Below are 140,815 nucleotides of genomic sequence, written 5' to 3'. Positions count from 1 at the left end.
GCTCCCGTGGTATTCTTAAAGTTTATGTGAATTCTGCAGCAGAACCGTATTTATTCCCTTTCCGTAAAAACCAAGACTACTTTGCTTCCGAATGTCAGCATGTCGACCAAGCATAAGGCCAAAGGCATGACTTTGAGAAAACCCGGCCTACAAGACCCGCTCTCATCACCGCCCTCTCCTGAGTCTGAGGGCCCGGGGACGCACACTTTACCCAGGGGCGTGGCTTGGCCTGGCGGCGCTGAAATGAACATTCTCTAGGCCATGAAACTACTACGCTTTGAGATAGTTGAAATGAAAACACAGATGGTTGCTACGATTGAGGCCCGAATACAGGAGGTTTCTGATACTTTAAAAGCAGATTTAACCATCCTGCGGAACGAGACTGTGCCAGAAATCACATCACTCAAAACAAAAACTGTGTCACACACTACAATGATTGCAGCACTGGAGACCTCCGCTACTAATGTCTCCGATTTAACTACATCCCTGGAGGCTGAAGTTAAACGCCTAGCTGCGGATTTGAAAAAGGTGAAGGAGAGCTGCGTGAGTTTAGAGGGGTTCTCTCGCCGCAATAATCTGAGACTTGTATCGGTCCCAGAGTCCGGGGAAATGCATCGCGCCACGGATTTAGTTTCAGGGCTGCTGAAGGATGTTCTTGCCTTAGATGAAAAGCCCCTGATTGATCGAGCCCACCGGTCGCTGCGAGAGGCCCGTGACATAATTCTTCGAGTGCACTTTTTTCATGAGAAGATGGAGATCCTCCGACGAGCCCGCAATACCACTCTGAGCTTTCAAGGACAGAGCTTTTCCATCTACCAGGACTACTCCCCCACTGTTTCCAGGCAGCGCGCAGCTTTCGGACAGGCCAAATGAGTACTTCGGGACCATCCAAGTGTGAAGTATGGACTGCGATTCCCGGCCCGTTTATGGATATCTCATGAGGGTAAAGACTACACATTTGAATCTCCGGATGAGGCTATGGCTCACATTCAACGTCACATCAAGAAGTCTTGAATATGCTCACAGTTCAGCAACTGTTGCTTGCGAACTGTGTTTAGTAAGTAACCCACTTGTGGTACAATTATGTTTAGATATAACAGGTATAGTTGGTGAAACTATTCATGCTTATTTGATGTGATCTAATGTTTTGATCATCTAGTGTGCGTGCCTTATCTCGCTCACCTATTTAGTTTGTTTACACATTGTCTCAGTGACTCAAAATATTTTTGGTTATTTGTTTACTGCATCCGTTTGCATTGACCCAGTAAACAGTAAATGTCTCCCGAGGCTACACGTTTTTTGGGGCCTCACTTTAATTTTAAAAGTTTTGAGCGTCATTTATGCCCAGCAAACGTTCAACGTTGCGCACACTTAGTTTTTTGGTATTGGTTGTAAGCTGTCTCAGCTTCAACTAGACTACTATTATAATTACTATTCTTTTTGATTGTCTTACTACGATTTCCTTACTTCAAATTAGATTTTTGGCTGAGAGCCTTTATACATTTTATTTATTTTCTCTCTCAATGCCTGTTATGAGACTGGGAATACAATTATATACATCTACAAGTGGTGCTTTTGTCATTCCGTTTGCACAAGGGATTCGCCTTTTTTTTATTTGAAAAAATACATACAAATCTTTCTTTTTGCTGCTTGATCCACTAACAAAACACGACTTTAAAGAGCGGAACTGTGGGTTTAGGTTTCAGACCGCACTCTCACAGACATACTGTGCGAAGAGAACATGTTCTATTTAGGCTTGTACCTCGTTTGGGGAGGTATTGTCTGGGATGGGGGGAGGGGGTGGGGGGGCAGGTTGAATTGTTCAGTTCTAATGTTGTCATTCTGTCTTTTTAGTTTTTTTTCCTGTACTATTTCCAAACATTTACCACCGCACATTATTACTCTGAGACAAGTTATTCTGGGGGTTTTGGGCGCTCATTGCTTTTCCATTCTATGCTCTAATGACAGGGTTGAATAACGGGAATGCCCAGAGGGGCCGAAATAATACGATCAAGTACATTTCTTGGAATACCAAAGGGGTTAACAACCCGGTGAAGCGTAAGAGGGTGTTGACACACTTAAAGGGTTTGAATGCAAATATTGCATTTCTACAAGAGACTCACTTGAGGACTGGTGAGCATTTTAGGATGCGTAAGGACTGGGTTGGTCAAGTGTTCCACTCAAACTTACATAGTAAATCAAGAGGTGCTGCTATTTTGGTTGATAAAGCTACTCCCTTTGTAGCTTCTGAGGTTATTGCTGATCCTAAGGGACGATACGTCATAGTATCCGGTGAACTGTTTTCTACCCCTCTTGTTTTGGCTAGTGTTTATGCTCCCAATTGGGATGACACAAGTTTAATTTCTTCCTTTCTGTCTACTATTCCCAATTTAGATTCTCATTTGTTGATTTTAGGGGGGGATTTCAACTGTAAAATGTCCCCAGTTCTTGACAAGTCCTCACAAACAAATACAGGCCCATCTAATTGTGCCCTACTTATTCAATCCTTTCTTCAGAAATATGCTATGTTTGAGGCCTGGCGTTTCCTACATCCTACAGATAGACAGTATTCCTTTTATTCTCATGTTCATCAAACATACTCCCGGATTGATTACTTCTTTTTGGACAAAAAACTTCTGCCTAACCTTCGGCAGTGTACTTACGAGAGTATTGTTATCTCTGACCATTCACCATTAGTGCTTGAACTCGAATTTCCCCAGCGACCTCCTATGTGTTATCAATGGCGTCTCAACCCCATTTTACACTCAGATAAGGAGTTTGTAAATTTCATTTCTTCTGAAATCACCTTATTCCTAGAAACTAATTCAACACCAGGTATGTCCTGCTCTACCATATGGGAGTCTCTCAAAGCATACCTACGTGACCAAATTATTTCTTATACAGCCAACCAAAACAGAGTTCGCTCCCAGCGACTTCGGGACCTGAGCGAGTCCATAGCCACATTGGATGAGAAGTATGCTACGGATCCTTCCTCTGATCTGCATAAAGAGCGCCAACTACTCCAATCTGAATTTGATGAGCTTTCTACCAGGCAAGCTGAACAGTTACTCTTGCGAGCTCGATACAAAGTCTATGAACAAGGCGACAAGGCCAGTAAACTCCTTGCGCATCAGATCCGTAAATCTGAGGCCTCACGTTTAATCCCACAAATAAGGACCCCGTCTGGTGCCACCACAGTTATACATAAAGAGATCAATGATCAATTTAAACAATTTTACTCTGCGCTATACACCTCTGAATCCCCTCAAGACCCCTTGCTGATTGACTCCTTCTTTAATGGCTTGAATATGCCTTCAATTGATACAGACTCCCATGACTGTCTAGAAGAAGAATTTACGCTTGAGGAGTTTGCAAACGCAGTGTCCGCAATGAAAAGTGGTAAATCACCGGGTCCGGACGGTTTTCCAACCGAATTTTACAGGACGTTTTCTGGTCTGCTTTGCCCATTCTTGTCTCGACTATTTGCAGAGTGCCTCAATACTTCAAAGCTACCGCCTAGTCTTTATCAGGCTTCAATTTCATTACTACTAAAGAAAAACAAAGACCCCCTGGAATGTGGATCCTATCGCCCAATCTCGCTTTTAAACTGTGATTACAAAATCCTAGCTAAGCTTTTAGCCATCCGTATGGAAGGCTTGCTGCACCAAGTAATACACTCTGACCAGACTGGCTTTGTGAGAAATAGGCATTTATTTTTCAATATTAGGCGCCTTATGAATATACTGTACTCCCCAGCGTCGGAGGACCCGGAGGTGGTGGTCTCACTTGATGCCGAAAAAGCGTTTGACCGTGTTGAGTGGGATTACCTAACAGCTGCCCTTCATAGATTTGGCTTTGGCCCCAAATTCATTGCGTGGATAAAGATTCTTTATTTTTCCCCCATGGCTTCGGTACGGACTAATAACTTGTCCTCTGACTATTTTCCCTTGCACCACGGATCCAGACAGGGTTGCCCACTCTCCCCCTTGTTGTTTGCTTTGGCAATCGAGCCTCTCGCCATTGCACTACGCTCTAATGATGCCATTCAAGGCATAATCAGGGCGGGCTGGGAGCAGAAAGTCTCGCTATATGCTGACGACCTCCTTTTGTTTATCTCCAACCCTGATACCTCATTGCCACGTGCCCTATCTGTTCTTAAAAAGTTTGGATCAATCTCAGGGTACAAGCTGAATCTAGGCAAGAGTGAGCTTTTTCCGGTAAACAAGGCTGCTTTAACGTGCTCTTTTACAAATTCTCAGTTTAGGATTGTCCAGGATCAATTCACTTACTTGGGAGTAAGAGTGACAAGGAAATATTCAAATTTGTTTCAGGAAAACTTTGTTGCTCTAGCAGACAGATTGAAACAATCTTTTACTTTTTGGAATTCGCTACCCCTTTCTCTTATCGGAAGGATTAATGTCATTAAAAAGGAATGGGTTGCCCAAATTTTTATATTTATTTCAATGTTTACCCATTTTTATTCCAAAATCTTTTTTTATTTCACTGGATCAAACATTCATGCATTTTATTTGCGATGGCAATGTACCACGGATTGGTAGAAAACATTTACAGAAGCCTAGGTCATTGGGGTTTTAGCTCTACCAAATTTTCAGACATACTACTGGGCTGCAAATTTCAGAGCCGTTCTGTACTGGCTGCAGAGTGATCCTACTGGTCCTAGACAACTATGGGTACAGATGGAGTCTGAATCGTGTAAACCCGCAGCACTTTCCTCTGTGCTGTGCTCGTCTCTCCCAGTGTCCCTAGGCAAAAGGTGTGTCAACCCAATTGTAAAGCAGTCTCTTAAAATTTGGAATCAGTTCCGTTTAGCCTTTAGCCTCTGAGGCTTTTCTCTATCAGGCCCAATCAATCAGAACATTTTATTTCCTCCATCTTTGAATGATGGGGCTTTTGGCATTTGGCACTCACTAGGCCTCTCCTCGCTAGCCCAATTATTCTTTGATGATACATTTGCCACTTTTTCGCAGCTGCAGGAAAAGTTCAATCTCCCCCAATCCCACTTTTTCCGCTATCTCCAGACTAGAAACTTTGTCAGGGCTAACACACCTGGATTTCCCAATAGGCCTGCAAATACAGCTATAGAGAGCATCTTGGAGCTGAACAAGCTTCCTAGGGGCGCAATTTCAGATGTATATGCAATCATTCATGACTTACAGAACCCTTCTTTGGTGCCTTTAAAGACTCGATGGGAAAAGGATTTGGGGGGGGAACTTGGGGAAGACGCCTGGGAATCTGTGCTGCACAGGGTGCACTCGTCCTCTTTTAGCACTAGACACAGCCTCATTCAATTCAAGGTGGTTCACCGTATCCACTGGTCGGGGGCCAAACTTGGAAGAATATTCTCTGATTTTGATCCTACCTGTGTCAGATGTAAAGTGGAACCAGCCACACTGTTGCATATGTTTTGGGGCTGTCATAAACTGTCAGGTTTCTGGGAATTAATATTTAAATGTTTCTCTGATATATATGACACTGTTATAGATCCGTCTCCCCTTACAGCCCTTTTTGGAGTACTGCCCATGGGTACCCCCCTATCAAGAATCCAGTTGGACACTGTTGCTTATACAACTCTTTTAGCTAGACGGCTAATACTACAGAACTGGAAGATGGCAGCTCCCCCATCTTATAAATATTGGGTGAGGATGTGCTGTGCTCTCTGAAACTAGAAAAAATTCAATTCAAATTCACGTGGGAACGAACCCCAAACTGTTTTATGAGGCTTGGGCTCCATTCCGGTCTTACTTTAAACAGTCCATCCTCTGATGGCATTCCAATTAATACTAAAATAAGTCTGTGACTTATTAAGGGTTGGAGGAACTTCTCTCTGTGTTTTTGCTGGGGGGGGCATTAAGGTCCATGTGCTTATTGATTGTGATCCGCAGATGCCTTGTTCATCTTGCCCAGGCAGAGACTGAAGTGTGAGCTTGTTTTCCCCAGTTATTTTTACATTTTGTTCACGCCCACATGAATAATCATTTTATTTTTTTATTTTAAAGCATTGTAAACTTTTTTTCTGTCCAGTGGATGGTCGGTCTGTGGCCATGACTCTCTGTGAGTGGTTGCATTTCTCCACCCTTATCCCTTGACTGTTTACAGGAACAATGGTGAGGTGTTTGCTCTGTCCCTGTACTATAGATTACCCTTTAACCTCTGTAGCCTTTAACTTGTCTAAAGTATGGTATCTTTAAAGCTATTTTTTTATTTGTATTTTTATTTGTATTTTTTTCTAGTTGAGTATATTATTTATATTGCTTTGTCTTGTCTGTGTGTGTGTGTGTAAAACTTAATAAACAGAGTTCAAAAAAAAAAATCTAGTGTCATCCCAGTTAGGGGCGTAAACATTCGCAAGTACTACAGGGGTTTGCTGTATAACATCCTCCAGGATCTGAAATGATCTGTGAGGGTGAAAACTGTACTCGTTTGTGAATCACTATTGCTGTTCCCATGGCTTTGCCATTAAAATTAGAATGAAAAACCTGTCCAACCCATGCTTTTCGCATTCTAGTATGGTCGTTAACACGTAGGTGCATTTCTTGAAACAATACGATATCAGTATTCAGCCTCTTCAGATGTGAAAATACTCAGGAGCGCTTAATTTGCGCACAACCGCCAATGTTCCATGTCACCAGTCTGACTAGAAAAAAAAGTACCATTCTGACTTGTTGTTTTTTACTAGGTGTAAAAGTCAGGAATTGCGAAAAACTGAGTTTAAATGTATTTGGCTAAGGTGTACAGTTGAAGTCGGAAGTTTACATACACCTTAGCCAAATACATTTTAACTCAGTTTTTCACAATTCCTGACATTTAAACCTAGTAAAAAGTCCCTGTCTTAAATCAGTTTCGATCACCACTTTATTTTAAGAATGTAAAATGTCAGAATAATAGTAGAGAGAGTGATTTATTTCAGCTTTTATTGATTTCATCACATTCCTAGTGGGTCAGAAGCCTACATACACTCAATTAGTATTTGGTAGCATTGGTTTTACATTGTTTAACTTTTGGGTCAATCGTTTCGGGTAGCCTTCCACAAGCTTCCGACGATAAGTTGGGTGAATTTTGGCCCATTCCTCCTGACAGAGCTGGTGTAACTGAGTCAGGTTTGTAGGCCTCCTTGCTCACACACACTTTTTAGTTCTGCCCACAGATTATCTATAGGATTGGGGCGAGGGCTTTGTGATGGCCACTCCAATACCTTGATTTTGTAGTCCTTAAGGCATTTTACCACAACTTTGGAAGTATACTTGGGGTCATTGTCCATTTGGAAGACCCATTTGCGACCAAGCTTTAACTTCCTGACTGATGTCTTGAGATGTTGCTTCAATATATCCACATCATTTTGCTTCTTTGTGATGCCATCTATTTTGTGAAGTGCACCAGTCCCTCCTACAGCAAAGCACACCCACAACATGATGCTGCCACCACCGTGCTTCAAGGTTGGGATGGTGTTCTTCGGCTTGCAAGCCTCCCCCTTTTTCCTTCAAACGTAACAATGGTCATTATGGCCAAGCAGTTCTATTTTTGTTTCATCAGACCAGAGGACATTTCTCCAAAAAGTATGATCTTTGTCCCCATGTGCAATTTCAAACCGTAGTCTGGCTTTTTATGAGCGTTTTGGAGCAGGGGCTTCTTCCTTGCTGAGCGGCCTTTCAGGTTATGTCGACATAGGACTCGTTTTACTGTGGATATAGATACTTTTGAACCAGTTTCCTCCAGCATCTTCACAAGGTCCTTTGCTGTTGTTCTGTGATTGATTTGCACTTTTCGCAAACAAAGTACGTTCATCTCTAGGAGACAGAATGCGTCTCCTTCCTGAGCGGTTTGACGGCTGCGTGGTCCCATGGTGTTTATACTTGCATACTATTGTACAGATGAACGTGGTACCTTCAGGCGTTTGGAAATTGCTCCCAAGTATGAACCAGACTTGTGGAGGTCTACAATTATTTTTCTGAGGTCTTGGCTGATTTCTTTTGATTTCCCCATGATGTCAAGCAAAGAGGCACTGAGTTTGAAGGTAGGCCTTGAAATACATCCACAGGTACAACCCAATTGACTCAAATGATGTAAATTAGCCTTTCAGAAGCTTCTAAAGCCATGACTTCATTTTATGGAATTTTCCAAGCTGTTTAAAGACACAGTCAACTCCGTGTATGTAAACTTCTGACCCACTGGAATTGTGATACAGTGAATTACAAATTAAACTATTTGTCTGTAAAAAGTTGTTGGGAAAATGACTTGTGTCATGCACAAAGTAGATGTCCTAACCAACTTCTCAGAACTATAGTTTGTTAACAAGAAATTTGTGGAGTGGCTGAAAAACAAGTTTTAATGACTTCAACCTAAGTGTATGTAAACTTCCGTATTCAACTGTATGTGCTGCTTCAAACATACCTACTGTAGCCAGCAAGCTTTAGCATAGGATTGTTTCACGTGAAATGGATCAATAGATGGCCATAGTGTCCACACGGTCACTAGAACTCATGTTTCTCACATAATACAAGCAGGTGAGAAATCATCCCAATTCAGGCATTCAATGTATGTGCTGTCGGTAGAAGGACTCAGCTTCTTCAGGATTTAAAAAAAAATGGACCTCCCTGTTAAAGGTGACACGGAGTCGTGCCCAAAGCGGATTCCCTTCTTCTATAGAGTGGACTTGATGTCGTTAAATGCGGCCCGTTTCTTTGCCAGGCTAGAACTGAAATCCTTGTAGAACTTGATCTCGTGGCCTTGGAAAGTTATGTCGCCATGTTCCCTTGCCCACCGAAGGACGAGCTCCTATTCTTTGTATCGATGGAACCACATTATGATGGGACGCAGTCGGCCGCCTGGGTAAGGTTTCGGTGCAAGGCTGCGCTCTATCAAGTTCAGGGAGATTGGGAAAAGCCTCATCGCCCAAAACTTCCTTGGACAGCTCTGCCATGAACTGGGTTGGATATCCTGTCACAGAATCCTCTGGCAGTCGAATCACGCGGATATTCTGGTGTTTTGAACGTAAAATCAAATCTTCCACTTGTAGCTCCAGAGACTTGTTGGCGGTGGCCACATCATCAAGCCTGTTTTCCAGCGTAGTGAGTTGGTTGTTGTGGCTGGAGAGCCAGGCCTCAACTTCGGCCAGTGTGGTAGTGTGAGATGCTACAGAACCCGGATGCTTTCCATGGTTGCCTGAATTGGAGCCAGTGCAGCCGCTAGTGAGTTATTCAGCAATTCGGTGAGTTTCTTGCAGTAAAATTATACACAAAATGTAGACAACATTTTGACTAGGGAACAGCAGTGGAGAAAGAGACTGATTTTTTTCTTTCAGTGTCTTGACAGAATGAAAATGCTTTTTTGATACCATTTGTACAGGTGTTTATCAACCACATAAAAGATTCATCCAAGCCAAACTAAAATCAGAAACATGTTGGGCCATTTTCACAGCTTGCGCATGTATCTAATTATAGACAAACTGACTAACAAATAGCCTTCGGCCAGTGTGCAAAAAAATTGTTGCGCCATCTTTGACTATAATGCATGGTCTATGTTTGCGGGTTAGGCTCGGGTGCGGGATTCAGATTTTCACTTTATCACATATAGTCGGGCAGCTGCAAATGGGTTATTTAAGCAATAAGGCCCGAGGAGGTGTGGTATATGGCCAATATACCACAGCTAAGAGCTGTTCTTATGTATGACTCAACACGGAGTGCCTGGATACAGCCCTTAGCCGTGCTATATTGGCCATATACAACAAACTCCTGTGGTGCCTTATTGCTATTATAAACTGGTTACCTGCTTCATTAGAAGAGTAAAAATACATGTTTTGTCATATCCGTGGTATACGTCTGATATGGCACGACTTTGGGTGCAGGTGAATAAATAACTGATCCGCACATCACTAGACCAGAGGGTTTTGTAGAACAATACAGTGAGTCATATTGCATCCCAAATGGCACCCTATTTTCTACATAGTGCACTACTTTTGACCGGAATCCCCTGGTTGTGTCCTGTATAGGAAAAAGGGTGCCATTTGGGATGCTGACACGCTGTAGTGTGGGCTTGCCAGACAGCTCTGTAGCCTCACAGTGGGAGAGACGTTGTTGTTCAGTGTGTGTGTATGTGTGTGTCTTTTATGGGATTAAGGAAACCATGCCAAGCTGCTGAGCAGTTGTCTCAACGCCTGTCTCTCCTATTGTCTCTGTTAATACACAGACCACACCAGACATGCACCCATACATACATGCACCCACCCACACACACACACACACACACACACACACACACACACACACACACACAGTGCAGGGAGCAGTCAGGCCGGAATATCTGCACCACAGGAGAGGACAGCTGCTCATCCTACTGTACATGTTGGTGCCAATAGAACTTCCTGTTTCACTGTGACACCATATAGTCCATGTGTACCACAGATCCACTGTATATGATAACTGTCCACATCCACGAGGTGTTGTTCCACTTCCATTGTTGTTGTGGTGTTACACTAGAGTATGTCAGTGTCAAGACAAAACAACACAGCAGAATGATGTATAATCGTCAGCCATTTCCATCCCCTTGCCCACAGCCATGCATCCTATAGGGTGCCATTTGGGACACAGCCATAGGCTTGTGTCAATAAGCTGATGTGATTAATCAATAGTGAGGTTATCTTGATCAGGTTAAAAGCCCTGTGTCCTACAGGCCTGCAGTAATTGAATTGCTCAATGAAGCCCTGAACTGAACTCTGCCATCGATTCTGTCTAATCAGCTCTCTGTATAATGAGACTATCACTCTGCTGCACCTGAGACCAATGCAGCTCTCTCTCCTCCTTACTCCTTTCTCCTCCTCTCTCCTCCACTCCCCTCTTTTCTCCTCCTCTTCCCAGAGCACCGGTCTCCCACAGCAGGCGTAGGCATAATAATCCGTCTGACATGCACAGACACAGACATATCTGCACACACACACCTACTGTATTTAACCCCCTAATACCAGGCTTTAAGTACAGCCTTGTGGCCCACAGTAAACCAGACAGCCAGTGACCTTGACCTAGCAGTCGTCTTCCAACAACCCAAAGACAGACATGTAGACAGATAGGTGGAGAGACAGAATTACCTAAAGTACTCACTGTGACAACAGTAGACTGAACAACTAATTTGGTTGAAATCATCAGATTAAAACATTTATAAAAATAATTATTGAACTTTTCAGCAAATAAGAGCTGTAAAATTAGCCAAATATAATAACTCATCATGGTTACTTACCCATCCCAATCTCCTCCGTCAGTGTGCAGTGTGTTTGAGGAGGACAGTGGGCAGTGAATGTCCTGTCCTGTTGGTACGACTGCAGTGTGAAATCTGTATGAAACGCTGTCACTGTCCTGTCAGCTGGTGACAAAAGCGACCATCCCCCTTCAATCAGACACACGTATAAGCACATGCACGTGCACGCGCGCATGCACACACACACACATATACACATACACACCAGCTTAAAGGGAGGACGGGGACAGGGGTTGAGGAAGCTCCAGTGGTGAGCTAATTACATCACATTAACTATTCCAACTGCAGCACAGTCCAAATGCGGTTCTTCCAACTGATTTAAAATATACAGAAGAATCTGGAAAGAGAGTGATAGAGACGGAGAGGGGGAAGAGGGAAGGAAATGAAAAGAGGGGTCCGAAGACAGAAAGAACTGAATGACTGACAGCTTCATCTCATTTACATGCACTTACAGGGGCCCCTAGCCCTCCGCTCCCTCACTCCAGCCCTACTCTCCATCCCTCCAGCCCTCCTCTCCCTCCCTCCAGCTCTCCTCTACCCCCCTCCAGCCCTCCGCTCCCTCACTCCAGCCCTACTCTCCCTACTCTTCCTCCAGCCCTCCTCTCCCTCCCTGCAGCCCTCCTCTCCCTCCCTCCAGCCCTCCTCTCCCTCCCTGCAGCCCTCCTCTCCCTCCCTCCAGCCCTCCTCTCCCTCCCTCCAGCCCTCCTCTCTCCCTCCCTCCAGCCCTACTCTCCCTCCCTCCAGCCCTACTCTCCCTCCCTCCAGCCCTCATTTCCCTCCCTCCAGCTCTCCTCTCCCTCACTCCAGCCCTACTCTCCCTCCAGCCCTCCTCTCCCTCCCTCCAGCTCTCCTCTCCCTCTCTCCAGCTCTCCTCTCCCTCTATCCAGTCTGTCTCTCCCTCCATCCAGCCCTCCTCTCCCTCCAGCTCTTCTCTCCTTCCCTGCAGCTCTCCTCTCCCTCTCTCCAGTTCTCCCCCTCCAGCCCTCCTGTCCCTCCCTCCAGCTCTCCTCTCCCTCTCTCCCTCCCTCTCTCTCTCCCTCCATCCACTCCCTTCCTCAAGCCCTCCACTCACTCAACTCTTCCTCTCCCTCCCTCATCTCCTCCCCTCCCTCCCTCCTCTCCCTCCCTCCAGCCCTCCTCTCCCTCCCTCCAGCCCTCCTCTCCCTCCCTCCAGCCCTACTCTCCCTCCCTCCAGCCCTACTCTCCCTCCCTCCAGCCCTCCTTTCCCTCCCTCCAGCTCTCCTCTCCCTCACTCCAGCCCTACTCTCCCTCCAGCCCTCCTCTCCCTCCCTCCAGCTCTCCTCTCCCGCTCTCCAGCTCTCCTCTCCCTCTATCCAGTCTGCCTCTCCCTCCATCCAGCCCTCCTCTCCCTCCAGCTCTTCTCTCCTTCCCTGCAGCTCTCCTCTCCCTCTCTCCAGTTCTCCCCCTCCAGCCCTCCTGTCCCTCCCTCCAGCTCTCCTCTCCCTCTCTCCCTCCCTCTCTCTCTCCCTCCATCCACTCCCTTCCTCAAGCCCTCCACTCCCTCAACTCTTCCTCTCCCTCCCTCATCTCCTCCCCTCCCTCCCTCTCTACCTCCCTCCTGCCCTCCACTCATCCTCCCATCGTTCTCATCGTTCACTCCTAGGCCGTTATTGACAATAAGAATTTGTTCTTAACTCAAATCAAATCAAATTTATTTATATAGCCCTTCGTACATCAGCTGATATCTCAAAGTGCTGTACAGAAACCCAGCCTAAAACCCCAAACAGCAAGCAATGCAGGTGTAGAAGCACGGTGGCTAGGAAAAACTCACTAGAAAGGCCAAAACCTAGGAAGAAACCTATGTGGGGTGGCCAGTCCTCTTCTGGCTGTGCCGGGTGGAGATTATAACAGAACATGGCCAAGATGTTCAAATGTTCATAAATGACCAGCATGGTCAAATAATAATAATCACAGGCAGAACAGTTGAAACTGGAGCAGCAACACGGCCAGGTGGACTGGGGACAGCAAGGAGTCATCATGACAGGTAGTCCTGAGGCATGGTCCTAGGGCTCAGGTCCTCCGAGAGAGAGAAAGAAAGAGAGAAAGAAAGAGAGAATTAGAGAAAGCATACTTAAATTCACACAGGACACCGGATAGGACAGGAGAAGTACTCCAGATATAACAAACTGACCCTAGCCCCCCGACACATAAACTACTGCAGCTTAAATACTGGAGGCTGAGACATGAGGGGTCAGGAGACACTGTGGCCCCATCCGAGGACACCCCCGGACATGGCCAATCAGGAAGGATATAACCCCACCCACTTTGCCAAAGCACAGCCCCCACACCACTAGAGGGATACCTTCAACCACCAACTTACCATCCTGAGACAAGGCCGAGTATAGCCCACAAAGATCTCCGCCACGGCACAACCCAAGGGGGGGCGCCAACCCAGACAGTAAGATCACATCAGTGACTCAACCCACTCAAGTGACGCACCCCTCCTAGGAACGGTATGAAAGAGCCCTAGTAAGCCAGTGACTCAGCCCCTGTAATAGGGTTAGAGGCAGAGAATCCCAGTGGAAAGAGGGGAACCGGCCAGGCAGAGACAGCAAGGGCGGTTCGTTGCTCCAGAGCCTTTCCATTCACCTTCACACTCCTGGGCCAGACTACACTCAATCATATGACCCACTGAAGAGATGAGTCTTCAGTAAAGACTTAAAGGTTGAGACCGAGTTTGCGTCTCTCACATGGGTAGGCAGACCATTCCATAAAAATGGAGCTCTATAGGAGAAAGCCCTGCCTCCAGCTGTTTGCTTAGAAATTCTAGGGACAATTAGGAAGCCTGCGTCTTGTAACCGTAGCGTACGTGTAGGTATGTACGGCAGGACCAAATCAGAGATATAGGTAGGAGCAAGCCCATGTAATGCTTTGTAGGTAAGCAGTCAAACCTTGAAATCAGCCCTTGCCTTGACAGGAAGCCAATGTGAATGAAAAGTGGTAAATCACCGGGTCCGGACGGTTTTCCAACCGAATTTTACAGGACGTTTTCTGGTCTGCTTTGCCCATTCTTGTCTCGACTATTTGCAGAGTGCCTCAATACTTCAAAGCTACCGCCTAGTCTTTATCAGGCTTCAATTTCATTACTACTAAAGAAAAACAAAGACCCCCTGGAATGTGGATCCTATCGCCCAATCTCGCTTTTAAACTGTGATTACAAAATCCTAGCTAAGCTTTTAGCCATCCGTATGGAAGGCTTGCTGCACCAAGTAATACACTCTGACCAGACTGGCTTTGTGAGAAATAGGCATTTATTTTTCAATATTAGGCGCCTTATGAATATACTGTACTCCCCAGCGTCGGAGGACCCGGAGGTGGTGGTCTCACTTGATGCCGAAAAAGCGTTTGACCGTGTTGAGTGGGATTACCTAACAGCTGCCCTTCATAGATTTGGCTTTGGCCCCAAATTCATTGCGTGGATAAAGATTCTTTATTTTTCCCCCATGGCTTCGGTACGGACTAATAACTTGTCCTCTGACTATTTTCCCTTGCACCACGGATCCAGACAGGGTTGCCCACTCTCCCCCTTGTTGTTTGCTTTGGCAATCGAGCCTCTCGCCATTGCACTACGCTCTAATGATGCCATTCAAGGCATAATCAGGGCGGGCTGGGAGCAGAAAGTCTCGCTATATGCTGACGACCTCCTTTTGTTTATCTCCAACCCTGATACCTCATTGCCACGTGCCCTATCTGTTCTTAAAAAGTTTGGATCAATCTCAGGGTACAAGCTGAATCTAGGCAAGAGTGAGCTTTTTCCGGTAAACAAGGCTGCTTTAACGTGCTCTTTTACAAATTCTCAGTTTAGGATTGTCCAGGATCAATTCACTTACTTGGGAGTAAGAGTGACAAGGAAATATTCAAATTTGTTTCAGGAAAACTTTGTTGCTCTAGCAGACAGATTGAAACAATCTTTTACTTTTGGAATTCGCTACCCCTTTCTCTTATCGGAAGGATTAATGTCATTAAAAAGGAATGGGTTGCCCAAATTTTTATATTTATTTCAATGTTTACCCATTTTTATTCCAAAATCTTTTTTTATTTCACTGGATCAAACATTCATGCATTTTATTTGCGATGGCAATGTACCACGGATTGGTAGAAAACATTTACAGAAGCCTAGGTCATTGGGGTTTTAGCTCTACCAAATTTTCAGACATACTACTGGGCTGCAAATTTCAGAGCCGTTCTGTACTGGCTGCAGAGTGATCCTACTGGTCCTAGACAACTATGGGTACAGATGGAGTCTGAATCGTGTAAACCCGCAGCACTTTCCTCTGTGCTGTGCTCGTCTCTCCCAGTGTCCCTAGGCAAAAGGTGTGTCAACCCAATTGTAAAGCAGTCTCTTAAAATTTGGAATCAGTTCCGTTTAGCCTTTAGCCTCTGAGGCTTTTCTCTATCAGGCCCAATCAATCAGAACATTTTATTTCCTCCATCTTTGAATGATGGGGCTTTTGGCATTTGGCACTCACTAGGCCTCTCCCTCGCTAGCCCAATTATTCTTTGATGATACATTTGCCACTTTTTCGCAGCTGCAGGAAAAGTTCAATCTCCCCCAATCCCACTTTTTCCGCTATCTCCAGACTAGAAACTTTGTCAGGGCTAACACACCTGGATTTCCCAATAGGCCTGCAAATACAGCTATAGAGAGCATCTTGGAGCTGAACAAGCTTCCTAGGGGCGCAATTTCAGATGTATATGCAATCATTCATGACTTACAGAACCCTTCTTTGGTGCCTTTAAAGACTCGATGGGAAAAGGATTTGGGGGGGGAACTTGGGGAAGATGCCTGGGAATCTGTGCTGCACAGGGTGCACTCGTCCTCTTTTAGCACTAGACACAGCCTCATTCAATTCAAGGTGGTTCACCGTATCCACTGGTCGGGGGCCAAACTTGGAAGAATATTCTCTGATTTTGATCCTACCTGTGTCAGATGTAAAGTGGAACCAGCCACACTGTTGCATATGTTTTGGGGCTGTCATAAACTGTCAGGTTTCTGGGAATTAATATTTAAATGTTTCTCTGATATATATGACACTGTTATAGATCCGTCTCCCCTTACAGCCCTTTTTGGAGTACTGCCCATGGGTACCCCCCTATCAAGAATCCAGTTGGACACTGTTGCTTATACAACTCTTTTAGCTAGACGGCTAATACTACAGAACTGGAAGATGGCAGCTCCCCCATCTTATAAATATTGGGTGAGGGATGTGCTGTGCTCTCTGAAACTAGAAAAAATTCAATTCAAATTCACGTGGGAACGAACCCCAAACTGTTTTATGAGGCTTGGGCTCCATTCCGGTCTTACTTTAAACAGTCCATCCTCTGATGGCATTCCAATTAATACTAAAATAAGTCTGTGACTTATTAAGGGTTGGAGGAACTTCTCTCTGTGTTTTTGCTGGGGGGGGCATTAAGGTCCATGTGCTTATTGATTGTGATCCGCAGATGCCTTGTTCATCTTGCCCAGGCAGAGACTGAAGTGTGAGCTTGTTTTCCCCAGTTATTTTTACATTTTGTTCACGCCCACATGAATAATCATTTTATTTTTTTATTTTAAAGCATTGTAAACTTTTTTTCTGTCCAGTGGATGGTCGGTCTGTGGCCATGACTCTCTGTGAGTGGTTGCATTTCTCCACCCTTATCCCTTGACTGTTTACAGGAACAATGGTGAGGTGTTTGCTCTGTCCCTGTACTATAGATTACCCTTTAACCTCTGTAGCCTTTAACTTGTCTAAAGTATGGTATCTTTAAAGCTATTTTTTATTTGTATTTTTATTTGTATTTTTTCTAGTTGAGTATATTATTTATATTGCTTTGTCTTGTCTGTGTGTGTGTGTGTAAAACTTAATAAACAGAGTTCAAAAAAAAAAATCTAGTGTCATCCCAGTTAGGGCGTAAACATTCGCAAGTACTACAGGGTTTGCTGTATAACATCCTCCAGGATCTGAAATGATCTGTGAGGGTGAAAACTGTACTCGTTTGTGAATCACTATTGCTGTTCCCATGGCTTTGCCATTAAAATTAGAATGAAAAACCTGTCCAACCCATGCTTTTCGCATTCTAGTATGGTCGTTAACACGTAGGTGCATTTCTTGAAACAATACGATATCAGTATTCAGCCTCTTCAGATGTGAAAATACTCAGGAGCGCTTAATTTGCGCACAACCGCCAATGTTCCATGTCACCAGTCTGACTAGAAAAAAAAGTACCATTCTGACTTGTTGTTTTTTACTAGGTGTAAAAGTCAGGAATTGCGAAAAACTGAGTTTAAATGTATTTGGCTAAGGTGTACAGTTGAAGTCGGAAGTTTACATACACCTTAGCCAAATACATTTTAACTCAGTTTTTCACAATTCCTGACATTTAAACCTAGTAAAAAGTCCCTGTCTTAAATCAGTTTCGATCACCACTTTATTTTAAGAATGTAAAATGTCAGAATAATAGTAGAGAGAGTGATTTATTTCAGCTTTTATTGATTTCATCACATTCCTAGTGGGTCAGAAGCCTACATACACTCAATTAGTATTTGGTAGCATTGGTTTTACATTGTTTAACTTTTGGGTCAATCGTTTCGGGTAGCCTTCCACAAGCTTCCGACGATAAGTTGGGTGAATTTTGGCCCATTCCTCCTGACAGAGCTGGTGTAACTGAGTCAGGTTTGTAGGCCTCCTTGCTCACACACACTTTTTTAGTTCTGCCCACAGATTATCTATAGGATTGGGGCGAGGGCTTTGTGATGGCCACTCCAATACCTTGATTTTGTAGTCCTTAAGGCATTTTACCACAACTTTGGAAGTATACTTGGGGTCATTGTCCATTTGGAAGACCCATTTGCGACCAAGCTTTAACTTCCTGACTGATGTCTTGAGATGTTGCTTCAATATATCCACATCATTTTGCTTCTTTGTGATGCCATCTATTTTGTGAAGTGCACCAGTCCCTCCTACAGCAAAGCACACCCACAACATGATGCTGCCACCACCGTGCTTCAAGGTTGGGATGGTGTTCTTCGGCTTGCAAGCCTCCCCCTTTTTCCTTCAAACGTAACAATGGTCATTATGGCCAAGCAGTTCTATTTTTGTTTCATCAGACCAGAGGACATTTCTCCAAAAAAGTATGATCTTTGTCCCCATGTGCAATTTCAAACCGTAGTCTGGCTTTTTTATGAGCGTTTTGGAGCAGGGGCTTCTTCCTTGCTGAGCGGCCTTTCAGGTTATGTCGACATAGGACTCGTTTTACTGTGGATATAGATACTTTTGAACCAGTTTCCTCCAGCATCTTCACAAGGTCCTTTGCTGTTGTTCTGTGATTGATTTGCACTTTTCGCAAACAAAGTACGTTCATCTCTAGGAGACAGAATGCGTCTCCTTCCTGAGCGGTTTGACGGCTGCGTGGTCCCATGGTGTTTATACTTGCATACTATTGTACAGATGAACGTGGTACCTTCAGGCGTTTGGAAATTGCTCCCAAGTATGAACCAGACTTGTGGAGGTCTACAATTATTTTTCTGAGGTCTTGGCTGATTTCTTTTGATTTCCCCATGATGTCAAGCAAAGAGGCACTGAGTTTGAAGGTAGGCCTTGAAATACATCCACAGGTACAACCCAATTGACTCAAATGATGTAAATTAGCCTTTCAGAAGCTTCTAAAGCCATGACTTCATTTTATGGAATTTTCCAAGCTGTTTAAAGACACAGTCAACTCCGTGTATGTAAACTTCTGACCCACTGGAATTGTGATACAGTGAATTACAAATTAAACTATTTGTCTGTAAAAAGTTGTTGGGAAAATGACTTGTGTCATGCACAAAGTAGATGTCCTAACCAACTTCTCAGAACTATAGTTTGTTAACAAGAAATTTGTGGAGTGGCTGAAAAACAAGTTTTAATGACTTCAACCTAAGTGTATGTAAACTTCCGTATTCAACTGTATGTGCTGCTTCAAACATACCTACTGTAGCCAGCAAGCTTTAGCATAGGATTGTTTCACGTGAAATGGATCAATAGATGGCCATAGTGTCCACACGGTCACTAGAACTCATGTTTCTCACATAATACAAGCAGGTGAGAAATCATCCCAATTCAGGCATTCAATGTATGTGCTGTCGGTAGAAGGACTCAGCTTCTTCAGGATTTAAAAAAATGGACCTCCCTGTTAAAGGTGACACGGAGTCGTGCCCAAAGCGGATTCCCTTCTTCTATAGAGTGGACTTGATGTCGTTAAATGCGGCCCGTTTCTTTGCCAGGCTAGAACTGAAATCCTTGTAGAACTTGATCTCGTGGCCTTGGAAAGTTATGTCGCCATGTTCCCTTGCCCACCGAAGGACGAGCTCCTATTCTTTGTATCGATGGAACCACATTATGATGGGACGCAGTCGGCCGCCTGGGTAAGGTTTCGGTGCAAGGCTGCGCTCTATCAAGTTCAGGGAGATTGGGAAAAGCCTCATCGCCCAAAACTTCCTTGGACAGCTCTGCCATGAACTGGGTTGGATATCCTGTCACAGAATCCTCTGGCAGTCGAATCACGCGGATATTCTGGTGTTTTGAACGTAAAATCAAATCTTCCACTTGTAGCTCCAGAGACTCCAAGCCTGTTTTCCAGCGTAGTGAGTTGGTTGTTGTGGCTGGAGAGCCAGGCCTCAACTTCGGCCAGTGTGGTAGTGTGAGATGCTACAGAACCCGGATGCTTTCCATGGTTGCCTGAATTGGAGCCAGTGCAGCCGCTAGTGAGTTATTCAGCAATTCGGTGAGTTTCTTGCAGTAAAATTATACACAAAATGTAGACAACATTTTGACTAGGGAACAGCAGTGGAGAAAGAGACTGATTTTTTTCTTTCAGTGTCTTGACAGAATGAAAATGCTTTTTTGATACCATTTGTACAGGTGTTTATCAACCACATAAAAGATTCATCCAAGCCAAACTAAAATCAGAAACATGTTGGGCCATTTTCACAGCTTGCGCATATATCTAATTATAGACAAACTGACTAACAAATAGCCTTCGGCCAGTGTGCAAAAAAATTGTTGCGCCATCTTTGACTATAATGCATGGTCTATGTTTGCGGGTTAGGCTCGGGTGCGGGATTCAGATTTTCACTTTATCACATATAGTCGGGCAGCTGCAAATGGGTTATTTAAGCAATAAGGCCCGAGGAGGTGTGGTATATGGCCAATATACCACAGCTAAGAGCTGTTCTTATGTATGACTCAACACGGAGTGCCTGGATACAGCCCTTAGCCGTGCTATATTGGCCATATACAACAAACTCCTGTGGTGCCTTATTGCTATTATAAACTGGTTACCTACTTCATTAGAAGAGTAAAAATACATGTTTTGTCATATCCGTGGTATACGTCTGATATGGCACGACTTTGGGTGCAGGTGAATAAATAACTGATCCGCACATCACTAGACCAGAGGGTTTTGTAGAACAATACAGTGAGTCATATTGCATCCCAAATGGCACCCTATTTTCTACATAGTGCACTACTTTTGACCGGAATCCCCTGGTTGTGTCCTGTATAGGAAAAAGGGTGCCATTTGGGATGCTGACACGCTGTAGTGTGGGCTTGCCAGACAGCTCTGTAGCCTCACAGTGGGAGAGACGTTGTTGTTCAGTGTGTGTGTATGTGTGTGTCTTTTATGGGATTAAGGAAACCATGCCAAGCTGCTGAGCAGTTGTCTCAACGCCTGTCTCTCCTATTGTCTCTGTTAATACACAGACCACACCAGACATGCACCCATACATACATGCACCCACACACACACACACACACACACACACACACACACACACACACACACACACACACACACACACACACACACACACACACACACACACACACACACACAGTGCAGGGAGCAGTCAGGCCGGAATATCTGCACCACAGGAGAGGACAGCTGCTCATCCTACTGTACATGTTGGTGCCAATAGAACTTCCTGTTTCACTGTGACACCATATAGTCCATGTGTACCACAGATCCACTGTATATGATAACTGTCCACATCCACGAGGTGTTGTTCCACTTCCATTGTTGTTGTGGTGTTACACTAGAGTATGTCAGTGTCAAGACAAAACAACACAGCAGAATGATGTATAATCGTCAGCCATTTCCATCCCCTTGCCCACAGCCATGCATCCTATAGGGTGCCATTTGGGACACAGCCATAGGCTTGTGTCAATAAGCTGATGTGATTAATCAATAGTGAGGTTATCTTGATCAGGTTAAAAGCCCTGTGTCCTACAGGCCTGCAGTAATTGAATTGCTCAATGAAGCCCTGAACTGAACTCTGCCATCGATTCTGTCTAATCAGCTCTCTGTATAATGAGACTATCACTCTGCTGCACCTGAGACCAATGCAGCTCTCTCTCCTCCTTACTCCTTTCTCCTCCTCTCTCCTCCACTCCCCTCTTTTCTCCTCCTCTTCCCAGAGCACCGGTCTCCCACAGCAGGCGTAGGCATAATAATCCGTCTGACATGCACAGACACAGACATATCTGCACACACACACCTACTGTATTTAACCCCTAATACCAGGCTTTAAGTACAGCCTTGTGGCCCACAGTAAACCAGACAGCCAGTGACCTTGACCTAGCAGTCGTCTTCCAACAACCCAAAGACAGACATGTAGACAGATAGGTGGAGAGACAGAATTACCTAAAGTACTCACTGTGACAACAGTAGACTGAACAACTAATTTGGTTGAAATCATCAGATTAAAACATTTATAAAAATAATTATTGAACTTTTCAGCAAATAAGAGCTGTAAAATTAGCCAAATATAATAACTCATCATGGTTACTTACCCATCCCAATCTCCTCCGTCAGTGTGCAGTGTGTTTGAGGAGGACAGTGGGCAGTGAATGTCCTGTCCTGTTGGTACGACTGCAGTGTGAAATCTGTATGAAACGCTGTCACTGTCCTGTCAGCTGGTGACAAAAGCGACCATCCCCCTTCAATCAGACACACGTATAAGCACATGCACGTGCACGCGCGCATGCACACACACACACATATACACATACACACCAGCTTAAAGGGAGGACGGGGACAGGGGGTTGAGGAAGCTCCAGTGGTGAGCTAATTACATCACATTAACTATTCCAACTGCAGCACAGTCCAAATGCGGTTCTTCCAACTGATTTAAAATATACAGAAGAATCTGGAAAGAGAGTGATAGAGACGGAGAGGGGGGAGAGGGAAGGAAATGAAAAGAGGGGTCGAAGACAGAAAGAACTGAATGACTGACAGCTTCATCTCATTTACATGCACTTACAGGGGCCCCTAGCCCTCCGCTCCCTCACTCCAGCCCTACTCTCCATCCCTCCAGCCCTCCTCTCCCTCCCTCCAGCTCTCCTCTACCCCCCTCCAGCCCTCCGCTCCCTCACTCCAGCCCTACTCTCCCTACTCTTCCTCCAGCCCTCCTCTCCCTCCCTGCAGCCCTCCTCTCCCTCCCTCCAGCCCTCCTCTCCCTCCCTGCAGCCCTCCTCTCCCTCCCTCCAGCCCTCCCTCTCCCTCCCTCCAGCCCTCCTCTCCCTCCCTCCAGCCCTACTCACCCTCCCTCCAGCCCTACTCTCCCTCCCTCCAGCCCTCATTTCCCTCCCTCCAGCTCTCCTCTCCCTCACTCCAGCCCTACTCTCCCTCCAGCCCTCCTCTCCCTCCCTCCAGCTCTCCTCTCCCTCTCTCCAGCTCTCCTCTCCCTCTATCCAGTCTGCCTCTCCCTCCATCCAGCCCTCCTCTCCCTCCAGCTCTTCTCTCCTTCCCTGCAGCTCTCCTCTCCCTCTCTCCAGTTCTCCCCCTCCAGCCCTCCTGTCCCTCCCTCCAGCTCTCCTCTCCCTCTCTCCCTCCCTCTCTCTCTCCCTCCATCCACTCCCTTCCTCAAGCCCTCCACTCACTCAACTCTTCCTCTCCCTCCCTCATCTCCTCCCCTCCCTCCCTCCTCTCCCTCCCTCCCTCCTCTCCCTCCCTCCAGCCCTCCTCTCCCTCCCTCCAGCCCTACTCTCCCTCCCTCCAGCCCTACTCTCCCTCCCTCCAGCCCTCCTTTCCCTCCCTCCAGCTCTCCTCTCCCTCACTCCAGCCCTACTCTCCCTCCAGCCCTCCTCTCCCTCCCTCCAGCTCTCCTCTCCCGCTCTCCAGCTCTCCTCTCCCTCTATCCAGTCTGCCTCTCCCTCCATCCAGCCCTCCTCTCCCTCCAGCTCTTCTCTCCTTCCCTGCAGCTCTCCTCTCCCTCTCTCCAGTTCTCCCCCTCCAGCCCTCCTGTCCCTCCCTCCAGCTCTCCTCTCCCTCTCTCCCTCCCTCTCTCTCTCCCTCCATCCACTCCCTTCCTCAAGCCCTCCACTCCCTCAACTCTTCCTCTCCCTCCCTCATCTCCTCCCCTCCCTCCCTCTCTACCTCCCTCCTGCCCTCCACTCATCCTCCCATCGTTCTCATCGTTCACTCCTAGGCCGTTATTGACAATAAGAATTTGTTCTTAACTCAAATCAAATCAAATTTATTTATATAGCCCTTCGTACATCAGCTGATATCTCAAAGTGCTGTACAGAAACCCAGCCTAAAACCCCAAACAGCAAGCAATGCAGGTGTAGAAGCACGGTGGCTAGGAAAAACTCACTAGAAAGGCCAAAACCTAGGAAGAAACCTATGTGGGGTGGCCAGTCCTCTTCTGGCTGTGCCGGGTGGAGATTATAACAGAACATGGCCAAGATGTTCAAATGTTCATAAATGACCAGCATGGTCAAATAATAATAATCACAGGCAGAACAGTTGAAACTGGAGCAGCAACACGGCCAGGTGGACTGGGGACAGCAAGGAGTCATCATGACAGGTAGTCCTGAGGCATGGTCCTAGGGCTCAGGTCCTCCGAGAGAGAGAAAGAAAGAGAGAAAGAAAGAGAGAATTAGAGAAAGCATACTTAAATTCACACAGGACACCGGATAGGACAGGAGAAGTACTCCAGATATAACAAACTGACCCTAGCCCCCGACACATAAACTACTGCAGCTTAAATACTGGAGGCTGAGACATGAGGGGTCAGGAGACACTGTGGCCCCATCCGAGGACACCCCGGACATGGCCAATCAGGAAGGATATAACCCCACCCACTTTGCCAAAGCACAGCCCCCACACCACTAGAGGGATACCTTCAACCACCAACTTACCATCCTGAGACAAGGCCGAGTATAGCCCACAAAGATCTCCGCCACGGCACAACCCAAGGGGGCGCCAACCCAGACAGTAAGATCACATCAGTGACTCAACCCACTCAAGTGACGCACCCCTCCTAGGAACGGTATGAAAGAGCCCTAGTAAGCCAGTGACTCAGCCCCTGTAATAGGGTTAGAGGCAGAGAATCCCAGTGGAAAGAGGGGAACCGGCCAGGCAGAGACAGCAAGGGCGGTTCGTTGCTCCAGAGCCTTTCCATTCACCTTCACACTCCTGGGCCAGACTACACTCAATCATATGACCCACTGAAGAGATGAGTCTTCAGTAAAGACTTAAAGGTTGAGACCGAGTTTGCGTCTCTCACATGGGTAGGCAGACCATTCCATAAAAATGGAGCTCTATAGGAGAAAGCCCTGCCTCCAGCTGTTTGCTTAGAAATTCTAGGGACAATTAGGAAGCCTGCGTCTTGTAACCGTAGCGTACGTGTAGGTATGTACGGCAGGACCAAATCAGAGATATAGGTAGGAGCAAGCCCATGTAATGCTTTGTAGGTAAGCAGTCAAACCTTGAAATCAGCCCTTGCCTTGACAGGAAGCCAGTGTAGGGAGGCTAGCACTGGAGTAATATGATCAAATTCTTTGGTTCTAGTCAGGATTCTAGCAGCCGTATTTAGCACTAACTGAAGTTTATTTAGTGCGTTATCCGGGTAGCCGGAGAGTAGAGCATTGCAGTAGTCTAACCTAGAAGTGACAAAAGCATGGATTAATTTTTCTGCTTTTTTTGGGGACAGAAAGTTTCTGATCTTTGCAATGTTACGTAGATGGAAAAAAGCTGTCCTTGAAACAGTCTTGATGTGTTCGTCAAAAGAGAGATCAGGGTCCAGAGTAACGCCGAGGTCCTTCACAGTTTTATTTGAGACGACTGTACAACCATTAAGATTAATTGTCAGATTCAACAGAAGATCTCTTTGTTTCTTGGGACCTAGAACAAGCATCTCTGTTTTGTCCGAGTTTAAAAGTAGAACGTTTGCAGCCATCCACTTCCTTATGTCTGAAACACATGCTTCTAGCGAGGGCAATTTTGGGGCTTCACCATGTTTCATTGAAATGTACAGCTGTGTGTCATCCGCATAGCAGTGAAAGTTAACATTATGTTTTCGAATGACATCCCCAAGAGGTAAAATATATAGTGAAAACAATAGTGGTCCTAAAACGGACCTTGAGGAACACCGAAATTTACAGTTGATTTGTCAGAGGACAAACCATTCACAGAGACAAACTGATATCTTTCTGACAGATAAGATCTAAACCAGGCCAGAACTTGTCCGTGTAGACCAATTTGGGTTTCCAATCTCTCCAAAAGAATGTGGTGATCGATGGTATCAAAAGCAGCACTAAGGTCTAGGAGCACTTACTTAACTGACTTGCCTAGTGAAATAAAGGAAATTAAATAATAAATAAATAAAGCATACTATTACTACCAGGCTATGTACCCGCATACTATTACTACCAGGCTATGTACCCGCATACTATTACTACCAGGCTATGTACCAGCATACTATTACTACCTGTCACGTTCTGACCTTTATTTCCTTTGTTTTGTATTTATTTAGTATGGTCAGGGCGTGAGTTGGGTGGGCAGTCTATGTTTGTTTTTCTAGGTTTTGGGTATTTCTATGTTTCGGCCTAGTATGGTTCTCAATCAGAGGCAGGTGTCATTAGTTGTCTCTGATTGAGAATCATACTTAGGTAGCCTGGGTTTCACTGTGTGTTGGTGGGTGATTGTTCCTGTCTCTGTGTCTGCTCCAGATAGGACTGTTTGGGGTTTTTAACATGTCTTGTTTTTGTAGTCAGTTGTTCATGTGTACCTTTACGTATTAAAAAGAACCATGGACACTTACCACGCCGCATATTGGTCCTCTGATCCTTTTCGCCTCTCCTCTTCGGAAGAAGAGGAGGAAATCCCTGACACTACCAGGATATGTACCGGCATGCTATTACTACCAGGCTATGTACCAGCATACTATTACTACCAGGCTATGTACCAGCATACTATTACTACCCGGCTATGTACCAGCATTCTATTACTACCCGGCTATGTACCAGCATACTATTACTACCAGGCTATGTACCAGCATACTATTACTACCCGGCTATGTACCAGCATTCTATTACTACCAGGCTATGTACCAGCATACTATTACTAACAGGCAGCATACTATTACAAATATTTTATGTTTACTACTGCAAGACACACAGTACTTTGTGGTGGTGAGATTATATATCTCTCTGTCTGCTATATCAGTCAGATTGTCTTCGTCAGGTTGGTCCCAATGCTGTGTGACTCCTATTGGTTGTGTGATGCTGCACATTCTGATGGATTCTATATTCTTGGATCAGTCAGAAAGCTCAGTGTTAGTTAGTCAACACAGCAGGAGTCGAAACCTTTCATATAACCAGGCATAGGGAGGGGGGTGAGATAGAGAGAGGGGAATCCTGCAGCCTGCTCTAACAGATGCAGCTCTCAGTCAGTCTGGCTGGCTGGTGATGATATAAGAGCAGAGTTATCTGAAGAATGATATGGTTATTTAATTCAACAGCCTGAGGCAAGCTATTAGAACATTCAGAGTCTTCCATAAACACAACACTGATTCAGGAGGAACACAGATAACAGAAAAAACAACTGTTCTGTGAGGGTCTGTGCACAGAACAGTTAGGGTAGGGACGTCCCAAGGATCCCAGATAGCACGGAACATTCTGTCAGGGTACGCACCATGGATCCACTGTCTGCAAACCTTGGATAACCTGTCTGCAAACCTACACATATTCGCAAATACTCTAAAACATGGAATAATTGCCAATGGGCTAACTGAACAGGCTATAGGCCTATAATACGACTGGGGGTGGCAAGAAGTGACCTGACTGCTGACTTGTTTCCCCCCTGGATCTGAACATTGTTTCCCCCTGCTCAACCCTTCATCTGGTCCTCAACCCTTCATCTGGGCGTCAACCCTTCATCTGGGCCTCAAACCTTCATGGGACTCAAACCTTCATCTGGGACTCAAACCTTCATTTCGGCCTCAGTCGGAAGAGACGTGGATGGACAGGTGAGGAAGGTGCTCATGGAGAGTGGATCGGACACAGGATGTGTCCTGTTGGTCTTGCACTTGCCTCTGTGGATGACCATGGGAGAATTGTCAATAGGCTAACTGAAATATTTTGTTTTGTTGTTTTAAGAGCAACTCTGAGATTCTTGCTATAATGAAAAGTGATATACAAATGACATACATCATTATTAGAATGACCGGTCATTCGTTCCATACCAAATAAATATTATGAACTCAATGTGGAGAAAAAGTAGTAGGCCTACATATATACTGAACAAAAATATAAACGCAACATGCAACAATTTCTAAGATTTTACTGAGTTACAGTTCATATAAGGAGATCATTCAATTGAAACAAATGAATTATGCCCTAATCTATAGATTTCACATGAGTGGGAATACAGATATGCATCTGTTATTCACAGATACCTTAAAAAAACAGTGGAGGGATGGATAAGAAAACCAGTCAGTATCAGCGAGACACATCTCCTTTGCATAGAGTTGGTCAGGTTGTTGATTGTGGCCTGTGGAATGTTGTCCCTCTCCTATTCAATGGTTGTGCAAATTTACTGGATATTGGCGGAAACTGGAACACGCTGTCGTACACGTCGATCCGGAGCATCTCAAACATGCTCAATGGGTGACATGTCTGGTGAGTATGCAGGCCATGGAAGAACTGGGACATTTTCAGCTTCCAGGAGTTGTTTACAGATCCTTGCGACATGGGGTCGTGCAATATGCATTATGCTGAAACATGAGGTGATGGCAGCGGATGAGTGACATGATAATGGGCCTCAGGATCTCTTCACGGTATCTGTGCATTCCAATTGCCATTGGTAAAATGCCATTTTATTTGTTTTCCAAAGCTTATGCCTGCCCATACCATAACCCCACCGCCACCATAGGGCACTCTGTTCACAACGTTGACAGCAAAACGCTCACCCACACAACCCATACACGTGGTCTGCTGTTGTGAGACTTGTTGGACATACTGCCAATTTTTCTAAAACGACATTGCTTATGGTAGAGAAATGAACATTAAATTCACTGGCAACAGCTCCAGTGGACATTCCTGCAGTCTGCATGCCAACTGCACGCTCCCTCAAATTCTGACATATCTATGGCATTGCGTTGTGACAAAACTGCACATTTTAGAGTGGCCTTTTATTGTCCCCAGCACAAGGCTGTGTAATGATCATGCTGTTTAATCAGCTTCTTTTTGTGCCACACCTCTCAAGTGGATGGATTATCTTGGCAAATGAGAAATGCTCACTAAAAAGGAATGTAAACAAATTTGTGCACAGAATTTGAGAGAAATAAGCTTTTTGTGCGTATGGAAAATTTCTGGGATCCTTTATTTCAGCTCGTGAAACATGGGACCAAAACTTTACATGTTTTTTTGTTGTGTAAATCTCCTGAGGCATACCTACCAAGAGAAGCTGTAGATGTGTAACTCTGTCTGATAGCATGTCTGTCTTGCCCATTACAGGCCGTCATCATGAGTAAGGTTGAGAAACGGTTTGATAGCACCATCTAATGGCCAAACCCATTCGTTACTGTGGGAGAGAAATAAAGGCTATTGTTAGAGATGGGGTTCCCAAGTGTATCCCAGGTGACCTACAAATTGATCTAATTTAATGTATTAACCCCAAAGGGGAACTTTGTCTGGGACGAAGAGGGACATCATCTGCTGTGCATCATGTGATTTTAACCAGTTATGAGTAGGCATTGCCCGTCATTTTTTGCAGACAGAAATGCAATGAGTCAACACGATTCCTTCTCAAATTTCTGATAGAATACAATAAAGCAAATCCTAATCCTAATGTTTATGATATGAACTTGTAGGAAACAGAAAGGGAAGGGACAGACATACAGCACCAGTAAGAGGTTTGGACACACGTACTCATTCTTTGGACACTGTGTTTACAAACCTCCAAACGAGCTTCAACACCATACAACACTCCTTCCATGGCCTCCAACTGCTTTTAAATGCTAGTAAAACTAAGTGCATGCTCTTCAACTGATTGCTGCCTGCACCCTCCCGCCCGACTAGCATCACTACTCTGGACAGTTCTGACCTAGAATATGTGGAAAACTACAAATACCTAGGTGTCTGGTTAGACCGTAAACTCTCCTTCCAGACTCACATTAAGCCTCTCCAATCCAAAATGAAATCTAGAATCGGTTTCCAACAAAGCATCCTTCACTCATGCTGCCAAACATACCCTCGTAAAACTAACTATCCTACCGATCCTTGACTTCGGCGATGTCATTTACAAAATAGCCTCCAACACGAATTGCAAAAACCCCTGAAGCTGGAGTTTTATATCTCCCTCTCTAACTTCAAGCATCAGCTGTCAGAGCAGTTTACCGATCACTGTACCTGTACACAGCCAATCTGTAAATAGCGCACCCAACCACCTCATCCCCATATTATTACTTACCCTCTTTCTCTTTTGCACCCCAGTATCTCTACTTGCATATCGTCTGCATATCACTAGTGTTAATGCTAAATTGTAATTATTTCACCTCTATGGCCTATTTATTGGCCATCTCCCTACTCTTCTACATTTGCACACACTGTACACAGATTTCTCTATTGTGTTATTGACTGTACGTTTGTTTATGTGTAACTCTCTGTTGTTGTCACACTGCTTTGCTTTATCTTGGCCAGGTCTCGGTTGTAAATGAGAACTTGTTCTCAACTGGCTTACCTGGTTAAATAAAGGTGAAATAAATTAAATAAAAATTTAATATTTTGTGCAAAGCTGTCATAAAGGCTGTCATGGGGTGGCAGGCAGCGTAGTGGTTAGTGTGTTGGGCCAGTAACCGGAAGGTTGCTATATCGAATCCCTGAGGTGACAAGGTAAAAATCTGTTGTTCTGTCCCTGAACAAGGCAGTTAACCCACTGTTCCTAGGCTTTCATTGTAAATAAGAATTTGTTCTTAACTGACTTGCGTAGTTAAATAAAGGTTAAGTTGAAAAAAGGCAGGTACTTTGAAGAATCTCAGACATATTTAACACTTTTTTTGGTTACTACGTCATTCCATATGTGTTATTTCATAGTTTTGATCTCTTCCCTATTATTCTACAATGTAGAACATAGCAAAAATAAAGAAAAACCCTTGAATGAGTAGGTGTGTCCAAACTTGACTGGTACTGTCCATCTGTATTATCCAGGGGGGAGTCGGCTTGGAGGAAGACATGAGTCCGTTAAATCTAGACCAGCTTCAGATTGGATCATACAGGGTTGTATAAAAATTGTTAAAAAAAATTTGGGGGGACAATCTCTGAAATTATGTTCTGAAATAGTTTCTTTAAAGTACACCAAAGAAAATGTAACATTGAGGGCAATAAAACAAGATGTGCACAAATGAGATAAGACAAGGTATTGATCAGAAACCATAAAGACCATTTAAATCATCAGTAGTCATCAGGAGAAGCAGTACAGGGCAGTACAGGGCATTACACCTAATTTACACCCTACGCAAGTACACAACACAAGCCATTAGAAATGTGCGTTCTTGCATTGTGTGCATGCGTAGGGTATACAGTTCACATTGAGTTAGAGATTAGAACACCTCCTTCATAATGAACGGTTGACCAACATGTTTCTGATGTTCGTCTGTTGGTGGCAGCAGTGGGATCTGTTCATGTGTTTTTAGGTCTGGAGCCACAGTGGACATAGCACTCAGAGGCACTGAGGCACGCAATGAGACACATCAATGATGGGCCAGATCAGGTGTCTGTTGTTCAGAAGCTAACAGACACCAGTATGACGGTAACATTGTCGGCACATCCTCTTCTCACTGCCTCGTTGGCCAGTCTCTGACATGCTGCTTCATAGTGGCCTTCTTCCTCAGTCTGTCCCTCCTTCCTCTCAACACTCCCATTCTGAAAATACCCGCAAAACAGTCTCACACACCGCAGCAAACACACATCATGAGACCTCTTTTATCCATAAACACATATTGTGAGCATGATGTATACCTGCAAGACGTTGAGAACGTATTTAACAGCATCCTCTGCAGAAAACACTTTAAACAGACCATCACAGCCCAGGATAATGAACCTGAGAGAGAGAAAAAGAGAAAGAGAGAGAGTTCACCCATCAGTCCGCCAACAAATTCAATTAGCTTTTCCAAGCCCACATCATGTCAGTTCAGTGACTACTTCAAAGGAAGGGAGTAAAAGAAAATGGATTTACAAAGTATTGGAACGGGGCTCGGCTGGGAGTACCTGGCATAGTGTTACCTGTCATTGGTTAAAACCGTACATGTCTTACTGATCATTGGTTGAAAGAGTCAGTGTCTTACCTGTCATTGGGTGTAAGCTGACAGCGTCTGAGGTCAGGTGTGGATATGACTCCAATGCGTTTGTACTGTCCATCTCCTATAGACCTGGACACTTCCAGCACCCCAAGGACTCTCCCATCCCTGCAGCAACATACACAGCAGCAACCATGGATAAAGAGTTGATTAAATAGTTATTCCTCCTCACAGAGCAGGTCAAGGACATCACTAGTACTTATCAAAGATTATTTTTGTTGTTGATGGTTTTTTCCAGGCACAGATTTAGAGAGAAAAGATATGAAAGCCCAGTGAAAGCCCAGTGAAAGCCCAGTACCTCACGGTGCCCCCCGCCCGCTGGATCCTCATGCGCTCCTCGTAGATGGTGGGGTTGTGTTCCTTACTGAGCGCCAGAGTGACACACTTCCTATCTCCGCCCTGCATTTCCTGTTCCATCCGACAAAGAACCGCCTACAGAAAGACAGAGACACAATGTTACAGGTGAGGAAATGTACTACAACGCAACAGAATAAAAAAAGCCGCTTCCTATGGCAATATCATCATTGATGATGGCTAAATAAACAGGTTATGTATAAAATTGCACCCTATTCCCTAGTGCATTACTTTAGCCAAGGGTCAATAGGGCACTGGTCAAAAGTGGTGCACTATATACGGAATGTGTGAGCAGAGGAGCACCTTACCCTGCTGTCTCCCAGGTTGGCTACATACACCATGTCATCCACCACTAACATACAGGTGGCTGTAGAGCCATCCTTCCAGGCAGGCTTCCTGTGGGACCAGACCAAACACACTGTACACATCGCTTCATACTTTCATTCATGTAGGACAGATTAGCTCATCAATTTATAAGGCTTCTAAAATACTCCCAAATGGCACCCTATCCCCTACATTGTGCACTACTTTTGATCAGGGCCCATTTGGGAAACAAAGCTATATAAGGAATTGTTGGGAGAGTTGTCCGTCTTCCCTTATCATAGTTACCAAGAGAGTGCGTCATATCTACCAGAACCTAGTCACTGCTGTTGCCTAAGGTCAGGTTTACAAGACTAAGCACTTACTGGCTGGAGGCTTTTTTCAGGAAGTCTTCGTCTGTTTGTCGGAAGGTGTCTAGTAGGCACTTCTTCACGAGTTTGTCCAGGTTCTCAGTTTCTACTGTGGGAGGAGACACACAATATGCATTAGATATTGATGAATCTTCTAGAATATTGTGAAGAGATAATACCACTAGAAATGAAAGCCATGTTTATTGAGGATGAATAGGCATGTGATCTGAGTCATTTTTTAAATGATTTAACCAGGCAAGTCTGTTAAGAACACATTCTTATTTACCATGACAGCCTATCCCGGCCAAACCCAGACAATGCCGAGCCAATTGCGCACCGCCCTATGGGACTCCTAAGCACGGCTGGTTGTGATACAGCCTGGAATCGAACCAGGGTCTGTAGTGACGCCTCTAACACTGAGATGCAGTGCTGCGCCACTCAGGAGCCAAATCTCAAGAATTAACTGATGTATATTGAATATGTGAAGAGATAAGACAACAAATAAATCCAGCCCAGTATTTTGACAGTGAAGAGGAGATCTGAGTCTTTCCATTCACCTTTAGGGAACTTCAGGGCCAGAGTGTGGTGAAGATGTTCTGCAGCGAAGCGAGAGGCTCTAGCTCCTCCATGGCCGTCGAACACAGCGAAGTAGGCCAGACGAGACCTTCAACACAGACAGTAGTGTACGTCACTTCACTGGAGCACACCATCACACCTTCCAGGTCCTAACAGACTGACACTCCCCTATGTTAGAGAGAAGGGGGCTTAGGATGTCTCCCAAAAGACATTCTTACCTATATAGTGTACTACTTTTGGAGGGTCTGTTCAAAAGTAGGAAACTACATATGACTGGCAATAGGGTGCACTTTGGGACTCATCCTGACACTGCCCTGTGTCAGAGGGGACTTACACTGTAGTTGGAAGGGTGGACAGGCAGGATTTCATGTCAGATAGGAGAATGTGAGCGTCCTGCATCTCCTCTCTCTCTCCCCTCCGAGCGGCTACATACCCCTTCAGTATAGGCACACCTGGGGACACAGAGAGTGATCACTTTCACTCAGAGATTGATCATCTGGGAACACATAGTGATCTCTCATAGCTAGTAGTAACTTTACACCCAGACACAGACAGACAAGACAAACATAAAATAAGTGACATACTGCACATTCATGTGGAAATGTCGAAAACCTTTACAAACTTTCTTTTCTTCTAGTTTTTGTTCTTCCACCACCTCATCATCATCAGGTGCGTCTCTTTTCCTCTTGGACCCCCTGTCCTCCAGGGGTGATGGACATGTCTTCTGTACCGAGGCTTCACCTGATGCAGGACGAACCGGGACAGACAATGAAGGGAAAAGATAGCTATTCAGTCATCCACTGCTAACTCAACTACCCAGTTTAGCAGTTACAGCTTAGCAGTTCCAGTTTAGCAGTTCCAGTTTAGCAGTTCCAGTTTAGCTAACAAGTAACGTTTGATAGCTAGTCGGGAAACCCACTGCGCTGGGCCTATCAAATTAATGACTAGCTATTCTTATAAAAAAGAAACTGTTAGATGATATTTGTTCAAGTAACGTTAGCTCGATAGCTAGATTTGGTTGCTCTCTGTGTGCTACATAGCAATTGACTTGCTAACTCAAACAAGGCTCGCTAACCTCACATAATTGGCTAATGTAATGTTAGCAAACACGTTATAGCAGAGGCTGGGTTAGCATTAGCAAGCTAACGTTATTTGATTACGACACCTTGAAACATGTTAAATGTGTAATTCGTGAAACATGTTTAAAGTAACATATCAAGTTATCTACCTGCGGTTTGGGTTGGTTCTGGAAGATCGTCAAATAAATCCATATTGAAGAAGGCGCTTTCGCTGGTTTGCTGCTTCTGGCTTCATTCAGGGGCGCTCGCAAATAGTAGCTAATGAACATTAGCACATCTGTATTATTTCATCGTGACGTATTCTCAAAAAGTTTGCCTATTTTCTATGAACATTTAGCTAATTAGCTAGTCCGATATGTATATGGTTTAATAAAAATTAAACTAAACTAAGAATTACGGAAAACATCAGCTATTACTTCAAATATTAATATGTTTCACAAATACTCTATGTCAGCGTTGGTGGTATAGTGGTGAGCATAGCTGCCTTCCAAGCAGTTGACCCGGGTTCGATTCCCGGCCAACGCAAGTTATTTTGTAATACTGTATGATCTCGCAATGCTATGTGAAAACATTTGGCTATAAGCTACAAAACATTTTCTACATATTTTTTTCCCAAACAATAACCGACACGAAAGTGCCAAAAATGCAACATTAAATGAAGATGTTCAAAAAGGGTTGTGATATAGCCTTCAACCACCTGGCGACGCCCGACGATTTTGGTCTCTAGTCGAACTCGGAAGCTATGTCAAGCTTTGCTTTTAATAGCATCACCGCAGCAAGGTTAAGACATCCGGTTTTCGTATTATGCCTTCAAAATAAATGTCCGCGGTGAAGACGCTATGGGTATGATACAAAATCAATATTTTTTGCAGATTTGCATAGTGCATAGTGTTAAAATTATGTCAAAAAAATGTATAACAACATGGGGCGAATTTTTTTTACCAAAGAGAATTATTACATGTACTCCACTTTATAAATAATATTATAAAGTGGAGTGCATTGAGAAATGGTTGGAGATTAAGTAAATGAATGTAAAGAACATACAGTAGTAATAGCCTACCGGTAAAACAAAAAATATAGGCCTAAAATGACAATTTAAAAAAATTTAACATTATTTTGATTGTATGATTATTGTTAATTTATTGCTGCTATTGTTCAAGGTTGCAATTTAGAAATGTAATGTTTAAGAAAAGTCTTAGTTTATGTTTGTTGTGTTGCACAAACAAATTGCACATCAATGTGTGTCCATTAAACCATAGTCCAGTTTACTCACTAGTGTCCATCCCTATTATACAAAAAAATAAGTGAATTTGAACAAAAAGCTAGGTCTTAGGAGGTGTTGCTGCACTTTTACTGTCGTCAGATAAGTTTTAATGGAGTAACTGGACTCTATGGCACAAATATAGCACTGTACAAGGAAAATGATCGATTGTGTGCCCATAAAACCAGGGTCCAGTCTACTCACTGTCCCTAGAATACAAATCAGGTGCTCATCAGCATTGGGATAATATAGGTTGTTAACAGGTGTGCCAGTCAGTTAACACCCCATCCACTGATCACATTGTTGTTCCCCACGATGAAATCGGGGAGGGGACTGTGGTCTGTCTCCGTCCGTTCATTAGTCACATGAAATATTTTAGACAGCACTGTTCAATCTTCGCTAATGAAAACCAAGAGGGTTCTAGCTTCCTCCTTCATGACTGGGAAAGGCCTCAATTCTAGGCCGTAGAAAAACCTACATCCATCTCATTAGATCAGAACAGGATGGATCAACAATGATTCATATTACTTGCATCCTAAAAAAAGACTAGTTGTGTTTTGCTGCAAAACACACATTATTTGTCTACCCATATGATGTAGATCATTGTTAAGTTATTTGATGTATAAGCTTCAGTAACAAAATAACACCATGGTTGTAACAAGACTTTAAACAGGTACTTTTTGTGTACAATATGTTTATCTGGAGTCCACACTGGTAAGTTAACTTATGTAAATTAGACAGTCACAGAGGATTTTCTGCTGGTCAGAGCATAGAACTTTCCATTCAGCTTCAGGCAACTTTAATGTAAGGCATGATCACACCTGTAGTGACTACTTCTATCTGTCACACCCATTGTTGCTTATCCATAGTTCACTCGATATATCAACGTAATTAAACCCAACACAATGTTGGGTTTAAACAGAATGCTTCCCACCACTTGATCACATAACTAGACGTGATCTGTACGTGATCCCAAAGCTGCCACCAACGTAGCGGAAGAAAGTGAAAGCTGCAACAGGGACTCTAACCAGGACGTATACTTGGCAAAGTGAGCTCTAACTGATGTTGCCATGAAAGCCTAGTAGACCTCTGGGCAGAGGCAGTAGGCCTAAAATCCTGGCATATGCCTTGTTACAATAGCCTAAGTATATAACATGATTAACACAACCATAATAATCATCATGAGACGGCCTTGGAAGTGTAAGCCAACTATTTTTTTTTAGGTCTTCTGTTTCCTCACATTTATTGATGAATTAATTTCCCATCATGAAAATGCATCCCCATTCCCCAATCAAATATGTTTATCAATACCACAAAAAAAAAAAAGTGAAAACAAGCATAGAAAACAGCAATGGCATTAATACTTTTTTTTTTAACGTAAGGCTACTATTATATTATAAATAGTTCGGTGACAACCTGGTTGATTAACAATATTGGTTTGTTAAAATGTTTGTTTTGTTATATAAATAATTGTGGGACACAAAAAAGGCAGTGTAGAACACCATTGCCCAAAATGCATTGCTCCAATAACTTTCAAAAGATTGTTCTGAAGTTTGCTCCCCAAAAAACGTATTTTCCTATGAATGAAGTCCACAAATCTTTTTATGTTTTCCTTTGAATTTAGTTGCACAAAAATGTATGTATTTTCACACAAATTATGCCACACAAAAACACATGAAATGTGCTGAAATACTTTTTTTTCTACATATTTGCAGGAATTGAGTGTGAGATTATGTTGAACATATATATAGCATTCTGTTGGTGGCAAGAATGTTGTATAATAATTTAAATAGAAAAACTGGAAGTGTTGAATCAAGTGTTGTTTTTCGTATCAGTTCATACAGTGCCTTAAGAAAGTATTCAGGCCCCTTGACTTTTTCTACATTTTGTTACGTTACAGCCTTATTCTAAAAATTATTAAATCGTTTTTTCCCCCTCATTAATCTACAATACCCCATAATGATAAAGCAAAAACATGTTTTTAGAAAGGTTTGGCACACCTGTATTTGGGGAGTTTCTCCCATTCTTCTCTGCCATTCCTCTCAAGCTCTGTCAGGTTGGATGGGGAGCATCACTGCACAGCTATTTTCATTTCTCTCCAGAGATGTTCGATCGGGTTCAAGTTCAGGCTCTGGCTGGGCCACTCAAGGGCATTGAGAGACTTGTCCCAAAGCCATTCCTGCATTGTCTTGGCTGTGTGCTTAGGGTCCTGTTGGAAGGGAAACCTTCACCCCAGTCTGAATTGAACCCTGCGGCACACCCATAGAGACTGCCAGAGGTCCGGACAACAGTCCCTCCGATTTGACACACTGGACTCTATCTGAGATGTAGTTGGTGAACCAGGCGAGGCAGTCATTTGAATAACCAAGGCTGTTGAGTCTGCCGATAAGAATGCGATGATTGACAGAGTCGAAAGCCTTGGCCAGGTCGATGAATACGGCTGCACAGTATTGTATTTTATTGATGGCGGTTATGATATTGTTTAGGACCTTGAACGTGGCTGAGGTGCACCCATGACCAGCTCGGAAACCAGATTGCATAGCGGAGAATGTACGGTGGGAATCGAAATGGCCGGTGATCTGTTTGTTAACTTGGCTTTCGAAGACTTTAGAAAGACAGGGTAGGATAGATATAGGTTTTTAACAGTTTAGGTCTAGAGTGTCTCCCCCTTTGAAGAGGGGGATGACCGCGGCAGGTTTCCAATCTTTAGGGATCTGAAACGATATGAAAGGAGAGGATGAACAGGCTAGTAATAGGGCTTGCCACAATTGTGGCGGATAATTTTAGAAAGAGAGGGTCTAGAATGTTCAATTGAACATAAACGTTGCTATACTGAACAACCAGTTGGAGGGATTTGGTTGTGGGCAGATCACTTTTGTCAAGTCAATGGTCACCGCCTTTCAAAGTGTGTTGCATTCTGGGGTAACATTTTTCCAGCTTGCCTACATGTCAACTGCTTGAACTTTACAAAAATCATGTGATCAAAGTTCATGAAGTTTTGACTGAGGTCAACTGCTAGTTTCTGTAGTTGCTTTTCACCAACATCATCCTGCTGCATTGTGGGAGGCTATTGTCAACAATCATTAGGATGTTTTAGTTTGATCCACTCGAACATAACCAAAACATGAACCAATTTGTTGTGATTCATGTGTACAGTGGATATACAGTATACCGATAAATGTGATATTTGAGACTCTCAGTAATTGATTGTACACTGTGTAGCCTACATACACACATATTATTATATTATGATTTCAGTTTGTGAGTGTGTGATATGGGGGTTAGATATGCCTACATATATATCTCTTGGGAACATTGCCATGTTGATATGAGCCTTGCTGTTGGAAATCCACATTAGTGTCCGACTTTCAGCTGTCACAGATGCACTTCCCTCGACTTCACTCCTCCACTTTTGTCCACTGTCGGTTGCTTTGGCCTTACCACTCAAATGCGCCTATAGGTTGTGAGTTGGGGAATGCCATTAGCTTTCCAATGACCTTTAAAATACGGAATTAATTTCTTCAAGCCACACCTCGTCACACCCACCAAAAGGGAGCAAACGTACCTCAAAGTCTGTTCAAGAACGTACAACTACAGTTCATCCATGTAGTTTATGGGCCTAGCTACATGTCTTATTCCCCCCTCTATACGTCACTTCCGGATGAACATGCAACAAGGGAGAGTTTGTTGTTTTGAAAAGTTTGTGACAAAGTTTGCTGTTTTGGAAAGTTTTGAAAGTCTGGTTAATAGAAAGCTACCTTTTGAGTTTGGATCTGGCGATGCGGTTGGCATCAGTTGATGGAACCGCTACTATCTGTCCAGTGATCCTGCCGACCAAGGCCGGGTATGAGGAGTTGCTTGGTGTAGCTGCTAGCTAGCTAGATGCCTATCAAGTGTGGTGGAATATTCTATTCAAGTGAGAGAGACTTTGTCATTTCTTCAAACAATCATGTTTATTCAATATCGACTAATTATTGCAATAATGAAACCATCGACCCAACAGTCTTGACATTTGGGCCGAGAGCCTTACTGATAATGATAAAACAGAGACCTTATATAGGACTTAAAAATGCTAAGTCAGACTGGTTTCAACTCCCATAAGCCACCTTGGTTGTCTTCACAGGATGGTGATTCACTCCCAACCCGGTTTAGTTTCCCAGATGCCAGGTAGGTGAGACAATGAGGCATTGTTTTAAACTCTTCCAGGCTATCTCTATCTCGGGTCACACACCACATCTTGTCTACAGAATGCCAGCTTTTAGGTTTTTATCACCAAGTCATTGTCAGCTCAAGCTATCTCTAGCAGACTAACTGCAGGAAGCTAGAGTGGAAACCATCTCTTTACAGCAATACCGAATTAAACAGAACAGAAATGTTCTATTTGTTAAGTATTAATTGCTAACTATTAATACCAAACTAAGCAGGTAAATGGGTAACTTTCCTATCACACAAGCTAGCTGAGTTTTCTTGAGGGCTTGAAAGCAGCCCACGACACAGTTAGCCATTGTGGCTAGGACCGCGGATTGTCCCAGTCTTGTGGCTGTCCAGATCTCTGCTGTTTGTTGTTGTTTCCAGGATTCCGTGTCACATGTCATGTCTTGAACTGTGAGAAGTAACAGTGTAACCTACGTTGTTACCATGACAAAGACCACAGGACTGGAAAACCCACCACAAGCCCAGATGACAGGCCCAGGCAGATAGTGGTCAAGTTCCTGAGGTTCAAGGACTAGGTAGCTGTTCTGGAAAGAGCCAAGAACTTGAGAGGAATGTACGTCTTCCTCAACAAGGACTATCCTGAAGCTGTGCGCCAGAAGAGGAAATAACTTATCCCAGCCATGAAAGCTGCCAGAGTGTGTGGGGACATTGCTTACATCTGTTATAACAGGCTCATTGTCCACCCTCCTTCCCAAAAGCCTGGAAGTGATGAGAGAGCCAAGCCTATGGGTTCGTAGCTTCAACACCGCAGCACACACACCAACTGATTAATGGACTCCAGAATGTATGTTTTATCTAGCTTTGTTTGCTCTTTTCCATATGATGTCTATCTTTGATAAGCTACCCAGGAAAGAGCTGAAAATAGCCCATATTAATATACAGTTGAAGTCAGAAGTGTATATACACCTTAGCCAAATACATTTAAACTCAGTTTCACAATTCCTGACATTTAATCCTAGTAAAAATTCCCTGTCTTAGGTCAGTTAGGATCACCACTTGATTTTAAGAATGTGAAATGTCAGAATAATAGTAGAGAGAATGATCTATTTCAGCTTTTATTTCTTTCATCACATTCCCAGTGGGTCAGAAGTTCACATACACTCAATTAGTATTTGGTAGCATTGCTTTTAAATTGTTTAATTGTTTAACTTCCACAAGCTTCCCACAATAAGTTGGGTGAATTTTGGCCCATTCCTCCTGACAGAGCTGGTGTAACCGAGTCAAGTTTGTAGGCCTCCTTGCTCACACACACTTTTTCAGTTCTGCCCACACATTTTCTATAGGATTGAGATCAGGTCTTTGTGATGGCCACTCCAATACCTTGTCTTTATTGTCCTTAAGCCATTTTGCCACAACTTTGGAAGTATGCTTGAGGTCATTGTCCATTTGGAAGACCCATTTCCAACCAAGCCTAAACTTCCTGACTGATGTCATGAGATGTTGCTTCAATATATTCACATAATTTTCCATCCTCATGATGCCATCTGTTTTGTGAAGTGCACCAGTTCCTCCTGCAGCAAAGCACCCTCACAACATGACGCAGTCACCCCCGTGCTCCAAGGTTGGGATGGTGTTCTTTCGGCTTGCAAGCCTCCCCCTTTTCCCTCCAAACATAACAATGGTCATTATGGCCAAACAGTTCTATTTTTGTTTCATCAGACCAGAGGACATTTCTCCAAAAAGTACAATCTTTGTCCCCATGTGCAGTTGCAAACCATAGTCTGGCTTTTTTATGGCGGTTTTGGAGCAGTGGCTTTTTCCTTACTGAGTGGTCTTTCAGGTTATGTTGATATAGGTCTCCTTTTACTGTGGATGTAGATACTTTTGTACCGGTTTCCTCCAGCATCTTCACAAGGTCCTTTGCTGTTGTTCTGGGATTGATTTGCACTTTTTGCACCAAAGTACATTCATCTCTAGGAGACAGAACGCGTCTCCTTCCTGAGCGGTATGATGGCTGCGTGGTCCCATGGTGTTTATACTTGCATACTATCGTTTGTACAGATGAACGTGGTACCTTCAGGCATTTGAAAATTGCTCCCAAGGATGAACCAGACTTGTGGTCTTTATTTTTGAGGTCTTGGCTGATTTCTCTTGATTTTCCCATGATGTCAAGCAAAAAGGCACTGAGTTTAAAGGTAGGCCTTGAAATACATCCACAGGTGCACTCAGATTATGTCAATGAGCCTATCAGAAGCTTCTTAAGCCATGACATAATTTCCTGGAATTTTCCAAGCTGTTTAAAGGCACAGTCAACTTAGTGTATGTAAACTTCTGACCCACTGCAATTGTGATACAGTGAATTATAAGTGAAATAATCTGTCTGTAAACAATTGTTTGAAAAATTACTTGTCATGCACAAAGTAGATCAAGTAGATCTCCTAACCGACTTGGCAAAACTATTTGTTCACAAGAAATTTGTGGAGTGGTTGAAAAACAAGTTTTAATGACGCCAATTTAAGTGTATGTAAACGTCCGACTTCAACTGTACAATGGCTCTTCATTTCTGGTAAGTCTAAGTCAAATCGCAATTACGTAAAGAGATTCACGTTTGTGCTGTACTGAACTAAAGACTTGTGTTTGCATCTTTTTACAATTGAATCTGGTTTCTCTGTTGCAGTGAGCCAGCCAGGAAGCTGTCAATGTCCATTCCCCATGTCAGTCTCCTAGATCACCCCGTCTTTGTGTCTGAGTGGTGTGGATGCAGTCTTCAAGCCCACCAGTCTCTCCAGGAGGAACATAACTCTGATAGTCAGCACCACAGCAGAGCACCCTGGCTTCTGTGGGGGGTGTCTCCAGGTACCTATTGTGGACCAGCCTCACGCCCTTTTGGCCTGACACTTCACTGTTGTCCCAGAGTGTATCCATAACCAGTCAGGTAGTACACTGGTCTAGTACACTGCAGGCTGGAGCAGTACTCCTACCCTGATCATGGCTTACCGATGAGGTGTAGGTCCTGAAATACAGACCTCACATCCGACCCAACGATTGCATTTGACAAGATGAAGTGAACAACCACTTTGTATAGGAGCTAAATGAAAATAAAACAAATTGCTATGAAAAGTATTTCAGATGTTTATTTGAAAAGTATTTACATCTAGGAATGTATATATTCATCCTAGCTTGGTATGGCCTTCAAAATGGATATAAAGAATGTACATCTGTGGTGCCTGATGCACATCTATTAACCCCCCCCCCACACACACACACACACACACACAAAAAAAATTAAAAAGTCTGAGTTGGAGGTACCCATCCTGGGGAGAACGGTCAAAAGCAGTGCACTATATAGTGAATAGGGTGTCATTTGGGACTCAATGTCCTTCTGGGTGAGTAGCGGCGACCAGTTTATTCTGACATAATGGGTTTAGGGTTAGAATAGGCCAGATGAGGAGGAATTGTCCTCAGTACTGGAAACTTCTCTTGGTCTGAATGTCATCAAGGATTTGCTGCAGCTCCTCATCCTCAAACCGCCCCTCAACACTGCAGAGAGAACAAGCAGGTTTCAGAACAAAACAGCACAACTCCTGTCACTTACTGTATAATTAAATGTAACATTTATTTAACTAGGCAAGTCAGTTAAGAACAAATTCTTATTTACAATGACGGCCTACCGGGGAGCACTGGGTTAACTGTCTTGTTCAGGGGTAGAACGACAGATTTTTACCTTGTCAGCTCGGGGATTTTATCAAGCCACCTTTCAGTTCCTGGCCAAATGTTCTAACCACGAGGCTACCTGCCTCACAGTTTGGTTATACCAAACGTTTAAGCCCAATTTCCTGGTCAAGAGCCAACTGCTACTCAGAGACAAGGCTTAAGAGTCTAGGTTAGAGCTCAGGCCCTCCTTCCAGCATTGTTGAACATCCCGCACCCCCCTGCGTAAGCACCACATCTATTTCTATGGGCACAAGCTCTGTTCATGACACAAACGGTTCACAACCCGCTTGTTGGCAGAGAGAACATGTTGAAGGTTTAAAGCTTCATTCCTGCAATTGTACACATTTTGTCATGGGGTGCAGAGAATGTTGCTGTTTTGAAGTTAATCTTTTTCAAATTCTTTACATTTTGCCCTGTCTAATGTGTGTTCATGTGATATGAGTGACAAACATTACATGATATTTAGGCAAATAAAACTAGCTTTAAAAAGTTAACTGACATGGGATAGTTGATCTGGACATTATTGACAAGTTATAAATGGCTCTCTAAGGTATGCAATGACCGACAAGAGGAACTGACGATGCACTACCCAACTTTAAAATGGCACCTTGTGCACTTTCTAGTGTAAGTTGAAAGCCGGACTGACCCCCCCAGGCAGTTTGGGTACCACTGGTTTAGAGGGCTGAGTATGGCGATAAGTGAGGAGACAGTAACAGCAGGTCTTACCTAGGGATGAGGGCTTTGGCCTCCTCCGCTGCTTCTGGACAAAGGTTGGCCAAACTGGCTAACTCAAACTTATGCAGCTTCTTCTGCAAGAGCAAGCTGTGGGATACAGGACAATCATTTCAGTTAACATGAAAAGTTAATGAAAAAAATTCACCACCAAATAAATGTACATGGACTTTTATAAGGTATTGACATTTGTTTTTGGTTGTGATAGTGACAACAATTACACTGACCTGCGAACACTGGCGATAGTTTCTCTGTTTTTGAAACGGCTGAAACGTGCAGTATAATTCAGAGTTTTCATGAAGACCTCCGATAGCTCTTGTTCGTCCTCTGCACTCTCGTTCTGCTGCTTGCGATGCTCCAGAAGCATGTGTACCTCAGAGTTTAGAAGTGTCTCCGCGTTCTCGAACTCTGAAGAACGCAGGGGAGGGTGGGTTTTAATTAAGCAATAATGCCTGAGGGGGTGTGGAATATGGCCAATATACCACGGCTAAGGGCAGTAAAAATGCCCTTACGGGTATTTTTACTGCCCTAATTACGTTGATAACCAGTTTATAATAGCAATAAGGCTCCTCTGGGTTGGTGATTTATGGCCAATATACCACGGCTATTGGCTGTGTACAGGCACTCCGCGTTGCGTCGGGTTAAAAAACAGCCTTTAGCCGTGGTATATTGGCCATTAATCACCAACCTCTCGAGGAGCCTTACTGCCATTGTAAAAACTGGTTACCAAGGTAATTAGAGCAGTAAAAATACAAGTGGTATTCGGTCTGATATTCCAGAATTCAGGGCTCAAACCATCAAGTTTATAATGTGGAATATAGTTAGATAGGTACCTTAAGTGAATCGTTATATTCAATCTAGTTAACATAAATACATTTTGATACGAACCTTTGGGGAAAAGTAGCTGAGACGCGTCCTCCTCAATATCTCCGACAGTTGTTGTTGAACCGCCACTGGACGCCATGCTTCTTGTCACACTGAATGAATGAGCCTTCCTAGCTGCGGGTACAGTTAGAAAAATGAATCAAAAAAGAAACAGCTGATATCCAGTTGTATGCTCTGAACCAAAAATGCCGTATATCGGCGCCTTATAATTATTTGCAGAATTGTTTCGGCATAACAAAAACACTAGCACGACGAATCTCCAAATGCATCAAGGAAGGAAGCTGCGTACCAATCAGCGTCTCGTCAGAAACACAAAAAAAGTACTTCTGGGTCACGGAATTTCAGAGATTTTCAAAATAAAAGTCCCCCAACGTAATAGTAGAAAGATGTCAAAAAACTGTATTTGTTCATGATATATAACAAATAATTGTCTAAACAATAACAATGATCAATATTTGTTCATATTTAAGTGACATTTGGGTTTTAAAACATGTTCAAATGTCAAATAAATGACCCCAATGCGAATCAACGTACATATATTACATATTGGTTTATATATTAAAAACTATTCTGGGTGCCACACAAAGTATTGCAGCGAATACTCCGTAGGGTCTGTAGAATGTATAGGCTATTTTATCTCACTTGGTGCTTTCAAGAAAACTTGGACTCAGAAAAAACGAGGTCAAACGATGACTTCAGATAGTCGGAGCTCTAGAAAGATGGCAGAGTTTCTGACTTGGAACAAAAACACACACACACACACACACAACAGCAGCAACCCAGCAACCCAGCAGGATGAATCTGACGTGCTTGCCATGAGATAGTGAGTCATGTAGTCGGAGCTCGTTTTTTCCCGAGTTCCCAGTTGTCTTTAAGGCGGCAACTGACACTAGACATGTTCAGGACATGTCCGATACACAAAAACACAGACACACACAGCAGCAGGAAGCCAACATGATGAATCTGACTTGCTTGTCATGAGACAGTGAGTCACGTAGAACCAGTTTCACTTTCATACACAGCTCGAGACTAGACAGAACTTCATCGGGTAAGCGAAACAAATATTTTGCGCAATAACATTATTGCCTGTAATTTAATAGAAAAGTAGAGTAGGACAATGATGTCCTCAGTTTATACGGCCGTATAGCCTATTGACATAGGTCTGCTGTATTCTTTCTAAAACTATTAGTTTGAAACGGCCAAAACCATAAAAGGATTATTCGGCTGTCCCCATATGAGAACATTTTTGGTTCCAGGTACAACCCTTTTGGGTTGTATGTAGAACCCTTTCCACAGAGGGTTCTACATGGAACCCAAAAGAGTTCTACCTGAAACCAAAAAGGGTTCTCCTATGGGGACAGCAGGAATAACCCTCTTGGAACCAATTGTTTTTTCTAATAGTGTAGGATTGCAGAAAATTAGCTTCTGGACCAGAGTCAGGAATATAAATATATAAGTATGTGAAGGGTGTGTATGGACAGTATGTGAATAGAAAATGTGTGTACAGCAGTAGTTGTATAGGATGAGCCATAGAATACATTACAGTTGAAGTCGGAAGTTTACATACACCTTAGCCAAATACATTGAAACTCCGTTTTTCACGGAGTAAATATTACCTGTTTTAGGTCAGTTAGGATCACCACTATTTTAAGAATGTGAAATGTCAGAATAATAGTAGAGAGTGATTTATTTCAGCTTTTATTCTTTCATCACATTCCCAGTGGGTCAGAAGTTTACATACACTCAATTAGTATTTGATAGCATTGCCTTTAAATTGGTTAACTTGGGTCAATAAGTTGGGTGAATTTTGGCCCATTCCTCCTGACAGAGCTGGTGTAACTGAGTCAGGTTTGTAGGCCTCCTTACTCACACACGCTTTTTCAGTTCTGCCCACAAATGTTCTTTAGGGTTGAGGTCAGGGCTTTGTGATGGCCACTTCAATACTTTGTTGTCCTTAAGCCATTTTGCCACAACTTTGGAAGTATGTTTGGGGTCATTGTCCATTTGGAAGACCCATTTGCGACCAAGCTTTAACTTCCTGACTGATGTCTTGAGATGTTGCTTCAATATATCCACGTAATTTTCCACCCTCATGATGCCATCTATTTTGTGAAGTGCACCAGTCCCTCCTGCAGCAAAGCACCCCCACAACATGATGCTGCCACCCCCGTGCTTCACGGTTGGGATGGTGTTCTTCGGCTTGCAAGCCTCCGCTTTTTTCCTCCAAACATAACGATGGTCATTATGGCCAAACAGATCTATTTTTATTTCATCAGACCAGAGGACATTTCTCCAAAAAGAACGATCATTGTCCCCATGTGCAGTTGCAAACCATAGTCTGGCTTTTTTATGGCGGTTTTGGAGCAGTGGCTTCTTCCTTGCTGAGCGGCCTTTCAGGTTATGTCGATATAGGACTCGTTTTACTGTAAATATGGATTATTTTGTACCTTTTTCCTCCAGCATCTTCACAAGGTCCTTTGTTGTTCTGGGATTGATTTGTACTTTTCACACCAAAGTGTGTTAATCTCTAGGAGACAGAACACGTCTCCTTCCTGAGCGGTATGATGGCTGCGTGGTCCCATGGTGTTTATACTTGCATACCATTGTTTGTACAGATGAACGTGATACCTTCAGGTGTTTGGAAATTTCAACCAAGGATGAACCAGACTTGTGGAGGTCTACAATTTTTTTCTGAGGTTTTGGCTGAGTTATTTTGATTTTCCCACGTTGTCAAGCAAAGAGGCAGTGAGTTTGAAGGTAGGCCTTGAAATACATCCATAGGTACACCTCTAATTAACTCAAATTATGTCAATAGCCTATCATAAGCTTTTAAAGCCATGACATCATTTTCTGGAATTTTCCAAGCTGTTTAAAGGCACTGTCAACTTGGTGTATGTAAACTTCTGACCCACTGGAATTGTGATACAGTGAATTATAAGTGAAATAATCTGTCTGTAAACAATTGTTGGAAAAACTACTTGTCATGCACAAAGTAGATGTCCTACCCGACTTGCCAAAACTTTAGTTTGTTAACAAGAAACTTGTGGAGTGGTTGAAAAACCAACTTCAACTGTATATACTTACAGTGCCATTCGGAAAGTATTCAGGCCCCTTGACTTTTTCCACATTTTGTTATAGCCGTTTTGATTAAATAAATCAATTTCCTCAGCAATCTACACACAATACCCAAAGCAAAAGCAAAGCAAAAACAGGTAAAGAAATTTTAGCAAATGTATTAAAAAAAAAAAAAAACAGAAATACCTTATTTACATATGTATTCAGACCCTTTGCTATGAGACTCGAAATTGAGCTCAGGTGCATCGATCATCATTATACAACTTCACTGGAGTTCACCTGTGGTAAATTCAATCGATTGGACATGATTTGGAAAGAAACACACCTGTCTATATAAGGTCCCACAGTTGACAATGCATGTCAGAGCAAAAACCGAACTATGAGGTCGAAGGAATTGTCCGTAGAACTCAGAGACAGGATTGTGTCGAGGCACAGATCTGGGGAAGGATACCAAAGCATTGAAGGTCCCTAAGAACACAGTGGCTTCCATCATTCTTAAATGGAAGAAGTTTGGAACCACCAAAACTCTTCCTAGAGCTGGCTGCCCCCGGCTAAACTGAGCAATCAGGGGAGAAGGGCCTTGTTCACAGAAGTGACCAAGAACCCGATGGTCACTCTGACAGAGCTAAAGAGTTCCTCTGTGGAGATGGGAAAACCTTCCAGAAGGACAACCATCTCTGCAGCACCCCCCCCAATCAGGCCTTTATGATAGAGTGGTCAGACGTAAGCCACTCCTCATTAAAGGGCACATGATAGCCTGCTTGGAGTTTGCCAAAAGGCAACTAAAGACTCTCAGACCATGAGAAACAAGAGTCTCTGGTCTGATGAAACCAAGATCGAACTCTTTGGCCTGAATGCCAAGCGCCACGTTTGGAGGAAACCTGGCACCATCCCTATGGTGAAGCATGGTGAGACAAGTCTCTGAATGTCCTTGAGTGGCAGAGCCAGAGCCCGGACTTGAACCCGATCATCCGTGGCTCGGGTGGCTGAGGTACTTGATAATCTTCTCAGCCTTCCTGTGACACCGGGTGCTGTAGATGTCCTGGAGGGCTGACAGTGTGCTCCCGAGGATGCATTGGGCTGACCGCACCACCGTCTAGAGCAGGGGTGTCAAAGTCAAATGGACGGAGGGCCAAATAAAAAAATCAGCTACAAGACGAGGGCCGGACTGTTCGAATGTTAATTGAAAAATTTTTAAATGACGCATATAGTCTAGTGAACCTAATTGAACCTACTGAAAACCTAACAAATATATTACAATATGATCAGATAAATAAAGCAATATTTTCTTATGGCTCTGTCAGTAATCTTTAATTTTCAACAGACACAAAAGACAAATTTCCTTTATATAAATATCCCCATAACATGAACATTAAATGAAAGAAACCGGTATTCAAGGCACCATCAGTAGACTATATTTTCTATTTTAGCAAAAGTGGGCTAAATTTACTTCAAAGAAAAAACAATAATAGCAATTTTCTATCATCCACTCAACTGAAATATTTTTAAAATATAATTGGATTGAAATACAAAAAAATAAAGTGCAAAAATCTATTAATCAAAAACAACACTTTGTTTAAGGAGAAGTAACATGCAGTGAAAACAAATATTAAATTTTAACTTTTAAACTTGAACTGAGTAAAAACTCTAAATATGTGATTGCACAGTAATGTTCACTTGTTTGAGGTTGAGGGTGATACTTGGTGGTGTCCCATCTTTTCCACAAGTTCATCAATGTTCGGGGTAAGGCTCTGAGCTGAAGAAATCCTCAGAATTGAGTGGAGGTGTTCAGCAGTAAGTCGACTTCTGTGTGATGTTTTGTTCAGGTTCATCAAAGAAAACAGTTGTTCACACAGGTATGTGCTGCCAAACATAGACAACGTTTGAGCAGCCTGGATGCGCAGCTGGGGCATTGTGCCGGGAGGAAACGGGCGAACTCCGCAGCACCCACTGCCGCATATTTTGCCCTCAGTGCATCATTGCATTGGAGGTCAATCAACTCCATTTGGAGGTTTGGTGGTGAGCTTTCCACGTCAACAGCAAATGGGTTACCGAGCAGTTCCAACCTGCTTTTTTGTGCTTCAAAGTCAGCAAATCGGCGTCGAAAGTCAGCGGCAAGCATACCTATTTTATCAGCCAACTGTGTGCTCGGGAACGCACTGGTAGAGAGCTTCTCTTTCATGGTCTGGCAGCTGGGAAAGTGGCTCAAATTTTCTTTCCGCATCTGCGTCTCCCACAGAGTCAGTTTGGTTTTAAATGCCTTCACTGTACTGTACATATCAGAGATGACACGAACCCGACCCTGCAGCTGCAAGTTTATTGCATTCAGATGACTCGTAATGTCACACAGAAAAGCCATTTCACACAGAAACATTTCGTCTCGGAGTTGTGTTGTGTCTTTCCCTTTGCTGTCCAAGAACAGACAAATCTCCTCACGAAGCTCGAAACATCTTTGAAGCACCTTTCCCTGGCTTAGCCATCGCACCTCTGTGTGATAAGGCAAATCACCATGCTCCGTTTCTAACTCCGTCAGAAATGCCTTGAACTGGCGGTGATTCAAACCTTTGGCTCTGATAAAGTTAACTGTGCGCGTGATGATGCTCATTACATGCTCCATTTTCAAGGCTTTACCGCACAACGCTTCCTGGTGTATGATACAATGATAAGCTGTCAGCTCACCTGTCGCGTTTTCCTCTTGCATCTTTTCCCGTATCTTCGCCACCAGTCCGCTCCTGTGTCCACACATCGCAGGTGCTCCGTCGGTTGTCAAACCCACGAGTTTTTCCCAAGGCAGCTCCATCTCATTTACACATCTTGACACCTCTTCATACAAATCATGCCCCGTAGTTGTGCCATGCATAGGACGTAAAGCCAAAAACTCCTCTGTCACGCTTAGGTTGGAGTCCACTCCGCGGATGAAAATTGACAACTGGGCAATGTCAGAAATGTCGGTGCTCTCATCCACAGCCAAGGAATATGCAATAAAATCTTTTCCCTTTTTCACAAGCTGCTCTTTTAGATTGATGGACAACTGGTCTACTCTCTCGGCAATGGTGTTTCTGCTCAGACTCACATTTAAAAAGAGTTGCCTTTTTCTGGGCAAACTTCGTCACAAACTTTAATCATGCAGTTTTTGATGAAATCCCCCTCCGTAAATGGCCGGGCTGATTTAGCGATCTCTTCTGCCAAAATAAAACTGGCCTTGACAGCAGCCTGGCCTTGTGATTTGGCTTTTTGAACAGAGCCTGTCGATATTTGAGGCCTCGTTTTAATTCCTCTGCCTTTTGTAGCCTTTGTTCCATGTCCATATTCTTGTTTTTGTCCGCGTGTTTCGTTTCATAATGTCGTCTCAGATTATACTCTTTCAGTACCGCCACACTTTCTCCACACAGAAGACACACAGGTTTTCCAGCTACCTTCGTGAACATATACTCCGACTCCCACCTTGTTTGAAACCCCCGGTTCTCAGTATCCACCTTCCGTTTTGCCATTTTTGATGGGTATCTGAAAGTTAATTTTACTGTGATGCTGACGACTGCTGTGCCAATAAATATTGAAATGAAGCAGCCTACTGCTCGGTGCGTCACCTTTGCATTGTGGGAAATGTAGTATTGGTGCGTGTAAAAGATCTGCGGGCTGCCGGCTTGCTGCGGGCCGGTTCTAATAATAAATCAAGATCATCCCAGGGGCCGTAAAAAACCTTCTTGCGGGCCGGATGTGGCCCGCGGGCCTTGACTCTGACATATGTGGTCTAGAGAGACATGCGGTACCGTGCAGTGCATTTTAAGTACCCTCACTGTGATATTTCCAACAGAATCCTCTCAATGGTTCATCTGTAGAAGTTTGTGAGGGTCTTAGGGGCCAAGGAAAAATCTTCAGCCTCCTGAGGTTGAAGACGCATTGTTGCGCCATCTTCACCACACTATCGGTGTGAAGGGACCATTTCATGTCCTCAGTGATGTGCACACCGAGGGATTGAAGCTTTTGACCTTCTCCACTGTGGCCCTGTCGATGTGGATGGGGGCGTGCTCTCTCTGCTGTCTGCTGGAGTCCACCATCAGCTCCTTAGTTTTGTTGACGTTGAGGCAGAGGTTAGTTTCCTGGCATCACTCAACCAGGGCCCTCACCTCCTCCCTGTTGTGTCATCAGCAAACTTGATGATTGATTTGTAGACGTGCGTGGCCACGCAGTCATGGGTGAACAGGGAGTACAGGAGGGGGCTGAGCATCCACCCCTGTGGGGCCCCCGGTTGAGGATCAGCATGGCAGAGGTGTTGTTGCCTACCTTCACCACCTGGGGTCGAACTGTCAGGAAGTCTAGGACACAGTTGGACAGGGAGGGTTTCAGACCCAGGGTCATGAGCTTAGTGATGAGCTTGAAGGCTGAGCTGTAGTCGATGAACATCATTCTTACATAGATATTCCTCTTGTCCAGGTGGGATAGGGCCGTGTGCTGTGCAATGGTGATTGCATCATCTGCAGATCTGTTGGGGCGGTATGCAAATTGTAGTGGGTCTAGGGTGTCGGGTAAGGTGGAGGTGATCCTTAACCATTCTCTTAAAGCACTTCATGATGACAGAAGTGAGTTCTAAGGAGCGATAGTAATTTAGTTCAGTTACCTTGGCTTTCTTGGGTACAGGCACAATGGTGGACATCTTGAAGCAAGCTGGGACAACATACTGGGATAAGGAGAGATGTAATATGTCCGTAAACATTCCAGCCAGCTGGTCTGCACATGCTATGATGATGCGGCACACAGTCCTTGTGAGCGGTGGGGGCTCACATCGGCGGCTCAGTGTTGTTTTCGTTGAAGTGGGCGATGAAAATGTTTAACTTGTCCGAGAGTGAAGCGTCACTGTCCCCGACAGTTGGTTTGGATAAGTTCTAATCGTCACAGTAGGAACAGAATATTTCCCTGTTTGAGTGATCAAAAAAGTCTTGAAGCTTCCTGCTTAAGTCTCTGCCTTTATGCGGGGAGGAGCAGCATGGAGGTGTGATCTGATTTGCCAAAGGGAGGGCGGGGGAGGGCCTTGTAGCCGCCCGGAAGGGAAAGTAACAATGGTCAAGCATTTTCTCCCCGCATGCAGCACAGAAGATTTTCCTCAGATTTTCTTTATTAACGTCCCCAGCTACAATAAATGTGTCCTCGTATATGCTGTTTCTAGTTTGCACAAAGTCCAGTGTGGTTCCTTGAGAGCCATCACAATATCTGGCTTGGGGGGGGGAATATACACGACAATAACCGAAGAGCTTTCTCTCGGGAGGTAATGCAGTGGGCATTTGATGTAAGATCTTGAGTGGATGGCTGAGCTGAGCTAGTCTGGAGAAAGAGAGAGTTGAGCTGACCAACAGCTCACACGGTTGTGTGTGTGGCAGCCAGCCTAATGCCGCGTTCACATCATGTCGGGAACTCTTAAATGCGATCCACCTACTAGGAAACATGGGTATGATCTCTGGACACTGATCTTTCCCACATGCTGAACTCAGACTTCATACACCACTGAAAATTGCAACAAACATGGCAATTTACTACGAACAGTAAACCATGCCACACACAGCAGGTCCAGATTTAGGAATAGGACATAGGAATGGTTTACATGCCACAGTATCTTACCTCCTCTTTTTTGTATTGAATTTACAGAATTCTAACTTCTTGAAACTCACAGAACCATGAGTCCCAGAAAGACAAACAAAAATGGCTCTCACACTGACAGCTCAGCCTTAAAGAGCCCACCAAAACAAAGGCATATCAACAAAGGTTCCACCCTAAATCCCTCTAATGGCTCAGGGGACTCAGGAACCAGCAGAGCGACGGCCAGCCAGGCCAGGGAAGCAGGAGTAAACACAGACACACGTTACGCCAAAAGGAACATCCCTACTGTCAGATATCATCCTGACATCGCAGAGAAGAGAGCTGAGGCCCATCAGCATAGTCATAGCCCTGACAAGAGCAGTCAGGTCAGGGGTAAGCCTGTGGTCTCTCCCCCCAGGACCAATCAGGATCAAATCAAATCTAGTAAAATCAGCAGAGCCACAGCTAGCCAGGCCAGGGGAGCAGGAGAAAAGACCACAGACACACGTTACGCCAAAAGGAACATCCCTACTGTCAGATATCATCCTGACATCGCAGAGAAGAGAGCTGAGGCCCATCAGCATAGTCATAGCCCTGACAAGAGCAGTCAGGTCAGGGGTAAGCCTGTGGTCTCTCCCCCCAGGACCAACCAAATTGGGGGGAGCTCCATGGTCTCTCCCCTCAGGCCCAAAGCATTGCCCCTGGGGTTATGTCAGAAAGAAGAGGTGGAGGCGGTGGAGCTCCAGACCCGGGGCCAGAGAGAGAACCCCAGCTGGTTCTCCTGGCGTCAGAACCGAATCACAGCGTCGGTCGCTCACCGACTCGCCCATAGCCGCTTCGTTACTGGCCAGAGCACGACCCCACCGGCTTCCTACCTGGCCGCCATCACAGGCCGCGGCACCAACGTCAAGACCCGCGCCATGACCTGGGGCATTGAGCGGGAAGCCGAGGCCGTGCGGAGGTACCATCTATGCATTTACTTTAATTGTTCTGCGATTGTTTTTAAATGTTGTATTGAATGTTGTATTCTGTGTCTGTAATAAAGTACAATCTCATCTCATTTTATCTCAGATATCAGAGCCTGAAGAGCAAGGCCCTGGGCCGGGCGGTGAGGGTGCAGGAGTGTGGCTTGTTCATCGACCCCCAGCGCCCCTGGCTAGCAGGCAGTCCTGATGGCATCGTAGAGGACCAAAGGACCGGCCAATGGCTGCTCTGCCTAGAGGTCAAGTGTCCCTACAAGCACCGTCAGAACACTGTAGCCCAGGCCTGTAGAGAGGACCCAGCCTTCTGTCTGACAATACAGGACCAGGGGGAGGAGGGGGGACAGGTTAGTTAAGACATGTTGTTTTTTGTATCATTGTACCCCCTGACTTGGGCTATACCAAGCTTTATTAAAAGAAATTCAAGCATACTATCATCATAAAGGCATTTTAATTATATGAAGAGTGCCTTGCCTTGGTCCCCCTTGTTTTTGATGACCAGTTAACCCCTTAACCAAAGAGCACCTTCAATCTGTAAAGATCTACCTACTAGTGTATTCTAGCAGCACTTCCCTATTCTTCTTTTCTCTACAGGTGAGGTACCATCTGAAGCCAGACCACAGCTATTTCACCCAGATCCAGTGCCAGCTGGCGGTGACAGGGTTAACCCAGGCTGACCTAGTGGTGTTCACCCTGAAGGAAACAGCCATCGTCCCTGTGACCTTTGACCCTGTGTTCTGGGACGAAACCCTGGCCAAGCTGGAGATGTTCTACACCAATGCTGTCCTGCCCTACATCAGAGACGTACTAGATATGAGGCCAGAGGAGTAGCTAGCATGCCTGGACACTGTGGTAGAACCATGTGGCTAGCTTGTTCAGGATGAGACTAGCTTGTTCAGGATGTCAGATATGGAAGTCCCGAGACAAACTGTAGTTGTGTCTGTGGTAAAAGACTGGTCTGGGTTGTGTCTGTGGTAAAGGACTGGTCTGGGTTGTGTCTGTGGTAAAGGACTGGTCTGGGTTGTGTCTGTGGTAAAAGGCTATGGCGACTGCAGGTTTAGAGATTTTAACCGATTACTTTACTGTCAAATATTTGAATGTAAATAAACCATGCCTGCCTTACGACATCTCAGATACCTGGAGCTGATTTCATGTGAGCAGAGATCAACCTATTACTGAACAAAAATATAAACACAACATGCAACAATTTAAAATATTTTACTGATTTCAAAGAAGGAAATCTGTCAATTTAACTAAATGATTAGGGCCAAATCTATGGATTTAACATGGCTGGGCAGGGGCACTGCTATGGGTGGGCATAGACCCACCCACTTGGGAGCCAGGTCTACCCACTGGGCTGGCGTGGTTACACGTGGTCTGCAGTTTTGAGGCCAGTTGGACATACTGCCAAATTATCTAAAATGACAGTTTATGGTAGATAAATGAACATTCATTTCTCTGGCAACAGCTCTGGTGGACATTCCTGCAGTCAGCATGCCAACTGCACGCTTCCTCAAAACTTGAGACATCTATGACATTGTGTTGTGTGACAAACCTCACATTTTAGAGAGTGGTCTTTTATTGTCCCCAGCACCTAGTGCACCTGTGTAATGATAATGCTGTTTAATCAGTTTCTTCATATGCCACACCTTTCAGGTGGATGGATTATCTTGGCAAAGGAGAAATGCTCACCAACAGGGAGATGAACAAATTCAAGAGAAATAAGCTTTTTGTGCATATGGAAAGTTTCTGGGATATTTTATTGAATCTCATGAAAACACTTTACATGTTGCATTTATATTTTTGTTCAGTATATATGATCAACAGTAGTGTGGCAGCTGACAGGAAGTTGTGCTGGAGATCAGTTGTTTAAATAGGCACGAAGAATACTTGCTTAATAATGGTGATGCGTTTTACATTTATTGAACCTTTATTCAACTAGGCAAGTCAGTTAAGAACAAATTCTTAATTTACAATAACAGCCTACCCCAGACGACACTGGGCCAATTGTGCCACCCTATGGGACTCCCAATCACAGCTGGATGTGATGCAGCCTGGATTCGAACCAGGGACTGCAGTGATGCCTCTTGCACTGATATGCAGTGCCTTAGACTGCTGCGCCACTCGGGAGCCGTGCTCCATTAAAACCAGACAAAACCATATCTGGTCTGGTGACTGATGTGTACAATACACTTAATAATATGTAAACAGTACAGAACACCGATGAGACTAATGAGCTAGTCCTTTAACTTTATTACTGCATGTGTCACATCGAAGATATAATAAACAACTCTAAAAAGCAAACTATTTACATCTTATTAAAGGTTTACCATCTGATATACACTGAGTGTACAAAACATTATGAACACCTGCTTTTTCCATGACAGACTGACCAGGTGAAAGCTATGATTCCTTATGGATGTCAAATTCACTTCAATCAGTGTAGATGAAGGGGAGGAGACAGGTTAAAGAAGGATTTTGAAAGCCTCGAGACAATTCAAACATGGATTGTGTATGTGTGCCATTCAGAGGGTAAATGGGAAAGAAAATATTGAAGTGCCTTTGAACAGGGTATGGTCGTAGGTGCCAGGCGCACCGGTTTGTGTCAAGAACTGCAAGCTGCTGGGTTTTTCAGTGTGTATCAAGAATGGCCCACTACCCAAAGGACATCCAGCCAACTTCACACAACTGTGGGAAACATTGGAGTCAACGTGGGCCAGCATCCCTGTGGAATGCTTTCAACACCTTGTAGAGTCCATGTCCTGACTCGACTGTTCTGAGGGAAAAAGGGTGAGAGGGTGCAACTCAGTATTAGGAAGGTGTTCCTAATGCTTTGTACACTCAGTGTACATATATAACATGTTTGGAAGAGAGGCAGGCATCCACTGGCAATGTATAATAATACAGAGTCAGAAAGTTGAAGGCGTGACAATCTTATACATCAAATGGCAACAACTGTGGAAATAACTGAAAATGCATATTTTGAGAAAGTAGTCCCCAGAAACCTGTCCATGGGTCTCAAATGGCACCATATTCCCTACATAGTATTGTACTAAGTAGTGAATTCAACATACTAGTGTAGATGAGCCAAGGCAAGCCCTTCGGTTCAGTGATGCACAAATGAAGAGATGGGTAGAAGGAGGGAGGAAGGTATGGGTGGGTGGCAGAATGGAGGGGTGGGGGTAAATGAGATTAGCATGTGAGAAGATGTGTTATGTTCTCACCACAACAGTAACAGCTGACCGTTACCAAACACATTCCTCTTTCACCCCCCCCCCAATCCCTCTTTCTCGCTCTCCTGTAGCCCCTCATTCCTTCCTGAGTAGATTGTCTGAATGCATGGACATTGTACTGTTCTGGGGAGAGTGATAGGATCTTACAATGCCTGGATAGGTATTAAGTATCAGCTAGCCACATCATGTTATAACAATCTGGTGCCCGATGGCACAGTTGATGTGGCACGCAACCATTGGTTGATGAATGTAACATCTGAGCAGGGGAACACAACCATAGACTCATGGCTTGGTTGCTGATGGCAGTGTCCTGGGTAGTGTTCATTAGGCTGAAAATGGAAGAAAAAGGACCGAAACAGGGAGGAGTACCTGGACTTGTCCAATAACAGAAATTAATTTACTTTTTCTGTGTCTTACTGAACACAACCCTGGTGGCGGTTTTTGCAGAGCGACAAAATGGACCAGCATAGAACTTGATGCTCACTAGTGGTCAACGTCCCAAATGGCACCCTATTCCCTACATCAAAAGTAGTTGCACAACTTAATGCATTCAACCGAAATGTGTCTTCAGCATTTAACCCAACCCCTCCGAATCAGAGAGGTGCGGGGGGCTGCCTTAATCGACATCAACAGCGCCCGGGGAGCAGTTGTTGTTTGGGGTTACTACATAGCTCAAGGGCAGAACAGCAAATTTTTCCACCTTTGGGATTCAAACCTTTCGGTTACTGGCACAATGCTCTTAACCACTAGGCTACCTACTGCCAATTGGGACACAACCAATGAACCAGCTGGTGCTATCTAGTCTAGTCGCTGAAGCGTTTGCGGGGGGCAATCCGCGCCCGGTTGGAGCGTCTGATGTTGGTCTTGGTATCTCGGCAGGGCTGGCAGATGAAGACTTCAGGAACATGGGTGCGGCGGATCTTAGCGCAGGACAGGTGCACCCAGGTGCCACACTCACTACACTCTATCATGGGCCGACCCGCAAATGGCTTCAGGCAGAAACAGGTGATCAGGTCCCACGAGTCGTCCTCATCTGAGAAAAGAGAGAAATAGGAGACGTTATATTAAACACAGTCTCTGTTTTAAACTATCAATGATGGTTGTAGATAGTGATGAGGTAATGAGTGAGTGTCCAAAACTGCACCCTGTTCCCTATTACTTTTGACCAGAGCCCAACTAGGGTCCTGGTCAAAAGTAGTTCACTATATAGGGAAAATGGGCCCTGGTCAAAATGTATACAAGAGGAGAGCGTGCCATTTGGGATGCTTCTTTAGTCTCAGGTGGGGTTCCTCTACTCACCCTCCATCTTGCGGTTGTCTGCAGATGTGTCCTCTCCATCGCTCCCTCCCTGGTCTGTCTGGTAGTTGCTCCCTCCATGGTCCCGGTCGGGGCTGCTTCCCTCCTCTGTGTGGTAGCCTGTCTCTTGGTCTTCAGCTAGCTGACCTCTGAACCTCCTGTCCATCACCATCCTTAGGATATCTGACCTCTGACCCCTGTCTATGCCTCCTTCACTCCCAGACCCCTCCCAGCTCTCCCGTGACCCCTTCTCTTCCTTTCTTCTCTTTTTTTCTCTGTCTCCCAGCCTGTGAGGACTGCTCCTCTCCGTCTCACAGCTTGTCATTGTCATGTCAACTGGCTGCTCTGTCACTTCCTGTTCCAGTTCTTCACTTCCTTTCTTCTGAGGGAAAGCGTCGCTCGTCTTCCCAGCCGACCTGTTGGGGTCTGGTGTTTCTGTCTGACCGTTGTTGGTCTTGTTCCTGTGGTCAGACAGAGAGCTGCTGAGGGTGGCTTCAGGGAAGAGTTGAGTCAGGAAAGATTGGGGAAGTTTACAGTCATGGTCATGTTTGGAAACCATCAGAGGATGTGTTTTGTTGTCAGTAGGACAGCTGTTGTGGTTGGTCCATCCAGACTGGGGCAGGTGCTGCTCATGGATCTCTGGCGTTTTGCTGACCGTTGATCTAGTGGCAGCCTGTTCCGTATTGGGAGACTTGGCACTTTCTCCTCTAGGCTTCTTCTCCCCCTGACCAGGCCCGACTGGCTTCTTGTCTGACCTCTTCACCTCCTTCCCTTCCTCCTTCTGGCCCCGAGCAGAGGAGCCACAGTCTGAGGTAGGAGAGGACTGGTAGGCCCATGGACTGGTACTCTGGCTGGTGCTGCAGGGGTTGCTGTCCCTGGGCTTGCTCTCACTACACCACCACTCCTACAGGGGGATACATCACCATGGAAATACAACAGCAGAACTAGAGACATCATTCAACAGAAATATACTGAACAAAAATATAAAAACGGAACATGCAACAATTTAAACGATTTTACTGAGTTACAGTTCATACAAGGAAATCAGTCAATTGAAATAAATTCATTAGGCCCTAATCTATGGATTTCACATGACTGGGCATTGGTCACAGATACCTTAAAAAAAGGTAAGGGTGTGGATCAGAAATCCAGTCAGTCTCTGGTGTGAGCACCATTTGCCTCATGCAGCGCAACACATCTCCTTCACATAGTTGATCAGGCTGTTGATTGTGGCCCATGGAATGTTGTCCCACTCTTTTTCAATGTCTGTGCGAAGTTGCTGGATATTGGTGGGAACTGGAACACATTGTCATACACGTCGACCCAGATCATCCAAAACGTGATCAATGGGTGAGAATGCTAGCCCCAGAAGAACTGGGACATTTTCAGCTTCCAGTAATTGTGTACAGATCCCTGCGACATGGGGCTGTGCATTATCATGCTGAAACAGGAGGTGATGGCGCCGGTTGGACTTACTGCCAAATTCCCTAAAACAACGTTGGAGGCGGCTTATGGTAGAGAAATTAACATTGAATTCTCTGGTAACAGCTCTGGTGGACATTCCTGCAGTCAGCATGCTCCCTCAACTTGATGTGTGGCATTGTGTTGTATGACAAACCTGCTAATTTTAGAGTGGCCTTTCATTGTCTCCAGCACAAAGTGCACCTGTGTAATGATCATGCTGTTTAATCATCTTCTTGATATGCCACACCGGTCAGGTGGATTGGATTATCTTGGCAAAGGAGACATGCTCACTAACAGGGATGTAAACACATTTGCGTACAACATTTTGGGGATCTTTTATTTCAGCTATGAAACATGGCACCAACACTTTACATGTTGCGTTTATATATTGTTTTCAATGTAGAAACAATAAGACATCAATTAATTACAAGAGCAATTTGGTGTTAATAAGCTACATCTCAGTCTTACTTGAACAGGAGAAAACTGTTTTATCAACCTACCTCTGTTTGATAGGGGATGTATCCAGCATAGGCCAACACAAAGGTGCAAAACTGGTTGAAGTCTTCCACAGTGCGTTTTCTCTTTCTCTGCGGAAAAAAAACAAACCTTGTTATTATAGACCATTAATAACCACATAACATGTGCAGAGTCCCTCCAATCCATGCAACTGGCCCGTAGCGCCAGGTAGGCAGAGTGTGCACATTTGAGACCATTCCATTGGGACCATTCCATTGAAAGCAAACTGTCTACTCGGTGCCCCCAACGAGCTGAAACAAACGCACCTAAGTGCAATAGTAAACTGCCGTGAGCCAAAGCGCGGGAGGCGGTCACACCGACCAACCAACCAGTTGTAGGCTAGCCTACACTTGGTTTGGTCGACAACATCAAGACAGTTAAGTAACAGACAAACCCACTGTGTGAAAGCAGGCATCATAGTAATGATACAACGATTGCCAACTGATTTAGAACATCAGGGCCCACGCCTTTTGAAATGTAAACGTTAATTACCTGGATAGATGGTGGGCTCTTAGCTTGATCGGTTAAAGAATGACTGTTTGTGGGATAGTTTACGCTAATTTATGCAAATGCAAATTAAATGAGGATAGCCTGAACATTATAAAGTTGGTTTGGCGTGTCTAGCTTGAAATGTTCAAGAGTTGCTGTTGGTGAGTTATTTTATGCTAATTTAGACATTTATGTAGCTATAGTTGATAAAGATTTTAAAGAATTTTAAATTAGGATAGCCTGAACATTTTAAAGTTGGTGTTATAGCTTAAGTGGCAAAGGAGCAGGATCATTTTGAATAGCTACCTCTGTAGTCCTATGGTTCTCATTCAAACCCATGTTAATTTATGCAAATCTTAAAATGCTTATAGGGGGAAAAGTATCTATATGAAACTTTAAAAAAAATATGTTTAGGAATGTCATACAAAACATGTATTTATTTCAAAAGAACAGAATAGCATGTTTTGAGTTGTATTTAGCTGTGCTTTATAGCAGAGGTTATGAAATCAACTTTTTATATTGCCTTGCCCTACCACAGTCAACACATATTTTACAGTAAAAATGTAATGGAAACAAGAAAGGATATTTATTGCTGATTGTCGCCAGTACTCGCATGAGGAACGCAACGGTATGGAGCCTCAGTCTAGGAAAAAGTCATACTTTGTCTGTTTCAATCTGCACAATTTGTAGAGGTGTTTGGCAAAAATAGGTTCATTAAAAACCTTGAAATCTGCTCTTTCCGACAGGGTATAAGCAATCAAAATGACTGACCTGCATGGACCTCTGTAGACTGAAATGGAAGTGCTATTTCGTAAGCCCCGGTCCCTTCTTTTCCAATGTGCTGGTGCACTTATCAATTGATTATGAAGAGGCTGATGACAACATTGTCACCCATCAGACTATTGGCAATTTAATATTTATTATTAGTTTCAATATAGTTTAGGTGTTGTTTGGACGGGCTAGATGGGCTGTCAACTGTTGTCTTAGTCAGAAAATATACTATAATCTTATTTTAGTATTTACAGTCTATGCACTTTTGGATCAATCAATACATTTGTCTAATTACAATTTACATTTGGTGTCCTGAGGTTTCTTATGACCCATTTTAACAAAATAAATGCATTCATTTAGCAATGTATAGTTTATTATGGAATATTTACACAATTGAAATAACTGACTCGAGGCCATTCTAGTAGTTAGGGATTTCCTGAGCGCTGACTGTTAATATTTTTATTTTACTAGGCAAGTCAGTTAAGAACAAAATCTTATTTTCAAAGACGGCCTAGGGTTAACTGCCTTTGTTCAGGGGCAGAACGACAGGTTTTTTTTTTTTTTTACCTCGTCAACTTGGGGATTCGATCTCGCAACCTTTCGGTTTATCACCAGGCTACCTTCCGCCCCTTAGCAGTTTAAGCGCTAGAGCGAGTGGAATAATAATAATAATAACAATATGATTATGTAAGACACCTAGAGTTGTGCTTTGAAACAACCCACAACTTTAAGCTAAGATTGTCAAAATAAACTTTCAAAAGGCCTGGCACCGGAAGGACAAAATGGACAGCCCTTCGAAAACGTGAAGCCAAATAGCCTACAACGCATGAAAAATGTAGCCTAGCCCAAGAAAGTCTCGCGAATATTGCATAGACCTGTGTTGATATACATAGGCTATTGCAACACTGTCGCAACTTGCGACTCGATTGGACATTATGTATAACTTAATAGCAACATTGTATCGAGTGTGTAAAGCCGGGGCTAATGGGGGAGGGGAGGAAACGAGGGCTGAAACAGACTGTAGGTGCACCTAGAACAGAAACACTGACAACGAAGCCGGTCTCGATAGTTTCTCGGCGCGCCAACGGTAGACTAGTCGTCATTTCAATAAGACAACTGTTCGTGTATAGGCTGGCTAGCCGTATTGTCATTATCATCCCATCCGGGATTTGACAGTCAGAAAAAAAAAATCAACTTCATGTCTGTCTCTACACCGGGGTCGCCTGCATAGGAAGTGATCGACGCATAACGAGACAAACACTGTTCCCAAAATCAATCAAATAATCCTCTACTGTCCTTAAGTAATTGTATCTAAAGATGGCGACGAAGATGTAATTTCATCGTAACATGATTGCTGGGCGGTCACCAGAGAAACATGACAGTGGGTTAGACTGTTGAAGTAAGCTTGTAACATGTAACCTTCGCTTCTCCAAATAGTTTCTCTAAATTAGAGAGCTTGATCAGATGGCATCCTAGTCTACTCAAGGATACATTTTTTATTAACTTAAAGTTGCGATTGCAAATCAATGAGCGGATTGCCAAATATTTCAGCGACACAATATAATTCCTCCTGACATGGCTTCTGTAGTCTAGCCTAGGCTAAACACACTCGATGCTGCGCAGGAAAAAAATAAGTTGTGTCAACGTTCTGGACACCCAATAAACTAGGTCACGTTTCACACGAATTGCAAATAAAAGAGCATCCATCATCGTCGATGCTTTTTTCACTGACCATCATTTAAAGGTGTTTGATTCATTAGGCTTCGCGGAAAGAACGTTGTCGTATCCAAGTCGCGCGCCCTGGACACGCCACAACAAGCTTGCAACCTACACGGAAACTTGTTTGTTCTTACCACTTTGGAAAACAAATACCAACAATGTAGGCTAATAAACCATACATACCTGGGTTAACATTGTTGTAGGTCTCTAAATCAAATGCAAACAAAATGCTGAGGGTGAGGTCTTGTCCTCGCTCTGCTGTAGCCTTGTCCTGATGATCTTCAATCGACGAAATTGGGTATTTTACTTACAGCAACACGTTCGTTACAACAGACAACATTCAGCTACTAGACATTCTAGCATTGTCAGCAACGATGTTGTTTTATTCACAAAATGTTTAATGATAAACCATGGAACAGCTGTCCTAGAATGAAGACTAAGAGCGAAAATGTACTGTTCTTTGGTAGTTTCTCTACAAACAATTGTCTTTGTCGCTGCCGCGCAAGCTGTCCTATGATATAAAAAGCAACGAAAAGTACACGGACTCCTGACAGTCGGAGATCCGCGAAACGATCACATTCTATTAGTGACATCAGTCCACGGAGCAGCACAGGACCGCTTTAACTCAAAAGAGGAGGGTAACTCCCGTTTCGTAGATGGTTGAACGAATACTATCTAAAATAACTATTGGAGTATAAGAAATATGCGTTATAAATTGTAGCACAATATTATAACACATTTGCATGACACAACTAAAAACAAAACTTACTACATATAGCGTATCATTTGTGGAACACCCCTTTCCAGTCAGATAGTTGAGTCCGTCCGTCATCTAGTAAGACGCTGAACAGGAGGATATATTATCATATCTCCCGCGAAAAGTCGGCAACTGTTCATGGAGCACAGGTGCCCTCATTCAATTTGAACTGATTTGAAGTTGCATGTTTTTAACTTTGAGAAAGTCAATATGTGAGCCATGTAAAATTGTTAGCCTTCTGCGCAAGTATTTACAAATATTTCAAAATTACAACATGGTGTTTGGCTATACAAGCCTACTCTGGCACAAAAACATTCCATAGTCTACCAGTAGAGGGTGTTGTAACACTTGTTACCTGGGACAGTAGGCTCTCACTGTCTCACTTTTAAATAGTGAAGGCAGGCCTAGCCCACTTACACTGAAAATAAAGTTCTTTAATAGATACCATTCTAGAGTTATTTAATAGATCCTGCCCGCAATAGATGACATGTCAACTGCCTTGGTCAGGTGATCAGACATGTCCAGAAACAACCAAGGCAAGTCTGTGGGTCAGAAGACTCAGAAAGAAACCTCTACTGTTACTTTGAACCCAAATAGCATTCTTGAGAATAGAAAATGTTTTAAATAAATACACTGCTCAAAAAAATAAAGGGAACACTTAAACAACACAATGCAACTCCAAGTCAATCACACTTCTGTGAAATCAAACTGTCCACTTAGGAAGCAACACTGATTGACAATACATTTCACATGCTGTTGTGCAAATGGAATAGATAACAGGTGGAAATTATAGGCAATTAGCAAGACAACCCCAATAAAGGAGTGGTTCTGCAGGTGGGGACCACAGACAACTTCTCAGTTCTTATGCTTCCTGGCTGATGTTTTGGTCACTTTTGAATGCTGGCGGTGCTTTCACTCTAGTGGTAGCATGAGACGGAGTCTACAACCCACACAAGTGGCTCAGGTAGTGCAGCTCATCCAGGATGGCACATCAATGCGAGCTGTGGCAAGAAGGTTTGCTGTGTCTGTCAACGTTGTGTCCAGAGCATGGAGGCGCTACCAGGAGACAGGCCAGTACATCAGGAGACGTGGAGGAGGCCGTAGGAGGGCAACAACCCAGCAGCAGGACTGCTACCTCCGCCTTTGTGCAAGGAGGAACACTGCCAGAGCCCTGCAAAATGACCTCCAGCAGGCCACAAATGTGCATGTGTCTGCTCAAACGATCAGAAACAGACTCCATGAGGGTGGTATGAGGGCCCGATGTCCACAGGTGGGGGTTGTGCTTACAGCCCAACACCGTGCAGGATGTTTGGCATTTGCCAGAGAACACCAAGATTGGCAAATTCGCCACTGGCGCCCTGTGCTCTTCACAGATGAAAGCAGGTTCACACTGAGCACATGTGACAGATGTGACAGAGTCTGAAGATGCCGTGGAGAACGTTCTGCTGCCTGCAACATCCTCCAGCCTGACCGGTTTGGCGGTGGGTCAGTCATGGTGTTGGGTGGCATTTCTTTGGGGGGCCGCACAGCCCTCCATGTGCTCGCCAGAGGTAGCCTGACTGCCATTAGGTACCGAGATGAGATCCTCAGACCCCTTGTGAGACCATATGCTGGTGCGGTTGGCCCTGGGTTCCTCCTAATGCAAGACAATGCTAGACCTCATGTGGCTGGAGTGTGTCAGCAGTTCCTGCAAGAGGAAGGCATTGATGCTATGGACTGGCCCGCCCGTTCCCCAGACCTGAATCCAATTGAGCACATCTGGGACATCATGTCTCGCTCCATCCACCAACGCCACGTTGCACCACAGACTGTCCAGGTGTTGGCGGATGCTTTAGTCCAGGTCTGGGAGGAGATCCCTCAGGAGACCATCCGCCACCTCATCAGGAGCATGCCCAGGCGTTGTAGGGAGGTCATACAGGCACGTGGAGGCCACACACACACTACTGAGCCTCATTTTGACTTGTTTTAAGGACATTACATCAAAGTTGGATCAGCCTGTAGTGTGGTTTTCCACTTTAATTTTGAGTGTGACTCCAAATCCAGACCTCCATGGGTTGATCAATTTGATTTCCATTGATCGTTTTTGTGTGATTTTGTTGTCAGCACATTCAACTATGTAAAGAAAAAAGTATTTAATAAGAATATTTAATTCATTCAGATATAGGATATTATTTTAGTGTTACCTTTTATTTTTTTGAGATGTGTATATAAACATAAAATGTGATAAAACTAATAAATAGTTGAGATGACTAAATTTCTTTCATTGATGTGGAGTGCAACTTCTAGTCCCAGTGTGTGTGTGTATTATGTGTATATGAGGCCACATCGCGTATGCACTTGTGTGTGTGTGTGTTACGTGTCCCTCCCCAGGAGTCTCTGTATCTGCAGAAGCTTATGACCTGACAGTGAAACGCTGTCAGAGGGAGTGACACATTGGTGTCACTTCCCCAACCATTGTGGTACACTGACTTCATCAGTGATCTCATCAAGCGAGTAGTCTCCTCCCAGGATGTAGAGTCGGTTGGCCACGGCACCTGTGTTGAACCCGGTATACTCAAATGACCCCCCCCCCCTCCACCTGCCACACACACACACGTCTCCGGGACATAAATTGTACACCTAGACAGAACACAGGAATCAGACTGGTCAGGTGTGGCGAGTTGGTGTTTCGTAGAATTGTTAAGTTTGTTTTAATGACAAAGTCCTTATGTCCTGTATATATGCCAATAGGAACTGCCTGATTAAATGAAGGATAAATAAATACAAAGACTTATAGATGGAGACATCCATCAATCAAATACTCATTCAATCAGTCAATCAACCAACAAGTCAGTCACCTTATACATAGATAAGTCACATAGGAGTAGTGTTGACGGACACAGCCTTGACCAAGGTGCCATGGAAAAACTGACCAAACTCTGCCACCAGGTGGCTCTACTGTTCAGAGTCGACATCATAGCGCAGGAAACAGTCCAGCGACGGGTTGAAGGAGTCCGATATCGCCACTGATGATGTGTAGATGATACAGGCGCACGCACTGGGTTTCTGGGTAATATGAGGCCACGGGGAGGGTTAGAGGTATATGTGTGTGGGGGTTTCTGTATTTGTGTGCGTGTGTCTGTGTGTATTTGTGTGTGTGTTCTTTACCTGGGTAGTTGTGGCAAAGGAATGACGGAGGTCCAGGTGATGACCTCACTGCAATCTCCTCACTGGGCACTCTCAGACTGTCCGACCCCATACATACCTCCAGCACACCCACCTGGGAGGACAGGAAGTAGATCAGTATTTCCCACCAATAGTATTTAAAAGCAATCCAATGCTTTTAAATCCTTCAGGGGGAGTGGACCCATGCACAATTTTACATGGCTCACATGTAGTGACTTTCTCAAAGCTAAAAGGAGTAACTATCTACTTCAGTATTTCCCAATGCTGGTCCTGGGGACTCAGAGGGGTGTATTTGTTCTTGCACTAACACACCTGATGCAACTTGATGAAGAGATTATTTGTTGTTTCAGGTGTGCTAGTGCTAGGGCCCTTTTAATTCAATGAGTCTCAATAAATTACAATGGGAACCTATCATAGTGGCTCCTCACCGGCATATCCAGGATGTCTGGAGTCATTGAGTGGGCGTGAAAGTTCTGAACTACAAACTCATTGGCCCGCTGGAGGAGGGAGGTGGAACCGTATCCCTCGGGGAGGGCCAATAGCATCAGGCAGTTCGAGAGCTCCAGGGTTTCAATCAGGAGCACAGACACCTGGGAAACAGAACACTGGTCAATATATCAACATCACCTCTGAAGTTTCTGAATGGATTTGACATACAGTATGTATCTGATCCAGATCTAGGGTTTATTCCAAATGGCACCATATTCCCTTGATAGTGCAATACTTTTGACCATGGCCCATAGGGCTTTGGTCAAAAGTAGGGCATAGGGTAGGGTGTAATTTGGGTTACCCCTGATGGGTTACCCCTGATGTAGTGTACATGTAGGAAAGAGATGAGCTGGAACAGCATGTCTATGTTTTCATTGGTGACGACTATCTCTCCAGAGTGAAATAAGTCCAGGTAGCAGTGTACGACTGGTTACCTAGGGTACCATCCCATCCTCACACTCACGCATTTTCAACTCAAACATGGCCCTGCAGACAGAGAACTGTTAGAGCAAACGCACACATGCACACACAAACGCACACACACACTAACCTGAAGATGTTGCTGCAGGCTGCCAGGACACAGGGGAAGGTCTGTTCCTGGACTGTTACAGTGAAGTCAAACAGCAGGCCTCTCTCTCTGAACGATCTGAGCATGCCCAGTAACTGCTGGCTGTGAGCCTCTGACACACACAGCTCAGATCTGTGATCCAGAATATAGGGAATACCGTAGGGAACGTAGTCGGTTCCCTCGGACTGGGAGTTGGATCCCTCAGACCGTGGGTCCATGATCGCTCCAGAGCCCGGGACAGAATCACAAAAATGTTATTATCACTTTTATGTTCTAAGGTTGTATATTATGCAAACTAGGGGCATCAACTGAATGAGAAGAGGAGGACAGGTAGAGGATGAAGAGGTGGAGGAGGAGAGAAGGAATGGCTTTGATAGTAGCAGTGAGTCTATTTAGCTATTAAGTGGGGATCTTTCAACGATCATTCTCACAATGGCACATTGGTAGTAGTCAGGGCTGGGTTTGATTAAAACCCTGCATAGCTGTAGATGAATCAACTGTCCAGTAGGAGGTTCTACCCAGCCTTAACCATGGAATCTCATATCTGAACTTTTATTTACAAATACTGTATTTTCTAATAGTAATTGTCATTGTTTTTAAAACACAATGTGAAACCTACAAGAAAAACATTTATTTTTTAGAGTTTACACTCTCAGAACATAATTCATATATTTTGTCTCAAATATGTCTTACCATTTCTTTGTAGGAAATGCACCACAATCATGTATTCAATTGTCATATGTCATATAAGTAACACATATACAAATACAACACTGCCATATAAGGAAAAACATACAACATCTTACTAGATTCTTATTAGATTACTTCGATTTTTGGAAAAATAATGTTCTTCTGCCATTCAAGATTCTTATTCGATTTTCATGATTATTTTCCATATGGGGCTGTGCAAGCTCTATAGCCTAGTAGTCTATCTATATATCATTCATGCAGAGCTGATTAGACCGTTTAGGATTCAGGGAGAGATGGAAGATTGATTGACAGAAAAACATTTGCATGCAGTCTACCTTATTATATCTCAACTGTCTGTGAACACACGTAGGTCGTGTCTACATGTCAGTTATTATTTGTCCCAAAGCAGATTGTTTAGCATCATATATTGAGTGAATCACAAAGCAGACTATTAGTTCGCTAACTGTTTATAATAAAGTATTTGACGAGCACTACCTCGGGAAAAACAACGTTTTTTGTCCATAGATTTGATCAGCTGATCAGATCCGATGTTTGTAAACAATATTGTGCGCGTGCTACTAAAGGTTTCAGCACCACGGACAGCTCTCTACCCTACCGGAAGAGCGAAGCCACGCGAAGACATGAAGTGAAAAATACTCAACCTGCGACCTCATTCCAAGATTTCAAGTATAAAGTATTTAAACTGTCTATGTTTTTTGTTTTGTTGTCTCAATGTATTATTATTTAATCAGGTGATGTTTCATGCATTGAGCCCTGCAGTTAATATAGAAAATGTCTATCTTCATGTGAAAATATCTTGCTTAAAATTGGGTTTATGTTTGATATTAATGAAGACTCACTCATTAAATTGACACACCCCACAATGAATGTGGAATAAAACATATATTATTCCTCCTGCCAAGTCAACTAGTGGAGAAATATTACAACTAATACAAAACACATATACTGTACATACAGCTGAAGGAAATTTACATACACCTTGGCCAAATACATTTAAACTAAGTTTTTCACAATCCATGTCTTAGGTCAGTTAGGATCAGCACTTTATTTTAAGAAAGTGAAATGTCAGAATAATACTACAGAGAATTATTTCTTTCAGCTTTTATTTATTTCATCACATTCCCAGTGGGTCACAAGTTTACATACACTCAATTAGTATTCTGTAGCATTGCCTTTAAATTGCTTAACTTGAGTCAAATATTTCGGGTAGCCTACCACAAGCTTCCCACAATAAGTTGAGTGAATTTTGGCCCATTCCTCCTGACAGAGCTGGTGTAACGGAGTCAGGTTTGTCGGCCTCCTTGCTCACACGCGCTTTTTCAGTTCTGCCCACAAATTTTCTATAGGATTGAGGTCAGGGCTTTGTGATGGCCACTCCAATATCTTGATTTTAAGCCATTTTGCCACAACTTTGGAAGTATGCTTGGGGTCATTGTCCATCTGGAAGACCCATTTGCGACCAAGCTTAACTTCCTGACTGATGTCTTGAGATGTTGCTTCAATTTATTCACATCATTTTCCATCCTCATGATGCCATCTATTTTGTGAAGTGCACCAGTCCCTCCCGCAACAAAGCACCCCCACAACATGATGCTGCCACCCCCGTGCTTCACGGTTGGGATGGTGTTCTTTGACTTGCAAGCCTCCCCCTTTTTCCTCCAAACATAATAATGGTAATTATGGCCAAATAGATCTATTTTTGTTTCATCAGACCAGAGGACATTTCTCCAAAAAGTGCTATTTGTCCCCATGTGCAGTTGCAAACCATAGTCTGGCTTTTTTATGGCGGTTTTGGAGCAGTGGCTTCTTCCTTGCTGAGCGGCCTTTCAGGCTATGTCGATATAGGACTCGTTTTACTGTGGAAATAGATACTTTTGTATCTGTTTCCTCCAACTTCTTCACAAGGTCCTTTGCTGTTGTTCTGGGATTGATTTGCACTTTTCACACCAAAGTGCGTTCATCTCTAGGAGACAGAACGTGTCTCCTTCCTGAGCGGTATTTTTTTTTTTTACCTTTATTTTACTAGGCAAGTCAGTTAAGAACAAATTCTTATTTTCAATGACGGCCTAGGAACAGTGGGTTAACTGCCTGTTCAGAGGCAGAACGACAGATTTGTACCTTGTCAGCTCAGGGGTTTGAACTTGCAACCTTCCGGTTACTAGTCCAACGCTCTAACCACTAGGCTACCCTGCCGCCCACTAGGCTGCTTGGTCACATGGTGTTTATACTTGTGTGCTATTGTTTGTACAGATGAACATGGTACCTTCAGGCGTTTGGAAATTGCTCCCAAGGATGAACCAGACTTGTGGAGGTCTACCATTTTTTCTGAGGTCTTGGCTGATTTCTTTTGATTTTCCCATGATGTCAAGCAAAGAGGCACTGAGCTGGAAGGTAGGCCTTGAAATACATCCACAGATTCAACTCCAATTTACTCAAATGATGTCAATTAGCCTATCAGACGCTTCTCAAGCCATAACATAATTTTCTGGAATTTTCCAAGCTGTTGAAAGGCACAGTCAACTTCTGACCCACTGGTGTATGTGAACTTCTGACCCACTGGAATTGTGATACAGTGAATTATAAGTGAAATAATCTGTCTGTAAGCAATTGTTGGAAAAATTACTTGTGTCATGCAGAAAGTAGATGTCCTAACCGACTTGCCAAAACTATAGTTTGTTAACAAGAAATTTGTAGAGTGGTTGAAAAACAAGTTTTAATGACTTCAACCTAGTGTAATGTAAACTTCCGACTTCAACTGTACACCGGTGAATCTGTAGATCTATTAGAATAGTAAGAATGAAAGAAAGGAGACAAGGAGATGAACAGCTATAGACTCTTGGGAAGTGCTCGTCTAGTAGATCAGATCACATCGCCGGTACTTCCTCATACTGTGTTCTCTGATTCCACGATACCCCTGGGCATTCACCCTCTTCCTCTTCCTGCTCCTCCAAGACCTCCACCACTACTTCTTCATTGATGATGTCATCAGGGTTGTCATAGCCACCCTCCTTCCAGCCCACAGAGGGGGTGATAGGGTCTGCAAGGGTAGGGGTCGTTGCCACAGCGTTGAAGGAGACAAAGCCCACCAGGATGATCACCAGAGACACAATATACAGACCTGAGAACTACACACACACACACACACACACACACCAGATGAGCTATATGAGGCCATAGTAGATTACGCATTAACAACAGTCATCAATACACTGAACAGGGACACGGTGACCAGGGGATTTCTCTGCACGACTAAGATGTTTTAAGATAAGGTCAGCTGTGTCCTGTGATCAGGACAGCTCTACCTCTGTTTCTGGGTACTGATCTTATCACTACTGTCTCCTTGATCTCACAGAGATTAGATTCGACAAGTTTGACAGAGATTACAGTGAGTACAGACATAGTTTAGCAGCAACCAATCAATCTATCATCCATCTATGGAGTCATCAAATCATTGATTAACTCATCTCTTTATCTGTTCAGACACACAATCACTAACTGAACTGTCAAATGGCTCAACCTGCTGTACCCACTATCCTCAGTGTTTCTGCTGTGTGTGTGTGTGTATGTGTGTGTGTGTACTAACTGTGTATTGAAAGAGAAACAGGCCACAGAAGAGGCTGAGGAGGTCTTCAGTGAGCAGGGAGAGGTTGACTGCTGTAGCACTGGTCTTCCTGACCACTATGGGCATACAGCTGTACAGGGTGTACATACACAGGGCATAGCCAGCAAACAGCAGGCCTGGGGAGAGAAGAAGTATGCATTATAAAATGAACATACTATACTATACATTGCTGATCCTTGTTTTCGCAGAGTATGACCGACAACAGGATTTCTAATATATTTTACTTGGCTCTCTTATCACAGGTGCATCTGTCTTTTTAATATTTTATTATGTGTTATTATCTGAATATTATTGATCCTTGTCTTGTGTTTTGTAACATTGATTATGCTTGTGGTGATTAAACAATTTCCTACTACTCTACTCTCTCTACTCATTTATACAGCTATACTGGGTGTCGTCAGAGAACAATAGGCCTGAACAGAAAACACATAGTCATTATACAGGGCAGAAAGTATTATTAACAAGGTAGATCAACTGTTGCAGCTCCCATAAAACCCGAGATAAAGAGGAGCAAAGAGCTGTATGTGGAAACTGTACTTCTGCAAGCTGACACAGCACACATTCTGTACTCTCTGTAACCTTGCCACCAAAACATCAGTAACCACCACCACGTCTGTAACCCTAAGAGAGAGGTAATAACCGGTGCCCTGGTGTGGTCTAGTCGTTTACACTACCGAATCTGCGGACCCACGACTACTTTGTAACTAACCCTCTCCTTACTTTCCTTCTTCTACACTGTCCTGTCTCTTTAATTTAAAAAATGTCAACAAATATACAGGTAACTGCCAAAATAAAGGAAGCACCAACATAAAGTGTCTTAATAGGGCGTTGGGTCACCACGAGCCGCCAGAACAGCTTCAGTGCACCAGGCATAGATTCTCCAAGTGTCTGGTACTATATTGGAGGGATATGACACCATTCTTCCATTAGAAATTCCATGATTTGGTGTTTTGTTGATGGTGGTGGAAAACGCTGTCTAAGCCACTCCAGAAACTCCCATAAGTGTTCAATTGTGTTGAGACACACACACACACACACACACACACACACACACACACACACACACACACACACACACACACACACACACACACACACACACACACACCCACATAAATACACACACTCACATACACATAAATACACACACTCACACACACACACACACCCTTTACACCCCCTTTACACCCCCTATGCACCTTTGAGACCCCTCTTTTAAAGTCACTGAGTTCTCTTTTTCCAGTCATGGTAGCCAAAATATTGTGCAACTGGGCATTTTTTACATGATGGGATGTTAATTGCTTAATTAACTCAGGAACCACACCTGTGTGGAAGTACCTGCTTTCAATATACTATGAATCCCTCATGTACTCAAGATTTTATTTTATTTAGCCAGTTACTTGTATATTTTGTTTTATGTGGTACTAACCGATTCTCCAGTCCCATTGGATGTTTGCCACATTGTTATGCTCCAGAACACCCCTGTAGGAACACAGCAGACCACTCAAATCAACCACATTCCCATTCTACTACCTTCTCACCGAACATGTACACTCAACACACATCCACACGCATGCGCACACACACGTAAACACACACACTTACAGCTGTATGCCACTGATGAGTGTGCCGAACAGGCCGACCATGCCTAGGAATTCTACACTGCTGAGGTGTTTGACGATGTACTCCTGACACAAGTTAGACACAGCATATAGACTGGCACTGAGCAGGACCAAGCCATCACCTAGCAGAACGTCTGAGGCTAGGAGAGAGGGAGGAGAGGAGCGAGATAGGAGAGGAGGATGAGGAAAGAGGTGAGGTTAATATGTTACTATTTATTATGATATGAACTGAGAGATTGACTTAAATAATTAATGAATTAACAAATGAATGGAGTGGGTTCTTACTGGATCCAAAGTCTCGTCCAGCCAGTAGGTCAGCTCCCACCATGGCCCCCACCCCCAGCAGACAGACACACACAGATATGTAGTGGACGGGTCTGTAGCACGTCTTCAGGAACCAGCAGGAGAGTATCATCAACACAGGGATCACAAAACAGTCCAGCAGCTGGAAGACAGAGGGACACACCAGAATAGTCACATACATTGACATAACTCAGCACACACACACATGCACACACACACATGCATGCCTGCAGGCACGCAAACTCGCACACACACAAAAACATACACACACCCTCTCGTAGTTCTGACCTGTATACTGGTGAGTGTAGTGTACTGGTAAGCTTTAACCACTGTGTAGTTAGCCTCGACGTCCACCAAGCCTACTAGGAGATACTTCCACCACCTCTTCTTTAAAATCTGAAACATATTGCCATCCCCTACAGTACGTTAGGAGAGGGTAGCCTGGAGGTTATTGCACTGCTACACAATTATAACATTTTATAGAGTTCACAACTGCACTATTCTGATGAGGAGTGCCCTGGGGTGGTGTGTGTGAGAGAGAGACTACCTGTTCTTCAGAACAGCACGTTGGTGTGCGTGAGTGTGTGTGTACCTGTTCTGAACAGCAGAGCGGTGGTGTAGGTGATGCAGAGCAGTGCATAGCTCATAAAGCTCTGGAGCATGGGCGCGTCCACGTGGTAGTCTGAAGCCAGGTACTGGGATGTTACTGCTGTGCCACACATGAGAACAGCCAAACCCTGACCCATGGCTACTGTCTTCACCAGCTGCCTGTTAGGACAATGCATAAGTGAAGCAGAAATTCAGCAACTCTGGAAGACATTAGACGTTGATAAAACTGGGTCTTTATTGGTAAAACCAACATGTTTCGGCCCTATAGTCTTCATAAGGGTTTTATCACAACTCAGTCCAGGCATCTGTATGGTAGCCGCCAGGGACATTCACAACTACTGGACAGTGGACACCCTCCATTCTTAGACATGGATAGATCTCCACTATGTCACTATCTGTCCGACATGGCACCGTATTCCCTATATAGTGCTCTACTTTCGATCAGAGCCCATAGGGAGCTGGTTAAAAGTAGTGCAATATATAAAGGATAGGTTGCCAGATGGGATGCAGATAATCACTGATATAACACCCCCCCCCCCCAGACTCACCATGTAAACACTTGTTTAGGGTTGAACTTCAGAAGCTTCCGGATAATAAGGCATTTTCTATCATAATTATTTCTGGGGTCTGTAGCTATAATCCCATCTGGGTCCATCTCAGCCATGTTGTATCTCTGTAACAGTGGGATCCTGGGATGGGGAATACACTGCTGTGTGCTGCCTGTCCTGGGGCTTTTAAATGTCTACTGTGCTGCCTGGGATGAATGATTAACAGTGTTCTCTAATCAAAGTGCAAAGACTACTTAGTGTTTTCAGATGATAGGTGTAGTGATGAAAGTGTGTGGTACAAAGTGGGTGAACATGGGTGTGTGTGAAACAGTGGGAGGGGGTTGGGGGGTATTTAGATCAGTGATTACTTCATTTCAGCCAGGTAATTACTCTACCCAAGGAAGGAAAGTGGGAGGAAAGGCTTGAATGAATAAAGGAAGGAAAAAAAGGAAGGAGGAAGGCTGTGTTGCTTCGAACAGGGCACATATCCCTTCTCTATGTTACTTTGCTTGTCTCCAAGTCACATAGCTACTGTACATACCATGCACTGACCTTTAATAGAACTCAGTGGTTCCATGGCAGTCAAGTCCACGGCAGCTAAGTTTAGCACTGGCCCAGCCCAGTCAACTGTGTCCTACTGTATTTACCTTCCAACACCTGCAATATCCTAGTTGGTGCAGTGTCTTATGTGCATTTAGTAGACAAAGAGCAGCACATAAAAAGGGCAGTGAAAATGTTATGACACAATACTGTAAACTGGACAAATATCTAGCCTTTATCTCTGTTTATTTTTAAAGTCAGAAGCTACGTTACCCAATTCCCTCCAACCATACTCTCGCGAGACTGCGCGAGGAGGGCACAAGTTGGAGGAAACATGGCGACGTCTAATTTGTTAAAGGTAAGAGCCTCTTCACTTCAACATTTTACCTGGATTTGAACACGTGATTATGCTCCCAATGCCCATAGTCTGGATGTAAATAAGTTCATGAATGAGTTCAAAACAAACCTGACCACGAACACTGTGTGACAGTTTGTTGTTGTTGTTGTTGCATTTAAAGCAACAGAAAGGTCTCTCTTGCTAGTTAGCTAGCAAGGGATGCTAAGATAATTTAGCGAGCCAGCCATCTGGCTAACGTGCAATACAGTTGTCACCGGCATAAGCATTTCGTCTTTTAAATTGATAGTTAATCAATAATATAATTCCCAGTTCATTGTAGTAACGGTTGTCTGTCCACATCAAACTGTAAGAGAATATGCAAAGGCTTGTGCAGGTGGTGGAACAATCAGCTGAATTGGCAAGCTAACATTACATTCGTTCTGTTTGTCAGTTCTCCAGCACAGCAAACTGTACGTACAGTCTTGACTGCTACAGATTGATCAAAGTTGGGTGCAACTACACTGTTGACCATGTAGTCTGTAGCTAAGGTTTTAGTTGAAGCCGGATTTATTTTGGCGAACTAAACCATTGTAACGTTATGTTTTAAAATAATATAATAGAAAACTACTATTAAACATACAATTGGATTCAGAACAGTGTCAGTAGCAAACAGGCCGAAACAGAGAGTGACTACTTTAAATTGTCCAAATAGAAATGCTTGTTTTCATTTTCTGTTGCCAAACATTTTCCACCGTGTGTACTAATGAATACAACCCTGAGTAGTAACAGTATAGTTGTAGTGAGTAGTAACAGTAGTATCATCTCTCTCCAGAATAAAGGCTCCTTGCAGTTTGAGGACAAGTGGGACTTGATGAGGCCCATTGTTCTCAAGCTGCTGAGACAGGAGGCTGTCACCAAGCAGCAGTGGTTCGACCTCTTCTCGTAAGATACACACACTGCATCACACCACACCAAACTGCACAGAAGACACACACACATACTGCAACCGCACACACACACAAACCCTGCGCTTGTTATTTTGTGTTGCAGAGACGTCCATGCTGTGTGTCTGTGGGATGATAAGGGCCCAGCTAAGATCCACCAGGCCCTCAAAGAAGACATCCTAGACTTCATCAAACAAGCTCAGAACGTAAGTGGAACAGTGGGTTACAGGGGAAGGGTTTCGGTAATGGTTGAAATCCCATTTGAGGTTGGAATGTGCCATTCTTCGCACACACACACATACACACACACACACACACACACACACACACACACACCTTTCCAGTACAGTGATAACAGTTGTAGGCAAGAGGCTGACCCTTAAACCTCTGAATCCTAACCTCTACCTATGCAAGCTGTCTCTGACCTAACCTCTGACCTGTTTCCATGGCAGCGTGTGTTGAGTCACCAGGATGACACAGCGTTGCTGAAGGCCTACATTGTGGAGTGGCGAAAGTTCTTCACGCAGTGTGACATCCTGCCCAAACCCTTCTGTCAGCTGGAGATCACACTGATGGGGAAGCAGGGCAGCAACAAGAAGTCTAACGTTGAGGACAGCATCGTACGCAAGGTGAGGAGAGGGGAATGAGGGAGAGGAGGAATGAGAGAGGCAGGGCAGCAACAATGAGTCTAATGTAGACTACAGCATCGTACGTAGGGAGGGGAGAGATGGACAATGCTCTTCTTTTTGATGGTATTCATCAACTGTCTTGTCCTGCTTTTTCTCTCTCTTATTTATATATATATATCCCCCTTTGCCTCTCCTCTAGTTGATGTTGGACACATGGAACGAGTCAATCTTCTCCAACATAAAGAGCCGTCTTCAGGACAGTGCTATGAAGCTGGTTCATGCTGAAAGACTGGGAGAGGCTTTTGACTCCCAGCTGGTTATAGGAGTACGAGAATCATACGGTAGGACATATACACCCTGAGTGGCTAATATCCACACATTTTATATGGGAAGTTTTTGTGAAGTATGGTATGTTTTCGGTATTTTGACAAAGTGTGTGTGTGTGCTTGCGTTTTGTAGTCAACCTGTGCTCTAACCCTGAAGACAAGCTCCAGATCTACAGAGATAACTTTGAGAAGGCCTACCTGGACTCAACTGAGAGGTTCTACAGAACACAGGCCCCATCATACCTACAGCAGAACGGAGTCCAGAATTACATGAAATATGTAAGGACTGCGCTCTGTGTGTGTGTTGTGACAATGTCTCTCAGTGAGTGTGTATACATTCACTGACTGTGTGTGTGTGTGTCTTGCAGGCAGACACAAAGCTAAGAGAAGAGGAGAAGAGGGCAGTTCGATACCTTGAGACTCGTCGTGAATGTAACTCTGTCCAAGCTGTGAGTAGACAGTTTACCCATGAGGCTGTATAGACTGGTTTAAACTCATATTCACAGTCAAGAGATGATGATGTCGGCAGGGTAGCCTAGTGGATAGAGCGTTGGACTAGTAACCGAAAGGTTGCAAGTTCGAATTCCCGAGCTGACAAGGCACAAATCTGTCGTTCTGCCCCTGAACAGGCAGTTAACCCTCTGTTCCTAGGCCGTCATTGAAAATAAGAATTTGTTCTTAACTGACTTGCCTAGTAAAATAAAGCTAAAAACAATAATAAAAAAATAAAAAAATGTCATGTAGACCAATGTTAGTCTCTGTTGTCTCTCTCCAGCTGATGGAATGTTGTGTGAACGCTCTGGTGACGTCGTTTAAAGAAACCATCCTGGCTGAATGTCCCGGCATGATCAAACGCAATGAGACAGACAGTGAGTAACATGTTGCATTACTACTGTTACCTACCAACCTTGGGACCGGTTATAGAAGAGGGTCCTTCTATGTGTGACGTTAATGTCCTTCACCCTGCAGAGCTCCACCTGATGTTTTCCCTGATGGATAAGGTTCCTAGTGGGATAGAGCCCATGCTGAAAGATCTGGAGGATCACATCATGAACGCTGGGCTGGCTGATATGGTGGCTGCTGCAGAGACTATCACTTCTGTATGTACACACACACAGAGCCATGTCTTACTATACTTGTGTACTATACTTGTGAGGACTTTTTGGGGACCAACAATTGATTACCATTTAAAATCCTATTTTTCTTAAACCCTAACTCCTAAACCTAACCGTAACGCCTAACCCTAATTTTAACCCTAAGCCTAAAATGTCCTCACTTCTCTGAATTTTAGTTGGTTTACTATTTTTGTGAGGACTTCTGGTACTAGTAAGTGTAGTAAAGCATGTACAGTGGGGCAAAAAAGTATTTAGTCAGCCACCAATTGTGCAAGTTCTCCCACTTAAAAAGATGAGAGGCCTGTAATTTTCATCATAGGTACACTTCAACTATGACAGACAAAATGAGGGGGAAAAATCCAGAAAATCACATTGTATCACATTTATTTGCAAATTATGGTGGAAAATAAGTATTTGGTCACCTACAAACAAGCAAGATTTCTGGCTCTCACAGACCTGTAACTTCTTCTTTAAGAGGCTCCTCTGTCCTCCACTCGTCACCTGTATTAATGACACCTGTTTGAACTTGTTATCAGTATAAAAGACACCTGTCCACAACCTCAAACAGTCACACTCCAAACTCCACTATGGCCAAGACCAAATAGCTGTCAAAGGACACCAGAAACAAAATTGTAGACCTGTACCAGGCTGGAAAGACTGAATCTACAATAGGTAAGCAGCTTGGTTTGAAGAAATCAACTTTGGGAGCAATTATTAGGAAATGGAAGACATACAAGACCACTGATAATCTTCCTCGATCTGGAGCTCCACGAAAGATCTCACCCCGTGGGGTCAAAATGATCACAAGAACGGTGAGCAAAAATCCCAGAACCACACGGGGGGACCTAGTGAATGACCTGCAGAGAGCTGGGACCAAAGTAACAAAGCCTACCATCAGTAACACACCACGCCGCCAGGGACTCAAATCCTGCAGTGCCAGACGTGTCCCCCTGCTTAAGCCAGTACATGTCCAGGCCCGTCTGAAGTTTGCTAGAGAGCATTTGGATGATCCAGAAGAAGATTGGGAGAATGTCATATGGTCAGATGAAACCAAAATATAACTTTTTGGTAAAAACTCAACTTGTCGTGTTTGGAGGACAAAGAATGCTGAGCTGCATCCGAAGAACACCATACCTACTGTGAAGCATGGGGGTGGAACCATCATGCTTTGGGGCTGTTTTTCTGCAAAGGGACCAGGACGACTGATCCGTGTAAAGGAAAGAATGAATGGGGCCATGTATCGTGAGATTTTGAGTGAAAACCTCCTTCCATCAGCAAGGGCATTGAAGATGAAACGTGGCTGGGTCTTTCAGCATGACAATGATCCCAAACACACCGCCCGGGCAACGAAGGAGTGGCTTCGTAAGAAGCATTTCAAGGTCCTGGAGTGGCCTAGCCAGTCTCCAGATCTCAACCCCATAGAAAATCTTTGGAGGGAGTTGAAAGTCCATGTTGCCCAGCAACAGCCCCAAAACATCACTGCTCTAGAGGAGATCTGCATGGAGGAATGGGCCAAAATACCAGCAACAGTGTGTAAAAACATTGTGAAGACTTACAGAAAACGTTTGACCTCTGTCATTGCCAACAAAGGGTATATAACAAAGTATTGAGAAACTTTTGTTATTGACCAAATACTTATTTTCCACCATAATTTTCAAATAAATTCATTAAAAATCCTACAATGTGATTTTCTGGATTTTCTTTCTCATTTTGTCTGTCATAGTTGAAGTGTACCTATGATGAAAATTACAGGCCTCTCTCATATTTTTAAGTGGAAGAACTTGCCCAATTGGTGGCTGACTAAATACTTTTTGCACCACTGTATATACACACACACACTCACTCAAAATGTATCTGTAACATACAGTATATCTGTATGTTTCTCTTTTTATTCCGGTGTGTAGGACTCTGAGAAGTACGTGGAGCAGCTGCTGACCTTGTTTAACCGTTTCAGTAAACTGGTGAAGGAGGCTTTTCAGGATGACCCTCGATTCCTCACCGCCAGAGACAAGGTACACACATACACATACAGCACCAGTCAAAGGTTTGGACACACCTACTCATTCGAGTTTTTCTTTATTTTTAGTATTTTCTACATTATAGAATAATAGTGAAGACATCAAAACTATGAAATAACACATATAGAATCATGTAGTAACCAAAGAAGTGTTAAACAAATCAAAATATATTTGTATTTGAGATTCTTCAAAGTAGCCACCCTTTGGCTTCATGACAGCTTTGCACACTCTTGGCATTCTCTCAATCAGCTTCACCTGGAATGCTTTTCCAACAATCTTGAAGGAATTCCCAATTATACTGAATACTTATTGGCTGCTTTTCTTCACTCTGCGGTCCAACACTTCCCAAACCATCTCAATTGGGTTGAGGTCAGGTCATCTGATGCAGCACTCCATCACTCTCCTTCTTGGTCAAATAGCCTTGAATTCTAAATAAATCACTGACAGTGTCACCAGCAAAGCACCATCACACCACCACCTCCATGCTTCTTGGTAGGAACTACACATGCAGAGATCATCCGTTCACCTACTCTGCATCTCAGAAAGACACTGCGGTTGGAACCAAAAATCTCCAATGTGGACTCATCAGACCAAAGGACAGATTTCCACCAGTCTAATGTCCATTGCTCGTGTTCCTTGACCCAAGCAAGTCTCTCCTTCTTATTGGTGTCTTTTAGTAGTGGTTTCTTTGCAGCAATTTTACCATGAAGCCTGATTCATGCAGTATCCTCTGAACAGTTGATGTTGAGATGTGTCTGTTACCTGAACTCTGTGAAGCATTTATTTGGGCTGATTTTATTTGGATCTCTTTTAGTCCCCATTTGGACTTATCTTCCAGGAGTCCTTAAACTTTAAAATACAATTTATAATACAAACACACTTTCACATATAACACACTATTACAAACATACATAATACTAGCATAATGACCCAATAAATACTCAATCTAAAAAAATATTGATTCTTCATCTACTATAATCCCACAACATTTCTATATACTATATTTAAAAAAATTAAAAATAAAATATATAAATGTATATATTGAAAGGTTTCTAGTTTGCTCAGTTAATTTATTCCATTTCTGTATTGCTCTAAATCGAAATGCCTATTTCTCTTTTCTGTCTGGATAACGCATAGATGGTGGACAATCTATTCCTAGTATTTATGGAATGTCTGTCTCTTACCAACTGAATACCGTTGTGAATAGAACTTGGCCGTTTTAAATGATGTATATTATAAAATAAGCATGTTTTTTTCAATTACCTTGTCGATTGATGACCAACCAAGGACACAGAAGAACCATATCTCCACCTTAAAACAATCCTTGCTGCTTTATTCTGTGCATTCTGCAGTCTCCTAACTTCACTTGATAATGCATTTCCCTAGACCACCGAACAGTAGTTCACCTGACTCTCAATTAATGCTTGTTATTTGCTGAATAATTTTTCCTGGTAAATATTTAGCTATCCTTCTGATTATGCATGCTGTTTTAATATTTATTTTGACATAGATTAGTTATTTGAGACGACCATGATAAGCAGTTGTCTAGCTGCACTCCGTTTTTGCCACTTCTTCAATTTGTACTCCTCCCATACTTAATTGTATCCCATGCTGTTTTGGCCTTTTCCTAGTTGAACAGACCAACATAACTTTGGTTTTCTTGGTGTTTAAAACAAGTCTGTTTTGGCAAACCCACTTCCTGATATTCTCCACATCTCCTTGTAAAGCCTGTTGAACCGATTGTCTTGCTGCATAAATTGTAGTATCATCTGAAAATATAGTAGATTGAGTTTCAACCAAGGCATAGGGTTGTTGGTATATATTAAATAAAGAAGTGGCCCAAGGCAGCTGCCCTGCGGTATTCCACAGTTTAACACATTAGGAGAAGAAAATGAACCATTGATATTGGTGGACTGTTTCCTGTCAGTTAGATATGACTGTACCCAATTCAATGCTACCTCCTTAAAACCATAATGCATTAATTTTGTCAAAATGATTTAATGATCCACTAAATCAAATGCTGCACTGAAATCTAAAAATAGTACACCTACAAATTTGCCATTATCCATAGCATTGAGCCACTGATCATTCATGTCAAGCAATGCAGTGGTAGTGGAATGGTTTTTGCAATAAGCATGCTGATTGGCTGTAATCAGATCATTGTTTTCCATGTACTCCCACATTTGTCTACTCACAATACCCTCCAATATCTTACTGAGTGTAGGGAGTAGACTAATTGGTCGACTATTAGCAGGAGTAATGGGTTCTTTGCTGTCTTTCGAAATAGGACACAGTTTCGGATGCTTCCATACATTTGCAAACATCCCCTTTTCCAGTGTCCAATTAAATATGTATCTCAGTGGATCTGCAATCTGGGGAGCAGCACAGTGAAGCAAAAACCAATAACAAAAAATTGTCCATAAGAACCTAACCTGTAGATTTACCATCAGGTAATGACTTCAATAGGTTTAACACCTCCTCCACTGGCTGGTAACTCTAATGAACGTATCCTCTGCAGCAGAGGTAACTCTGGGTCTTCTTTTCCTGTGGCGGTCCTCATGTGAGCCAGTTTCATCATAGTGCTTCAAGGTTTTTGCGACAGCACTTGAAGAAACTTTCAAAGTTCTTGAAATATTACGGATTGACTGACCTTCATGTCCTAAAGTAATGATGGGCTGTCATTTCTCTTTACTTATTTAAGCTGTTCTTGCCATAATATGGATTTGGACTTTTACCAAATAAGGCAATCTTCTGTATACCACCCCTACCTTGTCACAACACAACTCATTGGCTCTGTTAGGTTCTAAATATCAGAGTAAGAAATCAATAGACACTATGAAAGCTCCAACCAATTTTATTCACCCATTGGGTCAATACAGCTACATAAGACAAAGACGTGGTTCCACCAGTGGTGGTATATATACACCCCAATTTGGGGTGGAGTCTCCTCCTTCTCGCTAAACATTACATCTTTGTTGTTAGGCAGGGAATTAAGTGATACCGGCAATAAACTGTTCCTTCTCCCTTAATCTGACCTGACCCCCTTCCTCACTAATCCACAGCTCTCCACCCTTATCAGTGCCTGCCAACATGTGATCGTCTTTCTGTCACTCAGTACATTCCAAGCTTAACGACATCTACCATATCCATTCCTCCTACAGATACCCATTAACTTCTGGTGTAGACCCTAGACTATGGCACCCCTTATGTCTCTAGTATAACTGATGACTAATAATATTCAATGTTTAGAAATCCGAAACATCAGTTCAAATGCATTAAGACGGACAGAAATTCCACAAAATTCACGTTTAACAAGGCACACCTGTTAATTGAAATGCATTCCAGGTGACAACCTCATGAAGCTGGTTGAGAGAATGCCAAGAGTGTGCAAAGCTGTCATTAAGGTAAAGGGTGGCTACTTTTAAGAATATAAAATATATTTTGATTTGTTTAACACTTTTTTTGGTTACTACATGATTCCATGTGTGTTATTTCATTGTTTTGGTGTCTTCAACTATTATTCTCCAATGTAGAATTTTTTTTTTTAAACCTTGAAAGAGCAGGTGTGTCCAAATGTTTGACTGGTACTGTACATGCATACAGCGAGACAAAAGGGGGTGAAGGGAGGAGACGGAGGGGTGGAGAGAAGGGGGGATGGAGGAGAAAAAAGTGGGGTGAGAGGGCAGAGACATTAAGCGAGAGTAAAGGGTTGAAGAGAGCAGATGTAACGGAGGGGTGGAGAGGAAAGGGGGATGGACGGAGGAGGAGAAAAAAAGGGGGGGATAGCGGGAGGTTTGACAGTTCTGTGTTTCTCTTCAGGCCTACAAAGCTGTGGTGAACGATGCCACCATTTTTAAACTGGAGCTGCCCCTCAAACAGAAAGGGTGAGACAAACCTGGGTTGTATGTTTATATTATATTCCTTGGTTATGGGTCAATATGGCTGCTAGTCCACCCATTACAGAATATGAGCTGCATCCTGATTCTTCACCCTTTTCCTGAGGGGTGAAAGCATATGATCAGTGTAACCATTGGCTGGAGGAAAGTGTGCACATGTAGACTTCAGAAAAAGGGTGGAGAATTGGGATGCAGCCAGACTTGAATGTGGAGGCCTGTTCTAGTAATTAGATTTCTATGTGTACTATTAATCTGTGTGTGTGTCTTTACAGGGTAGGTCTGAAGACCCAGCCAGAGTCGAAGTGTCCAGAGCTGCTAGCTAACTACTGTGACATGCTGCTGAGGAAAACAACCCTGAGCAAGAAACTCACATCAGAGGAGATAGAACTCAAACTCAAAGAAGTGGTGAGACTCTCCCCTAGTACTGTAGAATGAGCCCTGATTCTCAAGCATTGGATTGGTGTAAGCATTGGCTGTTGTGAAATCCATGACAGGAAGTGTGTACTTTCAGAGAAGGGCGTAGAAATTGGACGCATCCATAGTCTTCTACCCCCCCACCCACCACCACCACCTATTCTAGTTGCTTGTGTTGAAGTATGTTCAGAATAAGGATGTGTTCTCGCTCCCTCCCTCCCTTCTCTCTCTAGTTGCTGGTATTGAAGTATGTTCAGAATAAGGATGTGTTTATGAGGTACCATAAAGCCCACCTGACCAGAAGACTGATCCTGGACATCTCAGCCGACAGCGAAATAGAAGAGAACATGGTGGAGTGGCTCAGGGTAAGAACACACACACACTCTTTCTCTCTCTCTCTCTCTCTCTCTCTCTCTCTATATCCCCTTTTGATTGAGTTTTTTCCGCTGGGTCTGTGTGTATGCGTGTAGGAGGTGGGGATGCCTGCAGACTATGTGAATAAGCTGGCGAGGATGTTCCAGGACATTAAAGTATCGGACGATCTCAACCAGGTCTTCAAGGAGATGCACAAACACAACAAGCTGGCTTTACCAGGTAACAAACACAAACACAGCCACAATACTCCACCAGCTGGTGTACCATAGTAATACACAAATCTCTCTCTCTCTCTCTCTCTCTCTCTCTCTCTCTCTCTCTCTCTCTCTCTCTCTCTCTCTCTGTGCCTCTGCCTCTTTTTCTCTGTCTCTCTCTGTTTCTGTCTCTCTCTCTCGCTCCAGCTGACAGTGTGAATATAAAGATCCTGAATGCGGGTGCTTGGTCGAGGAGCAGTGAGAAGGTGTTTGTGTCTCTGCCTACTGAGCTGGAGGATCTGATCCCAGAGGTAGAAGACTTCTACAAGAGGAACCACAGCGGAAGGAAACTACACTGGCACCACCTCATGTCCAATGGCATCGTGAGTGGGAGATGCGCACACACACAGCGAACGCACACACTCAGTAGTTTTTCCATGGATTATATTACTATCACCTCATGTCCAACGACATAGTGATCCCCCTCTCCCGTGTGTGTGTGTGTGTGCCTGTGTGTTTTTGTGTGTGTGTGTGTGTGTTTAGATCACCTTCAAGAACGAAATGGGTCATTATGACCTGGAGGTCACAACCTTTCAGCTGGCTGTCCTATTTGCCTGGAACCAGCGGCCGCGGGAGCGAATCAGCTTCGAGAACCTTAAATTGGCCACCGAGCTTCCCGATGCTGAGCTACGACGCACACTCTGGGTAACACACACACACAAACAGACTCTGGGTACTTTATACACACACACTCACACTCTCTGGGATTGAAAAATGTAAGCACACATGCCAATATAAACACAATTCATACACAGAGAAGAAACGAATGACCTCTCCTTTTTTTCTCCCTCTCTGCTGTCTCCTCTCTGTCTCTAGTCTCTGGTAGCGTTCCCTAAGCTGAAGAGACAGGTGTTGTCCTATGAGCCTTCAGTCTCCTCCCCTAAAGACTTCACAGACAGCACCCTGTTCTATGTCAACCAGGACTTCTCTCTCATGTACGTAGCTTTGAACCCACAACATTGTGTTAGCCCCCTGACCTTAATAAAGGCATTGAATGCACCTGGGGTTGCTAAACTCTGGTACCTTTCCCCAAATTCTCACATTTTCAAAGAAGTACTAATTGGAGCATTCCAGAGTTTCCTGCTTATTCCATCCTGAATCCAGGAATATTCCCACAGGGATTTCTTGAAAACCTGGGATTTTTGGGAAAGATGGCAGTGTTTTGCAACCTTAATTGCACCTCACTTCAACAGCTTTTGGCTTACCATGTTGATTCATGCTCTATTTAATTAATGTAACTGTATGTATTCCAACTCATTATTCATTTTGGGGAAGTTTGAATGTTGATGAAAGCTTTGTTGTCATGGTTTCCTACTGAGGACCAGGATGGAATGTTGAGCAGTTTCAGGTGTGATGGCTGATCGGATGTTGAGTTATTTTGTCTCTGTTTCTCAGTAAAAACTCCAAGGTCCAAAAAAGGGGCAAGATTAATCTGATTGGTCGATTGCAGCTGACCACAGAGCGAATGAGAGAGGAGGAGAATGAGGGCATCGTTCAGCTGAGAATATTAAGAACCCAGGTAACTTTACACATTGAAAGGTCCAACTTGAGGAATCTGAAGTTTCAGCACTTTTTTTCCCCCCAAAGACTTTAATGGAGCACTACTGCCTTCCACCCTGCAAGTTTTTATCAATCATAACAATACCAGTTGAATGTGTGCCTCGACATTGAGTAAAGATATAATGCTGTACGTTGTTTGACCCACCCACCCCCCCTCCAGGAGGCCATCATCCAGATTATGAAGATGAGGAAGAGGATCAGTAACGCTCAGCTACAGACAGAACTGGTAGAGATCCTCAAGAACATGTTCCTGCCCCAGAAGAAGATGATCAAGGAACAGATTGAGTGGCTCATCGAACACAAATACATCAAACGGGACGAGACAGACATCAACACCTTTATCTACATGGCATAGAACCCCTTTACCTGGATTGGAACCATCTACCTACTGCTTGACCTGGCTGGGCCCTCGCTGCAGCAGGAGGAAGAAGAAATGCAGTAAGAGGAGGAGGGAGGAGTGGTTGTTTCAGAAGAAGAGGAAGGAGAATATCTCTGCGGCCTGGGGGGGGTTGGTTGGTTGGCTGGCTGGCTGTATGAGATAGATGGTGTAGTCTTCAGACTGTGGTGCCCCTCGGGGTCCAGGAGGAGAAGGACAGGAGGACAGTGGGGCTGACTGACAGTCTCAGTATCACAGTAGAGACATTATTAAATAAACTCTCCCTGCCTTACCCTCCTTACGCAGTCCGCACAGAGACAGACAGGAGGACTAGTGGTCTATATCATTATGGAGTAGACACAGAGAGGAGTGTATTTTGCCAAATGTACTGTGTGTGTCTATGTATATGTGTGTCTGCACCTTGACAGCTTGTTGCTCTGTGGAAGTCTTGCAATCACCCGAGGACCCATCGCGCGTGCGTGTGTGCGTATCTCACTTTCCTCCACCCCCCCTCACCCCCAACTGCCACACCCCTCAGAGAGGATCATGACTCCTCACATATCAGCCAGTCGCTGGGTGAGAACAAACGAGAACATCAGCACTTTTCTGTGTTTCAGTGTGTCTGAATGGCTTTATATATCAATTTCATTCTACTTTTCAATGCTCATCATTATTTTTATGAACACTTGTGTGTTGTGTCTCTCGCTTGTTAAATGCTGCACAGCGTCATCCAATCGATCGAAGTCACAAAGCTCTCTAGCGATCTTTGATTCTTCTCTCTCCCCCACCTATAGCCAGTGCAGGACAGGACATGACAGGTGTGTTATTGTCAGACCATGAGGGGGTGTCATGACTGGTCATGACCCAGGTTTCTTCCCAAATGCCACCCTATTCCCTAGGTACTGCAATACATTTGACCAGAGCTCTATGGGTTAAAAAAGTAGCGTATGTTCCCTATATACACTGCTCAAAAAAATAAAGGGAACACTAAAATAACACATCCTAGATCTGAATGAATTAAATATTCTTATTAAATATTTTTTTCTTTACATAGTTGAATGTGCTGACAACAAAATCACACATTATCAATGGAAATCAAATTTATCAACCCATGGAGGTCTGGATTTGGAGTCACACTCAAAATTCAAGTGGAAAACCACACTACAGGCTGATCCAACTTTGATGTAATGTCCTTAAAACAAGTCAAAATTAGGCTCAGTAGTGTGTGTGGCATCCACGTGCCTGTATGACCTCCCTACAACGCCTGGGCATGCTCCTGATGAGGTGGCGGATGGTCTCCTGAAGGATCTCCTCCCAGACCTGGACTAAAGCATTCGCCAACTCCTGGACAGTCTGTGGTGCAACGTGGCATTGGTGGATGGAGCGAGACATGATGTCCCAGATGTGCTCAATTGGATTCAGGTCTGGGGAATGGGCGGGCCAGTCCATAGCATCAATGCTTTCCTCTTGCAGGAACTGCTGACACACTGCAGCCACATGAGGTCTAGCATTGTCTTGCATTAGGAGGAACCCAGGGCCAACCACACCAGCATATGGTCTCACAAGGGGTCTGAGGATCTCATCTCGGTACCTAATGGCTGTCAGGCTACCTCTGGCGAGCACATGGAGGGCTGTGCGGCCCCCCAAAGAAATACCACCCCACACCATGACTGACCCACCGCCAAACCGGTCATGCTGGAGGATGTTGCAGGCAGCAGAACGTTCTCCACGGCGTCTCCAGACTGTCACGTGCTCCGTGTGAACCTGCTTTCATCTGTAAAGAGCACAGGGCGCCAGTGGCGAATTTGCCAATCTTGGTGTTCTCTAGCAAATGCCAAACGTCCTGCACGGTGTTGGGCTGTAAGCACAACCCCCACCTGTGGACGTCGGGCCCTCATACTACCCTCATGGAGTCTGTTTCTGACCGTTTGAGCAGACACATGTACATTTGTGGCCTGCTGGAGGTCATTTTGCAGGGCTCTGGCAGTGCTCCTCCTGCTCCTCCTTGCACAAAGGCGGAGGTAGCGGTCCTGCTGCTGGGTTGTTGCCCTCCTACGGCCTCCTCCACGTCTCCTGATGTACTGTCAATCAGTGTTGCTTCCTAAGTGGACAGTTTGATTTCACAGAAGTGTGATTGACTTGGAGTTACATTGTTTTGTTTAAGTGTTCCCTTTATTTTTTTGAGCGGTGTAGGAAAATATATATATATATTCCCTACTAAGGGAAAAATATTTGATATCCTATATATGGAATAGGGTGCCCCAGTAAAATCCCTCCAGTGCAATAGCTAGACAGCCCCTCCTACTAGAGCACTTCCTGTGATGAGGTCATGTTGCTAAAGCAACGGCACTGCAGTGTTGCTATTAATGTACCCTACCCACAACCTTTTACAGAAGACTGTGTGTTGCAGTATGATATGAGTGGGGAGGGTGATGATAGAAGGGAAAAAAATGTGTAGCTGTCGAGTGTTTGTATGCGAGTGTTTGATAAATAGGCCCGGTCTGTAGCGGGCTACTAGGTGTACATAGCCACTTATTGATTTGGAGTAATGTTACATGATTAAACGTATGAGACGACTTAATAACAGAGCGTATGAGACGACTTATCCAGAGCGACATACAAATTGGTGCGTTCACCTTATGACATCCAGTGGAACAGCCACTTTACAATAGTGCATCTAAATCTTTTAAGGGGGGGAGGGTGAGAAGGATTACTTTATCCTATCCTAGGTATTCCTTAAAGAGGTGGGGTTACAGGTGTCTCCGGAAGGTGGTGATTGACTCCGCTGTCCTGGCGTCGTGAGGGAGTTTGTTCCACCATTGGGGGGCCAGAGCAGCGAACAGTTTTGACTGGGCTGAGCGGGAACTGTACTTCCTCAGTGGTAGGGAGGCGAGCAGGCCAGAGGTGGATGAACGCAGTGCCCTTGTTTGGGTGTAGGGCCTGATCAGAGCCTGGAGGTACTGAGGTGCCGTTCCCCTCACAGCTCCGTAGGCAAGCACCATGGTCTTGTAGCGGATGCGAGCTTCAACTGGAAACCAGTGGAGGGAGCGGAGGAGCGGGGTGACGTGAGAGAACTTGGGAAGGTTGAACACCAGACGGGCTGTGGCGTTCTGGATGAGTTGTAGGGGTTTAATGGCACAGGCAGGGAGCCCAGCCAACAGCGAGTTGCAGTAATCCAGACGGGAGATGACAAGTGCCTGGATTAGGACCTGCGCCGCTTCCTGTGTGAGGCAGGGTCGTACTCTGCGGATGTTGTAGAGCATGAACCTACAGGAACGGGCCACCGCCTTGATGTTAGTTGAGAACGACAGGGTGTTGTCCAGGATCACGCCAAGGTTCTTAGCGCTCTGGGAGGAGGACACGATGGAGTTGTCAACCATGATGGCGAGATCATGGAACGGGCAGTCCTTCCCCGGGAGGAAGAGCAGCTCCGTCTTGCCGAGGTTCAGCTTGAGGTGGTGATCCGTCATCCACACTGATATGTCTGCCAGACATGCAGAGATGCGATTCGCCACCTGGTCATCAGAAGGGGGAAAGGAGAAGATTAATTGTGTGTCGTCTGCATAGCAATGATAGGAGAGACCATGTGAGGTTATGACAGAGCCAAGTGACTTGGTGTATAGCGAGAATAGGAGAGGGCCTAGAACAGAGCCCTGGGGACGCCAGTGGTGAGAGCGCGTGGTGAGGAGACAGATTCTCGCCACGCCACCTGGTAGGAGCGACCTGTCAGGTAGGACGCAATCCAAGCGTGGGCCGCGCCGGAGATGCCCAACTCGGAGAGGGTGGAGAGGAGGATCTGATGGTTCACAGTATCGAAGGCAGCCGATAGGTCTAGAAGGATGAGAGCAGAGGAGAGAGAGTTAGCTTTAGCAGTGCGGAGCGCCTCCGTGATACATTTACATTTAAGTCATTTAGCAGACGCTCTTATCCAGAGCGACTTACAAATTGGTGCGTTCACCTTAAGACATCCAGTGGAACAGCCACTTTACAATAGTGCATCTAAATCTTTTAAGGGGGGGGGGGGTGAGAAGGATACAGAGAAGAGCAGTCTCAGTTGAATGACTAGTCTTGAAACCTGACTGATTTGGATCAAGAAGGTCATTCTGAGAGAGATAGCGGGAGAGCTGGCCAAGGACGGCACGTTCAAGAGTTTTGGAGAGAAAAGAAAGAAGGGATACTGTCAATGTCCTCTTCTCTCACTCTGATTTTAATGCAACCACATTGGAATCAATTTAGACACCTCAAGACAAAGTGATTGTCAGATGATGGAAACATTACTTGGGATTTAGCAGTTATGAATTGTTTGATCATGATGTCATGGCTTTATTTCACACACACTGCATACCTACGCAGCACCGTATAGTCCACCATTCTACAGTGGAGGACACCTATGAGAAACACACGTACACACAATGACTATTGACAAAACAGTTAATAGTTTATTCTACCAGGTAATGTCATGTGTGGATAACTACTACCTGTCAACTGGCAATAAGAGGCTCTCCTCCACGTGAGCTAGTTACATTTCTCAACCGACTGACTAGTTCAACTTTAGAACAGTTACTCTGAAGGATATCTGTCTTTGTGAATAAAAAGTGTGTTTATCATTAATGACAGTTTTATGCGGTGATATCGTCCACTGAATGACATTGTGTCCAGCAGGCCCAGGTTTTAGTAACGTTGTTCTTTTTCATGTCTTCCTTCCCTGGTATCTGACATTAATGGTTACGCATCACTGCTGTAGTTGTTGCATCAAAACAACCTAGAGAAGAAGTCTTTGTCCCAAATGACACCATATTTCCTATTTAGGGCTCTGGTCAAAAGTAGTGCACTATATAAGGAATAAGGTGTCATTTGGGGACGTAGGCAAAGTGTTATTACATTTTAGTAATTTAGCACACTCAATTAGCGCATTCTTAAGATATGTTATCAGAGTAATGTACTTAATGTAACTCCGTCTGATACACTTAGCTATTCTCTAGATTTTAGCCATGTTCAACAATGTTTTAAGATGACACAACTTAGGTCACTTTATGAGTAACAACAAATAAACAGTATTAAACAATGACATAGTCCATTTTTATTGTAACAATTCATGTTTTTCTCTGCACAGAAATTTCAGATAGAGCAACTCTTATTGTGTTATGAGACTGACATCTTGCTTCAGTTTGTGTTTAAGTGTTTGTGATGATGGTAAACAGATGGGTAATCACAAGACACGTAATCTCTTCCTCTTCTTCCCTACTTGCATATCTGGAGCCTTGAGTGGAAACTTGAAAACTAAGTTTTATCGATCATAACATTACCAGATGAATGTGACCCTACTTTGAGTAAAGATATAATGTTGTACATTGTTTGAATGGGATTATTCTGGCTGTTGGGCTCAACTACTTAGATGTGCTGCATTATTATAATTTTTTGGTTTGTGACTTTGAGCTATTTTTTGTATAATTTATTTCCTGGCAAATAAAAACTGTACTGTAAAGAGAGTCATCTCCACTGCTCTTGGTTTCCTTTGTCTTCTGATGTTTTTCTATAGACCGAGATGTACTTATCTATAGACATGTGTAGGACAGGCACAATTCAAAATGTTGTTCTTCCTCTCAGTGTACTTTGATAGTAGCCCTACTGAATGTTAGCATACCAATGCCTCTTTTAAGAAGTCAGAAACTTTATGGAACAGAAGATAGTGTGATGATTGCCCATTGATATATATATATATTTAAAGTTTAATTGGCCTGCTATGTATGGAACGCTGTTTGGGTCTTTGTGTGTCAAAAAAGATACACAAGTAACACAGTTCTATTATAGAATGTTGTGTGTTCTGAATTTGCACGTGCAAGCCAAGCGCCGCCACTACTATAAGTAGCACTGTCAAAGCTGTACAAAAAAAGTCTGCAAACAAGCAAACACCGGCCACGAACGATGTGTTTACAATACCGCGTTGGTAATAAAGCATTACTTGTTCAACCGCAACTTCTGGGCTAGCTAGCTAGCTTTAGCTTGGTTTTATTTATTCTTTTCATTATTCCTAGCAATGATTTAGGAATCCTTGTGATTAAGTATTAGTTAGGTAGCCACTTGTTGTTCGCCTATTGAAATTGAACTGCAATTCATAAAAATAAATAGCGAGCCAGCTACTTAACCCTGGTGCCCAAAGCTAACGTTATAAGCAACCAGCTAACTTCATCTGGCTCGACTGGACCGGGTTATGTGTTGTGAAGCTAGCCACAATAAGGATTAGGCACAATCATATAATTTGCAGGTTGCCTTCAAAATAAAAGTACCTCTGAAAGTGATTGACGGTTACAATTGGAGGAATCATGCCATATTTAGACTAGATAATGTTATCAATGTTGGAATGTGAAGAAATGAAATGGCGTACCAGTCTACTAGGTGACACCCACAGAACACAACTGTGTCGAGTTTAAATGTGGCTCAATTCACAGTTGTTTCAGAGTCCCACAATAAGAGCTACGACGCTAATGTTCTCTGGGTTTCACTGAGTAGACTGATACCCCATGTCATTGATCCACAATCCATAGGTAAAGGCTGTACAGTGAAATAAGTATGCCCCCAATGCAATTCTAAAGTATAACACATCCAGTGTGATTTAAACTGATTTTTGTCAAATTAACAAATTATTGTTTTATGATGATTTTATATAACAACATTCCAACCTCATTTAGCATGATATATGGCATAATTCTACTATTTGTGTTAATTTGCATCACTGTCAATTACATACTTTTATTTTGAAGGCTAACCGCAAAGTCCACTATTGTGGCTAGCCTCACATAGATTGGTCTGACCACCATTAATCTAATAAGAACTGCTTTATAAATTCGGGTTATTTTAGATGATGACACCTAGCTATATAGTTAGCTAGCTAACTATAGCTACTGAATTCAGATTATGTCGTTTTGCTGTATTTTTTGGGAAGAACATTGTTTGAGTCCATGAGCTGGCTAGCTTTCTTTTATGTCCAGCGCTGTAGGTGCGCGAGACAACTTTACTAGCAACATAGCATACGTATCGATGAATCAAATCAAAATGTATTGGTCACATACACATGGTTAGCATATGTTAATGCGAGTGTAGCGAAAAGCTTATGCCCTCTAGTTCCGACCATGCAGTAATATTTCACAACAACTACCTTTTACACACAAGTGTAAAGGAATTAATAAGATAATGTACATATAAATATATGGATGATCGATGGCCGAACGGCATAGGCAAGATGCAGTAGATGGTATAGAGTACAGTATATACATATGCGATGAGTAATGTATGGTGTGTAAACATTATATAAAGTGGCATTGTTTAAAGTGACTAGTGATACATTTATTACATCCAATTTGTAATTATTAAAGTGGTTAGAGATTTGAGTCAGTATGTTGGCAGCAACCACTCAATGATAGTGATGGCTGTTTAACACTCTGATGGCCTTGAGATAGAAGCTGTTTTTCAGTCTCGGTCCCAGCTTTGAATCGTTGTGACATGTGAAATACGAGTGATAGTGTAAATAATGTGTAATAACTACGAACAAAAAATAATGAACGGGTCAAATTATTATGTGACGTGCAGTCATATTCAGGTCCTGACTGCTCAACAACCTTATTTGACACGTGTTATTTGACGTCTGTTTTGACACGCAAAGATACTTCACACTGTAGGGACATGTGGGAAAAAGAGATAAACTGAGAAACAGGCAGACCTGAGGTATTCGTCATTTCTGGTAGAGGGAGGAAGGGGCGTTTTATTTCTACATAATCGTTAGTTATTTTATATTTCTTACCAATTTCATGCGTTCGATATTATTTTTAATAAAGTACGGTAAAATACATATTCGAATAATTCGACCTGCAATTTGATTTATTTCCATAGCTAGTACGACTCGATCGCGCACCCATTGAAATCATGTGGTACGCTCCATAGCTCTCTGTTGCCCCGGAAGAAAGCAGTTCGCTTTACCACTTGGAAAGTGATCAGCTCGCGAGGTTGCAACCGTGAAAGTACATGATCTACTCGCATAAAAGAAACACAACTCTTGGAATCCAAGGTTTGCATAAAATATTCACATACTTTTAATATCCAAAACGGTGTTGTGGATGCACTGACGTAAACCTGTGGCAAATATTTGGCTAGCTACGTTAGCCAACAACGGCTACATATGTTTTCTGACTTGTTGAGAAACTAAGTTTAGCATTCCAGCTAATCGTTTCCATTGTTTTGGTCGAATTCGATTGATCTCTTTACCCAGTGTATTCTAGCTAACCTTAGCTAGACATGCTAGTTAAATACAGCCTTCTCTGCCGGTCCCACGCATTCGACTGTTGGCTTTTGAACGTCATCGTGACAGAAATAACCTGCGAACTGGCTAGCTAAAGTATCTGACTGTTAGCTACCCGCGTTAGTTGGCTAGCTAGCTAATTAGCTTACATTTTTAGTTAACTCGAACTAGCTAGCTATCTTTCTTGACAACAACAAAAAAGCAACGCCCCAGTGTGTGTATTGGCGTAATCTTTATGCAGATAATTCATTTTGTGGTTAAGATGATTAATCACATGTATAGTCCTGATTCAGCCAGAACAACATAACGTTGTTTGCTTCACTAAGTTAGCTAACTTACTAACGTTAGTAGGTAATTGATTGCCAAATAACGTTGATCCAGTAATTTTACATTTGAAACCCTGCATCGTTGGGAAAGGTTCGTAAACATGCATTTCGCTGTAAAGTCTACACCTGTTGTATTTGGCTCATGTGATGAATTACATTTTATTTCGAAAAGCAATGCATGTTGTAAGCTACCTGTCTAGTTAGCCTTTGCAATCGCAGTTAAAAGTTGGCTAGCCGCTAGCTAACATTAGTACTCTGACAATCATCTTTTTTTAAATTGGATTTGATAACAACCGTTATAACGTGCTTTGGCATTGTATTATAGTTAATATTTAGACTATCTAGCTAGTTACCCAGTGCAGTGGGTTTCTGAATGTTTCCCATCGTTCGGCATTACGGTGACGCAGTTATTCTGACCAGTTAGCACCTACAACAATAACTGGGAGATACTCCTGCATGTGTGTCGATGCATATCGTTATTTGTTGTAGTTCTGTGTGCGTTAACTGGGTGACTAACGTTAACTATTAGAATAGCGATCATTGATATGTCTGCTGTCTGTACATTAAAGAATCCGGTAGAAATGTAACTTTAGATAACTAGACTATCAAAGTAACTTGGATGAAATCTGGCCGCTAGCTCTGATTTTACAATATCCAGTTATTTCACGTTTGTTTATCAGCTTCAAACAGAAAGGTCCACAGGTCTCGAGAACCCAAGGGGGGTATACCCATCTACCCAGTGGTGTAGTGGGGGCTATGTGCAGTATACTCACTTTTTTTCAGTGGGCATTGCCCACATCCCCCCCCCCCCCCCCCAGACCTAAAATAAAATAGCCTCCTGATGTGGTTTAAGCGTTGTTGTGGACTTAGACCATTCCATTTTGGCTGGTCAGTTCTCCCTTCCAGTCTCTAGAGCTTTGTTACCCTTTGGATGGTGGACCATTTTTGATACACACAGGAAACGGTTGAGCGTGAAAACCCCAGCAGTGGGGGCAGTGTATACAAACCTGTGCACCTGAAACCTACTAAAATACCCCGTTCAAAGGCACTTAAAATCTTTTGTCTTGCCCATTCACTCTTTGAATGACACATACACAATCCATGTCTCAATTGTCTCAAGGCTTTAAAAAATCTTCTTTAAGCTGTCTCCTCCCCTTCATCTACACTGATTGAAGTGGATTTAACAAGTGACATCAATAAGGGATCATAGCCTGGATTCACTTGGTCAGTCATGGAAAGAGCAGGTGTTCTTACTATTTTGTTCACTCAATGTATTCACATGTCTGCCGCACACAGCCTAGTTTCAGCAAGAGACTGGTTGTCGCATGGAGCATCTCACAAAATGACGACATCAGTAGCTGGTAGGTAGGAAAGACGTTTCAATTCAGGATATCTACTAGTAAATGCTAACTAAGGAAACAATGGGTATGCAAACCAGGTATTGAAAAAGTTTTGTCTGAAGTCCTGGTTGAATCTTTGCCTTGTGCAATTCAGTTATCATGCGCTGTTTGAATGAACATTTCTGAAGCCTTTCCTAAAAAGTCTACCCAATTAAATGTTGACTGCAAAGTACGCCTACCTGGCAGAATGATATCTATGATTTGTATCAATCGGGAGGGCATTCGTTTTGCAAACTCTTACATCGCATGTACTGTACTGTAGGCCTACATTGTATGTGCAGGAACACCGCTAGCCAAATGATCCCTTGCTAGGCGTACAATTGAATTAAAGGGCAACTATACCCTCCAAAATATGATTTGATATTCCCAGACCTCATAAATGGTCTCCTGGTGTGGTTTAAGCATTGTTGTAGACTAGGAACATCCCATTTTTGTTGTTTTTCTATCAAGAATTGTGATTTTGAGAGTGAAACTTTGAGAGGAAAACTCATAGACTATTGGAGAACATTGAATTTTCAGCACAGTGCGCCTTTCCTTTTAGATAATTAGAGTATACCCACTTCTCCAGACACCACTGCAGCTACTGTCTATTGAATGGGCTACAGTCCACATAACTTATGGACCAGATAGCAGCTAGCCAATTATTAACAACACATACATTGGATGAGATCTGTTTGTTTAGACGAGGTAGCTGCTTCGATATACAGCCAACTGGCTAACATTAAACATAGGAGTTATCTGATTTGTGGTTTACGCCTTGTCTGGCGCACACCCCTGAAAACCACGTACACAAGACGAAGCTAGCTTGCCAGTATATTAGCTACTATGTCATCTCACCTCTCCCTCCCGCTCGCACTCTCTCTGTCTGTCTCTGTAGGATAGTACACAGTGTTCGTACTGGCTGAGGAGACAGACCTACAGACGGTATCACAGACACTGGACAGATTTGTAAGTTAACAGACTCATGAGTGAACTATTGGGATAACCCAGTACTGTAGCTAGATAGCTAGTTGAGCCACTGCCAGAGCAGGGGCATTCTGAGAGTTGATTAGCTATGTGATGTGACCATACTGTCTTGTCTTTATGTATGCTTTATAATGTTATGGTACTATGTAGTTTATCACCTCAAGTCTCACTGTAAACTGTGTTTTTATAATAGAATCTTATAGATTTGAATGGACAAGGAGACCAGAAATACATAGGTACTTCTCCTATATACTATCTGTAAATAGTATACTGTTTATGGTATGGCTCTCAGCTCGGTGAGCTGACAGACTCGGTGTGTGTGTGTGTGTGGACCCAGCCCAGCTAGTTAACCCGTGTGGAAACTCCGCGATGCCTGTGAAGAAAAAGAGGAAGTCTTCAGGGTCAGATGACCCGGGACTCAGGAAGTGTAAAATCACCTGGTGAGGAACCCTTCCTCACCCACCACCCGTCACCTCTCCTGCTTCTCACCTTTCCTGCGTCTCACCTCTCCTGCTCCTCACCTCTTCTTCCACCATCCTTCACTATTGGATGTTTGGTCTTTTTCCTCCACACACCCCATTTCATGATTCCCACCCCTTAAAAACCTGCTGTATTTAGAGCTGTAGTGGAACTCTGCCTCACCCAACCGTTCTACTGTAGACCTTCCTTCTCCTCACTCATTCCACCGTATGTGTGTGTGTTGCAGCTGCTGCTTGCTGGCTTTGCTCTGTGCAGTGAGCCTTGCTGCTTGACTGGGGAACTCAACACTCAGCACATATTTGTCCCATTATGCAGCACAGACCTCAGTCAGTCCACAGGAAAGGAAAGAGGGAGGAGTGTGTGTGTGACACTGAATATCCTAAGAACTCCTCTCATGCATGTGTCTGAGTCTGTTTAGTGACCATGTTCTATCCCGTGTGGTGTCGTTTCTGACTGTTCTATCCCGTGTGTTGTAGTTTCTGACTGTGTTCTATCCTGTGTGTTGTAGTTTCTGACTGTTCTATCCCGTGTGTTGTAGTTTCTGACTGTGTTCTATCCCGTGTGTTGTAGTTTCTGACTGTGTTCTATCCCGTGTGTTGTAGTTTCTGACTGTGTTCTATCCCGTGTGTTGTAGTTTCTGACTTTGTTCTATCCTGTGTGTTGTAGTTTCTGACCGTGTTCTATCCTGTGTGTTGTAGTTTCTGACTGTGTTCTATCCCGTGTGTTGTAGTTTCTGACTGTGTTCTATCCTGTGTGTTGTAGTTTCTGACTGTGTTCTATCCTGTGTGTTGTAGTTTCTGACTGTGTGTTGTAGTTTCTGACTGTGTTCTATCCCGTGTGGTGTAGTTTCTGACTGTGTTCTATCCTGTGTGTTGTAGTTTCTGCAGACCTCAGGCTCCAGGCCGGTTGATCAGCCCAGAGGACCAGTTCTCCAATAAGAAATGTCTGGCCTGGTTCTACGAGTACACAGGTACAGTGCCTTCAGAAAGTATCCATGCCTAGTTAAAGGTTAAATAAAAATTCCACATTTTGTTATGTTACAGCCTGAATTCAAAATTGAATAACTATATATTTTTCTCACCCATCTGTATTGAAAATTAAATGTCTCATTTACATAAGTATTAGACAATCACCTTTGGCAGCGATTACAGCTATGAGCAATGTTCTCTCTCCAAGTAGGCTACTGTTGCTATTTGATCATAATGTAGGCCTATCAGAGTGGTCTATCATAGAAAACAATGTAGAAAATACATCCCATAACATGTTTACATGGAAATAGCTGTTCCTTCATTCAGCCTACAGTAGCAGACAATGTGTGGTGTTCAATGTAGGCCTACATTCCATAAAACTTAAATAAAATAAACAACTTTTAAGGATCGACATTAACCTGTTTATCCACTTGTCCTTCAGACAAGGTGACTGAAAATGTTGTGGTGTTTGATGCAAGAAACCACTATTCCCTTACCATTATTACAGATAATCAAACAAATTATCCTACCCTCTGCCTATTTGCTACTTAGCTTATTCAAGCCTGTCTCAAAATACAACACTGCCCCTTTAAAAAAAAAAAAAAGCTCTTTATGCGACTTGCTTTTGAAAGATGTCTAGAAAAGCACAGGTTTTGTGCTCTTACAGGAAGCAACCACTCCCTCACTGCTGACTAGAAATAACTGGGCTAAAACTGACTTACTAAAAAATGTACACATCTGGCTACATGCAGCTCTTGCTTTGATCTCAAAACAAGCGCATCTACTCCCGACCACTTATGCTGTAAACACAGTTCAAAGTGAATGGAACAGCTCCATATATGGCAACGGTCTATTTGCATATAGGGATACTGCAACTCTGATTGGCTATGGCGCACCGGTCTGTGTAGAGTATGGGCCTGAGTCATGCTTGTCAATGCAATAGAATCCTACTCTGTGCTCTACCTACAAGAAAATGTCTTACATAGTTCGTTTTGTTTCAGTATATTGCGTTGATTCGATCACAATTCGCACAGTAGAGGGAAACGTTGAAATAGTTAACTAAAGGGGAACATTTCAATCTCGTGCTTCTCTGCGTGGGGGGAGCTGCGAGTCTTCACGCAGTTTAGAGGGAACGTTGTCTGTGAGTCTTTCTGGTTAAGTCTCTAAAAGTTTTGCACACCTGGATTGTACAGTATTTGCACATTATTTTTTAAATTCTTAAAACTTTGTCAAGTTGGTTGTTAATTATTGCGAGACAGCCATTTTCAAATCTTGCCATAGATTGAGCCAATTTAAGTCAAAACTAACTAGGCCACTCTGGAACATTCAATGTCGTCTTGGTAAGCAGCTCCAGTGTATATTTGGCATTGTGTTTTAGGTTATTGTCCTTCTGAAATGTGCGTTTTTCTCCCAGTGTCAGTTGGAAAGCAAACTGAACCAGATTTTCCTCTAGGCTTTTGCCTGAGCTTAGCTCTATTCTGTTTCTTTTTATAAAAATTAAAAACCCTAGTCCTTGACGATGACAAGCAGTACTACATAGAGCCATGACTACATGGAATTCTATTCCACATCAAATAACTGACGCAAGCAGTAAAATTAGATATTTAAAAAAACACCTTATGGAACAGCAGGGACTGTGAAGCAACACAGACACATGCATACACACACACATGCACATGGATTTACTACTATAGATATGTGGTAGTGGTGGAGTAGGGGCCCCGAGGGCACACATTGTGTTGTGAAATCTGTGAATGTATTGTAATGTTTTTTTAAATTGTATAAACTGCCTTATTTTTCTGGACCCCAGGAAGAGTAGGTGCTGCCTTGGCAGTAACTAATGGGGATCCATAATAAATACAAATACCCATAACATGATGCAGCCACCACCATGCTTACATATATGAAGACTGGTACTCAGTGATGTGTTGTGTTGGATTTGCACCACACATAATGCTTTGTATTCAGGATATAGTTTATTTCTTTGCCAAATTATTTGCAGTTTTACTTTCGTTCCTTATTGCAAACAGGATGCATGTTTTGGAATATTTTTAATTCTGTAAATTGTTCCTTTTTTACTTGTCATTTAGGTTAGTATTGTGGAGTAACTACAATGTTGTTGATTCATCCTCAGTTTTCTCCTATCACAGCCATTAAACTCTGTAACTGTTTTAAAGTCACCCTTGGCCTCATGGTGAAATCCCTGAGCGGTTTCCATTACATTACATTTAAGTCATTTAGCAGACGCTCTTATCGTTTCCTTCCTCTCCGGCAACTGAGTTGGGAAGGACGCCTGTATCTTTGTAGTGACTGGGTGTGTTGATACACCATTTAACGTGTAATTAATAACGTCACCATTCTCAAAAGGGATATTCAATGTCTGTTTTAGTTTAACCCATCTACCAATAGGTGCCCTTCTTTGTGAGGCATTGGAAAACGTCCTTGGTCTTTGTGGTTGAATCTGTTTTAAATTTAGTGCTCGACTGTGGGACTTTACAGGTAATTATATGTGTAAGGTACAGAGATGAGGTGGTCATTCAAAAGTAATGTTAAACACTATTATTGCACAAAGAGTGAGTCCATGCAACCTATTGTGTGACTTATTAAGGATATTTGTACTCTTGAACTTTATTTAGGCTTGCCATAACAAATGGGTTGAATACTAATTGACTCGAGACATTTCAGCTTTTTATTCATTTGTAAAAATGTCTACACATAATTCCACTTTGACATTATGGGATATTGTGTGTAGGCCAGTGACACATCTCAATTTAATCGATTTTAAATTCAGTCTGTAACACGACAAAATGTGGGGGGAAAGTCAAGGGGTGTGAATACTTTCTGAAGGCACTGTATGTCATGATGATCATAGATAGAAAAATAAGATGGCCTATTAACTTGGCTACACACTCAGAACTCTTTTTAAATTGCAAGGAACTCTGAAGCTGATTATTGGTCACTAAGTATTGAGTCATTTATACCATTTTGTGTGTGTTTTTGTACCTGCTTCCTGTGTACCAGGTCCAGATGAGGTGTTGGGTCCAGAGGGGATGGAGAAGTTCTGTGAAGACATTGGAGTGGAACCAGAAAACGTTAGTCTTCCTCGTCTTTTCTCTTCATCCATCCATCGTTGATAAGTATGATGTATGTTCTCTCCCTCCCCGCTCTCCATCTTTCTCTTTTTCAGATAATTATGTTAGTTATAGCCTGGAAACTAGAAGCTCCAAATATGGGATTTTTCACTAAGGAGGAGTGGCTTAAGGGAATGACTTTACTACAGTGAGTAACCTTGATTTACCACATCGCATGTCTATGTTCCTGATGCTTCTCACTCTATAGGTGTGACTGGGAAACCGTGTGTGTTAGTGACACTACACCCCCTTATAGGTGTGACTGGGAGACCGTGTGTGTTAGTGACACTACACCCCCTTATAGGTGTGACTGGGAAACCGTGTGTGTTAGTGACACTACACCCCCTTATAGGTGTGACTGGGAAACCGTGTGTGTTAGTGACACTACACCCCCTTATAGGTGTGACTGGGAAACCGTGTGTGTTAGTGACACTACACCCCCTTATAGGTGTGACTGGGAAACTGTGTGTGTTAGTGACACTACACCCCCTTATAGGTGTGACTGGGAAACCGTGTGTTAGTGACACTACACCCCCTTATTGGTGTGACTGGGAAACCGTGTGTGTTAGTGACACTACACCCCCTTATAGGTGTGACTGGGAAACTGTGTGTGTTAGTGACACCCCCCCTATAGGTGTGACTGGGAAACCGTGTGTGTTAGTGACACTACACCCCCCTATAGGTGTGACTGGGAAACCGTGTGTGTTAGTGACACTACACCCCCCTATAGGTGTGACTGGGAAACCGTGTGTGTTAGTGACACTACACCCCCCTATAGGTGTGACTGGGAAACCGTGTGTGTTAGTGACACCCCCCCCTATAGGTGTGACTGGGAAACCGTGTGTGTTAGTGACCCCCCCTATAGGTGTGACTGGGAAACCGTGTGTGTTAGTGACACTACACCCCCTATAGGTGTGACTGGGAAACCGTGTGTGTTAGTGACCCCCCTATAGGTGTGACTGGGAAACCATGTGTGTTAGTGACCCCCTATAGGTGTGACTGGGAAACCGTGTGTGTTAGTGACCCCCTATAGGTGTGACTGGGAAACCGTGTGTGTTAGTGACCTCCCCTATAGGTGTGACTGGGAAACCATGTGTGTTAGTGACCCTCCCCCCTATAGGTGTGACTGGGAAACCATGTGTGTTAGTGACCCTCCCCCCTATAGGTGTGACTGGGAAACCATGTGTGTTAGTGACCCTCCCCTATAGGTGTGACTGGGAAACCATGTGTGTTAGTGACCCCCCCCTTCCCCTATAGGTGTGACTGGGAAACCGTGTGTGTTAGTGACCCTCCCCCCTATAGGTGTGACTGGGAAACCATGTGTGTTAGTGAACCCCCTTCCCTATAGGTGTGACTGGGAAACCATGTGTGTCAGTGACCCTCCCCTATAGGTGTGACTGGGAAACCATGTGTGTTAGTGACCCCCCTATAGGTGTGACTGGGAAACCATGTGTGTTAGTGACCCCCCTATAGGTGTGACTGGGAAACCATGTGTGTTAGTGACCCCCCCTATAGGTGTGACTGGGAAACCGTGTGTGTTAGTGACCCCCACCCCCCCCACCCCTATAGGTGTGACTGGGAAACCGTGTGTGTTAGTGACCCCCTATAGGTGTGACTGAGAAACCGTGTGTGTTAGTGACCCCCTATAGGTGTGACTGGGAAACCATGTGTGTTAGTGACCCCCCTATAGGTGTGACTGGGAAACCGTGTGTGTTAGTGACCCCCCTATAGGTGTGACTGGGAAACCATGTGTGTTAGTGACCCCCCTAATAGGTGTGACTGGGAAACCGTGTGTGTTAGTGACACTACACCCCCTATAGTTGTGACTGGGAAACCGTGTGTGTTAGTGACACTACACCCCCTATAGTTGTGACTGGGAAACCGTGTGTGTTAGTGACACTACACCCCCTATAGTTGTGACTGGGAAACCATGTGTGTTAGTGACACTACACCCCCTATAGGTGTGACTGGGAAACCATGTGTGTTAGTGACACTACACCCCCCCCCTATAGGTGTGACTGGGAAACCGTGTGTGTTAGTGACACTACACCCCCCTATAGGTGTGACTGGGAAACCGTGTGTGTTAGTGACACTACACCCCCCTCCCTATAGGTATGACTGGGAAACCATGTGTGTTAGTGACACTACACCCCTCTATAGGTGTGACTGGGAAACCGTGTGTGTTAGTGACACTACACCCCCCTCCCCCCTATAGGTGTGACTGGGAAACCGTGTGTGTTAGTGACACTATACCCCCCTATAGGTGTGACTGGGAAACCGTGTGTGTTAGTGACACTACACCCCCCTCCCTATAGGTGTGACTGGGAAACCGTGTGTGTTAGTGACACTACACCCCACTATAGGTGTGACTGGGAAACCGTGTGTGTTAGTGACACTACACCCCACTATAGGTGTGACTGGGAAACCGTGTGTGTTAGTGACACTACACCCCCTATAGTTGTGACTGGGAAACCGTGTGTGTTAGTGACACTACACCCCTCTATAGGTGTGACTGGGAAACCGTGTGTGTTAGTGACACTACACCCCTCTGTAGGTGTGACTGGGAAACCGTGTGTGTTAGTGACACTACACCCCTCTATAGGTGTGACTGGGAAACCGTGTGTGTTAGTGACACTACACCCCTCTATAGGTGTGACTGGGAAACTGTGTGTGTTAGTGACACTACACCCCCCTATAGTTGTGACTGGGAAACCGTGTGTGTTAGTGACACTACACCCCTCTATAGGTGTGACTGGGAAACCGTGTGTGTTAGTGACACTACACCCCCTTATAGGTGTGACTGGGAAACTGTGTGTGTTAGTGACACCCCCCCTATAGGTGTGACTGGGAAACCGTGTGTGTTAGTGACACTACACCCCCCTATAGGTGTGACTGGGAAACCGTGTGTGTTAGTGACACTACACCCCCTTATAGGTGTGACTGGGAAACCGTGTGTGTTAGTGACACTACACCCCCCTATAGGTGTGACTGGGAAACCGTGTGTGTTAGTGACACTACACCCCCCTATAGGTGTGACTGGGAAACCGTGTGTGTTAGTGACACCCCTATAGGTGTGACTGGGAAACCGTGTGTGTTAGTGACCCCCTATAGGTGTGACTGGGAAACCGTGTGTGTTAGTGACACTACACCCCTATAGGTGTGACTGGGAAACCGTGTGTGTTAGTGACCCCCCTATAGGTGTGACTGGGAAACCATGTGTGTTAGTGACCCCCTATAGGTGTGACTGGGAAACCGTGTGTGTTAGTGACCCCCTATAGGTGTGACTGGGAAACCGTGTGTGTTAGTGACCTCCCCTATAGGTGTGACTGGGAAACCATGTGTGTTAGTGACCCTCCCCTATAGGTGTGACTGGGAAACCATGTGTGTTAGTGACCCTCCCCCCTATAGGTGTGACTGGGAAACCATGTGTGTTAGTGACCCTCCCCCCTATAGGTGTGACTGGGAAACCATGTGTGTTAGTGAACCCCCTTCCCCTATAGGTGTGACTGGGAAACCATGTGTGTCAGTGACCCTCCCCTATAGGTGTGACTGGGAAACCATGTGTGTTAGTGACCCCCCTATAGGTGTGACTGGGAAACCATGTGTGTTAGTGACCCCCCCTATAGGTGTGACTGGGAAACCATGTGTGTTAGTGACCCCCTATAGGTGTGACTGGGAAACCATGTGTGTTAGTGACCCCCCTATAGGTGTGACTGGGAAACCGTGTGTGTTAGTGACCCCCACCCCCCACCCCTATAGGTGTGACTGGGAAACCGTGTGTGTTAGTGACCCCCCTATAGGTGTGACTGAGAAACCGTGTGTGTTAGTGACCCCCTATAGGTGTGACTGGGAAACCATGTGTGTTAGTGACCCCCTATAGGTGTGACTGGGAAACCGTGTGTGTTAGTGACCCCCTATAGGTGTGACTGGGAAACCATGTGTGTTAGTGACCCCCCTAATAGGTGTGACTGGGAAACCGTGTGTGTTAGTGACACTACACCCCCCTATAGTTGTGACTGGGAAACCGTGTGTGTTAGTGACACTACACCCCCCTATAGTTGTGACTGGGAAACCGTGTGTGTTAGTGACACTACACCCCCCTATAGTTGTGACTGGGAAACCGTGTGTTTTAGTGACACTACACCCCCCTATAGTTGTGACTGGGAAACCATGTGTGTTAGTGACACTACACCCCCCTCCCCCCTATAGGTGTGACTGGGAAACCGTGTGTGTTAGTGACACTACACCCCCCTATAGGTGTGACTGGGAAACCGTGTGTGTTAGTGACACTACACCCCCCTCCCTATAGGTATGACTGGGAAACCATGTGTGTTAGTGACACTACACCCCTCTATAGGTGTGACTGGGAAACCGTGTGTGTTAGTGACACTACACCCCCCTCCCCCCTATAGGTGTGACTGGGAAACCGTGTGTGTTAGTGACACTATACCCCCCTATAGGTGTGACTGGGAAACCGTGTGTGTTAGTGACACTACACCCCCCTCCCTATAGGTGTGACTGGGAAACCGTGTGTGTTAGTGACACTACACCCCACTATAGGTGTGACTGGGAAACCGTGTGTGTTAGTGACACTACACCCCCTATAGTTGTGACTGGGAAACCGTGTGTGTTAGTGACACTACACCCCTCTATAGGTGTGACTGGGAAACCGTGTGTGTTAGTGACACTACACCCCACTATAGGTGTGACTGGGAAACCGTGTGTGTTAGTGACACTACACCCCCTATAGTTGTGACTGGGAAACCGTGTGTGTTAGTGACACTACACCCCTCTATAGGTGTGACTGGGAAACCGTGTGTGTTAGTGACACTACACCCCTCTATAGGTGTGACTGGGAAACCGTGTGTGTTAGTGACACTACACCCCTCTATAGGTGTGACTGGGAAACCGTGTGTGTTAGTGACACTACACCCCTCTATAGGTGTGACTGGGAAACTGTGTGTGTTAGTGACACTACACCCCCCTATAGTTGTGACTGGGAAACCGTGTGTGTTAGTGACACTACACCCCTCTATAGGTGTGACTGGGAAACCGTGTGTGTTAGTGACACTACACCCCCCTCCCCCCTATAGGTGTGACTGGGAAACCGTGTGTGTTAGTGACACTACACCCCCCTCCCCCCTATAGGTGTGACTGGGAAACCATGTGTGTTAGTGACACTACACCCCCCTCCCCCCTATAGGTGTGACTGGGAAACCATGTGTGTTAGTGACACTACACCCCCCTCCCCCCTATAGGTGTGACTGGAAAACCATGTGTGTTAGTGACACTAAACCCCTCTCCCCCCTATAGGTGTGACTGGGAAACCGTGTGTGTTAGTGACACTACACCCCCCTATAGGTGTGACTGGGAAACCGTGTGTGTTAGTGACACTACACCCCCTATAGGTGTGACTGGGAAACCGTGTGTGTTAGTGACACTACACCCCCCTATAGGTGTGACTGGGAAACCGTGTGTGTTAGTGACACTACACCCCACTATAGGTGTGACTGGGAAACCGTGTGTGTTAGTGACACTACACCCCCCTATAGGTGTGACTGGGAAACCGTGTGTGTTAGTGACCCCCCCTATAGGTGTGACTGGGAAACCGTGTGTGTTAGTGACCCCCCCTATAGGTGTGACTGGGAAACCATGTTTGTTTGTGACCCCCTATAGGTGTGACTGGGAAACCATGTTTGTTTGTGACCCCCCCCTATAGGTGTGACTGGGAAACCATGTTTGTTTGTGACCCACCCCCCCTATAGGTGTGACTGCATAGAGAGGTTACAGGGGAAACTGGACTACCTTCGCAATCATCTCAACGACACGATCATCTTTAAAAACATCTACAGATACGCCTTTGACTTTGCCAGGGTGAGTCCTCGTTCACTGGTTCACAGTCAGGCAATGGTTTGACCTCCTAAGAAGAGATAGAGGGTCTGGATGCATTTGGAAAGTATTCAGACCCCTTTTCCCACATTTTGTTACGTTACAGCCTTATTTTTAAATGGATTAAATCGTCCCCCCCCTCTCATCAATATACACACAATACCCTATAAAGACCAAGAAAAAAAATGGATTTTTAGAAATGTTTGCAAAATGTATAATTTTTTTTTTTTTTTTAATGGAATCACATTTACATAAGTACTTTGATGGTCCTGAGCGCTCTAGAGCAGGTTTTCATCAAGGATCTCTGTACTTTGCCCCATTCATCTTTCCCTCGATCCTGACTAGTCTCCCAGTCCCTGCTGATGGGAAAACATCCCCATAGCATGATGCTGCCACCACCATGCTTCACCGTAGGGATGGTGCCAGGTTTCCTCCAGACGTGACGCTTGGCATTCAGGCCAAAGAGTAAATTCTTGGTTTCATCAGACCAGAAAATCTTGTTTATCATGGTCTGAGAGTCCTTTAGGTGCCCTTTGGAAAACTCCAAGTGGGCTGTTATGTTCCTTTACTGAGGAGTGTCTTCCCTCTGGCCAATACCATAAAGGCCTAATTGGTGGAGTGCTGGTTGTCCTTCTGGTAAGGTTCTCCCATCTCCACAGAGGAACTCTGGAACTATGTCAGAGTGACCATCGGGTTCTTGGTCACCTACCTACCCTGTCCAGGGGGCTGGCAATGGCAGCAGTCATGATGGTGTTGCAGACAGCTCTAGGAAGAGTCTTGGTGGTTCCTAACTTCTTCCATTTAATAATGATTGAGGCCACTGTGCTCTTGGGGAACTTCAACCCTGCAGACATTTTTTGGTACCCTTCCCCAGATCTGTGCCTCGACACAATCCTGTCTCGGAGCTCTACGGACAATTCCTTCGACCTCATGGCTTGGTTTTTGCTCTCTTGTAGAGCCTTTCCTAATCATGTCCAATCAATTGAATTTACCACAGGTGGACTCCATCAAGTTGTAAAAACATCTCAAGGATGATAAATGGAAACAGGATGCACCTGAGCTCAATTTCAAATCTCATAGCAAAGGGCTGAATACTTATTACGTAAGGTATCTGTTTTTAATTTTTAATACATTTGCAAAAAAATCAAAAGCCTGTTTTCCCTTTGTCATGGGGTGTGTGTAGATTTATGAGGAAAAAATGTAATTTAATCAAAAGGCTGTAACATAACAAAAGGTCTGAATGCATACATTACCTCTTCCTCTTTATCATCTCTCTTACCCCTCCCCCTGACTCTCTGTTCTCTCCCCTTCTCCTCCCTCCCCCAGGATAAGGACCAGAGGAGTCTGGACATGGACACAGCTAAGTCCATGCTAGGGTTGCTACTGGGGAGAACATGGCCACTCTTCCCTGTCTTCAACCAGTTTCTGGAGGTAACACACACCCTATGCTGAACACAAATGTGTTGTCCCTGCTCCTCTATTGTCTCTTCCTCTATTTTCTCTCCTCCCCTGCAGCAGTCCAAGTACAAGGTGATGAATAAGGACCAGTGGTATAACGTCTTAGAGTTCAGTCGTACAGTCAGCACAGACCTCAGTAACTATGACGAGGATGGAGCCTGTGAGTACGTACACACACACTAAAGCATACAAAAACACACGAAAAAACACACACACACACACACAGTCCGTCTAACACCACTCTCTCTCTCTCGCTCTCTCTCTGCAGGGCCGGTGTTATTGGATGAGTTTGTGGAGTGGCAGAAAGCTCGGCTGGCAGCGTTATAGCTGAGGATACACTCGCCAAACCGCAGAAGAGGAGAAAGAGAGAAGCTCACATGAAGATGTTCTCCCTCCGTTTGAAATATACAGAAACGGCACACACACTATAGAGAGATGGCACACACACACCTTCCATGGACTGTGCACACACACACCCATACGGTGTCACGGCGTGCAGATACACTTCCAGTGACGGCCTCTGCTTAGTGGGCCAAATAGTGAAGTCCTCTCTCTCTGAAGATAGTTTGTCAGTGTTAATTTAAGCAAGTTCAACAAGGAGAAAACAAACAAAAAAACGAAACGAAAGGGGGAACTATTTTTCATATATATTGCATCTGTGGCCACAGTTCTCTAGCCATTGTTGTGAAGCTCGACTGGGGAATTTTTCGGTTTCCTTGAACATTTTTTCCCTTCATTTTTGAGTCTTACCTTGTTTATAGTATGTTTTCAGAACAAGAATAAAGAATGGAATTCAACCAAATATACTGGGCTGTGATTGGTACGACCAAATGCATCTTGTTTACCATACACTTGCTTGATGCTCATTGGGTCTGGTGGATCAACAAGTCCAACATGGCCTTCGTTAAAGATCCAACGCAGACGTTTTTATATCCATATAAAATATTTTCGTGTTAACAATTAAATACCTTAATGTGATTGTTTTAAATTAAAATACTCAAAAAGAAACAGAACTTAGCAAATACCAATTTCTCAGGCAAGAATTTTGCTAGGTCTGTCTGGAAGTGGTCTGAGTGGGGAGAAGAGAACTATGTTATTGGCAGAAAGGTTTGGAACTCTTTCTTATTGGTCTATTAACAAATTTACTGCCTCGTGATGTCACCAGACAGGCCAAAACTCCATCCCACCAAAACAGGTGGTCTTTTCGAACAGTTCTTGCACTAAAAGTACATGATCAGAATTTTTACAGTATTACTCCAGCCTCAGTATGGAAATATACACAGGGTAGAAAGCATTAAGAAAACTGTCCTAATATTGAGTTGCAGCCCCCTTTGCCCTCAGAACAGTCTCAATTTGTCGTCGGGCATGGACTCTACAAGGTGTTGAAAGCATTCCAAAGGGATTGCTGGCTCATGTTGACTCCAATGTTTCCCACAGTTGTGTCAAGTTGGCTGGATGCCCTTTGGGAGGTGGACCCATTCTTGATGCACACGGGAAACTGTTGAGCTTGGAAAAACCCAGCAGTGTTAGTTCTTGACAATTAAACTGGTGCGCCTGGCACCTACTACCATATTTTGTCTTGCCCATTCACCCTCTGAATAGCACACATACACAATCCATGTCTCAAGGCTTAAAAATCCTTCTTTAACCTGTCTTCTCCCCTTCATCTACACTGATTTGAAGTGAATTTAACAAGTGACATCAATAAGGGAACATAGCTTTCACCTGGTCAATGTTTTGTACACTCAGTGTCTATAGAACACAGGGAAATCATGTTTTTTTTTTTAACTGCCCTGGGCCTTTAACCCAATAGAAAGAACACGAAAAAGTCCCGAGCCAATAGCCATCGGCTTTATATTTAATCAATCACTTCCCTCTGAACACTTCCTCACATATTGTGTACCTCTAATTTGGAGCCCTGTCTTGCAGTCGTGTGATTCGCTAAGCTCAAATAATGATGAAATAAATCATATTTTTTTGTTCACTCTTACATAGGCCAGACTATAAATGTTAATCCAGGCTTATTAGAGTTTTGCACAATTATAACCTGGGGACGAGGTTAGAACCATATACACTGGGATTAACAACACAATCATCCAAAGTTAACATGTATTTTATTTCATGTTTTATTTCCAATTACTTTAACAAAATATTAATGGAATCTGCTGGATTTGATGACAAGTCAAAATCTTAAATTTGTCTGGGAATTTGTGATTGAGTAAATGTTTTACAATGGAGTGAAATGGCAAGGCACTATCTGTTAAAGTTGTCCATTAAGAAACTCATTTTTTTCTGTTCCAAACTATTTTGGTACGGTGTGTCTGTATGCCCTATTGAACATGACCCTGATCTTTCTGCTTAGGGGCTGCATCTATCAAGACTAGGAGGGCTGACCTAGAAACAGTTTCGCGTTTTAATTCCTAATGATTAAGATTTATATGAACCGGTCAGGATGGGATCATTTTTCAGCCGCCATACTGAGACGCTTTATGAATACAGGCCCAGATCTTGTATGTCACATCTCCAGTTGAAAGACTGGTTTCTCCTGGCCCTGGGATGGACTGGCTGTATCCCTTTCGTCAGGGTCTGAGTCTCTACCCGGGGCGCTCTGGGTGTCGAGGGGGCTGGCGCTGGCAGCAGCCACGATGGTGTTGAGCCTGGTGAGGGACAGCGAGCACTGCTTGGGCAGGGGATAAGTACTGTTCTCTTCATGACATTTGCTCCTGAAGCTTCTCTGAGTTTTGGCCGGTGGAGATGACTTTGTCCATGATAATGCTTGTCGTCGAGGCAGAGTTATCCTCATCCTCTTGTCCCACATCCTGCCGGAATGCCACGCTGCAACCTATTATATAGTGCATGTCTTATTAACACAACATGGATGCCTTACAACAGTACTTACAGCTGGTAGGATGAGTGTAGTTTGTCCTCCGGTCAGTAGGAGGCAGTAGTACAGGCTGCTGTGGTGAGGAGAGGCAATGTGGATCCGCAGGCTACCATCTCGTTGCATAGTAACCAACATCTTTCTGGTTGGCATGAAGACTGCTGTTCAGGACCTGACCAAATGGGGTCTGTCAGTACTGAACTGCTCCTACACACACACCAGTATAAACAGGGGTAATAGGACATTCCGAAAAGGTAGTCTTTTTTGTGTGTGCATTATCTCACTTGCATGTGTTGTGTTCATGCAAGGCAGTGTGAGGCTCCTCTCTTTGTGAACGCTGACCCTGGAGGTGTAGCTTAGGGTTTGACTGACCACACCCATACAGAGTGCTGAGCCAATCAGTACATACCCCGGAATTCTCCCCATCCCCACCACTACACACACACACACACACACACACACAGAGAGTAAGGATAATGTTTCCCAGAGGACCCATGTTGAGTAATATGTTTTTATATTCCACAGAGAAATAATAAAGCAATCAACCGATCAATAAATTAACCAATCAAGTATCTGACATGGGTTCTCTTGGTATACTCCTTAATTAAAACACACAGGGTGAATAAGTAATAGCCTTGTGTGAAAAATTATATTTCAATACATTGCTCCTCATCATAATATCATTATGACTTACTGTGTAGTTTGTTCTAAGTGTATCTCCTTAAACAACAAACCGTCTTCATTTAAACTAACACGTTAGATGTTTCATGTCCATCTCTCCCGTTGTCTGATGTGAATGTTGTCTTTCTTCAGTTCAGTAAAGTGCAGTTTCTCACATGACTCCGGTGACTCCAGTCCCTTAGTGTTAAACATTAATGACACAGCGCGACAGACAGACACTTCGCCACCTCGGTCACGGCCACTGGCAGTACATTACGCTGCGGTCCTTTTACCCGGTGGCCACAGGTGGGCGCTGCAGTACTGTAAATAGCAGAGACGTGAAAAACGTGTTGTTTCTAAACAAACTGTAAACTTATGCCGATTAAATTAAATTGTATTGGTGACATACACATGGTTAGCAGATGTTATTGCGAGTGTAGTGAAATTGCTTGTGCTTCTAGTTCCCGACAGTGCAGCAATATCTAACAAGTAATTGAACAATTTCACAATAACTACCCAATACACACAAATCTAAATAAAGGGATGAAATAAGGATATGTACATATAAATATATGGATGGGCCATGACCGATCAGTATAGATGAGATGCAATAGATGGTATAAAATACAGTATATATGTAACCGTATAGACTTTACGTCCGTCCCCTCGCCCCGACCTGGGCGTGAACCAGGGACGCTCTGCACACATCAACAATAGTCACCCTCGAAGCATCGTTACCCATCGCTCCACAAAAGCCGCTTCCCTTGCAGAGCAAGGGGAACTACTACTTCAAGGTCTCAGAGCAAGTGACGTAACCGATTGAAACGCTATTTAGCGCACACCGCTAACTAAGCTAGCCGTTTCACATCCGTTACATATACATCTGGGATGAGTAGCGCAAGATATGTAAACATAATTATTAAAGTGGCATTAATAAAGTGACGAGTGATCCATCTGTTAGAGTGGCCAATGATTTCAAGTCTGTATGTAGGCAGCAGCCTCTCTGTGTTAGTGATGTCTGTTTAACAGTCTTGAGATAGAAACTATTTTTCAGTCTCTCGGTCCCAGCTTTGATACACCTGTATTGGCCTCGCCTTCTGGATGGTAGCGGGGTGAACAGGCAGTGGCTCGGGTGGTTGTTGGCCTTGATGATCTTTTTTGCCTTTCTGTGACATCGGGTGCTGTAGGTGTCCTAGAGGGTAGGTAGTTTGCCCCCCCGGTGATGCGTTGTGCAGACTGCACCACCCTCTGGAGAGCCCTGCGGTTGTGGGTGGTGCAGTTGCCATACCAGGAGGTGATACAGCCCGACAGGATGCTCTCAATTGTGCATCTGTAGAAGTTTGTGAGGGTTTTAGGTGACAAGCCAAATTTCTTCAGCCTCCTGAGGTTGAAGAGGCGCTGTTGCGCCTTCTTCACCACACTGTCGGTGTGGGTAAATCATTTCAGTTTGTCTGTGATGTGTGCGCCCAGGAACATGAAACTTTCCACCTTCTCCACTGCTGTCCCATCGATGTGGATAGGGGGGTGCTCCTTCTGCTGTTTCCTGAAGTCCACAATCATCTCCTCTGTTTTGTTGACATTGAGTGAGAGGTTGTTTTCCTGACACCACACTCCGAGTGCCCTCACCTCCTCCCCATAGACTGTCTCGTTGTTGTTGGTGATCAAGCCTACTACTGTTGTGTTGTCTGCAAACTTGATGATCGAGTTGGAGGCGTGCTTGGCCACGCAGTCATGGGTGAACAGGGAGTACAGGAGGGGGCTGAGCATGCACCCTTTTGGGGCCCCAGTGTTGAGGATCAGCGAAGTTGATATGTTGTTTCCTACCTTCACCACCTGGGGGCGGCCCGTCAGGATGTCCAGGACCCAATCGCACAAGGTGGGTTTTAGACCCAGGGCCTCAAGCTTAATGATGAGCTTGGAGGGTACTATGGTGTTGAATGCTGAGCTGTAGTCAATGAACAGCATTCTTACATAGGTATTCCTCTTGTCCAGATGGGATAGGGCAGTGTGACGGCAATTGCATCGTCTGTGGACCTATTGGGGCGGTATGCAAATTGCAGTGGGTCTAGGTTTACAGGTAAGGTGGAGGTGATATGATCCTTGACTAGTCGCTCAAAGCACTTCATGATGACAGAAGTGAGTGCTACGAGACGATTGTCATTCAGTTCAGTTACCTTTGCCTTTTTGGGTACGGGAACCATGGTGGCCATCTTGAAGCATGTGGGGACAGCAGACTGGGATAGGGAAAGTGTTACATTGTTTCCAGACTGGCAAATTGATTGATCTGCTGCATACTGGCTGCAATTTGATTTGTTCACACAGGCAGCCCAATTCTTTAATTGTTTCCACTAATTCTTCTTTTGACCGATCACATCAGATCTTTTCACATTAGAGCTTTTTCAGATCTGATTGGCCAAGAGACCTAGTGAAAAAGATCAGAATTGGGCTGCCTGTGTGAACCCAGCCTAAACGCATGCTACTGTGCCATCAGACATACATCTTCGAAAACATTGTACAGCAACATTCTATCTTTCTTTGTGCGTTTTGAAACTAATTAGACCTAATTCTGGAGAAAAGTAAAATATTGAGTTTGCGAAGTTGCTTTAGTTACAATTCTTGTAAGGTGAGGAGTTTTGCCCAGAATCAAAAGATAATTATAAACTGGATGGTTCAAGCCCTGAATGCTGAATGGCTGCCAGCCGTGATATATCAGACCATATACCATTTATTTTTATAATCTAATTACGTTGGTAACCAGTTTATAATAGCAATAAGGCACCTGGAGGGTTTGTGATATATGGCCAATATACCAAGGCTAAGGGCTGAATCCAGGCACTCCGCGTCGCAAGTAAGAACAGCCCATGGTATATTGGCCATATACCACACCCCCTCGTGCCTTATTGCTTTAACATCACACTTTTTTTTAAAGACAAGGCAGAAATAGATTACTGTTTGGAAATTAGCCGAAATAGGCACTTTCCAAAAGAGACGTGGATTTATTCTCAAATGGTTTATGTGAAGAACAGTAGGCTCCAATTAATATTTTTAAGAGCTTTGATTCAACTTGATCATGTCATTGGAGCAGTAGGTCTAGTCGACACTAAAATGGACCACATGATTCTGATCAACATGGTCAGGGAACAGGAGTAGCCAGAGCTCAGCTCCCGCCGTAAGACTCAGCCCTCCCCTGTGTGTGAGAGAGAAAGAGTGAGAAAGAGACAGCAAGCGAGCCCTGGGGAGCTCGTGCATCAGAAGAGCAGCCTCCAGGAGCGAACCAGGGGTCTCACCGACTGAAGCCCCAGTAGTACAGGAGAGAAACGAATACGTCACCGAGGGAGTCAACTCTTCCAAGGTAAACTACCCCAAACTAAAGCAGCCAGTCGGTTTTACGGAAATGAATGATGATGAATGAATTTATTTAATCTTTTGTAGAGCATAGCCCACAGCAATTATGCATATGTTTGTCTCTGTGTGAATGTATTTAAACTTTTTTTAGAGCATACGATTTTACCAACTGCTAGCCAAGTTAAATTATATTCCACGATGTAGACCATCAACGGAGTTGAGCGAAGACGCGAGTGGGCGGACTGGAGCTCGGAAGTTACATATATATATATATATTTTTTTTTTATCTAAATAAAAAAACGACGTATTTCAACAACCCCAAAAATAGCCCACATTTACACAGGACAAAAGCAGTATTTTAGAAAAATACATAAATATGCATTTTATGTGATGTCGAAGCCCACACTAGATGTAGCGCAACTCCGTTGATGTGAAGTACAGTACATCGTGGAGTTGAGTTTTACTTGGCTACCAACTGCTGTGTCTTCAGCAAGTATAAAACAAACACGTTTTGACGTTAGTTCAGTTCAATAGTCTACTATCTATTCGTGGGTGTGGTTGATATGCTTAGCTCACTCGCAGGAAAGCAGAACATACACTTTCTTTCTCCCCAGCAGCTGCAGTCTGTAAAATGTGTTTAGACTTACTGAGAAGAGCTACTACCTTTGCCCCAGGCTGTGGAGGTCTGTTATGAATCCTGACTTTCTCTCTCCATCCCCAACTCATTTCTCCTCAGTAGAAGTTCTAAAGCCTGATGAGTCATGTAGGACTCAACTATTCTTTTCAGTCCTATACTCTTGAGTATGTTAAATGGGGACTGAACTGTGAACAAAGAGACGGTTGTAGTATAGTTTGTCTCTGCCATTTCAGTCTGTACCATGTCTTTCGGTGTTATTGCCTGAGAACACCCTCACACCATGCCAGTCACACCCTCCGCTAACATTGGGTTGGTGTTGTGGTTCGAGTAGCTAGCTGATTGTTACAGACTAATGTGACGCTCGCTCCATTATTTATTTATTTAACTAGGCAAGTCAGTTAAGAACAAATTCTTATTTACAATGACGGCCTGGCAAAAGGCCTCTTGCGGGGACGGGGGCTGGGATTAAAAACATAGGACAAAACACACATCACGACAAGAGAGATAACACTACATAAAGAGAGACCTAGACAACAACATAGCATGGCAGCAACACATGACAACAACATGGTAGCAACACAACATGGCAGCAGCACAAAACAGTGTACAAACATTATTGGGCACAGACAACATCACAAAGGGCAAAAGGGTAGAGACAACAATACAGCCGTGGGCTCCCGAGTGGCGCAGCGGTCACTACAGACCCTGGTTCGATTCCAGGCTGCATCAAAACCAGCTGTGATTGGGAGTCCCATAGGGCAGCCCACAATTGGCCCAGCGTAGTCCAGGTTAGGCCTTCATTGTAAATAAGAATTTGTTCTTAACTAATTTGCCTAGTTAAATAAAAATTAAATAAGTGTGCAAAGATGTCAAGGCAAATGGTGGTTGCTTTGAAGAATCTAAAATATATTTTGATTTGTTTAACACTTTTGGTTACTACATGATTTCATATGTGTTATTTAATAGTTTTGATGTCTTCACTATTATTCTATAATGTAGAAAATAGTAAAAATAAAGAAAAACCTTTGAATGAGTAGGTGTGTCAACTTTTGACTGGTACTGTAAGTGCTTTACACCACTGCCTAAAGGACTCTCAGAACATGATTAACAAGATTCTCTGGTCTGATGAAACCAAGATTGAACTGTTTGGCCTGAATGCCAAGCGTCACGTCTGGAGGAAACCTGGCACCATCCCTACGGTGAAGCATGGTGGTGGCAGCATACTGTGGAGATGTTTTTCAGTGGCAGGGACTGGGAGACTAGTCGGGATCAAGGGAAAGATGAATGGAGCAAAGTACAGAGACATCCTTGATGAAAACCTGCTCCAGAGCGCTCAGGACCTCAGACTGGGGGTGAAGGTTCACCTTCCAACAGGACAATGACCCTAATCACAGCCAAGACAAACACAGGAGTGGCTTCAGGACAACTCTCTGAATGTCCTTGAGTGGCTTAGCCAGAGCCCGGACTCGAACCCGATCTCACATCTCTGGAGAAACCTGAAAATAGCTCTGCAGCTACGCTCCCCGTCCAACCTGACAGAGCTTGAGAGGACCTGCAGAGAAGAATGTGAGAATCTCACCAAATACAGGTGTGCCAAGCTTGTAGCGTCATACCCAAGAAGACACGGGGCTGTAATCTCTGTCAAAGGTGCTTCAACAAAGTACTTGGTAAAGGGTCTGAATACTTATGTAGATGTGATATTTCACTTTATTTTTTATTTTTTTATAAACCTGTTTTTGTTTTGTCATTATTGGGTATTGGGTGTAGATTGAGGGGGAAAAAACAACAACAATTGAATACATTTTAGAATAAGGCTGTAATGTAATAAAATGTTATGTCAAGGGGTCTGAATACTTTCCAAATGCACTGTACAAAGAGTGAGATTGATACACGATGAGTGTGGGATAGAACGAAGGGTAGTATGGAGAAGTGAGACAGAATTAAAACAAACAGGCAGAGCAAATGAGATGAAGTGTATGTGAAAGAGGGGAGAGAAAGAGAGAGAATGAGAGCGATAGAGATGAATATGGAGGGGACCTCTGTAGTAGTAGTGATTTTGACATGTGGATATAATGTTTCCTGTCAGGACAGAACCCAATAGTCCCCTTCTTAGACAGAACCCACAGCTAGGCTGGCCACATTCCATTCATACCCCTAGTCCCCTTCCCTAGTTCCTACTCCCTCAGATCTGCAAGGAATATATACACTGCTCAAAAAAAAATAAAGGGAACACTAAAATAACACATCCTAGATCTGAATGAATGAAATATTCTTATTAAATACTTTTTTCTTTACATAGTTGAATTTGCTGACAACAAAATCACACACAAATTATCAATGGAAATCAAATTTATCAACCCATGGAGGTCTGGATTTGGAGTCACATTCAAAATTAAAGTGGAAAACCACACTACAGGCTGATCCAACTTTGATGTAATGTCCTTAAAACAAGTCAAAATGAGGCTCAGTTGTGTGTGTGGCCTCCACGTGCCTGTATGACCTCCCTACAATGCCTGGGCATGCTCCTGATGAGGTGGCGGATGGTCTCCTGAGGGATCTCCTCCCAGACCCGGACTAAAGCATCCGCCAACTCCTGGACAGTCTGTGGTGCAAGACCCATCTCAACGTCAACTGTTCAGAGGAGACAGTGAAATAGGCCGTCATGGTCGAATTGCTGCAAAGAAACCAACACTAAGGACACCAATAATAAGAAGAGACTTGCTTGGGCCAAGAAATGCGAGCAATGGACATTAGACCGGTCTGATGAGTCCAAATTTCATCAGACCGGTCTAATGTCCATTGCTCGCATTTCTTGGCCCAAGCAAGTCTCTTCTTATTATTGGTGTCCTTTAGTGTTGGTTTCTTTGCAGCAATTCGACCATGACGGCCTATTTCACTGTCTCCTCTGAACAGTTGACATTGAGATGGGTCTTGCACCACAGACTGTCCAGTGACTGTCCAGTGTCGGTGAACGGGTGATCTCTGTATGTGTAAAAAGTGGCAAAGTAGTCTTTCAAATCTTGCTCAGATGTTTTCCATGGCTTCCAAGGATAATGAGGTCTGATGTTCTATCAATACCTCTCTTCATTTTTACAGCAGAGGCGGCATCCATTTCATCCATCTTCATCTTCAAATAATATTTTTGCAGGAATCTCCTTGCGAATGATTTTGCCGGAGATTGTATCACCGCCGGGCTGGGCAACCTGGTGGTGGTGGATGGAGCGAGACATGATGTCCCAGATGTGCTCAATTGGATTCAGGTCTGGGGAACGGGCGGGCCAGTCCATAGCATCAATGCCTTCCTCTTGCAGGAACTGCTGACACACTCCAGCCACATGAGGTCTAGCATTGTCTTGCATTAGGAGGAACCCAGGAGGAACCCAGGGCCAACCGCACCAGCATATGGTCTCAGAAGGGGTCTGAGGATGTCATCTCGGTACCTAATGGCAGTCAGGCTACCTCTGGCGAGCCCTCCATGTGCCCCCCAAAGAAATGCCACCCCACACCATGACTGACCCACCGTCAAACCGGTCATGCTGGAGGATGTTGCAGGCAGCAGAACGTTCTCCACGGCTTCTCCAGACTCTGTCACATCTGTCACGTGCTCAGTGTGAACCTGCTTTCATCTGTGAAGAGCACAGGGTGTCAGTGGTGAATTTGCCAATATTGGTGTTCTCTGGCAAATGCCAAACGTCCTGCACGGTGTTGGGCTGTAAGCACAACCCCCACCTGTGTACGTCGGGCCCTCATAACACCCTCATGGAGTCTGTTTCGGACCGTTTGAGCAGACACATGCACATTTATGGCCTGCTGGAGGTCATTTTGCAGGGCTCTGGCAGTGCTCCTCCTGCTCCTCCTTACACAAAGGTGGAGGTAGCGGTCCTGCTGCTGGGTTGTTGCCCTCCTACGGCCTCCTCCACGTCTCCTGATGTACTGGCCTGTCTCCTGGTAGCGCCTCCATGCTCTGGACACTACGTTGACAGACACAGCAAACCTTCTTGCCACAGCTCGCATTGATGTCCCATCCTGGATGAGCTGCACTACCTGAGCCACTTGTGTGGGTTGTAGACTCCGTCTCATTCTACCACTAGAGTGAAAGCACCGCCAGCATTCAAAAGTGACCAAAACATCAGCCAGGAAGCATAGGAACTGAGAAGTGGTCTGTGGTCACCACCTGCAGAACCACTCCTTTATTGGGGGTGTCTTGCTAAATGCCTATAATTTCCACCTGTTGTCTATTCCATTTGCACAACAGCATGTGAAATATATTGTCAATCAGTGCTGCTTCCTAAGTGGACAGTTTGATTTCACAGAAGTGTAATTGACTTGGAGTTACATTGTGTTGTTTAAGTGTTCCCTTTATTGTTTTGAGCAGTGTAGTTGTAGGTAGTACCGTGACAGCTCCATCTAGACCTCCAGTAGACTTAAGTCCAACCAGTAGCGGTGGTTGACTGAACTGCATACAGTATTCCTGTAGTGAGTGAATTAATTATATTTTATTTTTGTGTCAAATCACCAGTTGGCAAACCCAATGCTTATGGGATTAATTGACACAGAAACAAACTTTACAATGATTGACTGTGATAATTCAGTGATAATTCTTCTTCCTGTAGTCTCTGCATCACATAAAAAGTAAAAAATAAATAACAATACAATTCTATACATAATAATAATGAAGTTTATCCAAACAAGTAGTGTATACTGAACAAAAATATAGACGCAACATGCAACATTTTCAAAGATTTTACTGGATGTGGAGGTCCTGGTCTGGCACAGTTACACGTGGTCTGTGGTTGTGAGGCCGGTTGGACGTACTGCCAAATTCTCGAAAACCACGTTTGAGGCCACTTATGGTAGAGAAATGAACATAAGATTCTCTGGCAACACCTCTGGTGGACACTCCTGCATTCAGCATGCCAATTGCAACCTCCCTCAAAACTTGAGACATCTGTTGCATTGTGCTGTGTGACAAAGCTGCAACTGTGTAATGAATCAGTTGAATCAGCTACTTGATATGCCACACCTGTCAGGTGGATGGATTATCTTGGCAACTGAGAAATGCTCACTTAGAGGGATGTAAACAAATTTTATTTCAGCTCATGAAACATGGGACCAACACTTTAGATGTTGCATTTATCTTTTTGTTCAGTATAGTTAGTACTTCTAGCTGTTGTGAACCGACTACTCCCTTCACCCCTCTCCTTGTCTATGGTAAACACTGTGTGTGTGTTCTGTCTCTAATAGGGTTGTCAAACACTAACATGATTACACTACCTAGCTACATCCCATAAGCATCTCCATGACTACAAGAGAGTCCTGCTGACTGTCTGATCTGTGAACAGCAGCAATTTGTGTGTTTAGCAGACAGACAATGGTAAAAAACTTCAGACTGTAAAAGCCCACTATGCTAAAAGGTCTGGTAACCTCTGATCTAACATTGGAGTTGGGAGCTGGTTACTCCCAGTGATCCATTGGTAAACTAGGAGTGTCTGTTGTGTGTATGTGTCACGTGACTGGAGACGTATGTTGTTATGGTGTAACGTGCTGTGTGTGTTGAAAAAGAGGATATCCTTGAACAACGGTGGTTCTTTTTCTCTACTTTCAATGGGAGGAGTCAGTGTAGAATGTAGATAATGGGTCTCTGTCATTACACACCACCCAGACATACACACACACACACACACACACACACACACACACACCCTTCTCTTGTTTGCCCTCCTCTGGGCATAAATGTGATAGACTCCCCACCAGAAAAATGTAGCCTTTAAGCTACGGTAACCACCATTCACAGGCTGCTGAGAGGAGGACAGCTCATAATAATGGCCTGAACGGAGCGAATTAAATGCCACCAAACACATGGAAACCATGTTTAATTTATTTGATAACATTCTCCTCCAGCTATGACCACGAGCCCGTCCTCCCCAATTACGGTGCCACCAACCTCCTGTGCTACCATGATCAATATCAGGTTTTTAAATATCAAGTGGCTGAGGTGGTCGGTGTGGCAATGGGCGCGCAGGCCCCCATCTTGGCGCTGTACTTTTGTCATGGAGCTGAGAGAAAAGGTTGCAGTTTGAAGCTAATATCCAGCCATTCGATGCATTTTCCCATGACTAATTCAGCGTTCTGTTGTTCAGACATGATAGCAAAATCAATACTGCTAAATTCATTGTTTTTATTCTCCCTGATTACCTAGCTTTTATGTAGGGGACTGTTAGTTCTCTCTTATTTATATACAATAAATGTTATAGGTCCCTTATAATTTCTACATGCTTTGTCTGGTATTAGTCGTTTAAGTTTACACAAAGTGTTTTTCCTTCCAGAAAATATAATTTTTTACACTGTTTGGACTGTAACTGTGTGTGTTCCAGGGAGATGGTTGTGTCATATGAGAAACAGTGTTTTGCTGCTGTGTGTGTGACAGTGTATGTGTGTGTGTTCCAGGGAGATGGTTGTGTCGTGTGAGAACCAGTGTTTTGCTGCTGTGTGTGTGACAGTGTATGTGTGTGTGTTCCAGGGAGATGGTTGTGTCGTATGAGAACCAGTGTTTTGCTGCTGTGTGTGTGACAGTGTATGTGTGTGTGTTCCAGGGAGATGGTTGTGTCGTATGAGAATCAGTGTTTTGCTGCTGTGTGTGTGACAGTGTATGTGTGTGTGTTCCAGGGAGATGGTTGTGTCGTATGAGAACCAGTGTTTTGCTGCTGTGTGTGTGACAGTGTATGTGTGTGTGTTCCAGGGAGATGGTTGTGTCGTGTGAGAACCAGTGTTTTGCTGCTGTGTGTGTGACAGTGTATGTGTGTGTGTTCCAGGGAGATGGTTGTGTCGTATGAGAACCAGTGTTTTGCTGCTGTGTGTGTTACAGTGTATGTGTGTGTGTTCCTGCAGGGTGATGGTGGTGCCATTTGAAGGACAGGGCTATTCCTCCCTGCGTAAGAAGTGCCAGCAGCATCGGGTCCTGTTTGAAGACTCTGTGTTTCCGGCTACGGACCAGTCTCTGTTCTACAAGACGAACAGCATAGGAACCATCACCTGGAAGAGACCTAAGGTACCACACACTAACGTGAGGGGTGTGTGTGGGGGGGGGGAGAAAAAGGGCAATTCCGCCACTTTTCAACCTCATATTCATCCTCTTCAGCACCAAACAGTGTCTACATGATGTGAAACCAGTGTGTTTCTATGATCAGTGGTTAAAAAGAGAAGAAAGGTCCTAGGATAAAAGCTGTCACCACTTGGTAGGATTAAAAGTCAAAAACAGTGATGTTCAAAACAAAGAGTTTCTAACCAGAGGGAGGGTATTTTCTTGTTCCCCACATCACCGCGAATTCTCATAGTGTTTGAAAATCACAGTTTTGAAGAGTCCATGTTATCGCAGAAATGGACTCAACCGCACGATTGCCCGGCCATCCCGTCTACAGTGAGCGGTTCATTTGTTTGTACGGTAATTCTATTTTCATGACTGTCTTCATCCATAACTGTCGGTTACACGGTTATACAGTAATTGTGCCAGCCCTAGAGTTAAGGTGTTTGAATAAGCATCCGACTGAGAGTTTGTTTATTATCTCACAGACTTTCAGATAGAGGGGGGGGGGGGGGGTGTAAGAAAGAAAATGGGTCAGGGAAGGTATAGAGGATGAAATGGAAGAAATGTTCCTCTCTATGAACCCTTCAAATGGTGTGTGGGTACATTAATATCAGGTGACCAGTAGGAGAGGTACTAGTTAATATCAGGTGACCAGTAGGAGAGGAAGTAGTTAATATCAGGTGATCAGTAGGAGAGGAAGTAGTTAATATCAGGTGACCAGTAGGAGAGGAAGTAGTTAATATCAGGTGACCAGTAGGAGAGGAAGTAGTTAATATCAGGTGACCAGTAGGAGAGGAAGTAGTTAATATCAGGTGACCAGTAGGAGAGGAAGTAGTTCATATCAGGTGACCAGTAGGAGAGGAAGTAGTTAATATCAGGTGACCAGTAGGAGAGGAAGTAGTTAATATCAGGTGGCCAGTAGGAGAGGTAGTAGTTAATATCAGGTGACCAGTAGGAGAGGTAGTAGTTAATATCAGGTGACCAGTAGGAGAGGTACTAGTTAATATCAGGTGACCAGTAGGAGAGGTACTAGTTAATACCAGGTGACCAGTAGGAGAGGTACTAGTTAATATCAGGTGACCAGTAGGAGAGGTACTAGTTAATATCAGGTGACCAGTAGGAGAGGTACTAGTTAATATCAGGTGACCAGTAGGAGAGGTACTAGTTAATACCAGGTGACCAGTAGGAGAGGTACTAGTTAATATCAGGTGACCAGTAGGAGAGGTAGTAGTTAATATCAGGTGACCAGTAGCAGAGATAGTAGTTAATATCAGGTGACCAGTAGGAGAGGTAGTAGTTAATATCAGGTGACCAGTAGGAAAGGAAGTAGTTAATATCAGGTGACCAGTAGGAGAGGAAGTAGTTAATATCATGTGACCAGTAGGAGAGGTACTAGTTAATATCAGGTGACCAGTATGTTATCACTGCTGATAGATGGAAACACTATTGCAACACACACACACGTCCTGGTTGCGCAGCACTGAGCTGTATCAGGAGCTAACGTGGCGTTGACTGTCTGAACACCAGTAGGAGAGGTACTAGTTAATATCAGATGAACACAGGAGAAGAGAGAGAGAGAGCAGTCCGTCCAGTGGGAGAGGGATAAAACAAACAGCAACACTCTGGTGACAACCAACAGTACCTTCTGTCTGTTCTGCTTCACATCCGTGTGTGTCTACTGTTCCGATATTCATCTGTTACAGTACATGCCGCTCCCATGATATGTTCTACTTTCTTTATACTCTGCTATTATTCTACAGCTGTGGTTACAGTCCAGGTAAGGGAGGGTGTAACAGCAGGACTGGTTGGACCAGTAAATAAAGCCTTGGTGTAAAGGTATTACTCATAGATAATATATCTATTGTATTCATGTTTTTCCTCCAGCCTTGCTCCAACACAGCAGCTGATCAAGCTCAAGGCAAAAGGTTACTTCTCACCTAGTGAGATTCCTCAGGAGGGGCCCCTGGCTCAGAGAAAGCGCGGGTAGGGTGTGGCGGTGTGTGGTTAGAGCAGCGAACCATGGAAAGGGTTGAGAAAAGAGCCACTCTACAGTGTGTTAGACTTACTGATCTTCTTTGGGAGTGTACCAGAGGTTTTTATCCCCAATGTCTTTCACAAGACCTCTGATCCCCCTGTTAACCTCTAGTTATAGTAGTGTCTAGTACAGTCCCAAAGAGTAGCTTAGTGTGGTCAGGCCTGCTTCTCATCTTCCTCCTCCTCCTCTGGTCCTGCTCCAGGGCCTACATCACCACCCCAGCCTGGTACTGTCCTCCTAGGGCTGGGCAGTGTACCGTATTTTACGATATACCGGTTTTGATGCACGGACAGGTTTGGGTTTTTACTTTACCTTCTATAACGGTATTTTAATGTTTGGTTTGTTAAATGTGATACGCCTGGTGTACCATTTTTATGGTTTACTTTGCTACTTGAGTCGTATCTCTCCTCTCTCTTCTCTCTCTCTCCATGCCACTTTCCACACAGACCTAGCCCCGCCCTCTGTCACTCAAGGAGCACATTTCTTGTTCCTCAACCATGAGACACTTGTGTTCAGTCTGCATGATCAATGCAGCACATGCAACAATGTTGATGACAACGATGCTATTTTCACTTAGCTTCTTATTATAAATCAACTAGCGTTCTATAATTACACTATTAGTTTGTGTTTCTTACATCTGCCAACAGCTAGTTTGCATTTTCTTAGCAAGTTGGGCCTAAATCTTGTTAGCCGCTAATGCAAATCACTAGCTAGCCAATAAATACTGTACTGAGTCAGAGCAAACGTAATTAGCAATACAGCCTGATAATACCAGTGATGGTGTAGACCTAATCAGCATGTATCTTCTAAATCAAAGAGGAATACGCAAAGCAAGAATTTTAGCTATATGAAGTAGCTAAGAGAAAACATTCCATGTAGCTAAAGATTATAGGGTCCCCTAGGGAAAACACTTATCAACACTTTGGTTCCTTGCCTGTCACAATAACAACACCTTCCTGGCATTTTCATTTGTTTTCATGTCAAACAACACTGTATTCAAAGTTCCCACTATTATATTCAAACTATAGAATTAGAATAATCATTATTTCCATGATTCCAACAGTTCACCCAAGTGTTTTGCTGTAAATCGCAAGTAAATTTGCAGGTCTAGATTGTTAGCCCATATCGTGCAGCCCTGCGTTGCCGCAGTATGGAAATGATCTCAAATGAGTGCCGGAAATGGATGAAAATGCAGAAAATTATTCTTGATTCAATTGAACAGTATAAAACAATCAGAATGGAGAAAGACCCATTGAAATCACTTAGAATATATGTGTTGCCACCCTAGGATCACTCACTACTCATAAAGCACCGTAGGATCACTCACTGCTCATAAAGCACCGTAGGATCACTCACTACTCATAAATCCTTCTAGGATCACTCACTACTCATAAAGCACCCTAGGATCACTCACTACTCATAAAGCACCGTAGGATCACTCACTACTCATAAAGCCTTCTAGGATCACTCACTACTCATAAAGCCTTCTAGGATCACTCACTACTCATAAAGCCTTCTAGGATCACTCACTACTCATAAAGCACCGTAGGATCACTCACTACTCATAAAGCACCGTAGGATCACTCACTACTCATAAAGCCTTCTAGGATCACTCACTACGCATAAAGCACCGTAGGATCACTCACTACTCATAAAGCCTTCTAGGATCACTCACTGCTCATAAAGCACCGTAGGATCACTCACTACTCATAAATCCTTCTAGGATCACTCACTACTCATAAAGCACCGTAGGATCACTCACTACTCATAAATCCTTCTAGGATCACTCACTACTCATAAAGCACCGTAGGATCACTCACTACTCATAAAGCCTTCTAGGATCACTCACTACTCATAAAGCACCCTAGGATCACTCACTACTCATAAAGCACCCTAGGATCACTCACTACTCATAAAGCCTTCTCGGATCACTCACTACTCATAAAGCACCCTAGGATCACTCACTACTCATAAAGCCTTCTAGGATCACTCACTACTCATAAAGCACCCTAGGATCACTCACTACTCATAAAGCACCCTAGGATCACTCACTACTCATAAAGCACCCTAGGATCACTCACTACTCATAAAGCCTTCTAGGATCACTCACTACTCATAAAGCACTGTAGGATCACTCACTACTCATAAAGCCTTCTAGGATCACTCACTACTCATAAAGCACCCTAGGATCACTCACTACTCATAAAGCCTTCTAGGATCACTCACTACTCATAAAGCACCCTGGGATCACTCACTACTCATAAAGCACCCTAGGATCACTCACTACTCATAAAGCACCCTAGGATCACTCACTACTCATAAAGCCTTCTCGGATCACTCACTACTCATAAAGCACCCTGGGATCACTCACTACTCATAAAGCACCCTAGGATCACTCACTACTCATAAAGCACCCTAGGATCACTCACTACTCATAAAGCACCCTAGGATCACTCACTACTCATAAAGCACCGTAGGATCACTCACTACTCATAAATCCTTCTAGGATCACTCACTACTCATAAAGCACCCTAGGATCACTCACTACTCATAAAGCCTCCTAGGATCACTCACTACTCATAAAGCACCCTGGGATCACTCACTACTCATAAAGCACCCTGGGATCACTCACTACTCATAAAGCACCCTAGGATCACTCACTACTCATAAAGCACCCTAGGATCACTCACTACTCATAAAGCACCCTAGGATCACTCACTACTCATAAAGCACCCTAGGATCACTCACTACTCATAAAGCCTTCTAGGATCACTCACTACTCATAAAGCACCCTAGGATCACTCACTAATGTACAACTTTTATTATTCAAAAACATAAAATACAGTCTAAAAAATAAATAGTGTTTATATGATATTTTGTCCATATCGCCCTGCCCTATGTCCTACCACACGTTGCCTAGAGAGGCTGTTCTCTGCTGGGGCTGAGGGAAGGAGCGGATGGAAAAGGGACTTAATGATCTGTGGTTCTAGGTGACACTTGGGACCTCTATGTTCCCATTTGGGCCTTGGTCGTAGTTAGCGCACTATATTGTGTGGAAGTTGAGACGCACCCAGACTGTTGGGAAACCCTCCCTACCTCCTGCCATTAGTGGTCAGCTCAGAGAGAGCAGCACAGCCACATAAAACAGTCTCTGAGTGTCATTCATTAACAAGGATAGAGTGATGGATGGATGGACAGAGGAGAGGAAGAGATCTTTATCACTAATGGTTCTCTTGGCTTCTACTCAGATGCATCTCAGAAACTTGTTCTTTTGACTGTTGATTTAGATTTGAATTTTAATTGGGGAAAGGGGTGGTTAGCCTAATATCCTGTCTCATTTCTCTTGTTTGCACCCCCCCCTCTTTCTCTGTCTTCTGTCCCTCTCTCTCTCCCACCCTCCCCTCTGTGTGTTAATCCCGTTGTCCCCTCCTCCCTTTATCATTTCATTTAAATGTACAATTTGATACAAATGCACATAGTCAGACTGCACTGAAGTCGAATACACATGAGACATTCCTTAGTATTGTAAATCTAGCTTTAACCCAATGTTGTCTCTTCTCTATAGGAGCTGTGTGATAACCCCATGTTGTCTCTTCTCTATAGGAGCTGTGTGATAACCCCATGTTGTCTCTTCTCTATAGGAGCTGTGTGATAACCCCATGTTGTCTCTTCTCTATAGGAGCTGTGTGATAACCCCATGTTGTCTCTTCTCTATAGGAGCTGTGTGATAACCCCATGTTGTCTCTTCTCTATAGGAGCTGTGTGATAACCCCATGTTGTCTCTTCTCTATAGGAGCTGTGTGATAACCCCATGTTGTCTCTTCTCTATAGGAGCTGTGTGATAACCCCATGTTGTCTCTTCTCTATAGGAGCTTCTTGTCTCTTCTCTATAGGAGCTGTGTGATAACCCCATGTTGTCTCTTCTCTATAGGAGCTGTGTGATTACCCCATGTTGTCTCTTCTCTATAGGAGCTGTGTGATAACCCCATGTTGTCTCTTCTCTATAGGAGCTGTGTGATAACCCCAAGTTGTTTGTGGATGGTATCAGTGCTCATGACCTCCTCCAGGGCCAGCTGGGGAACTGTTGGTTCGTAGCGGCCTGCTCCTCCCTGGCATCCAGAGAAACTCTGTGGCAAAAGGTAAGGATCCCTGACCGTCTGCATGTAGTGTGTTTGTTTGCCTTGGGTGTGTGACAAGCATGCACACACACACACAGAATGACTTGGAGTTTATTATCATTTCCGACTCCTAATTGGAGGAGTGGCTTGTTTGTTTTTGTGTTCGTGTGTGTGTGGTGGTGTGGCCCTTCTGAGATGGCAGTGTGTGTTTTTTCCACTGAGTTCACAGTGAATCATTAGCATTAGTCCCACTGGTCTCAACGTTTTGTGTTCAACTTTCCACCACTTTTCACCAGCTCCTTACCCCTGTCTCCTTACCCCTGGCTCCATACCCCTGGCTCTTTACCCCTGGCTCCTTACCCCTGTCTCCATACCCCTGGCTCCTTACCTCTGTCTCCTTACCCCTGTCTCCATACCCCTGTCTCATTACCCCTGTCTCCTTACCCCTGGCTCCTTATCCCTGGCTCCTTACCCCTGGCTCCTTACCCCTGGCTCTTTACCCCTGGCTCCTTATCCCTGGCTCCTTACCCCTGGCTCTTTACCCCTGGCTCCTTATCCCTGGCTCCTTACCCCTGTCTCCATACCCCTGTCTCCATACCCCTGTCTCCTTACCCCTGGCTCCATACCCCTGTCTCCTTACCCCTGGCTCTTTATCCCTGGCTCCATACCCCTGTCTCCTTACCCCTGGCTCTTTATCCCTGGCTCCATACCCCTGTCTCCTTACCCCTGGCTCCTTACCCCTGTCTCCATACCCTGGCTCTTTACCCCTGGCTCCTTACCCCTGTCTCCATACCCCTGGCTCTTTACCCCTGGCTCCTTATCCCTGGCTCCTTACCCCTGGCTCCTTACCCCTGGCTCCTTAACCCTGGCTCTTTACCCCTGGCTCCTTACCCCTGGCTCCTTAACCCTGGCTCCTTACCCCTGGCTCCATACCCCTGGCTCCATACCCCTGGCTCCATACCCCTGGCTCCATACCCCTGGCCCCATACCCCTGGCCCCATACCCCTGGTCCCATACCCCTGGCTCCTAGTGTGAAGGACGTCACTGTGTTGCTAACAGGTTCACCTTCTCTATTGTGCCTATCCGTGCAATGGCTCAGAATAGTAGTCCTTCGCTTCACATGCACACGTGACTGCCCTGCTTGACAATGAAAAGGTACCAATTGGGCAGCGCCATTGGTGATATTTTAAGCTGTGGACTGATGTTACTGGCATGATATAACTCCGTACCCCTACCTCACTAAACCATCACATCACAGAGAGGGCTCTGATCTTTCATCTGAAACAATTGAGCAGGTTTATTATGTTTCTCCATTTCCTGAACAACAGAGGATCACTGAGAAAACAGCTGCTGTTGGGTTGGAGAGCGTATTTCACTCCACAGACAGAGCTGGCAGGAGAGCGCTAAACGGACCGGTCTGATGAAGAGATCGAAGCATTTTCTGTTCATTTCCCGGATGATTGTACATGTTGAAGCGCGACTGTTAGTCGACAGCCAGAAGGTGGTCTACTGCACACAACCAACGTTCATTATGGTGGGTCTTCCTCTTAACACAGGCTCTCTGCCCTCGAGCTGGGACTGTTTCCCAACCTAGTCACCGGTACTGTGTTAGTCCGCTGAGCTGAAACCTCAGGCGAGGTCACTTGTCCTAACTAAACTACCTCTGTCACATCTGCACCATCATGACTGTTATTATTAGCTCCCAGGGAATACATTATTGTTGTTATGAGTAGTGGTGTGTGTGTGTGTGTATGTTTGGATTAATTAATGGTTGTTTAGTCCCGGTGTTTAACGACATGTTCTATCAAGAGTCAGTAACGATGTGTTCTAGAAGTAGACCGTTAACACAGAGATGGTGTTATTAATTGGACCAAACTGTACTTTCCTACTGTCCCCTCTACCCCAACACACACACACACACTTATTAATCCACTGGGAGGGTGCTGCTATAATAATGTGCTCCGGATCACTCTCATTAACTCTGTCTCTCTCTCTCTCTCTCTCTCTCTCATTAACTCTGTCTCTCTCTCTCTCTCTCTCTCTCTCTAAAGTGCTACATTTGCCTTCTGGTATGTAGTCTACCACTTGTGTGTGTGAGAGAGAGAGAGAGAGAGAGAGAGAGAGAGAGAGAGAGAGAGAGAGAGAGGGAGGGAAAGTGTGTGTATTGATTTCCCTATGAATGAACAGCAACCGTAGCTACTGTAGCCTGAGGCTAAGCCATGTCTGTCCTGTCCCCTGTCCTGACCATTAACACAAACACAGCAGGACAGAGTACCTACAGCTCTTTATTGGACAGCAGTAGATGACATGGCCAGTTTAGAGAATATTGTTGTGACATTTCATGCAAAGTGAATATGGTTGAAGTTACATTGCAGCATTTGTTCTGTAATATACCCTATAAAGAAGGATCAGAACAAGCTATTCATATCATTCAGGGTTTCAATATAAATGTACAGCTAAATAAAGCCAAAATAAAATAAACACTTGGGTAATAAGGGATACAAAGGATATTGAGAGCAGCTGCTTCCACACAGGTGTGATTGCTGAGTTAATGAAGCAATTAAGATCATACTTAGTCATGTATAAACTCTGGAGCGGCTGAGACAGCGTTTTCCACCACCATCAACAAAACTTCTCTTGGAATTTCTCTTGGAAGAATGGTGTTGCATCCCTCCAATATAGTACCAGACACTTGGAGAATCTATGTCAAGGCGCATTGAAGCTGTTCTGGCGGCTCGTGGTGACGCCCTATTAAGACACTTTATGTTGGTGTTTCCTTTATTTTGGCAGTTACCTGTATCTATAGTTTGAATCTGCAGCCTACTGTGTAACTACTTTACCTTCAAAACATGGTTTCTAGCCGCTTGTTGACTGACATGCATAGATAGATAGCTAGATAGACACTCAGGAAGGAAGTACACACACACGCACACACAGATGAGAGATGGGACTCAGTGTGTGTGGGCGGGGGGGCGTAAGGAGGATAGGAGTGTAGACTGGTCCAACCTAGACTGGCTATAGTAGAAGGCATTCCCTTAGAATGGAGAGAGGGAGACTAGAGGAGTAGAGGGAAGAGGAAGCAGTTAAAGGGATACTTCGGGGTTTTGGGAATGAGGTCCTTTATCTACTTCCCCAGAGTTGGATGAACTTGTGGTTACAATTGTTATGTCTCTGTGTCCAGTATGAAGGAAGATAAATGTAGTTTCACGAGCCAGTGCTAACTAGCGTTACCCATAGACTTCCAGTCATTGCCCGAAAGCTAGTTAGCATTGGCTCGCAAAACTACCTCTATCTTTCTTCACACTGGACACAGAAAAGTACACACTTTGGTATCCAGAGGGCCTCATTGCCAAAATCCAGAAGTATCCCTTTAAGGTTTGTAGGTCAGGCCTGATTGAACTCCATGGAGATGCTGACCTTGTCAGCCTCCGCCCCCTCCTTGAAGGCAAGCAGGAAGTACATGACCTTGCGGACCTTTGCCAGCTCCGCGATTCGCTCCCCAAACTCCTGGATGTCCGCCTCCAGACACTTGAGGGGCGTGTCCTCCAGGTCACCAGCGTTCCGCCAGAATGTTCCGACGGGTTCAAGAAGCTGCCGGGTCATCAGGTGTGTGAGGTCAGGGGTCCAGAGCTGGGAGATCCCTGTGATGGTCACTCTGCCATGACCAATCAGAGACACCGACCAGTGGACGAACGTCAGCTTCTGATTGGAGAAGTCCAGACAGTAAACAGCCTCGTGGGGGAGGAGCAACCGCTCCCCGTCCTGTCGCTTCTGACCGCTCCGCTGCAGGGACTGGACACGCAGCCGCATTACCTAGTAACAATAATAACTATATTAATAATGTAAACATAATACTATAATATAACTGCACTTCTGACCGCTCCGCTGCAGGGACTGGACACGCAGCCGCATTACCTAGTAACAATAATAACTATATTAATAATGTAAACATAATACTATAATATAACTGCACTTCTGACCGCTCCGCTGCAGGGACTGGACACGCAGCCGCATTACCTAGTAACAATAATAACTATATTAATAATGTAAACATAATACTATAATATAACTGCACTTCTGACCGCTCCGCTGCAGGGACTGGACACGCAGCTGCATTACCTAGTAACAATAATAACTATATTAATAATGTAATCATAATACTATAATATAACTGCACTTCTGACCGCTCCGCTGCAGGGACTGGACACGCAGCTGCATTACCTAGTAACAATAATAACTATATTAATAATGTAATCATATTATAGTAATACTATAATATAACTGCACTTTTGACAACTCTGCTGCAGAGACTGGACACACCTGCGAATCACATTGTAGAATAATAATACTTATATAATAGTATAACTATAATATGCTGGACGTACTGGGTACTCAGACGCAGATACCATTCAGTACAAGTCGACTCCTGAAAACTGTCCGTTTGTCAGTAAATAGGCTACTTTAAAAAAAAAATGTTTTACCTGCTTTTCTCCCCAATTTCGTGGAAGCCAATTGGTAGTTAGTCTTGTTTCATCTCCGCAACTCCCGTACGGACTCGGGGGAGGCGACGGTCTAGAGCCATGCATCCCCCGAAACACGAACCCAACCAAGCCGCACTGCTTCTTGACACAATGCCCGCTTAATCTGGAAGCCAGCCGCAAAAATGTGTCGGAGCAAACACTGTGCACCTGGCAACCGTGTCAGCGTGCACTGCGCCCGGCCCACCACAGGAGTTGCTAGAGCGCGATGGGACAAGGTCATCCCTGCCAGCCAAACCCTCCCCTAACCCGGACGACGCTGGGCCAACTGTGCGCCGCCCCATGGGTCTCCTGGTCACGGCCGGCTGCGACAGAGCCTGGACTCGAACCCAGAATCTCTAGTGGCACAGCTTCACTGTGATGCAGTTAGACCACTGTGTCACTCAGGAGGCCCCAGATAAGCACATATTTAAGACAGTACCAAACTACTACACATAGCAGAAGCAATATTTAGAATTTTGCATGTCTACTTGAATTTACATTTTTCTAAAGGGACTTACAGTGAAGGCATTATTACATTACTACTAAGTATATCTGACCCATGCATCTTAACCACAACCTCATCTTAACCACATCTCAACCTCATCTCAACCATGTGAACAGTCTTACCTCAGTGAGGGAAGTGTCCTTTGCAAAGCGTAGCTCCATGGCTGAGCCGGACGAGGGGGCCGCGGCCGGGTCTGTGCCTGTCTGAGAGCTCATCTTTCTCTGCTGGGGAGGGAACGAGGCCTGTCTGTCGGTCTGTGTCTTGTGTCTGCAGATAGTTTCTCTCTGTTCCTCTCCGTCTCTGTCTCTTATGCCATCTCTTTCCCAGAGGGTAACATGGTTGAGTTGGTTCTATTGATTGTGTGGCATGTACAGTGAGGGAGGGATGGAGAACAGAAGGGGGAGGGGGGAGAAGGGAGTGTGTGGTGGCGCTAGGCAACAGGAAGTGATGACATCAGAAGAGGAACCAGGGATTTTCCTGATGGCTTCTGGGAGCTGGTTGGTCATAGCTGGATGGGCTGGTTATTAATATACCCAAATGCTGGCTGGCTGTGTGTGTGTGTGTGTGTGTGCGCACGCCATTGTCTGTTTGTGGTGTGTACATTTTGGTTTGGTTGTTATGATGCACTAGGTGGTTGCTTGTTAGCTGTGATTTTCCGATTTGTATTGAGCAGATAGTGAGAGAGACTGGTAGTGGGGAAAGTTTGTATCAAAGGGCAGTAGGCCGGATTTGAACCCATGACCATACTAAAGACGTGTGCCGGAGGCTGCAGCATTACCTCTAGACCAGCCAGGCGTGAAGTGTTCTGAGCATCTTATCTCTCTCCCAGGTGATCCCGGACCATAAGGACCAGGAATGGGATGAGGACAAGCCGCAGTCTTACGCCGGAATTTTCCACTTCCGCTTCTGGCGCTTTGGAGAATGGGTGGATGTTGTCATCGACGACCGGTTGCCCACTTCGAACGGCAACTTGGTGTATTGTCACTCCAATGACAGCAACGAGTTCTGGAGCGCTCTGGCGGAGAAGGCCTACGCCAAGTTAGTACTATAGATGGACTGTTGTGTTTGTGTAGGATGTGTTGCTTTTGCTGAGTGTGTGTGTGTGTGTGTGTGTGTGTGTAGGATGTATGGGTGTTACGAGGCATTGGACGGGGGCAACACAGCGGATGCGTTGGTGGATTTTACGGGTGGCGTCTCGGAGCCCTTGGACCTACTGGAGGAAGGGTTGAGTACAGACAAGGAGAAACGCTCAACGCTGTTCGACAGAGTCCTCAAGGTCCACGACAGAGGAGGCCTCATCAGCGCCTCCATACGGGTATAACACACACAGATGCATGTGCGCGCACACACACACACACACACATACACACATACACCTAGAATCCTGACCCTTCACCCCTCCCTGCAGGCGGCCAGTTCAGCAGAGATGGAGGCTCGTCTGGCCTGTGGTCTGGTGAAGGGTCATGCCTATGCTGTGACAGATGTTAGAAAAGTCCGGCTGGGCCACGGCCTCATGGCTTACTTCAAGTCCGACAAACTCACAATGATACGACTCCGAAACCCCTGGGGAGAGAAAGAGTGGAACGGTGCCTGGAGCGACAGGTAGGTTTTAAAATATTATTTACCTTTAGTTTTACAACAAGTCCTATTGAGGTCAGAAGACCTCTTTCACAAGGAAGACCTGGCCTGGTAGTGGGGGAGAAGAGTGTGCGCAGAGGTGCCAATTGGGAATGACAGTCGCCATATCCTAGCTAGCTCAACACCAACAATTTAAAATAGGCTACGAAAATCATTCAAATCCCGAATTAAAAGGCAAATGCAATTTAGTGGCGTTAACCTTCTGACTTTAGGACCATGTGGATACCTGGGAACGGGAGGGAACGCTATTTGTATGGCTGGCTGGCTTTATGGAGAGCAGAAGGCAGACATTTTACATGCCCCCAACCGATTGTGTTTTATGTTTTTTTTAATCTGCGTTGTATTTTCTTAACTCATTTTGTACATAATGGTGCCACTACCGTCTCTTATGACTGAAAGAACTGCTAGACATCAGGACTGCGATTACTCACCATGGACTAGCAGAATCCTTTTTCTTCTTTCACTACTCTGACGAGCCCGCGGCGGAGGATATATGGCTCCCTCGGGAACAGGCCTCGACCCCCTTGATCTGCGTGAAGAGGAGGCAGAGAAAGAGAGGCAGGAGAGCGGGCTGCCTTCCTAGAATTCGAAGGCGATCGAGTAAACCACTTCCCTCAATTCTGCTAGCAAACGTGCCATCTTTGGACAATAAAATCGACAAGTTACTGGGAAGATTAAACTACCAATGGGACATAAAAACTGTAACATTGTAACGACGTTCGTCTGTTGTAGAAAGAGAGTCGGACCGAAATGCAGCGTGGTGGTTACTCATGTTACTTTAATAAAGAAAACGAAACAATACATGAAATAACTATAAAGACAAAACAACAAACGGAACGTGAAACTTATTACAGCCTATCTGGTGCACACTACA

The 140,815-nt window shown here is 44.2% G+C and overlaps 10 protein-coding genes, 2 long non-coding RNA genes and 1 other non-coding gene across 26 annotated transcripts in view; 7 read left to right on the top strand and 6 right to left on the bottom strand.

Annotated features, from left to right (window-relative positions):
• Positions 1 to 30,951: 30,951 nt before the first annotated feature.
• On the bottom strand, positions 30,952 to 34,943 carry ilkap (integrin-linked kinase-associated serine/threonine phosphatase). Of its 3 annotated transcripts, none has more exons than XM_029673939.2 (10): positions 34,718 to 34,943; positions 34,102 to 34,230; positions 33,824 to 33,941; positions 33,471 to 33,577; positions 32,929 to 33,019; positions 32,551 to 32,638; positions 32,187 to 32,320; positions 31,877 to 31,996; positions 31,551 to 31,632; positions 30,952 to 31,454 (listed from the first exon to the last, which is right to left on the bottom strand). In XM_029673939.2, exons 1-10 carry the CDS (start codon positions 34,758 to 34,760, stop codon positions 31,314 to 31,316), a joined length of 1,053 nt encoding a protein of 350 aa, XP_029529799.2. In that variant the 5' UTR covers positions 34,761 to 34,943; the 3' UTR covers positions 30,952 to 31,313. The 3 variants fall into 3 exon arrangements, with proteins under 3 accessions (XP_029529799.2, XP_029529800.2, XP_029529798.2); XM_029673940.2 differs by having other exon boundaries at positions 32,929 to 33,022; positions 34,108 to 34,230; positions 34,718 to 34,942; XM_029673938.2 differs by having other exon boundaries at positions 32,929 to 33,022; positions 34,718 to 34,941.
• Positions 34,944 to 35,021: 78 nt separating this feature from the next.
• trnag-ucc (transfer RNA glycine (anticodon UCC)) lies at positions 35,022 to 35,093 on the top strand. Its single transcript has one exon. It is a non-coding gene; the product is annotated as a tRNA-Gly (tRNA).
• Positions 35,094 to 40,309: 5,216 nt separating this feature from the next.
• LOC115136849 (uncharacterized) lies at positions 40,310 to 43,107 on the top strand. Its single transcript, XR_003864707.2, has 2 exons — positions 40,310 to 40,773; positions 42,662 to 43,107. It is a non-coding gene; the product is annotated as an uncharacterized LOC115136849 (long non-coding RNA).
• polr2d (RNA polymerase II subunit D) lies at positions 43,104 to 45,627 on the bottom strand. The gene is made up of 4 exons (XM_029672691.2): positions 45,319 to 45,627; positions 44,658 to 44,838; positions 44,425 to 44,520; positions 43,104 to 43,524 (listed from the first exon to the last, which is right to left on the bottom strand). The coding sequence occupies exons 1-4, from the start codon at positions 45,392 to 45,394 to the stop codon at positions 43,446 to 43,448; spliced, it is 432 nt and encodes a 143-aa protein (XP_029528551.1). The 5' UTR covers positions 45,395 to 45,627; the 3' UTR covers positions 43,104 to 43,445.
• A 493-nt stretch (positions 45,628 to 46,120) lies between these two features.
• Positions 46,121 to 56,073, top strand: LOC115136847 (uncharacterized). 2 transcript variants are annotated; one of them, XM_029672689.2, is made up of 4 exons: positions 46,121 to 46,363; positions 54,031 to 54,922; positions 55,033 to 55,288; positions 55,536 to 56,073. In XM_029672689.2, the coding sequence occupies exons 2-4, from the start codon at positions 54,060 to 54,062 to the stop codon at positions 55,770 to 55,772; spliced, it is 1,356 nt and encodes a 451-aa protein (XP_029528549.1). In that variant the 5' UTR covers positions 46,121 to 46,363; positions 54,031 to 54,059; the 3' UTR covers positions 55,773 to 56,073. The 2 variants fall into 2 exon arrangements, with proteins under 2 accessions (XP_029528549.1, XP_029528550.1); XM_029672690.2 differs by having other exon boundaries at positions 46,150 to 46,363; positions 54,605 to 54,922.
• A 609-nt stretch (positions 56,074 to 56,682) lies between these two features.
• LOC115137619 (PHD finger protein 13-like) lies at positions 56,683 to 65,287 on the bottom strand. Of its 3 annotated transcripts, XM_029673936.2 has the most exons (5): positions 65,199 to 65,287; positions 64,613 to 64,708; positions 61,435 to 61,521; positions 59,474 to 60,374; positions 56,683 to 59,207 (listed from the first exon to the last, which is right to left on the bottom strand). In XM_029673936.2, exons 2-5 carry the CDS (start codon positions 64,622 to 64,624, stop codon positions 58,978 to 58,980), a joined length of 1,230 nt encoding a protein of 409 aa, XP_029529796.2. In that variant the 5' UTR covers positions 64,625 to 64,708; positions 65,199 to 65,287; the 3' UTR covers positions 56,683 to 58,977. The 3 variants fall into 3 exon arrangements, with proteins under 3 accessions (XP_029529796.2, XP_029529797.2, XP_064880583.1); XM_029673937.2 differs by lacking the exon at positions 64,613 to 64,708 and having other exon boundaries at positions 65,199 to 65,281; XM_065024511.1 differs by lacking the exon at positions 65,199 to 65,287 and having other exon boundaries at positions 64,613 to 65,124.
• A 2,559-nt stretch (positions 65,288 to 67,846) lies between these two features.
• On the bottom strand, positions 67,847 to 72,720 carry LOC115137786 (kelch repeat and BTB domain-containing protein 3-like). Its single transcript, XM_065024509.1, is given in 6 exon segments — positions 67,847 to 68,231; positions 68,334 to 68,445; positions 68,780 to 68,941; positions 69,172 to 69,280; positions 69,282 to 69,326; positions 69,391 to 72,720. Coding segments are annotated over 6 exon segments (756 nt in total). The 5' UTR covers positions 69,627 to 72,720; the 3' UTR covers positions 67,847 to 68,139.
• A 98-nt stretch (positions 72,721 to 72,818) lies between these two features.
• LOC115137618 (solute carrier family 35 member F2-like) lies at positions 72,819 to 77,010 on the bottom strand. The gene is made up of 8 exons (XM_029673933.2): positions 76,824 to 77,010; positions 76,259 to 76,434; positions 75,955 to 76,082; positions 75,649 to 75,808; positions 75,347 to 75,503; positions 75,171 to 75,223; positions 73,703 to 73,857; positions 72,819 to 73,244 (listed from the first exon to the last, which is right to left on the bottom strand). The coding sequence occupies exons 1-8, from the start codon at positions 76,937 to 76,939 to the stop codon at positions 72,984 to 72,986; spliced, it is 1,206 nt and encodes a 401-aa protein (XP_029529793.1). The 5' UTR covers positions 76,940 to 77,010; the 3' UTR covers positions 72,819 to 72,983.
• Positions 77,011 to 77,617: 607 nt separating this feature from the next.
• On the top strand, positions 77,618 to 92,191 carry LOC115136846 (cullin-5). Of its 2 annotated transcripts, none has more exons than XM_029672687.2 (19): positions 77,618 to 77,721; positions 78,533 to 78,642; positions 78,751 to 78,850; positions 79,097 to 79,273; positions 79,473 to 79,614; positions 79,757 to 79,878; positions 79,968 to 80,048; positions 80,375 to 80,468; positions 80,569 to 80,699; positions 82,619 to 82,726; positions 86,552 to 86,616; positions 86,901 to 87,033; positions 87,276 to 87,407; positions 87,513 to 87,636; positions 87,819 to 87,994; positions 88,155 to 88,316; positions 88,488 to 88,606; positions 89,067 to 89,190; positions 89,392 to 92,191. In XM_029672687.2, exons 1-19 carry the CDS (start codon positions 77,698 to 77,700, stop codon positions 89,584 to 89,586), a joined length of 2,319 nt encoding a protein of 772 aa, XP_029528547.1. In that variant the 5' UTR covers positions 77,618 to 77,697; the 3' UTR covers positions 89,587 to 92,191. The 2 variants fall into 2 exon arrangements, with proteins under 2 accessions (XP_029528547.1, XP_029528546.1); XM_029672686.2 differs by having other exon boundaries at positions 79,733 to 79,878.
• Positions 92,192 to 97,368: 5,177 nt separating this feature from the next.
• On the top strand, positions 97,369 to 113,320 carry LOC115136845 (DCN1-like protein 5). 5 transcript variants are annotated; one of them, XM_029672682.2, is made up of 11 exons: positions 97,370 to 97,669; positions 100,504 to 100,574; positions 100,786 to 100,828; positions 100,930 to 101,032; positions 101,951 to 102,042; positions 105,062 to 105,132; positions 105,228 to 105,319; positions 110,937 to 111,045; positions 112,387 to 112,491; positions 112,576 to 112,678; positions 112,787 to 113,320. In XM_029672682.2, exons 4-11 carry the CDS (start codon positions 100,962 to 100,964, stop codon positions 112,843 to 112,845), a joined length of 702 nt encoding a protein of 233 aa, XP_029528542.1. In that variant the 5' UTR covers positions 97,370 to 97,669; positions 100,504 to 100,574; positions 100,786 to 100,828; positions 100,930 to 100,961; the 3' UTR covers positions 112,846 to 113,320. The 5 variants fall into 5 exon arrangements, with proteins under 5 accessions (XP_029528545.1, XP_029528542.1, XP_029528543.1 ...); XM_029672685.2 differs by lacking the exon at positions 101,951 to 102,042 and having other exon boundaries at positions 97,369 to 97,669; XM_029672683.2 differs by lacking the exon at positions 100,786 to 100,828 and having other exon boundaries at positions 112,576 to 112,682.
• LOC135573973 (uncharacterized) lies at positions 109,111 to 110,930 on the top strand. 3 transcript variants are annotated; one of them, XR_010465060.1, is made up of 3 exons: positions 109,111 to 109,428; positions 109,684 to 110,532; positions 110,580 to 110,930. It is a non-coding gene; the product is annotated as an uncharacterized LOC135573973 (long non-coding RNA). The 3 variants fall into 3 exon arrangements; XR_010465061.1 differs by having other exon boundaries at positions 109,111 to 109,528; XR_010465059.1 differs by having other exon boundaries at positions 109,111 to 110,532; positions 110,580 to 110,627; positions 110,676 to 110,930.
• Positions 113,321 to 118,992: 5,672 nt separating the features above from the next.
• The window catches only part of LOC115136843 (calpain-5-like), a 30,660-nt gene continuing 8,837 nt past the window's right edge, over positions 118,993 to 140,815 (top strand). The window contains exons 1-6 of the mRNA XM_029672679.2: positions 118,993 to 119,411; positions 126,930 to 127,089; positions 133,168 to 133,299; positions 139,133 to 139,341; positions 139,426 to 139,618; positions 139,712 to 139,905. Of these exons, the coding sequence (XP_029528539.1) occupies positions 126,934 to 127,089; positions 133,168 to 133,299; positions 139,133 to 139,341; positions 139,426 to 139,618; positions 139,712 to 139,905 (884 nt within the window). The 5' untranslated portion in view covers positions 118,993 to 119,411; positions 126,930 to 126,933. The remainder of the gene's footprint in view (positions 119,412 to 126,929; positions 127,090 to 133,167; positions 133,300 to 139,132; positions 139,342 to 139,425; positions 139,619 to 139,711; positions 139,906 to 140,815) is intronic.
• On the bottom strand, positions 135,544 to 138,578 carry LOC115136844 (olfactory marker protein). 2 transcript variants are annotated; one of them, XM_029672680.2, is made up of 2 exons: positions 138,426 to 138,578; positions 135,544 to 137,091 (listed from the first exon to the last, which is right to left on the bottom strand). In XM_029672680.2, exons 1-2 carry the CDS (start codon positions 138,516 to 138,518, stop codon positions 136,663 to 136,665), a joined length of 522 nt encoding a protein of 173 aa, XP_029528540.1. In that variant the 5' UTR covers positions 138,519 to 138,578; the 3' UTR covers positions 135,544 to 136,662. The 2 variants fall into 2 exon arrangements, 1 of the variants encoding a protein (XP_029528540.1); XR_010465058.1 differs by lacking the exon at positions 135,544 to 137,091 and adding an exon at positions 137,179 to 137,295 and having other exon boundaries at positions 138,426 to 138,513.

The sequence above is a fragment of the Oncorhynchus nerka genome, linkage group LG11 (genome assembly GCF_034236695.1).
Source record: "Oncorhynchus nerka isolate Pitt River linkage group LG11, Oner_Uvic_2.0, whole genome shotgun sequence".
NCBI classification, from domain to species: domain Eukaryota; kingdom Metazoa; phylum Chordata; class Actinopteri; order Salmoniformes; family Salmonidae; genus Oncorhynchus; species Oncorhynchus nerka.
This window is presented reverse-complemented; position numbering and strand designations above follow the sequence as displayed.

Coding starts and splice junctions, on each gene's coding strand:
- ilkap (XM_029673938.2), bottom strand. CDS start 34,760: ATGGATTTATTTGACGATCTTCCAGAACCAACCCAAACCGCAG. Junction 32,321..32,550: donor CCAACCTGGGAGACAGCAGG/GTAAGGTGCTCC, acceptor GTCTTTCTGTAG/GCGGTTCTTTGTCGGATGGA. Junction 31,633..31,876: donor CAGCTTACACCCAATGACAG/GTAAGACACTGA, acceptor TCTCTCTCTCAG/GTTCATTATCCTGGGCTGTG.
- LOC115136847 (XM_029672689.2), top strand. CDS start 54,060: ATGAGTCCCAGAAAGACAAACAAAAATGGCTCTCACACTGACAGCTCA. Junction 54,923..55,032: donor GAAGCCGAGGCCGTGCGGAG/GTACCATCTATG, acceptor ATTTTATCTCAG/ATATCAGAGCCTGAAGAGCA. Junction 55,289..55,535: donor AGGGGGAGGAGGGGGGACAG/GTTAGTTAAGAC, acceptor TTTTCTCTACAG/GTGAGGTACCATCTGAAGCC.
- polr2d (XM_029672691.2), bottom strand. CDS start 45,394: ATGGCGTCCAGTGGCGGTTCAACAACAACTGTCGGAGATATTGAGGAG. Junction 44,839..45,318: donor TCAGCTACTTTTCCCCAAAG/GTTCGTATCAAA, acceptor TGCGTTCTTCAG/AGTTCGAGAACGCGGAGACA. Junction 44,521..44,657: donor ACTATCGCCAGTGTTCGCAG/GTCAGTGTAATT, acceptor TGTATCCCACAG/CTTGCTCTTGCAGAAGAAGC.
- LOC115137618 (XM_029673933.2), bottom strand. CDS start 76,939: ATGGCTGAGATGGACCCAGATGGGATTATAGCTACAGACCCCAGAAAT. Junction 75,504..75,648: donor TGGACGAGACTTTGGATCCA/GTAAGAACCCAC, acceptor CCTCTCTCCTAG/CCTCAGACGTTCTGCTAGGT. Junction 73,245..73,702: donor TGTTTCTCTTTCAATACACA/GTTAGTACACAC, acceptor GTGTGTGTGTAG/TTCTCAGGTCTGTATATTGT.
- LOC115136845 (XM_029672682.2), top strand. CDS start 100,962: ATGCCTGTGAAGAAAAAGAGGAAGTCTTCAGGGTCAGATGACCCGGGA. Junction 105,320..110,936: donor AAGGGAATGACTTTACTACA/GTGAGTAACCTT, acceptor CCCCCCCTATAG/GTGTGACTGCATAGAGAGGT. Junction 112,492..112,575: donor TCTTCAACCAGTTTCTGGAG/GTAACACACACC, acceptor CCTCCCCTGCAG/CAGTCCAAGTACAAGGTGAT.
- LOC115136846 (XM_029672686.2), top strand. CDS start 77,698: ATGGCGACGTCTAATTTGTTAAAG. Junction 82,727..86,551: donor TCCTCACCGCCAGAGACAAG/GTACACACATAC, acceptor GTTTCTCTTCAG/GCCTACAAAGCTGTGGTGAA. Junction 88,607..89,066: donor AACCAGGACTTCTCTCTCAT/GTACGTAGCTTT, acceptor TCTGTTTCTCAG/TAAAAACTCCAAGGTCCAAA.
- LOC115137619 (XM_029673937.2), bottom strand. CDS start 65,261: ATGACGGACGGACTCAACTATCTGACTGGAAAGGGGTGTTCCACAAAT. Junction 61,522..65,198: donor CAAATGATACGCTATATGTA/GTAAGTTTTGTT, acceptor TTTTTTCCGCAG/AGAAAGAGAAAACGCACTGT. Junction 59,208..59,473: donor AGACAACCGCAAGATGGAGG/GTGAGTAGAGGA, acceptor CTCTTTTCTCAG/ATGAGGACGACTCGTGGGAC.
- LOC115136844 (XM_029672680.2), bottom strand. CDS start 138,518: ATGAGCTCTCAGACAGGCACAGACCCGGCCGCGGCCCCCTCGTCCGGC. Junction 137,092..138,425: donor AGGACACTTCCCTCACTGAG/GTAAGACTGTTC, acceptor TATTGTTACTAG/GTAATGCGGCTGCGTGTCCA.